At 27.4% G+C, this 118,498-nt stretch overlaps 4 protein-coding genes and 1 long non-coding RNA gene across 6 annotated transcripts; 3 read left to right on the forward strand and 2 right to left on the reverse strand.

Moving 5' to 3' along the window:
* The first annotated feature begins 27,610 nt into the window (after positions 1–27,610).
* Positions 27,611–29,676, forward strand: LOC113554808. Its single transcript, XR_003405308.1, has 3 exons — positions 27,611–27,743; positions 29,244–29,306; positions 29,377–29,676. It is a non-coding gene; the product is annotated as an uncharacterized LOC113554808 (long non-coding RNA).
* An 8,959-nt stretch (positions 29,677–38,635) lies between these two features.
* On the forward strand, positions 38,636–47,534 carry LOC113555066 (cytochrome P450 4C1-like). Its single transcript, XM_026959383.1, has 13 exons — positions 38,636–38,756; positions 42,872–43,098; positions 43,166–43,275; positions 43,490–43,580; positions 45,082–45,270; positions 45,336–45,405; positions 45,472–45,598; positions 45,685–45,766; positions 45,845–45,951; positions 46,019–46,087; positions 46,275–46,443; positions 46,507–46,692; positions 46,802–47,534. Exons 2-13 carry the CDS (start codon positions 42,873–42,875, stop codon positions 46,984–46,986), a joined length of 1,611 nt encoding a protein of 536 aa, XP_026815184.1. The 5' UTR covers positions 38,636–38,756; position 42,872; the 3' UTR covers positions 46,987–47,534.
* Positions 47,535–62,493: 14,959 nt separating this feature from the next.
* On the forward strand, positions 62,494–91,301 carry LOC113554983. Of its 2 annotated transcripts, none has more exons than XM_026959222.1 (3): positions 62,494–62,928; positions 84,620–84,854; positions 88,488–91,301. In XM_026959222.1, exons 1-3 carry the CDS (start codon positions 62,899–62,901, stop codon positions 89,324–89,326), a joined length of 1,104 nt encoding a protein of 367 aa, XP_026815023.1. In that variant the 5' UTR covers positions 62,494–62,898; the 3' UTR covers positions 89,327–91,301. The 2 variants fall into 2 exon arrangements, with proteins under 2 accessions (XP_026815023.1, XP_026815021.1); XM_026959220.1 differs by lacking the exon at positions 62,494–62,928 and adding an exon at positions 68,812–69,327.
* A 61-nt stretch (positions 91,302–91,362) lies between these two features.
* On the reverse strand, positions 91,363–99,317 carry LOC113554982 (probable protein S-acyltransferase 23). The gene is made up of 8 exons (XM_026959219.1): positions 98,562–99,317; positions 94,835–95,134; positions 94,608–94,753; positions 94,428–94,524; positions 94,196–94,348; positions 93,567–93,742; positions 92,967–93,132; positions 91,363–92,354 (listed from the first exon to the last, which is right to left on the reverse strand). Exons 1-8 carry the CDS (start codon positions 99,039–99,041, stop codon positions 92,163–92,165), a joined length of 1,710 nt encoding a protein of 569 aa, XP_026815020.1. The 5' UTR covers positions 99,042–99,317; the 3' UTR covers positions 91,363–92,162.
* A 2,257-nt stretch (positions 99,318–101,574) lies between these two features.
* Positions 101,575–111,449, reverse strand: LOC113554984 (leucine-rich repeat extensin-like protein 2). The gene is made up of 5 exons (XM_026959223.1): positions 111,330–111,449; positions 107,141–107,283; positions 106,324–106,623; positions 103,017–103,252; positions 101,575–102,643 (listed from the first exon to the last, which is right to left on the reverse strand). Exons 2-5 carry the CDS (start codon positions 107,192–107,194, stop codon positions 102,262–102,264), a joined length of 972 nt encoding a protein of 323 aa, XP_026815024.1. The 5' UTR covers positions 107,195–107,283; positions 111,330–111,449; the 3' UTR covers positions 101,575–102,261.
* Between the last annotated feature and the right edge of the window lie 7,049 nt (positions 111,450–118,498).

The raw sequence follows: 118,498 nt of genomic DNA on the forward strand, positions 1-118,498 counted from the left end.
TCATTTTAATTTTTTATGTGATGTATTATTGTTCTTAAATTTTTTCATCGCACTCCTGTGCTAAACTACTAAGAGCCGCCACTGTTTATTAATATCTACAAAATGTTTAAATCAAAATATATCTATATCGACCTACATAACAATATAAATATATATTATAATATAACAAACGACTATAATGCCTTCTGCGTTAAGTTAAGAACTTATATTAGATACATTTTAATAGATTATTTCAGATGTATTCCTAATAAATAATAATTTTGTATTAATATAGTATTATTAGTATTATAATAATTTAGGTTCATTATTATTACATTTTTTATGTACTTTTATAAATTGACATTTTGTCAATTTAATTTTACTTATATATAAGTTTTAATTGATTTTTCTCCAAAAAATATAATACCACATAACTATACATAATAATATATCTTGTACGTTAACTATATTTCGTAATGTATTACTGCATTATTAAACAGAAGTTCAAGTTTTGAACAATATCATTATGTATTTAAGAGGACGCCAATACCCGAATGTGTTGTCTCTGTCTTACTAACGTATATCATAACAAATTTGCATTCAGCATAACAAATTTTGTGATGTTAGCTTTAATATTTTAATATTAGAGTAAATTTAACATAACTGATCATTTTAAAGTTGTAATATTTTACATAGTTATAACTCATTTTTTAATGATTATATCAATAAAAGCATATGCAATTTTCTAGATAATATTCTTACCTTTAAATTTGATGATAGGTAAATTTACTCTATAATATTAAAGCTAACATCACAAAATGTGTTCTATACTGAACGCAAAATTGTTATGATATACGTTAATAAGATAGACAACACAACGGATATGGCGTCCTCTTACAAGAAGACGTCATACGCGTATAACTTTTTTCTTCGTCTTACAAACGTACATATAGCAAAATTTCCTTCGACTGCACTTATTTTCTATTTTTAGCTTTAAAATTATAGTGTAAATCCCTATTTAACAAACTTATTTTTATTTTTGTATTTAAATTTTTAAGAAAGACAGAACTCATAATTTTATGAATTACGATTTATAAATGCTCATAACTCACTTTATTGTAAAACAAAAACATACATAAACAATAAACACCGATAATTTTATAACTTTTAAATTTTATAATTCACTTTAAAACTAGGCTGATAGAAATTTACTTAATATAATGTTGTACAAAGTTAATAAGACACAGACAAAACATGCAAGCGTGGTGTAGTCCTCAATAGCGTTTAATTCTAACAAGTATTCAGATTTACCCATTGTTATTAGTTTTTACATAGACTACCCGAAGCATATTTTGATAAATATGTATTTTTCTGAATCAGCTATATGCACAATATACATAATAATATATGTTTTATTATATATATATATCACGGCATTGAACGAATGCACAATAATCCGATAAATCCGATAATGCGAATTTTAAACAGATTTAATACTAAAGCGACAAAAACACCGCCATCATTTGTCGATTTGTTGAACAAGAGAAAAGCTTGACCCATACATTATAAAAAAGGTTGTTATAATAATGTAATATTTTTGGTGTTCGTGACGTTTTTACACGGCCGTGGACAGACGGTAATCCTCTCAGAAAGACGGCATCGTTTATCTGTCATTGTGTGTTAAGAAGAAAACGTACGCTTACATGCCCATAGGTTATAATATAAGTATATGTATTGGTGCCTCTCACGTGTGCACTCTTATTCTCACCTAAAGTGCCACATCGTATACCAGAGACCCGAGTATGAAACATGAGAGACGTAATATATATATATATATATATATATATATATGATTTTATTTAAGTATGGCATGCATTTTACAAATATCTGACGGAAACCATAATGCATAAAATATTAAATTGTATATTCACTTACACAAGCCGATATTTTTGTACTAAATATAATATATAGTTGATATAACCTAACCTATATAGTTGTATAATTTATAAACGCATGTCACATAATTTCAAAAATAACAGATAACATTTGAAATCCATTAATATAATTTGTCTTATTTGTTTTGAAGCATTGACTTCTTAAATATTTCCAATACGCATTCAATATGCTTAATATTATGATATATTATAATTACTGAAATACGTAGGTATAATAGAAATCAGAAATAAGAGTGACTTTTTCACAAACAACTTGCGTATCTATTAGGTCCATACTAATATACTATGATATCATTATTCATTCAATTGTGTTTACGACGATGTATGGATTTAATGAAATAACAGTATTATTGACGTATATAATTAAATACTAATTAGTCAACGTCAGTTATTATCGCGCAATTTATCAAATAAACGTTATTTCGTTTCGAGTTTAAACTTTAAAGTATTCATGTGATATACCTACATAATATTATTTTTATATTCCTACATCTATTTTTAACTTTGGTATGGGTATATGTGTGTCAGGTAGATATATATACAAATATACTAGTTAAAATAAAAGATTTGTCAAACGTGTGACATGTCTGACGTAACAGTTATTCAAAACAGTGCAATCTCCGCGTTTTCTGTACGGAAAAAAGAATTAATTACTCATACCGTTTTATTTTACCACGTAAAATATTTCGGTAATTAACAGTAGATATAAATGCATATGTGTACCTATATACAATATAAATATTATTATGTATGTATGAGTTTTTAATTGTGTTCGGTTTCACTCACCAATAAAACCCAATAGTGATAAAGCAGTAATGGAGTCCACCGCGTTAACGAACACACGTCTTACAGTAGAAAATACGAATATATTATTAGGTGTACTCGTACAAGTTGTACACGTCTCTATAATATATATATACACACACATATATAGTTGTATAATATTATAAGCATACCTAGGTACCTATAATAAAAAAGGATACGTTATGACGTCGCGTCCGACATGCATAAAGTGCTGTATAGGGTTTTCGGAATAAATTTATACGTTTTGTCGGAGGAATAAAAAAAACCGGGATCGCTCGGAACGTCGTCATTATACAATCTCGATGAGACGCTATAAACGAAAAATTGAGATGTATACGATCGCGAGAAACGTCTTATTATTATCGCGGCAATAATCTCGCTGCAGCAGATCGTATTATTATTATTATTATTATTATTGTTGTATACATACATAATATTATATTATATTATACACCCGTCATGAGGCGTACCCGTTGCTGCAGGAGTAACCGTTGACGGGGGTGGTGGAACGGGCGCGCGGGAGTTGAGATAGACTGTGGGATACAAACCGTCGGACAGCTGCGTTTATAAAATGCATTATTATTATTATTATTATTATTATTATTATTATTACTATTGTCGGAGAGCCAAAAGAAAATCGTGCTGGCGGAATAATCGAAAACTGACCCACATGTTGCACCCTAGTCTCGGGGTAACACAGCTTAGCGTGCTGTACTGGGATAATAAAGACTTCTATACGAGATTTCGTAAATTTTGTATAATATATTAAATTATCTTCTCTCTCCCGCTCACCCTTTCTCTCTCGGTCGCTGCTTGTATAGGTATATATGCATTGTGTGTATACATTATCCACATGTGATGTTCGCCATCACCTTTTCACTAACACCCCGCTGCGTCTCGGTGGCAAAGACGGCAGCCGCAGCGACAGAAAACCGAAATCGACGCTGTTACCAACCCGAAGAAAAATAAATAATAATACACACATCGCTGCACAGCACAACTATACGTACACATTATATAATATGCATATAGGGGCATATCGACTCGTAGTAGCCGGTTTGGAAACTCGCGTTTTAACCCTCAGCCACCGCGGTGGTGGATGTGGTGACGAAAACGTGTTCGGATAACAGGGCCTTGGTTTTACTTTTACTCGGCAATACAATATGCATAATATATTATATCCAATGATTATATTGTATACCGGTATACCGTCCGAAGGGGTTGCACGTAAATAGTATATAGGTAGGTTATGTGTGTGTACATTGTACTTAATATGACAATATATAAATAGCAGTTAAATGCACACGCCCGGAAACGATTATTATTACACCGAACAGGTATCCCGTGTTGAAAGAGTCGTAACGTAGTTGCTACGAAAAATCGAGTGGGTATATCTTTTCTATTGCAGGTGGACGTTTAATTATTGTATACACAACGATAACTGGGCAGGTGCCGTAGACAGTATTATACTTTTCGGATTAATTGACGTAGCTCGGTCAGCTCGGATGATTAACAAAAGAATTTAACAGTACACTGTACAAATCAAAAAAGAACCAAAGTATTATTATAATATTTATAAACAATACATCGAGTAATCACGTGAGTTGTTTTAAGTTGATTGATTTATTATTTATTTGCAGAACATAAAAAAATAAAAATTACTTGTCGTCGTTTACCACAATATTCTTTATTTACCTACTTTCAAAGATTTATAGCTACTTTTTTCCCTTTCTTTTTTTATTCTTGTGCTGTCGGAAGCCGATCGAATTTATCTTTTCTATACATCTTGGTGGCGTCCTCGTACCTAAATGTTTCGCACTTATTCTATACGCTTTTAAAATGTAATCCATTAAAAATACATTTATAAACTAAAATACTTACACAAAGGTAAAGAAGCCACCTCCGGTCACTATTGTTAATATGACACATTAATCGTTTATCATTTTTATTCTTAACTATAAAAGGAATACCAATAGAATGTTATTCAACATAAAGATCTAAATTAAGATATCCGTATACAATTCGCATTACGAATGCAGTACATATTGTTTTGCTTTTACTTACCTACCTTTCAAACCATTTTATAAACATATATCAATGGTAGAGCCTTAGAATCGTACTATAGACTACCAAATGTTAAAATTGTATTCTGGTTCAATCCTGAAAATAAAACGGAAACAAACGAATAGTCATCGATATTGCAGTACAAAATATTATTTACTATCCGATTCCAATACTCGAACAGTCTAATAATAGAAGTAATCATGGAATACCATTTTGAGTTCTAACATAAACACAATGTATAACATATTATGACCAAATACATTTTTTCACGACGTGTTATAAAGTTATAACTACAGATGTATTATAAATTATAACAACTATTTTGTAATTTTACATAGATTTTCGTTTTAAAGACATAAATTAATACTGTGTATAATATTATAGTAAAATATGTGATAAACAATCATTTTATGACACTACAAGGTTTCGTTATTGCTTAGTTCTACCCCAAAGGACAAAAAATATTGACCTAATGGGTCAATGGGTGTATAATATACGTAAACATAATACGTATGCACGAGGTATGAAGTGATTTCAAACAAGTCAATAAAATAACCTTATGAAATATTAGTGTTGAGCAATATAATATAAACGTACGTATATATATATATATATATATAATTACAATAATATCATTTCTAGGAGGAGAACATACACACGAGGGATAATATATGTGTACATTTCAACGTTTCTTCTCCGAAGTCAAGGCCGTGTGTTGAATGTGATTTTTTCACCCTATATAATATATTATATGGATGCTAGCGGTGGCGGTGACTGTCCGTCGCGGGCACCTAACCTAACAACCTATACTATACCTACAAAAGTGTTTTGTCGCGTCGTTCGGTGTTCGGTCGCGATAATATATTATACACGATGTATTATATTATTATATAATAAGAAAGAGAATAATAAGACCGAAATGTGTTTTTTCTTTTATACACACATACATAACAATACACTTTGGCGTCGACGTCAGCATTGTGATTGTGCGTGTATAGCCGGATTATATGAATAATAAGGGGTGCGGCGTGAGCGATGACGATAATATAGTTGCGTATAATATTATACCATCGCTGAACAACGGACTGGTGTAGTGATGGTCTACCCGACGACGGGACTTATTGCGCGCAGGTACCTACCCCCGCGGAGCTCACATTGACGTGGTTGTTAAGTGTTATAGAGGGTCATTATTGGTTGTTCAGTGATGCAAGTCAACGGTGAATATTCCATCAGTAGGTTCTTCCGTGTGGGTCCTGTCAAAGATAAATAACAACCATTTTACGGATCAGGCTCAGGCCTTGGCCAGTTGCAGCTGACCCATGGGAAGGAAAACTATAAAGAAAAACTGGAGATAAATGTTTTTCAGTATCGAAATGAACATAATATATGCAAAAAACTAGAAATGTACTCGATACCAGTAAGAAAATTCGGAGAAAATCTGTTGGAAGTCAACGGTTATAGCACGTCAGCAATGCTGTCAGCACGATTAGGTAGGACTTAAATATGGAACCAGGGGAAAAGGGTGAAAATATAGACAAGAAGGGGACAAATGAAAATAAAAACAAATTGATGAATAGCATATAAGTTACACAGGAAAAAACTGCTACAGCAACATAACTGTTAGCTATAGCTCAGAAAGTATAGCAACGATCCTTATAAAAGGCGATTTTCGTGTTAAACTAAAATACAACAATACCATAAAAATGAAAATAAAACATGTATGATAATAAAAGCACCTGTCAGTTTAACGGAGATAAATGTATATATTATAATAAAAAAAAAATTAGGTAACCAAAACGGCTAAACAAAATAAGCCGTCGACGTACACCAGGAACAATATGAAATAAATAACTAAAAAAAAAAAAATACAGTAATATACAGGCTTATTTAGGATTATTTTTGAATAAAATAAAAAGTTATACAGGATTTATATCTAAACGACAGAGGGATACCGTTTATACATAAATATTACATGATTTATTAATATTTGTCGTAAAATCCATACGGGTTTTGCCCACTGTACTTATAGGTACTTTATAATGTTCAATTAAATAATAATAATACTAAGTTTATTATGTTAGCCGTAAGGACGAATGAACTGATTATTTTTCATGTGTAATATGATAATATAACAAGACAAGTGTTTAATACCTACGTATTTCGCAATACCGGTTCCTTTTAAACTCTGTAATATCGCGAATAGTCAATATAGAGACAATCGTAATTAGTTAGTCATGACTGGTAGGTACACCGGTTATATTATGTTTTGTATATTTACTATGAATATATAATAATGTATAATAAATAATAATATGGTGTTGGTTTCTTTCTTCGCTTAAGAACTAAATTTGAAACCACATGTTTGTTTACGAAATCATTGTATACACAATAAAGCTATAGTTTTATAATATATTATTTAAATATTAAATAATATTTTAATCAATTAACAATGTGAATAAAATTATAAATGTATAAATAATTATACATTATTTAATTCGTATTTACTTATTTTGGTGTTCATAATAATTTTGAATGTATGTACATGTATATGCATCATTAGTGCGCATTACGCATATCGTTTAGGACTTTAAGTACACTACCTAAATCGACTATAAATTACTTTTAATTTTGATCCAAATAAACTTAAAACATAATCGGGAAGGTACCATGTAGATAAGTAGAAGGGTATTCAAAGAGCAACGAAGAAGTAAACGGGGTGGGAATAAATAAATAATCACGGTCGGGCAACATGATTTTTCACAGAGGAAGTTATATTGTATGTGACGAGGAGTGAATTTAACAATTCCACCTTTTTTTTCCAATAGGCATAAATATTCATCAAACTTGTTTAGCCCGTTCCATTACTACATAGTAGGTACATAATATAGGTATAGAGGAAGGTCCTATTTTGACAAACGCTATTGTCACTTTGAGCCCGAAAACCGGCGAGGTTTTATCCAGCTGGGAAGCAAATTTCTATATGGCCACAATCCTGCACAGAGTCACAATAGATCACGTATGGGTCACAGATGTGGCCATACAACAAATGTTCAAGATTAAAAAACATCCCTTTTTTTAATATATCACTATATTTCACTCGAACGCATACACACCGCGTGTTTATACAATATATATGCATTAACAGAGTAATATTCATAAAAAAATATTAACATTTTTCACCCAGATGACTAGATCTCCAGAACATCATTGACCTTTGGCAAGTAAAATCAATTACAATAAATGATACACCACACTGTGCGTCTGTGCCCAGATATTTAATGTAATGTGGTACTAGCTATATGAATGGTGAAATTGTATTACTTATAGATACTGCAACTATACTCAAGACTATACTGAGCTTTAAAATTTACGAGTAGTGTGGAGTCGAACGAACCTTTCCACGCGTCAACGGTAAATTATTAGATTTTTAAAAAAAGAGTATAATTCTTTTTTTTGTCATTTTTAATGAACAGTATACGGCACATTAGGCAAATGTCTATTATTATAAAATAAATTTACCCCTGTATAGCTAAGTCTAAATATAAAAAAGTTGGGTGAATTCAAGAATTTGATTTTTGAAAATGCTGGCTATATTTTAAAAGACGGATTAACAAAAATCAAATATTTGCAACTAAATCCTTTATTAGTATTATATTTATGTTACATATTATACTTATACATCATAATTGTGTCTAACAATATAAACAATAATTTGTTTAAAACGACCAATGATTTTGATAAAATAATTATATGTTTAAGATAGAGAAGCAGGTGGTACAAATGCATCGCCTGAGAAAATATTTTTTAATAATTTGGACTTTTCAAGTAAATAATAAAATATAAAAATTCCTTTTTTGTTAATTTATAATTTATGTGCATGATTTAGTATATACTAAATACTGTCTTATTATGAGAAACTGTTGTACTTTAATATTGACGTAGATACAGTCACGTAATGACGTAATAATAGAAATACTACACGTCTATTCCTACAATTATTTTAGTAAATTATAATATTATTATTAATTTCGTTATTTGTGTATTATAAGTCATAACTATTATATTAACCGTTATCTGTTGTCTATTATACATTTATACCTATTTTTAGGTATATGTTAAACAACTCGTTACAATATTATATTAGTATATAACATATTATGCGTAATATAATGTAAATAAGAATGTAAATACATTTTCTTAGAACTAATAAATAAAATGAGTTATGTTTTAAGCATATTTTATCACTGATGTGTAAATAATTCATATAAATTTAGTGTTAAGTGGTGGAGGACTTGGCAACTAAACAATATTTTTATTATTATTGAATATTATTATATTGGAATAAATGAGCCTAGGTACTAATCTCTGTGATCACACACCGTTGTCTGCATTGTTACTCTAACGTCTCTAACACCGCTTGCTCTGAATTATTTACCATGAATATGATAATAAAGTAGTATTAAAGCCGTGGATTTTTTAAAGTTTTAACCGAAAACAATGAGCAGGCCCCTCTAACGATATAGTGGCCAAACTTGGGGTATGTGCACCACTGTGAAAGATAACCAGTGACGGTAGATTCTGAGGTTTTGCGAGATGATGAATATAATTTTATGACAGTTTGTTTGCATTTTTATTTGCGTTATCTGAAGGTGATTTTGTTTACGCCATTAATGGTCCCATATAATCATCAGTAAACATCGGCGCTATCTAATGCTGGTACGAAAATAAATTCGATAACCGAGAAATTTGTCAATCACTGGACACTTTTGATAATAATAAAATAAAATGATATGCGATACCGACCATTTAAATATTATAATATTTACTGTAGATCCAACCGATATTCGGACCTATAATATGTAAACATGTTGGTAATTTGTCATCGGCGTTATATAGTGACTTTATAAACGTACATATAAGGAAAAACATGTGTATGTCGTTATGTTATATTATTTTACCGCGTCTTGAATTTCAGGCTATCAAAGTGCCGCACGATATAGCTATGCAGAAAGACGACTCGTACGTCGTTCCATCAACCCAAACCGCATAGTTTAATACACGATGACGTCAATTCCATCGAAATTCGAATGATTCCAGAAACTCGAAAAATTGTACAGGCAAAACAACAAAATAGTAATAATTAATTTTATTCCATAGAAATAGGACGCGATATATTCATTATTTGATTATTGATTAATGTTAACAATATATTCAATGATTCCTTACATTTGTAATATTAATATATTCATATAATATTTCGTTAGATTAAATAAACAGATGGTTTATAATTTGGTTTACTTAATAAATGTATCTACTTATAGATATAATACATACGAGTATATCGAACATGTAAACTATCAAACTATTTATTTAATTATTGAATTTGTCGAAAACTAAACGAATATTTTTAGTGCTTGAACTTTAAACATACAATAATATAATTTTGTTGTAGACGTTTGTAATTAATATGGAAAATTGATGCCGCCGATCTTCAACATTTGTAAAGTGCATCTATCTAATAGTATACCTACGTTTATTTTACGGTGGGACTTTTAACAATTACTTATTTTTATTAAATAAATATGTATTTTATTGAATTGTTTTATAATATAGGTATAGAATATAAAATATAAAAGGCTCTTAGAGTTTAGTCATATCATATAATTATATTTTAATATTTATTGTACCATTTAATATGTTAAGATTATTTTGTAGATATAGATACAAATATAATATATACTTAGAACTAATTTATTTATAAGACGATAATATATAATATACGCGCAAGCAATGAACACTAGTATTTATAAGCAATGGTAAAATCCATACAAATAATCTTGTAAGAATATAATTTTGAATATGTATAATAGGTATTCATGAATACTTTCTTCATTTGATTGATATGAGACACACGATTATAAAATTTTTTACTAGACTCGATATTGATAGTATAATATTAGCCATAATCATGGTTAATACAATTTCGGTATTGTATACAGTACGAAATGCAGGTGATGAATAATTTGACAAAAAAAAAAAAATTAAAAATAACACGATAATGACGGTAAAATTCACATAGGTAGGCATAAGTATAATATAGAGTTCCGAAATAGAGTATAATCACGGAAAAGGCGTTGTCCAAAGTCGGCCCTGTTCGTGATTTCGTGTACTTGTATGACACAAAAAAAAATCTTCATTTTCTCTAACGGGCACGACGTGTAAATGCGCGTGTCTGCCCAACAATGTAGGGCATGTTGCCCCGACGTATATAAGACACAAGATGAGTCGGTGTAACGTGATGCAGACAGTGGTTCAGTGAACTTGAAAAAAAAATGTAATAATAATAATATTAAAAATGATAAACAACTTTACTACAGTCGCCGGAACACATGAAGCGTACCTACACACATTACTTATATAATATATATATATATATATATATATTATACATACGCATATTATATACGCTTCCTCGTACCATATATACGCCCAAAAAGAGTTCGTGCACTCTTTTCATTTTCGTCTTCGTGACGGTATACAGGGTGTCTCGTGGTCTTTATCCTAATACTTGCGCACTCGGTTCAACTGCTGTACCAAACCTATTCGAACACAACGGGTATTGCATTCATGCAACGCTCACCCAATTATTAAAACACGCAATGCAAATCAGTGAATCCAATTTTGAAATATTATTATAGATCAGCTTTCTACGTTTGCTTTAACACCTATATAAAGGATTTGGTCCTGTGTAGAATATTGGGATTTTTTTTTTTTATTGATTTTGTGTATATAAATAATGACGTATTACAATCCGTGGCTCTCTGCGGATTACAAGTATGGCTTATCATAACCGCAGTACTACTAGTACTCTAAAAATATTACTTGAAAAACATAGTTATATTGATGGTTAGACATCCTGTAGATGATTCACGTATAGGTACTGTGTTTCGTTTAAGGGGCACGTTATACGCGCGTGTTTAATAATGTATATACGTATTTATTATGTAGGTGCTCGGGCGCGTAATAACAAAGGCGTGACTTGGAATTTTTTGTCGTGTTTTTTTTCTAATTAATTATCATTGCTATAAGGTCATTAGGTATCGCGAGCCGCTTGCAATCACGGTTTAATTGTTCGCGAGACAGTGCCCCTATAAAATATATAGTATACGTACCTACACGCAGCGTCCAAGAATAACACGTTTGAATCCATCACTCGTCGGCCGGGCTACAGGTATACATGCCCGTCAACGTGCGCTATATTATAATATATGATGTGCCGCGGTATAATAATAATAACATTATAATAGTTACGAATATGGCCATTGGCTACACAACCGTGGCTATCATGACCCTTTATATATATATATATATATAGGTACCATATACATAACGTTCCGCGGTCGTTGCGTTACAGTTTATTATAACGACAACAGAAATAATAATAATAATAATAATAATGATAAAGACTATTATTATTTTATTTTTTTCATATCGTAACGACCTGCAATACCTAAACTGGCAACTTGTCCGGGACAAGTACAGCAAATTACCGATATATTTTATTTTGTTATATATATCGTAATATAATTCATGTACATACTACATAGGCACATAGCCGTACTTATACAGTTCAATAGTTATATAGATATACAAAATTGTTCTGCCTCTTGTAATTTACGTTGTCATAGTACACAGTATATGGCCGCTTTCTGAAAACTTTCAGTCAGATCTGCGACGAAACAATAGAATGTTTCAAATAGTCGCGTTCGCGTACTCCGTACATGTAGGTATTATTACACGTTCCCGCGATGCAGGTAAAGCGTAGTTAAAACGTCGGCGACAAAATAAGTATTGATATTATGATGTTTTATATTGTATAACGGCATGTGCGTCCGTTCGTACACGCCACTTACTAAACCGCGATCATTTATGCGCGATTGTATTAAATCATTTCTTACGGACGAGGTGAATAATGCAATAAAGAATATTACTGAAAAATATTTGCCTATAGTACATGACAATTATATAGCCATACATCAAGGGCGTTTATTGTTCAGGCTGTTGGGGGTGTAAAAACGGAATAGAGAAAAAACAATGACGTGCCGTACTGTTGGTTTGTATCTGACGTTGTCACGTGCATATCGCTGTATATATTAACATATTATAATATTATTATATACTGATTACGGTGTCAGATTATTCGTGTGTGTGTGTGTATGACGAGTCGCTGTAGCGTTCCTTATCAAACGCAGAGCGTGTATGAGTTATTGCAGGTGTATAATATTTGGGTACCTATCGTGACGAAAAACGACGGGGTGGGCCTTCGTACTTCGGTGGTTAGACAATTCCGACACGTACGAAATAATAATAATAAAACTATGTAATAAGATGGTAGGAAACCATTGTATTATAGACGGAGCCAAAAATAATAATAAATAATAAACTTAACGCGCGACAAGGTTGACACGCGCGTCTGTTGGCGCGCGAGCTGTCTTATTGTGTACAATAACAATATTGTCGTCTACACGTGGGAGGAAATGCACGTCTTCGGAAAAGTAATAACATAGGTATTAAAAAATTAAATATATCCGCTCCACACTTGTATTCATTTTGTATACATCTATCGTGTTATACGATATATCGTATTTAATTATTTATTGGTGAGTAATTACGAAATGTAAAACGTATTTGTAATTGGTACATTATTCATAAGTAATTTATAGGTATGCGATGTTTTCCAACGCGATTTTGACTATTTTTTTTTATTTTTTATACCTTTAAATATTATAAATTTATTTTTATAATTTTAATTACGCTCATTGCACAAGATACTAATTTTGTATCTACAATTTATTTTTTTTAAAAACAAATTCATTTTTCTGGCTTTTATTTAAAATGAAAACTATAAAACTATATTATGTAAAGCTACCACCGAGTCCATTAAAAACCTATATCAACAATTTTAGTTATTATTATTTCAATTTTCGTTTTATTTACTTGACATTATTAAAAATATAAGTCATACGTTTTCATATAAAATATTTTTAAATTTATAATATTATAAAAATGCTTTTTTCGTTAACATGAAGAATTTCACAAAAATAATTATCATGATAAAAATAACAATAATTTTGTTTATAATCCATACCCATAATTACAGCATTCACTACGATCACGATTGACGTAATTATACTAATTAATATTTAATAAACCCATAGATGTGAATACATTATGTCTATATTTATAAAAAGTATAGTACAAAGTACAACGATATATTATATAGAACGATGTGGAGATGCTGTGCAAAGCGCGCGTTAAGGTGTGAACCGGCTCCAAAAATCAAATATAATAATAATAATAATAATACATTTTATATTATAAATGCGTTTATACAATATACATACCTACCTATATACATTATATAGGTGTACGTGTAGTCGACTGCGTGTTGGTATTCCGTGTCCAAGTATATGGTATTTTACACGTGGCAGGGCACACCACACTACCGCCATCATTAATAAGGCAATTTTATTGTCCTGTCACACCGTGAGCGTACAATACAGTAATAGTATCCAATGCGCGCGCTATATTTGATGTTGTAATGCTCCTTTTTTCTTTATTATTATTATTATTATTATTTTTTTATATATCTGGATTCCAAAAACCCTCTGATAATAAATCGGTTTTACCGTGCACAAGCCGCCGGTTCGTGTTAGAAGTTATTTTACTCGAAAACATCGTCTGACCCAGAGCGGGCCTACCTATATTGTTGTATACCTAATAATATTGTATGTTGTATTATTATAAACCTCTTGCAGGGCAGTCGCATTATTGGCTTATTGGTGTGCCTATCGTTTTTCGTTACAGCGTACACGGCGACACTGCACAGTACTACCGTAGATTATTATATTACATTATATATTCGTTATTAAATGTTTCGTGAATAAATCTTTGATGACAAAATCGATAAATTTAGTTTACTTTTTCACGAACGAGTCTGCACGTTATTGGAACGACCTATAATATAGTGTCTATATGTATATTTATATATTTTATTAACCCTTCCGCTACGTACATTTTACTGGTAAAACTCACAGTTGTAAGTACCGAGTGAGAAAACATAAATATATTATAAATCTAATACACAAATTATACCTTAGTAAATATTATTATAATCACCGCAGAACATTATACCATTAATATTTTCATATGCGGTGATTATATAAGTAACTGTGATTTCCTGTAAACAGTATTGACGTATTGTCATTAAATTGCTGTGGCAATATAAGCCATGAACTCTCGCTGCATACAATAATATAGTATATACTAAGTCGTTCAAATGTTCAATTAACATTAATAATTCCAACGAGTGGATTTAAATAGGAGTAGTTGCTACTATATTATTATGTTAATATATTATTACGTCAAAACGTGTTTATAAAAAATAGTAATAAAGGCGTATAGAGATTTTTAATTTTCATCTTTTGGGGTTTGAGTAATCGATAAACAAAGACCAGTTGCATACAACAGATTCATTTTTGTATTGTTAATAATTTATAATTGGTACGATGGCGACGGACGAACAACATGACGTATAAATACAACATCATCAGCTTCGTTTTATTATATGTTTGTTTAGCTTCTAATCAGTACGAGAATACTTTGTTGGTTACACATGTTTGTATGTATGATTTTATGAATTTTGATAAGAGTATGTGGATTTAATGAAAATAAAAACCTTGTTATGTTGTTTTTCAAAATAATTATTTATTAAATTAAATTATCATTATTTTTCTATTGAATCTATTACCTATAATCGGTATATCAATGCATAAACGTTATATGTTATACGTAAGTTAAAATAATTGTATGCGACTCATATTTGATCTGTTTGTCGTTAAAAATGACGCGAACACTTAAACCCTGAAAAATATATTTAATAATTCAGTCGGCTGCGGTATACCCGGTAGCTATTGTGCCTTATATGCGTAGTTTAGCTTTAAATGCTTCAATTGTGGCAAGCTAGTAAATAAATTCGAATGTTTATTTAACCTGCCGGCTGCGTGTTAAAAATATGTTGGACGTCCCTAATAGGTGTATAACTACGATACTGTACACGTTAAAATGTTAGTATACAAAATACTTTTAGTTAATAATATTCTGCTTTGAAAAAAAAAAAGATATATATTATGTTATATGACATTATTGTGTAATTGGAATACAAATGTTTCGGTGGTATATACAATATGTATATAAGTAGGTACACCCACTATACAAAATATGGAAATGTCTTTCCCAAATCTAAATATTCCTGGGAAAAGACTTGAATAAATAATAAGAATAACGATATTACTTAATAGAATTATGTTAACATCGGTTACCACAGTTCCCCGTCTTTAATAGGACTTATTGTTGTTGAAAAATAAAGCTGAATGCTTATTGAATAATTTTTGGGCTTCAAAATATAAATATAAAAAATAAATAATGTAATAACATTTTTATTTTCATTTCTCAACAATCGGAGTAAAACTAAAAAACTTGAACGAATAAAATATATTTTACCTTTCACAGATTTTTATTAATACACAATATGTATTTTTATTGAAAAACATTTTTCATTAAACAAAACAAATAAATATAAACTAATTATAATATTTAAAAACTTAAATATGTTTTTTATACTTGATTTACCTGCATTACAGTGAACAGCAAAGTGTCGCTGTTTATTTAGTGAAAAATGTATAGTAATAAAACAATAACTAAGACGATATTATTTATAAATATATATATATATATATTCTGAATAATTGAGACACAGAATATTTATTATCTATACTTATTTTATATGCAGTTTCATAAATCAATCGTTAAATAGAACTATGTAAATGTTATGGCTTAATGCATCATGTCGATGTACAATACACTGAACGCGTATAATAAAGTAGATGCCTAATAATCTAAAAAATAATTAATTAATTAAATAATAAATAATTAATATAATATAAATTGTATGCGAACTCTATGGTTTTTCTTTATTATTGTTTATTTTAAGTTGCAAATTATAAAAGCGGATATGTATAACTTGTATAATACACATTATTATAAACGTGTGTACAGCACGCTCGTCTTCGTCGTCGTCGGTATTATCTCGTACAAACAATACTGTGTACATTCAATAAGTAGTGTTTTTAAAAACGTACTTGGAGAGTATACAATAATATTAAATAATACACTTAGGTATAATATATTATTATACGAGTTGATCAAATCGTTTTTTAAACAACGTCTTCGAATGAGAATGAAAAACTAAATAAATGCATAAAATAACAAAGGGTCGCACGAAGGCGGCTAATAAGATAGATTATGGCCGATACTATAGACTTTTACACCAAGTCCAGTGTTCGAGTGCGTCAAACGATTAGCCCGCAGGCCCGCGCGTAAAATTATAATATGATAGATAGACCGAGCATAGGCATACTATTCGTTAAAGATTTTTGACGTGGGCGTGTTGTACATGGCGTACCGGACGGTTTGGCCGGTATGTGTGCGTAGTGCATATAATATTGTAATAATAACGTACTTAAAACAACAGTCAATAAAAACACATAGTTATAATAACAATTCACTGTATGCGGTTGTTGTCGCTTAAATGCACTTTTTTTTTTTAATCTTTTTATCAACGTAATCACGGCCAAAGGACGTCATCGGGTGTAACGAACTAATGAATACGTGTTAAAGCCCATGATAATAATGACAATATTGCATGTACGCACTGTTATAGTGTGCCTATATAATATTTATACCTATACAGTGTCTGGTACTCGATTCACGACTGTTGACAGATACTGTCGGAGTAACCCCACACATAAATTTATAAATAGTTTCAGCTTAACTTACATAAAATCATATTTTTTATGATCACACAATTTTATGGAATAATAATAACATAATATCATGTTACAATATGCGGTTATAAATATTTTTTTGTTATATTAGTCATATAATAATAATATATTTGCGTATTTTTTTTTCTTATTACATATTTAGAAATTGTATACAACCGTATGTCATAAAGAAACAATACCACATGAATATCGATCATATTTAAATATATATATATATATATATATTAGAAAATTTAATTGGTCTTATTCATCTCTAGTAAAAATTTACGATTACACGGCGTTAACGATAGGCAATTTAACAATATCCTTTTTCATGCATTCAATTTTTCAGTATCTTATGAATACGATTTATTTTTTAATAATAATTATAAAGTGTAAAAAGTATAATAATTATGACCATACGGCGAACTGTATAGACTATTTTTTGTCCAAAATTTAGTTAAATTTTTAAATAATTTACATAAAGATTAACTTGAACAAGAATTATTATTATTAATTAATATATTATTTTGGTATGAAAGTTGTATTGGGCTACAGTTAAGATTATTTTAAGGGGAAAAACATAGATAAATAATATTTTGTTTATTCTGTAGCTTGTGATTAAGCACGGCAGCAAATCATATGTCGGAAAAATCTTTTTGTCCGTTTCCAAAACGATCCGCGTTTATTTTTTAACGATTATTGATTATTGATGCCGCGTTATACGAATCGTCGGATGAAATTTGCATTTCTATTTCGATAGACTTATTGAAATATTCGGCAATGAAACAGATCGCCTCGCTGGCGGACCAGTGACTTCAACGGAGCTCACCACATCCGACAGGCATTCGTTTTGCGTATCATCGTCGACATGCTGGCATAACGACGACGCAGGAAGCCGGCGATTTAGCTTTTACGGCTAGCGCCATCACAGCAGCGTTTACGATCGCGATAATTCGCCGCATCTGCAGTCCTGCGTAATTGGCCAGCAGGATTGGCGATGGACCATATTCCTGCAGTGGCGCGTCAGGATTCTGTCGCGATTCATCGGAATCGCCATCGCCGCCAGACGTTATTATTTTTATGTTCGGCATCGATTTAAAGTACGGTTTAGCAGAAATCCGATTTTTCCGAAATCTTCGTGGTTTGAGCGTTTTGCGATATTTTCACAATGATTCCCATCGAGACCGGAGTGATTTTTCAATCGGTAGTAATATCATAATTATCTTGCATGATTTATTTCGAACACGCGTTTAATGTTAATGAAAGATTAACGTCAAGAGAAGCGAATTTACTGTCTAAAGAATGTGCTGAATGTGCTGTGCTCTTTGAAACAATACCGAAAATCAACTGCAATTAGACAGATATTAGGTACTTGACGAATATTTTATATTTCAACATTACATAGTTGACAATAGTAATAACAACATATATTTTTAATTATTGATTTAGTTGATTGATTATCAGCAATTCGGGCAAAGAGTACATAAAATAATACAAAATGCAAGGGAAAATAATAATAATACAGAAAAGAACAGTTATTATAGAATTTTAAAATTGAGTTTTACCATTATAGTCATTATTTATTCAAAACATATAACATACAAACAGCGACGTTTAAATTCGTTTTCAAAATAAAAGTTAAAAGCAAGGCTGTTTATTTTTTTTTTTTGCTGAACACTGAACTAAGTGGTTTAGATTCAATAACAACCATGATGATTTTGACTATTTTCTATTTTAGCAGCTTTTAGTGCATCAAATTTAACACATGATACGGTATAGCCGTATAGGTAATAATACTAAAAACAGTGCCATATCTAGGATTTTTTTGGGTGAATTTCATCTTCAACTAAAATAATCAAATAATACATCACACTTCAAACAAACCGTACCTTATCACAAGGCCTGGATTTCAATGCGAAGTGCATCTTTTTTTTGGTTGATCTTAGACAATTCTTTCTAAGTACATAATTTATTTCGTGTAACGGATTGTTCAAAGTTGAAATGTTTATTTTGCGTTTTGTTATTATTGGATCAGACGTTTCTTGATTTTAATGCATATTTGTTCAATATACTATACAAATTTAGCCTATTTAAAATATTGTCTTATGATAAATTGTTTTCTCGATATTAGAGTTGTTTTCGTGTAATAGGTTTATCTGGTAAATGTATATTTAGAATGAATAATACTGTCCCAAATGATATTATGCGTATCAACATCATCGCCGCATCAAGTCAATTTTCCAATTTTCCAATTTTCAGTTTTTTTTTAATAAAATAATAATTATACCTAGTTTATAAATTTAAAAATTATATAAAATAAATTATAGGGTTTTTTTGCTATTTTTTTAGAACAAAATATTTGTATGGTATTAAGGGCATTTAAATCTCAGCTCGACTCATCACTAATATTATATTATTTATTTTTCATTGTTAAATTGGATAATTATTTGTATACATTATTACTGTTTTTACATGTACTAAATTTATTTTAAGATTTATGCCATATATTGAGTTATACAGCGCTATGCGAATAAAGTAGTAAAAATATGAAAAATAAAAATTACTATTATAAGTAACGCCTAAAAACATGCACATAGGCTACAATAATTACTCTTCGACATTAAAAAACGTATTTTTTTTTCTGCTGACATTATAGTGGTTCATTTATTGTTTATTATTGGTATTCCTTTACTTCTATCGGACAATTGTTGTATGTATATTAATATATTAGAGACAATGCTAGTTGGGTATAGCGTATAACATAGAAATAAATTTAAATGATCAACTTGGAAATACATTAAAATATATGATATTATATTATATACAATAAACAACAGCAAACAATAGTTTAAAAATATACAATCATCCTTATCTTAGGTGAGTAGTGTTGATCATTAAAGCATATTTTTATATTTATATCAAATATTAAAAATCATTCTACTTTGGTGAATAATATTCCAAAGAGAACGTAGTTATTGATAAGTATTTATTTATTTATTTTGCTTAAAAATTATAATATTGCTCATGTAACAGATCAAAATCAAATTATTTTAATATTAATTTAATAAATAATGTCAAGAATGACGATGAATTATAAATAGATATATAATAAATATTTATATTGTATTTCAATATTCAATATACGATTTAAATTTTTGTATTTTATTAATTTTTATATTATCATTTATCACAATAGTCAATAAGGTATTCGTTTTGTTCGCTTACTTACTAGTTTACTACCTAAGACCAATATTTAAACTATCACTACTGAAGTAAATATAATAAAGTAAACATTTATATGGGTAATGATGTATTATGTATTACGAGCAATGTGAATCACGAATACAGACAAATAAGTTTTCGTGCAAACTTTTTATTAAATTTATTATTACCAACAATCATTTAATATGATAATATTAAAATAAAAAATATTCATAGAAAAATAAAAAATATCTACTAATTATTAAAACTTGTACGCAGCTTTGAAAAACAAATAAAATCAAGTTTAGGAAAACAGATAAAGTTTGCAATTTCAAGTTCCATAACATATAGATATAATGCAGTATAAATAAATTTTTAAATTTTATGATTATTAATTTATTATAATATATTACAGATTTGGTTATGATAACATTAGAATATTCATTACTATTTTATAAAAAAAAATATCAAATTTAAATAATACATATCTGTTTTGCATATTTAATAATATTGTATAAAACGATCAATAAAATTTTAAAATGATACGAAGGTTTGTTTATTATGACTGTATAACATGTAATAATATATCAGGGGTGGCTAATATGAATGTGCTTGCGAGTTACACGGATATATATACATATATATATATGGATATATTACAATGATAACCTAACCTGATAAGGAGTGAGAATGGTAAAAATCATATTACATTTAAATATTAAAAAAACAATTTTATGTGACAAATTTTATATTGGTCCGGGATAGCAATTTTGCTTAATATGACAGTGTCTTTAAAAAATAAAATATTATCGTACATTGAAATTAACTTTAAGATTTTATTTATCATGCTTCCTTAACAAAATAATTTTTCTTTTTATTAGAACAATACAATTTTGTACCAATATTAATGATGATTTTTTTTTAAATGTTAAATGTAAATTTACACCGTATAATGTTTACATTTTTTTTTTTTTAAATTATTGTACTCGAGGTAAGTAGGATTTTAGTATGGGCATAAGTAATAATGAGATTTAATTTTCATTTCATTTTAATATATTATGAACGCAAATGACACCCAAAACTGGTATCTTAAATGTATTCATTAAATTAACTTTACTACCTATGAAATATTTAAGTGCTGTAAATTTAATTATGAAATTAAAAATATAAAAATAGCGTGTTAGCGAATAAAAAAAAGGGAATTTTTTTTTTTTTTTTTTAGTTGTGTATTTTGTAGTGCTGAATAGTAGTTAATATTAGTATGAATAAATAAATTAAGTTAAAAAAGATTTAAAAATATAATTTTATAATTTAAATTTCTATGCAAGTAAATATTTTTAATTTTTAATTTATTTTTAAGACTTTTAATTATTACCAGTAATTTAAGTAGTTAGTAAAACATTGTGTAATATGTTTTTATAATGGACCGCGTTTAACACAGTTAGTAAATGGATTTAAATCTTAAATTGATTATAACTAAAATAATTGTTAACCTTATTGTCGTTATTCTGTGGTATTGAGGTGCTATACCAAATGGAACAACAAGTATTTTGAAAAAAGGCAGCTAAAATACTGAGACCTTTGTCATACTTAATCATAGTAATAGAACTTCAATTTCTTGGATCAACAGAAAGTAAGAAAAATAATATATTTTTAAAAAATATATATACCATCAATTATGTACCAACTTACATTTTTTGATATTCTTCAAAGATCATTAGCAAAATAATTGATAATGAGAAAGATTATAATCTAGAGTCATTTAGAGTTTGGATAGAGTCATATTATTTTGGAATTGTTATTTTTGAAATTAGAAGATGTACAAGTTATTACTTTTTTTTATTTTATTATTTAAAAATATATCGAACTTTTAAAAATATTTTTGACAGAAATTACACTTTTTTTTTATTAAATTTAAAAATTTTATGATCACTTGGATAATTGCCGCGAATATTAACCTAGTCTTAGTACATCTAAATTATAAATAATATAAAATTGTTTGTCGACGTTGTCTGTGTGATATTTCTAAATAGCTAAGACTTCAAATGGAGAGTTTAGTATGATTTCTTGGGATAAATAATATGAGGCTTTTATGAGTGTGGTGATTCCTTCACTGGCTCGGTTTGTGTTAAGTCTTATTTTTGTATAATAAACTCGTATTTTGTGTATCCTTTCATTCTGTTTTATCTGAAGCACGTGAAATTTGTTTCTTATAGAGTCTATTATGCGATTCCGACCAAATAATAATAATTTTATAGACTATACCGACTATAAAACTATATAGCATACCTAAACATTAAGTATAAATGATTAAATTAGATTTCATTTATAAAGTCAAAAGAATTAAATTATATGAAAAATATTATTGAACAAAAATAAAACACGAAAATTAACCATTTATGTGCAGGCCAAAAATTGCTCCACGGGACGAGGGCTGCCGACCTTTGCTAACATATAATACATTTCTGGAAAATTTTGTTGATTATTATTTGATGTTTACTGTTTATTGTGTAGTGAGTAGTGACCATTTAAGTTCTACTATAAGATATTATAGGTTGTATTATTATTATTTTTTTTATTATTACTTGTTCGTGCTTTTAATTCGATTGCTTTATATAATAGTCTTCATTGTTTATCTTTTTTATAAAACGAGCTAATCTATATTTGATGCTATTGTATTGTAGTTAAATACTTACGGAATAATTAAAATCCATTTGTTGCAATATTATTCATAAATGCATAAAAAATATATTTTTTCTTTGGTAAAAGTATATGAATACACTAAAGGGGGATACACTAATGAATAATATTACTTCCGTGTTTAATACACAACTTATGTATAAATACTTAATGTTTCCTGATGTTCAATGAGTAAAATCCAATTCTTGTTGTATCTATACAAAAATTTGATCACTGGGAGACTGAGAATATATTGCATAAGCCATAAACCCATAAGTCATATTTTATAATTTTAGTTAATTATGTTTTGGAAATTAATTTGATCTTTTTTGTAAAATATAAATTACAATTTAATTCTTTTATTTTTATTAAATTTGTATAAATATATTATTGCCATATTGGTATATTGTTTTCTAGGATATGCCCCTGTGAATAGGCAACACTATTTGCTTGATATTAAGAAAACTTGCTGCTGATATTTTAGTTTTTTTTTTACTTTTTCAAATTAGAAAATATATTTTGTGTACATTACAGGTAATATAACTTTCAATTACCAATTGATATGAACATTACCGACTTTATATAACATAGAGTAGTATAATAACTTATTACGTAGATTACTTAATGTAGTTAATACTTACACTAGCATTATTTATTACATACAATTATACGTAAAAGCAAATATTTATGATTATTATTGTTGTGAGATTATTTTCACGAAAAATTATAGCTTATTCAGTACAAAAAAAATAGTGTAAAAAACATAAATTTTACTGATAAAATGATTAAAGACGGTAAAGAGTTTGTATCTGTGTTTAAAATATATCTTTTGATTTAATTAAATGTTTCGAAATGCTTGTCTTAGTAATTTCATAAACAATATTTACATTTCAATTTTAAGTCTAGAAATTAATAAAATAAAATTATGTTGTTAAAAATATAGCTTTAGTGCACCTCGCTGTAAATGATTGTCAAATTATCAGAATTATTCTTAGTTGGAATTCTAATAATTAATATTATTCCAATAATTTTTATCATTAAATTGTAGATATTATTTTTATAATTATATAAATTATTTGTGTATTCAATTTACATACTGTAACATTACCATATTCAAACTTAGTATTACCAATATTGTTTACATTTTTTATGTACGTAGGTACAGCAATATATTCCACATGGTAGGCATAGTATTCTGTATTTTTATTAAGGTAGCCAGTATTTTAGTTTCTTGAAGTGGTATAGTACAATAATCATTTAATTTACAAATTATTTTAAAGTTGAAATTTTCGAATATTTTTAATTTTTATAGCCTTTAAAATGTATTTAAATATTTTTCATGAGTGCGACATTACTGGAAGTAATTGGAGCAACACATATTGAATATTTTTTTTCTATAATAATTAAAAATCCCTGATGAATTATTTTTTTATTAATGTCTTTATAATTAAAATGTATATACAAAATTATAATTCATATTTTTGAGATATTTTTGTAAATTTCAAGTTATTTGTAAAGTGTGTAATATTTATTTTGTTTTACAATAAGAGTGGGTGTATTTTTAAAATTAATTCCTTGTACTGAAGTCTAAAAAAAATGAATTATTATGAATAATTATGACACATTTTTGTTAAAAGAAACGGATTAAGTAATAATAAATAAAAAATTTACAGAACGTCATAACTCATAATTGATTAGGAAATGCATTCTTCAATATAGGTATTTTAATAAGAAAATTATTGTCTTACAGGCTGTAGATTGGTTATAAAAGATAACTGTCCTCATCTGTTCGTTTTCCCAGTAATTTTTATTTTATAGGTTATGTCTATTATAAATAAAATTATATTTATTAATAAAATTAAAATTTCAATCTTAAATTAATATATATTTAAAATAGTGTTTATGATTATTTTTTTCAAAAAATATTCGATGTTTATTAATTAAATAAAAAAATTACATACCTACGTAGTTTGTATTATTATGATATTGCGTACTTATTTTTGCGTACTTTAAATTTTGAATAACTTGAACTTATTACAACCTGTTTAAATCCAATGTTTTTAAATTAGCTGCGTCTCTTTGTAATAAATCATCAGAAAAATACATACATTAGATATGCATAATAATGTATTTTTCATTTGAATAAGAACTCATGTAAAGATGTTTTGTACGCATATTTTTGTAGGATGTTTTCAAAACCCTATTTTTAATTTTAGTGTAGTATAAATGATCATTTTGGTTATAATACAATACATTTATGTAAGTGTATAGTTTATTTCAATATAAGGAATTCATATGTTTTTATTGTTAGATCTTTCTCCTTATTAACTTATTTAGTTAATGTATTTAAATACTATGATTCCAAAGTGAGCGCAATAGGCGGTAAAATTTTAAATTTACAAACTATCAATGATAAAAGTATGATGTTAAAATACAGCTCTTTCTTTTCACTCAGTATACCTTACCTACAATCATGTTTCCAGTGTACATAATCATTAGACTGATATCATTGTATACACATGGAAATAGTGTCTTGTTGTCTCTCCATACTAACCTAACCTATATTAAAAATTAATATTACTTTTAAAAAGGGGATTGGAACATAATCCATCCTAAGGAGTAAAAACTAGTAATTAAATCTACAACATATAATGTGGCATGTATAATATGTTACGGTCCAGGTGAACAAATCAGTCATAGTTTACAATGCTATTACTAGTTCTGGTAATGTGCATTTTAGAGTTATTTTATTGTGTTATATTTTATAATATATTTTAAATTAAGGTATGAAGTGAGAAGTAGTAAAATTCAGAAATGTTAGGCACTGCTTCTTGTAGGTTGCCTTTTATTAGTACTGTCACTATAGATAATCAGGAATTTTTGAGCCTTCTTAGCGTAGGCACGCCACATGGCTATTCGTCGTCCATCAATAAGGAACAATTTGTTTCGCAATTATTATTATCTTGAGATTTTATGCTGCCATATTTATCATAGCCAACCGAACACATATTGTCGTTTGTACGTGCAATTTAGTACCATTTTATACTTGTGTGTGCTGTTTTTAAAATTGAAAATGAATTTATTAATTATTTACAAACCTAAAATTTAAAAGAAATAAGATAAAAAAGGAAAATTCGTTAAAAAAGAATACAATTTTATATTCAATAAAAATTGAATAGTATTTATAATAGTATTTTCCATTTTTTTGTATACTTGTCAAATTTTTTAATAACATACTAAGCAATTATAAAAATGTCAATAATTAATGTATTTATTTTGTTCACTTGGCATTTTTAGTTTTAGTCATTGTATACAATGTCTGGTCTATGTGATAATTATCTACATGGATTGAATAAATTAGGCATTGTAAACTTTGTTTAGTCAGTGTTTCGTGTTTACATCATTAATACCTACTATTTAAATTTAAAATGTCTTAAAAATAGTTAAAAAGATATTAATATCAATTATTATTATCAATATTTTAATAGGTATTGAAAATAAGCTTAGAAATATTTAGTGAAAATTTCAAGTATTTACGGTTGCTTGTTTTTAAAAATAAAATCGATTTTGTTGAATATATTAGTTTTGCGTAAAAATACTAGTTATCCTCAATTTTATTTTTGTTTTTCCTGATTATTTAAAAAATAATGATAATTTTAAATATACACCTTTTTAAAGTACAAACTAAATCTCACTCCGCTTAGAATAGAAAACGAATAACAAATTAAAAATGTAACCTTACAGGTTAGGTTAGATTTTATTTTATATTTTTATTATTTTATTTTTACAAAATGACCTATTGTAGTTGTGCGGAAGAAGGTAGAGTAAGTTATTGATACAAAATATTTATGTTTATATTTTTATAGGTAGTTGTAGTAAATATGGGTTTGCATCAATTGCATCATATTATACCTGTTGAACCGGTCATTTGCTAATAAATAACAATCCTTCAAATGTTCACGCACGTTAAGTTTATTAACAAGGGCAATTTTTGTTGGTTTATTCGTGTACTTTATTTGACTGGATTACATTTAATAAATTCTTTACAATGATTCACTTTTATAAATGGTTAAAACATTTTAACCGCAAATTATAATTTTTAACCTTAAAACTTGGCAGTCTTACAAATAGGAATTATAGGTATAAGTACTTTGTTCCAGAAATCGTATAGCAGGTAACATATTTATGTATTTTATTTAATATTTATACTCAAAATTATGGATATTTGTAAAGTAAAAATAATTTCAAAAAAGGCTATGACGATATTAAAAATAAAATTACAAATCAGAAAGACCGATAAATTATAATTTAGAGTTTATATAAATATGTACAGTTAAATTATGATTTGTTGATTAAAATATATTATATTTAGATCCCACATTAAGTTTATTTCATTATAATACACCAGTAACTTATGAAAAGTAAAAACCCATGTTAATGAAAACAGTAATTCAATAAAAATAAAACTTATATTAAAAGATTTTTGTTAAAAATAACCATACTCTAATAATAATACGTTTAAACGATAAATTAATTTTATAAGTAAAAGAAATCAATAAACTTAAAATGTTTTTAAAATATTAAAATAATATTACTGGGCATTAAATGTTTAATTAATTTTTTTTTCTAGGTTTTTACTTGTTTATTTTACATGAGAAAAATTTAACTATTCATATTTATATATATTCAATTGATTGAAACATAACTTTAGTTCGAACTCTTTTTTTATCTTTTTATAAAAAAATTCAAATCACGTCATGGAATTTAGTTTTTTTTTTAAGAATACTGAAATGGTTTGTTGTTTTTTAAATTTGGGTTTAACGATCTAATTATATTAAATTTATTGTTACTTTAATTTTACCACAAGAAGTTATTATTGTTCAAAAAAAAAATGTTCATCAGTTTTATATTTTTATTTTGTATATTTTAACACAATACATTTTTGTGGCTGTAATAGTTAAATATAATGTACACCTAATACCAAGCCTTACCTAACAAATAAAATGTATTATTTAAACTTGGATTAATGATTGAACATTATAATAGTAGGCGATTCTATAGTCAAATTAGGTATACAGAGTATTTTTTTTTAACGTAAAGTATTTTTTATTTGATTTCTATCTCGATCAAGTTCTAGAATAAACACAAAAAAAGTATTCGTTTGAAACATTCATAAAAAAACACAATTAAATTGTTAATTTGTTTCATCACATAGATTCCTTTATTTTAATGAAAATTCTTATTTTATTTATCTCGTGCTTAGATTTTTGAAGTCATCGTAATGGAATATTTTTTTTGTTTAATTTATTTATTTTATATAGGTTAGTCTCTCTTACCACGAATAATTTATTTTAAAGCTGAGTACTCATTTTGTAATAATTTTCAAAATATTTTACCTGTTATTATGGTTTTCAAATTTGTAAATCATTTTCCGTCTAGTACAAAAAATACACGTGCGTATTATTATATATATATATAATATGTGTATGTTGTTATGTTTCTGCTTGATAAGGCTATTAAGTATCTTTTTTTTAACCTTATAAAAACTTTTAAACTGTTAATGGATTATGAGTACGCGGCACTTGGCATTCGCTGACCATAAATCTGATTATTTTGTTTTTAAATTGTTGTAGAGGTCATACTTATAATAATAACAAACTTCGTTTGTTACTAGGTACTACGTAGCTGACTGTACGCACTTGTGTCGTCACCAATTGGTTCGTCTCGTCGCTAAGGCGTAAGCATCAATATACCTACGTATTAACAAAATTGATAAAATCAAAATTACTTACCCATTATCCATATAGTGAGCGTTTTATCGTGGAAACCGGTCATCTCAACAATCGTCCGGTATGCAGACGCGGCGCGGGAAATAAATTCTGTCGACTATTCCATGGTGAGGTTAAGGATCATTTAAAAAGAAACAAAAACAAAAATTCACGTGGTCCGTGACCGTGACGTGTAGACAGTATACGCTTCGGGCGAAGAACAAGACAGAAAAAAAACTCGTTATCACGGTGACTGTGTCTACAATATTTTATACTGCACATAGGGCTTTACCCGTGACTCGATAAATAATGACTTTAATTAAAATTCATAATTATCAAATAAACTTGGATGGACATGTAAACGATTATCAGATTCATAATACTTGACATATTTTATATATTATAATTTATAATAATAAAAATAATAACGAGAACCCAAACAGTAGTAAGTTGTTTGCTGTGTCACAGTGTATTTTTTACGGGTGGATCAGTTGTTTTCCACAAGGATGTATTAATGCTCTGATGCGGAGTTGTGGTTTGTGTATGTAGATAAATTGCTACACAACACTTGCAAACTATAAACAACCGAACTTTAAATTATCAATAAAAATTCAACAATAATTTACATTATTCTCAGAAAAATAGTAATGTTTTCATGATTTATGCCGATACTGGTATTCGTAAACATTATCTCTAACAATATAAATTATTAACAACTAAGATTTTTGTTCATTTTCAGGAAGATACACCGCTAAAGAAAGTTTATATGAAAACACTTTGTATAAAAGCTACATAACTATTTTTTTCAAGGTTTTTGACCAAACTTTTGCGAAAACTTGTTTTGCTTAACAGATTCTCGTTTTACCTTTTAAATGACTTAGTATTTTAAATAAATTATCTTATTGACTTTTAAATGTTGATATTTGAAATTTATTGATAACTAGCTGACCCGGCAAACGTTGTTTTACCATATAAATTATTTCTAGGGAATTTATAGTGTAGAAAAAAATAACTAACTTATTGTAAGTGTGTAAGTATCACTCGTCACCGTTCGTGTACACCATGTCAAATACGACTGTTGATGGAATTATTGCCGTGCATGCATACACGATAACAGATCTGACAATAATAACAATATTATTTTATTTTAATGAAAGTCGATAATTCCAACAAAAATAAATAAATATCATGAACCCGTATCGCGCCTTTTGTGTATACCGCTGCCGCGTACCTCAACTGATAACACTTAAGAGGCCATAACTCCGGAACCACTTATCGAACAGCATACAAATTTAGATAGAAACCGATTCTCAGACCTACTGAATATGCATATAAAATTTCATAAAAATCGGTCAAACCGTTTCGGAGGAGTATGGTAACTAACTTTGTGACATGAGAATTTTATATATAAGATAACAAAATAGGATTTAGTTAATAAGTTATTATAATATCTGAAAAAGTGAACATGAATATGATATTATATGTGTATTTGTATGTTAAATAAAATATAACGTTTAGACGATAAGAAAGAAAGAAAATGTCCTAAAAGGCTAAATGTGTTCATACCATATCATTATTCTTATTAAACGGAATCATATAGTAAATTCATTAATTGAAAGAAATTCGCGATATTCGATTAACGAGGTCAACAAAAATAATTGCGTTAACTTTTGAATCAGAATATTTTTATTACCAAGATAATATAATATAATAGGTACTTTGCAACAGTACTCGTGTAATTGTGTATCATAGGCGATAATGCTTTACCTGCAGTAAAATTGTATAAAACATAAAGGGGGAGGGCAAAGACCGAGCTCTAATTTTTTAAGTCATAACTGTCATCATAGAGTAACTCACTGATAATTCTTAATGTAAACTGTATCCCTGCACCATATTAGAAAAAAATATTTTTATTAGTCGTCGAATTACAAAATACATTTTTATTGATTACTATAATTATTCAAATAATAATGATTTCTTATTGTTTAATAATAATATAGTATATTGTAGATGAATATGGGCCAAGATGTACAATGCTTTATAATGACAAATAGAAATCGGAGATACTTATAAAATACAATAATATAACTATTACATATTTGGAACAAAACCTTGACAATTGCAAATGAATTCCATCATATCGAACCGTACTGGTATTGAAATAATTCCGAGGTGTTAAAATTGGGATTGGTAAATTGTGTCTCAAATGACCTTATCACGGTAAATTGGGTCCCCCAAAAAAATGTTAGTACGTTAAATATAGAACGTTAAATTTTATAATTATGGTATAAATTAAGATATTATAATATAATATGGTTTTATAATATCATGCATAACATGTTATCGGTAAAAACTTAAATTATAAAGATTTAACAAATTCAAATTCAGCGTGATATGATTCACACCTATTTGTTGTACGCACGGTGGTGGCTGCAAATTCAGACCAAATATTTGAGGAAAATGTAGCAACAGGTGGGATATATGTTTCTAGTATTTAATAACAAAATATCTGTATTTACTTATCATTTGGTTGTATGCCTATTAATTCTTCTATAAAAAATAGGCCAACTTCAGGTCTTAGAAATGACAAACCAAAGAAATATTTTAAAAAAATTGCTGAACTGTTAAATATAAAATAATAAAGTTTTAATTTTTTAATATTTTAAGACTTAGTTGCACTAATGGTTAATACCCGGGACTAAATTTACCACGTTTGTGAAGTTGGCCAACCTAAGTGTTGCAATTATATTAAAACCTATGCCATTATTTTGCAAGTTATTTACAAGTATTTTGAAGTCAGTTTTTAGAATTTGCAAGTCCAAACTTTCACCGTGAAATCAAAAAATTGAAAGTCGGGCCAACTTCACGCAGCCTCCTCATTCTAAACTACGAATTTCAAATGACACCAACATTTTGCAAATAATTTGCAAACATTTGCAAATTGGTTTTTAGAATTTGCAAATCAATATTTTTTTGGCGAATTTTACAATTTTTTTTGTAATGATCGATTCGGAAAATACGCCAAATTTTAAAAATGAATTGCAAATTGATTTATAAATAAATAAATCTAAGTACATTAAAAAAAGCCCAAGTTGAAAAAAAAGTCAAATTAAGAAAAAGGGCAAGTTGAATTAAAAAATATATGTATATCTTAATTTTTATCTATATCAGATATTTTATTCATTTTGGTTTTTTCAATTTTCCTTTTTTTAATTCAACTTAGATTTATTTATCTATAAACCAACTTGCAATTAATTTTTAAAATTTTGGCATATTTTCCGAATCGATCGGAGCTGGCAAAAAAAAAAAAATATGTAAAATTCGCTAAAAAAATATTGATTTGCAAAATCTAAAATACAATTTGCAAATATTTGCAAATTATTTGCAAAATGTTGGTGTCATTTTGAAATTCGTAGCTTAGAATGAGGAGGCTGCGTGAAGTTGCCCCCCCTGTTTTATTCTGTTTATAGCGTCCAGCGAAATGATTTGTAAATTCTGAATCCAATTTTGGCCACCATTTAGTGACTTGCAAATATTTGATATAGTTATCATCGTTTGAATTTTTTTTTTGCCAGCCCCGATTGACTCGGAAAATTTTAAAAATTAATTGCAAGTTGGTTTATAGATAAATACAACTTGGGTGGGCTAACTTCGTAACTTTGAAAGCTTTTGCTGGCCAAGTAAAGCACTTGAAAATTCTAAAAATAGACTTGCAAATTCTTTCTGATCGTTAGCTTTCGTTTGATATCGATTTCGAAGTTCTGGGTCAAAGTGGGTGGGCTACGTGAAGTTGGCCCAACTTTCAATTTTTTAAATTCACTGGTATAAGTTTGGACTTGAAAATTCTAAAAACTGACTTGCAAATACTTGCAAATAACTAGCAAAATAATGGCATAGATTTAAAAAAAATTGCAACACTTAGGTGGGCCAACTTCACGAACGTCAACTTATCACTTTCAAAATGTATACAAATTATCGACCAAGCCCGTTAAAATCGGGGAGGAAATATTTTAAATATCAACTGTTTAAGTAATAATAAAAATATAAAATAATTACTATAGTTTAATTGTGATAGACCATATAAAAAAAATGAAAACTTCGCTAGTCCGTGTAGTACTTAACTTTGGAATCAAAATACATGATGATCTTTTAATAAACAACTTACTTTTTGTTTTGTATTAACTATTTACATAAATTTTAGTTAGATACATAATACATGACTGAATTTCAATATCATGTTAGTACCTACATAGTCAGATACAGAAATGAGTGACATTAAATAGACCTATTGCAAGTAATAATGATGTGTTGGATTCCCGTGTTATGCAAATACGTTTATGTAAATACACTAGTAATACAAGAATAAATATTAAAAAAAATGTTTTCGTTTAGCACTCTGGTTGAAAATTTTATTTAAAGAAATTCCAGCTCAAAGCCACGAAGTTTTTTTTTTAATAAAATTCTGTTGGTATTTTATAAAATGTATATGGAAATAAGATAAAATATGTTTAGTGTATATCAGACGGGTATATAACAAAACCACGTACTTACTAATGACATCTAAATGACATAATAAAACCTTATGAAATTCAAAAAATCTCTTTTTAAGTAGCATATCTGATATAATTACATACTAAAAAAATATGGATTAGTCTAACCTGTGAAAGGCCATGCTATAAACATATATATAATATACGTACATTATACAGAGCAGGTCACCGTGTTTAACTATTTTCCTTTGCAGGTAATAATATTGTGAAGAAAATAGAAAAATATTGTAGTTGGTCTTATATATACATATGTATATGTAATAAAATATACTATAGAGTACTTAAGTATTTTGCTAATTTTATTTCCTATGAAAATATATATTTTGTTATTGTCAGTAATTTACCTTGAGAATGTTCTACGTCGATAACTAGTTATAATTTTAGTATGTATTCTGGTTTGTAACGATATTAATTTCAAATTTATATCTTGGTTATTTGTATAGGAAGTATAATATAATATATTATGAAATATAATCTAAGGAATTTTGGATTGTAAAAAAATAAATTAGAATCAAATTAATTTTAAATAGAAGTTTTTTCTACGGATTGGAAACAATATTTTTACCCTAATTGTATACACATTGTAATTTTAAAGAATTTTTTAAATTATTTTTACTTCATATATTAATGAAAATTTGGCATAGTAATTTGTTGTATTTAATTTTTTTTTATATTTCCAATTTATAGTGATTATTTCTTTCTTTTCAATCCATTTTAATTTCAACTTTCAAGTTGCAGAAATTTCACATTATCTAATCGGACAATTATTTATTATGTACAAAACGTATGACCTAACAACTTTTTCCTTACAGTTCTTAAAAATCCTATTGTACCATGTTCTGAATTTGTTTTCAGTAAACATACAAATAAATGTATACGTCGTAAACATTTTAAATTAAACAATTGATGTTTCATAGTTAAATTAAGCATACCATACCACTACTGTAAAAATTACAGTTGTAAAGCTGAGTTTACAGTCTAAAGTTCTCAAATTTGAACGTGAAATAAGATTCACGTGTAGGTACTTAAACTTAAAAACACGTGTAATTAATTAATAAATCACGGATATTTATTTTACGCATTTTTAAAACATAATATTTACTAAACTTATTATTTATTTAATAAGTTATTAAATTATAATAAAATATTTAAAAAATAATTTCCGTAAAAAACTAAAAACCTAATATTCTAAAAATGAATGTTTCATAAACAGTATTATCCTGAAATGATGGGACGGGTTGATTAATGATGTACTACGCACAAAAAAGTACAGTGAAACCTCCCTTAATAACAGATACCTCTATATGACTAAATAGCGGAATTTTTTGGGGAACGAGGACATTTAAATTACTTTTCTATAGAAAAACCTTAATACAGGACATTCTATATAACGGGTACTTTTATGGTATTTTAACTTTTGATTTTAATCATTTCTATCGTAACTTTGTGGAATTAGAAAATGCATTAACATACCAAATGATTTCGCGTCGAAATACGAAACAATCTAAAATAACTGATTTTTTTAATATAATATGTTAGTTTTAATTTTTATATTATCAATTTTTTTATCTTTTTACCTTTGCATTTTTAAAATTACATAAAAATAATAAAAATAAATTGAATTTATTATTTACCTATTTATTGTATAAATAATTTTAATACCGGACACCTCCAAAATTTCAAGTGGCCAAATTTCAGCGACTGAGGGTGTCCGGTATTTAGAGATTTCACTGTATTAGTTTTCTGTGGAGTTTCTGGTTCAAAATAAATAATTAATCACCGATCATCGCTGTATGTAGAAACTTAAAAACGATTGGAAGATATTAAATGTATTAAAAATAAAATTCCACATATAATAATAAACGCGTGATGTTAGGTATTATGTACATGGTAACAATTTATTTGATATGTTCTTAACAAATTCAAATCTTGAAATATTTTTATTTTCATATTTCAACATTTCTTGTCTCAAAAAAATGTTTTTTCTATTGTTATTTTTTTCATTTTAATTACCTCTTTGCTACGTATTTTTTATAAATGTATCTATTTGAATGCAGAATGAATTTATGTAAGCAAATCGGTAATCGACAATTATTAATTGGTGACTAGTTACTATATAGTACTCGTTGAATGCATTATTTTTAAGTAGGTGCATCGTCGTTATTTGTAAATTATTCTTTTGAAAAATATAATTACTTGTGGGACTCAGTTTACCTAGCACGATAAAATTTTCCGGACTCAATTTACCTAGCCCCAATATCTACCCAAATTTTTTGGGACTCAGTTTACCACTCCCGTAATTCACGGGTTCACGCGTGTAGTTAAATTCACAAATTATACAGAATACCTCCTGCCCATACGGTGTATTATATTTTCTACCGTACAAACAATTCGTGCCGAATATAATACACAATGTAAATATTTACCATTGTGGACCCGGCTAAGTATTGATATGCAACTTTTGTAACTATTATGGTTTGTGAAAGTAGGTAGCAAATGACAAATTAAACATTGGACTCAATCATTATCATAAAAAAAATTAAAACAATTGATAATACCATAAATAGATTTTGAAGTTAATACGAACCGTATTAGTTTTATAAACACTTAATATGTAATTGTTGGTACATGCGTTATTACCATATTATATAATAACGAAAGTTTTTATAAATATAAAATAGCGTAATATTAATATTTTGATGGATTAAAAAAAAATGTGTTTTAACTATTTTTATGTAACTTGGAAAGTTATAGTTTAATGCAGGGTTGCATGAATAATTACTAAACGTTTAATAAATCAATAGTACGCCAATGGTTCCTTAAACAAGATTTAGTCACCTGTGATCCTGTGATCGGTCTATTAAATTTTAATAAACCATAGAATTATCATACATTTTTTATGAAATTCAGAATTATGGTCATAGTTATTAAAATTATTTATTTTAATATTAAAAATATATTTATTTATCTTTATGACCTAGAAAAGTTATAAATTCGGTACTTAATTGTTTTTCATCAATTGAAAATATCAATAGATAAGATCTAAAAATATATATTACAAGGTAAGTTTACTAGATTAAAATGTCAATATCTTAAAGATTAACTATCAAGACTCGATGTTTGAGAACATCCTTTGTTTTTTTCATTTTATTGAATTCTAATCACTGGTACTCAATTTACTGACAAAGGTTAATCAACACTTAACCCAAAATTAAAATAATATTTTAACTATTAAACCATTATTTTGGTATTTAAAGAATAATTTATTAATATAGTTTTGTATTAAATATATATATATGTTTTTTGTAGCCTTGAGCGATAATAATTTAAATTATATTAAGTATATAGATTTTAAATTACCATTTCATTGTGTCAAAAGTCAAGTTCAATAAACTTTTAATTATTTTAATTTCAAACCATAACACTGAAATGCGTCAATGTGTGGCATCTTCATCAAATTAACATCAAATTTTTTTAATTTTATAACATTCTTACTCATTATATCATTAGATTGTACAATTAAAAAAAGGGTTGCAGGAAAAGTAGGCAATAATTACTTTTATTGTACCGTTGTTTCAAGCTTTAAATCTTTTTATATACAACCTATACATTTGTATATATGTTATAATATTAAAAATATTTTGAATTTTTTTGGGGTTATTTATAGAAAATTTCAATTTTCTATTTGTTTATATAAATATCGATAAAAAAAAATAATTACAAACAGTTAAAAATGCTTTGGTAATTTAATATAAGGTTCCTAATAAGTGTTTCATTACGCGTTTAAAAATGGGCAAAATTTATTTTTTATAAATTTTTATTAAAAAATATTTACTGGGTCAAAATTCCTGAAATGAAATACAAGACCCCTCATAAGTTTTCTAATAATATATGTATAAAAATATTAAAAATACATTTGAAGTTAAAATTTTGACGAAATTCATAAATTTAAATTATTTTGTAGATAGAAATTCATAAAGAAACTTTTTCTTTTATATTTAAGTCTTGAAAATTGTATAAAAAATTTATTAGAATTAATTAATACTGAAACCATCATAAAATCTAAGATATGTATAAAGATAATTATTTTATAAATATTTTAAATTTAAATTTGATCAAAATTACTTATTTAAATGTTACAATGTAACGATGATGAATGAATTGTTATACTGTTATAATTTAAAAGCATTATTCGTGGGAACTTAATGTTTATATACATATATTAATATTACTATGGATTAAGCTTGTAACTTCCATTGCCCCCTTGGATAGAACTAACACGACCAAGGAGGCGATATCGCCCACTTTGGGAAACGCTGGCTTAAACCATATAAAATTTTTTTTTTTTTTTATTATGGAAGAAATTTAGAACATGACTTTTTTTTTATTCAAATTCATATTACTATAGGTTTTTAAAAATACATAAATCATATAAACAAATACATTTTTAAATTAAGTTTTTAATTAATTAATTTAATATTATAATTTTTAAATTTTTTTTTTTATCAATATGTTTTATTTTATAACTGGTCTATGAACTATTGTTTTATGATTGTTTTATGACATTTGTCAATCAACCGTCATTTTATTATATTAGAATAGAATATAATGTATGACTATTATTATTAAATAACCCAAATTAACTATTAAAATGTCTACTAAAATGTATTTTATTAACAGGAGGATATTTTATAACCCAATAAGTAACTGAGAGTTACATTTTTTTTATTATATGAACAGGTTTCACTGAACAACTTACCGGCTACTGGCCTTGTCATTAAGGTTGTAGGGGACATCCATTTGGAAATTTTCTACTTTAGTCGTGGTCGGAACATTGACGAGACGATTTCCTTCCTAGGACATTGCAAAGTAAGTACACGTTATTATCATTTTTTTTAACCAAGATTATTAAATCATCGAAAGATTACCTAGTTTAAAATAATTTAATATAGTATATTAAAATAAATTCGTCTTGTCAAACAGTGTTTTGTGTTAAATTATTATTCTTCTTATTATTTTTTTAGTGATAATTCACACTTAATTTTTTCAATATTTATACTAAGAAAAATTATATTAACGGATCCTTAGCGTGCTATATTTTAAAAGTATATTTAGATCACTATATTAATACCTAAATTTACTATAAATTTTGCCATAGATTATTTAAATTTTTAATTAAAGTCGTGTTTATTGATATTCACTATTAAAATATAGATAAAATGTTTACACACTATTTGCATTTTTTTATGCGAAACATTTTAAAATTGATATTCTGATTTAAATATATTTTAACAATATAAAAATATTAATTTAATCTGTAGAAAAATTTAAAAATTGTTTTTTTATGAAAAAAGTTAATATGTTTTGAATTGCCACTATGTTATGTATATACTAGTAAATTTTCTATTTATTTTTTTTTTTAATATTTATTTAATATTAATATTAATATTTGTATGATTAAATTGTTACAACGTAACAATAAAAACAAAACAAAAAACGATTATCTATCATTAATGATATATTTTATCTCAAAATCACTACATTTTTAAGAAATGCCTATACATTATTTATTTATAAAAGTTATTCAATTTTATTTTTATATTGACTAAATAGTAATTTAAATTCACTTTGATGAAGTAATTTTACGTGATACGAAAATTGATCGTATATTAACTAACACGATTTCATTTTATTGAACAACTATGAGAAGAATACAAATTATAGAAACTAATGACGAAATACTTACTATAGCCTATATTTGTTATCGAATAGTCGTGTAACACTTTCGATTTAATAAAATAAAAAAAAATATATTGATACATTTATTCAAGTATAATACTCCTTAGCTTTTGTACAAGATAACAATTTAGAAGTTTTATTTCAATATTGTTCATAAAATCTAATCCTACTGATTCCAGAGAAAATTAGTTAAACCCACATATTTCATAAATTTCAAGAAATTAAAAATATTAAATAAAAATAAGTTTGGCTTTGTAAAAATAAATTACTGCTAAAGCTTTATTCAAATCGTAGTAATAATTGCATTGTTGAATACATGTTTCTTCTCGTATAAGTCTTATAGAGTAGAGACGTGACTGTCTGTTATTTCCTAATATGCATAGTTTCGTTATAATTAGTCCCTAAAAATAGTTGCTCTCCTTTTACCTTGAAGAAGATAATTTTTGTTGTTGTATCGTCAAAGTAGTAATCGATTATTTCCAACAGCCTGTCTACCTTGTGTACACGTATAGGAATGGTAAGAACAACTTTTTTCGAACGTGTACTTTGGAACTTGACAATTCATAATACCTACGCAGAGGTATAAAGATGTATTGATATTGATTATTAATATTAATGTACTGGTATATCTATCCAAGGAATTTTACGTTCATAGATATCAGATTATTTGAATTAAATATCATAAACTAGAAGTCCACAATAAATACGAGTCGTTCTAGTTTTTCCAGTACACGATCAAGGCCATTCAATTTTTAAATAGTCTAAACTTCTTCAACATGGATATATTTCTAATGAAATATTGTTGGTTCAAGGTGGTTTAAGTCACTCGACTCCTGTTGTCCTGTGTTTCAGATGTTCTTCAGTTTGTGTGTAATCATTAAAGTTAATGAAACAACTATTATTTTGATAACTATTTTAATTACGTTAGACGACCAATGTTGTTTCACTTAAACTTAGATGATATATATACCTACATTTAAAATTGTGTTTATAAGGCAATTTAGTCTAAGTGGAAAATTAACACAAATAAATAATACATTTAATCTTTAAATTTGCAATTGTATAAATAATTTGTATTATAACGTGATTTTGGTTTGTTCTTTTTATCCATGAACATTTTACTGAATTTAATAATATTTAAGTTGTATAATTGTGTTATTTATTTAATTGTATAAGATATATCAAAAATAACTAAGGACTAAATTACATATCTGTAAGAATTACAATCTTTTAACACTAAAGTTGATATTTAAATGTGAATAATCTTATAAATAATTAAATTTACAATGCAATATCTGAGTATGTTATAGTAGTAATAGTACAAAAGAAAGGCGAGCATCTGTATAGTTTCATTAAATTGTGCATTATACTCTGCAGGGGATATTTTAAAATTTTAAATTGGTGATAGATAATGATTGCAAGTAAAGCTTTGCAGTTATATTATTTAGTGTTGATTTTAAGCGATCTTAAAAATAATGAAAACTAAAGATTATTGATATTATGTCATGAATATATAATATAGTTTAAAGAAGTTAAGGAAGCGCACCAGTGAAATATTCTTCTCCGTTCTATAGTTTATATACGAGTATATAAGTAGACATATAATATACTAAAGATTTCATATAAAGACTTCTGTATTTTTAATATTAATGATTACACAATTTAAATAAAGTAAAAGCCATTGCTTATCATAAAAACAATAAAGAATAGTATTTCATATATTTTATCAGTTGTTTATTTTTAAATAGATATTTTTATTTTAAAGAAACTATTAATGTTTTTTTTATAATTATCAATAACTTTTTTTAAGAATAGAAATATTAAAAAAACTTCGGAGAAAACAAATATAATGTTGTTATGTTATTATTTGTATATGTTAATGTAAGTGCCTATACTATTACATTAATTTCAACAATAGAATTGTAATAAGTGATTTACGGAGAGAGGTTTAAATTTTTAACTACCTTTATAACACTTGTGTAAGATAGACAAAGAAAATTATGCTGCTGTGCTCTAAAGGGTATTTAAATTTCAAGCAGGTATATAACATAATACAACTATAAATTTAGGTAAAATAAAAAAAAAAATGAATTAAACAGTTATATTGAGTTATACCTTATACCTTAAATATATATTAAGATATGATATTTAATATGATTATACTTTTCAATTGAATAATATATATAAATATGTACAAGTTTAAAACAGCAATGTTTTCATCTCTGAGAAAATCAATTGATTATTTGAATTTAGAACAATATTTAGTAGTTATATAAATGTTTTTAAATGATATAACAATTGAATATTGATGGTAATTTAAATGCACCTATGTTATAATTGTTTTTATAACACACAGTTTCATCAGGAGTCTTAAAATAAACTTACTAGTATAGGTAAAATTCATATAAAAATAAAACTAAAAAATATTATTTATTTTATGTATTCAATTTTATTTTAATTGATTGTTAATTAAATTAATATCAATGGATCTATTTAGGATTTTGAAAATTAAAACTTATTAAGAATAAAATAATAAATTTAAATAAAAATAATATTATAGAATTATATTCTGCATATTGTATTTTATTAAAAAAATATGGCAACTAAATAGATTTTAAAAAGACTTTAATTTACGTAATAGACAAAAGTATAGAAGACTGTAGAAAGAAAAACTAACAGCCGTTCGATGTATTGCAAAAAAATCAAAAACCACAAAGTTATAAAATCCGTTTTAGATTCTAATTAGAGTGATGAAATTATGTATATTTATTTGACAATGATGTTTGTTTTTTTATTATAGTATTTAAAGACAGTTTTATTTTAATTGTAGTATAATAAATGCTTCATCTTAAAATGCGAAATTGAAATCTGGAAGGAAATTGTATATTGTTTATATTAAGTAATGTGGAAATTCTAGCATTTCTTTTAAAAATCGAAAAATATTTTAAAAATAACTATGGTGAAACAGAACTATTTAAATTTTCAACAAAAATATATTATAATTATTAGAATTTTATGCATATGATACATTTTTAAAATGCGGAAATCTACGAAATATTTACATGTATAATAATAATTCCTTTTCAAATATTTGATGCTATATTATTGTAATTTAAATAATATTTATTGTAAGAATGCAATTTAATTCCACTAAATGAAACTGTCGGTGTAAATAACATTTATAATTTTTTGATTGAATACACGTTTTGAAATTACTATGAATTTTATGTTTGTACTATTTTTAGTATGGAAGTATCTCAAGATTTTCCCGCGACTTCTAAACATTTAGCAGGTGGGCTTCGAATGACAAGTACCGAGTTGACTGCTTATGCAATAATTTCTTTTATTGTGGTGTTATGGTGTCATTACAAATGGAACCGCAGACACTTCGAAAGAGTGGCAGCGAAAATGACGGGACCTCCGTCATACCCAATTATTGGCGCAGGGCTTGAGTTTGTTGGTACACCCCAACGTAAGATAAACAATAAAAATTAAAAAACAATGAGAAATAATATTGACACGCGTTTTAATTATTTCAGAGGTCATAAAGAGAATTATTAAACTGTTCGAAATCTATGGTTCCGAACCATTCAAAATATGGTTAGGTACATCTTTGGGCGTAACCATAAGCAAGCCAGAAGACGTACAAGTAATTATTTTAATAAATAATGTTTTATATAAATGAATTAGAGAGATAAACTGGTTTGATGAAAATGTAAATTGAATAAGGGTGTGGGAGTCAGGAAATGAAAATGCATGTGCTATTTATTCAACAAGTGACTCAATAAATAATTTCCAGACGTGTCATAAAGCATGACGGAAATTCAATAGGTACCTAGTGTTTAAAACCTGATTTGTTTCAGATAGTATTAAACAGTTCCAAGGCCCTGGAGAAAGACAAGTTTTACAAATTTTTCAAGAATACTGTAGGTGAAGGCTTATTTTCAGCCCCAGGTCAGTATAAAACAGTGTAATCCTTGATACTTTGCGTGTCAATTTTGCTTATACCTTCCATAATTGATATTTTATTGATAGATTGCTCTTGAAAAATAACTATGATGAAATAAATTCGCTGTCGCAAATTTTAATTAAGTGTGAAATAACAATTTTAACAACGTTATATAAATTACAGTTAATATTTATATAAGTGCATATATTATAATTAATAATATTTACTATTATTTAACGAATAACAATGTATATACTTGTGTGAAAGTGCAAAAATATGAATACGGAAATTACCGGGTATTGGCTAACATAATATGTATCAAAAGTTTATGTCGTGAATGTATAGCATAGACGAATTTTTATTTTATAAATCAACTATAACAAAATTAAAAACCTGTTAATGAGCTGGGGATTTGAATTAGTTTAATTTTTGAGTTTCTAGTGTAGCGATGAATGATTAGTTTTACAATGATATATACTTTTGTTTTTGTGTTCACGATAAGTAGTTAATAAAATGCTTAGATTTTAAACTTTGAGGGATATAAAATTGAATCTAGTCTATACTTTAAAAAAATTAAAATTAAAAATTCTCAGTAATTTTTTTTATAATTAGGATAAACTAATAAAAAATTAAGGAAAAGCGGGAATTTTTATATTAAACCAGTTTTTGACTAAATTGATTTCTTTATTTTGTTATAATTTATTCAAAAACAAATAACTGCAGAAACTTGAAATTTTTATTTGTCCACTTTATTTTTTTTTTATATGGTATAATTTTGAATTTATCTGAGCTATTTATAGAAAAATTATTGTAAGAAGAATTATACATTATTTTATTATTGTTTTATTTGAAAATTTCGATTTTTTTTTTATAAATGTTGAATTATTATGATAATGATTTATGAATGTGTAAAAATACTTGAAATTGAATAGGTTCTTAATGAGCGGTTCATTACCCAATTAAAAAAATGTTGAAAATTTAGTCACAATATTTTTTATACAATAATGTATCCTTGAATTCACACCAATTTAATAGTGACCCACTGCATCTAATGTACAGCAGAGCGGGACCTACTTAGTATACTTTTTTTTTTAACTTAAATGTATTGAATTAATTTGATTGCCATCGAGCTTATATTTTCAAAAGGTTAAGATGAATAATATAATATGTAAAAGAGATAACTACTCAATTAGTTGAAAACTTATAAATTTCTACGTCAATATTTTGTTGATAAAATAAGAATTTAATTTAATGAATTTTATAGTATTATAACAAAAAACAATAATACTTATAATAATATCGTGCACGTATGTATATATTATTACATGTAAAATATTAGTGTATTTAAACTTATATAGACTAGAATCTTAAGTAGCTAATTCAAAATATATATTTATTTGTATTCAAATGCTGAATTAATTAAAATCAATAGATCATTATTAATTATAATTTAATTCACAAAGCAATTTATCCTATTAAATAAAACAATTTTAAAAACATTTTCAGTTCATAAATGGCGAAGACATCGTCGTCTTATTACTCCAGTATTTAACGCTAATCTTCTCGATCAGTTTTTCCCTGTTTTTAATGAGAAAAACCGAATTCTTACCATAAACCTAAAAAAGGAATTAGGTAAAACACAACCATTTGATCTTTGGTACTATATTGCGGATACCACTCTTGATATAATCTGTCGTAAGTATTTTAATATTTAAAATATATTATCTATATTGGTATTTACATAATATTATTTACTGTAGAAACTGCAATGGGTTACAATCTCGACACACAATTAAATAATGAGTCTGAATTTGCTGAAGCATTAACAAAGTAATACAATGCAATGTATAAAATAAAAAGAATATATTTTGATATATATAAGTTATTTTTTTTTAGAGCATCAGAATTGGATTCCATGAGAATTTACAAACCATGGTTATATCCCGATATAATATTTTCAATTTATGGAAAACTTACGGGACTACACAAGGTCTACAAAACGTTGCACAAACTTCCAAATCAGGTAATTTTATAATTTTATATACATAAATAAATACATTTTATGCTCAGTATTAATATGTTTTAATAAATTATTTTTTACAATTTTAGGTGATCAAGGAAATGAAAGAAACATACAGGGAAAGGAAAATAGAAAATAAAACTAATGCCATGAACGTCAACGATGGTGATAGTGAGTGATTCAGGACTAGAATAAGTGTATTATATTTTGAAACATGCTGTTTTATTGTTTATTTTAATTATATTTTAGAAAAGCGTTTAAAAGTGTTTTTGGACACGTTATTGGATCTGAATGAAGCCGGTGCAAACTTTTCCGATGAAGAACTTAGAGATGAAGTTGTTACTATGATGATTGGTGTAAGTGTAACTAAAAATAGTAAATTGTGTAGACAATTTTTAAATATTAATGATATATTAATTACAGGGCAGTGAGACCAGTGCTATTACAGTCTGTTTTTGTCTATTAATGTTAGCTATCCATCCAGAAATTCAAGTAAGTGTGCCTGCGAATTATAATGTTTAAAATATTGAAACAGTATGGTGGAAAACATATACCATGTATTTCATCCTTAGAACGATATGTATATGTTTGATTTTTGTATAAGCTTGATTTGATCATAATTATAAAGTTAAAAATACATTATTGTATAAATATTAATTGTTACTTTTTAATATCATAGGAAAAAGTGTACGATGAAATTTATGAAACAGTAGGTGACGGTGACCAAACAATAACTATTGAAGATACTACTAAATTAGTTTACCTCGAACAGTGTATTCGAGAAACTCTTCGATTATACCCTATAGGGCCGTTGTTACTTAGACAACTCCAAGATGATGTTAAAATTTGTAAGTGAATATTAAAATTGGTGTACATAGTAAATTACACGTTGTAATACATTAATAATTTAGTTTCCGGTGATCACACGCTGCCTAAAGGAACAACATGTATCATATCTCCAATATGCACGCACCATATGCCTGAGTTGTATCCAAATCCGTGGTCGTTTAACCCGGATAACTTTGACGCTGAAAATGTTAATAAACGCCATAAATATAGTTTTATAGCTTTCAGTGGCGGCCCAAGGGGTTGCATAGGTAAAGTATCATATTATTGCTTATAAGTTAAACATTTAATATAACAACGAAAGCATAATACATAATTTCATTATCTAATAAACGTGTATTTAATTTATTTAAATGACAGGATCCAAATATGCAATGTTGTCAATGAAAGTTCTAATATCAACGTTTTTGCGAAACTACAGTGTACACACAGACATCAAATTAAGTGATATTAAATTAAAACTAGATTTATTAATGAGAAGTGCTAATGGTTATCCTGTGACTATTCAACCAAGAGATAGAAGACCTTCATATAAAAAAAATTAGAAATATTGGAAGGACAATATGTGATAGATAATATTATTATACATTATCGGAGAAAAAAACAAGATAAAGTTTATGATAAGTTTGTAAATGGTTTTACAAAAGAAGTGTGTTAAATTAAATTTTAAAATAGGTGTTATTATTTTTATTTATATTATTGACATGTAATTTTATTTTATATATTTATATCAAGTGTTTAATATGTATTTTAGTTATAATATTTATCATGAAAATCGTATATAATTGTATAAAATCGTCAATAGATGACTATAATTGATAGTAGCACCTTTTATTTTGTCGTCGTGTTAATAAAATTAAACTAAAAGGCCTAATTAAAACTGGCGGGTGCTTCTAATCTCAACTATGTGTATCCTATGTGACCTGTGTCTATCCTCAAATTAAGTTTTACTTTACTACACTTTTCAGCAGTAGAATAACAAACACCAGGCCTATATATTTATTTCATCTGTTCCTTGTAGTCTTATAAAAATAATACCAAACAATTACTGCGAGTAAATAATTAATAATAATACATTTTAAATTAATTCAATTTTCTATTTATTCTATGAATAGTATATTTAGTTAAGTCATATTGATATACTTATGTTCCATATGTTAAATAAGCTATAATATTTTGGGAAAAATGTATTGTAAAAGTACAATTAAAATGTATTTGCAAGTTGACTATACTATTATACTTTATAATACTCGTAATATTAAAAAAAAAATATATACATATATTGTAAGTAATAAAAAACAATAATGTTTTTTTATGGCCATATTCATTAACCATTATTCATCTTGTAAAGTAAACGTATTATCTTTCTTATATAAGCTATTTTTATGTGCTTATTTAAATGCCTATTTCATAAAAATTTAAAATCAATATTATATTCCGTAAAAAATAGTTAAAGATTCTAAGGCTACATTAGATTTAATAATGTATTTAGGTATTTATAATGAGTTAATGACGGAATACTTTTGATACATTAACGATTAAGTATAAAGCAAAATATATAGCTAACATAAATATAAATGAAAACTGTAGCTACATAGGTGTTATTAAACAAATTTAGGTTATTAGTCATGGAATTTTTTTTGGTATAAAACTTCATACCAAGTCTTAAAATTTCAAATTATATATTTGATCAATACAACAGGCTGCAATGACTGTGAGTTGTGACTCGCAAATTTAACACATTTTACTCCTAATATTTTATTTTACGCAATATAACTTTATTTCTATAAAAGATGTTGCCTATACCGCTATACCTAAGGTATTTTGTATTTTAAAGAATTTCAGCAATAAAGACCATTATTATAGCTGAACATAATATTTAGATTTTTTACATATTATAAGACAAATATATGGAATAGGTACAACATATTTACAAACTTGTTGCCGAATTAATTAGTTTTTAGGGATTATCTATTGGACTTTGGTGCCGATCGATTCTAAGAGGTTAGTGGGAATGTTGGGTTATCTCTTAGGATGATATACCTATAATATATGGCAAAAATTAAATTGACTTTTTTATCGTTATTACGTGTTTATATTGTTTTGGTAACACAACTTATCATGGATAAAACGATTGAAAAGTTTCAGAGTCGAAAACTTACTCCTTCACCCTGAAAATGTTCAAAACGTAGTATTTACTTAAAAACGGGTTTTCGTGACCTCTAGAGGTAATTTTTTTAATAACTGCAGTTAAAACTATTTTAAAAGGTAGGGCGACGTTTCGTCCAACGTTTTACCCTATTTTTAACTGTCTCACAAATACCCTTCATTTTTAAAACGACGTGAAATTAGTTTTTTTTTTCAAAAACGTCCACAGATGGCTGTGGCCAATATGAAAAAAATAAAATAGATTAATGTATATAAATAATAAAATAATAGATTAATAAAAATGATTATGTTTTTGCAAATTTAATTTATATAATTATAACACAAGTGTGTATTATAGTAATGTTATCGGTTGTTGTTTGGGAATCACTATTGTTATTTTTCACTTTTTTTTTGGAAGACAGCTGTGCACCGTTCGAATTTTGAGTTATACATCGTTTGCGCATGGGCTGTTAAAAAGGTCATACATAATTTGTGTATGAATATTATTTAATAATAGAACTAAAAAAAAGATCTATACCGACAATATTCAAGAGCGCTTAGTTGTTTTTTTACTTTGATCTTAAAATTCGCACATTTCCAAATTTACTCTCGAAATATTCAATTTTAAAATATTTTATAGATATTTCTGTTTTAAAATACATATGTATAATATTGTGTAGTTAATAAGTTAGCAATAACACGACGAGGTTAACAAATAAAGTGTACGGGTGACCAATTGATTTTTATCACATGAGTATATCAATCTGTGCAGTAGATTGCTGGATAGTAAAACGAAGACCTGTCGAGTAGTACGATTGTAGCTATTACTGTAATGTACCATCCATCAAATTTATTTTTAATTATTTGTATATTGTATATATTTCTTACATATAAAAATCGTTGAATTTTCAATTAAAAATTATTTTATGTACCCTTTTATTTTTCAGAATATTGATACTCATTTGATTTACGATAATTTAGCGCAGCTAAAATAGACAATGCGCAAACAATATTCGGCTGCTGTTGCGTAAACGATGTATGATATTTTGGCATAGGTAAACAGACGATGCGTAAATGATACACGGCCAGTGAAATTTGAGAACCACTACTTAATTGACAATTGTATACGAGAGGCTATTATTGTGAAAATTCTTTGGAGGCAACTAGTATGCACCGTTCACCCTGACACCATAGCATAGTAGAGTCATCACACAGACGCATGAACCTGATGAACCCGAAGAAGCGTGAAACCTGCAAAGGCTGTGCAAAGGCTGTGCCCATATTGTGTTTAGAAGGGATAGGTACAACCACGAATAGTGGGGAAAGAACCTATATAATATCGAGATTGGTCAAAATAAAATAGTGCAAATTGTCCGCTGTTTTAATTTTTTCTAGGTGACTGTACAGTGTCCTACAACCGTGTTCCGACATGCATAAATGGGGCACGAATATTTTTATTTGTCTTAATAAGAAGTATCACATGCAAACACACACACACACACACTGAACAATTTAAACGACATAGCAAGGTAAAATAAAAATGTATTTGAACGGATGTTTATGGAAGACATATTTTATTGCATAGTTTGGTGTATTACAGCTTAAATCTTCGCCTACAAGAACTAAATTATGCACAAATACTTTTCTCGGGACAGTATAGTGGTCTACTGTGGGCGAGGATCAAGTTTTTATTATCCTTATACATTACACATAGATTTTATGTTATAATCTCAAAAATATGATTGAAGAATTATTTTGTTGGCGAATATTTTTTTGAAAAATATAAAAATAACAATTTAATTAGTGTTTGAGAAAATAAAGTTTGCTATATTTAGTTTTCATCAATGCGTAATCTAAAGGTTAATATGCAAATTAATGATTTATCATTTAATCACATATGTTACAACATGATTCTAATAGATTAAATTCCTTGCTAACATTTCAATAACTTCTCAATAATATTCAGGAAGTCAATAAATTGCAATTGAAATACATAATGTAAATTTATTAAAAATTATTGTTTTATATGTATAGGTCAGTAAGAACTTTTTGGAGATTAAACATGTTCCGGATAAATAAACGCGTTTGTCAATGCAATGTACGTTAAAATTGTATTATTATTTTGAAGGTCTTATACAAACTCCTACGTATGAATATGTACATATTTGTATATAAAAAAAATAATAATAACAATAATAACCATTTAACTGTTCTTTCTACCTACTGAATCAATGGTAGGCGTCTTGAGAACGGTTCAGGTCGTCGTACTGACATCTGCGGTCCCGACTGCAACCTCGATAGTGGTCAAAAATTGCCACAAGCATCGCACACATACATAAAGTATTATAATATTATTATACATTGTAGTCTAGTCAACAGGTCTATAGGGTATTACCCTACCTATAGGCTATAATATATGCGTATTACCCTATACGAACGTATTTAGAATGTCTATAATAAGAAATTTCATAGAAATATACCTAACTAACCATTAAAAATATTAGTACTGATAATATTATTAAATGTTCGTTAATTATATTTCTATAAAAATCCTATTATATAGATTCCAAACTCGTTCCTATAGGGTAATACTTTGATAACATCGAATAATTTGTACGAAAACGCAGATCTCTGTAGATTTATGAGTATAACATACACAATCTGAACCAATTCCTATTACATTTAGTTGAGAATATATTTGTAATAAATAAAATATTTTAAACGTAATGTTTAATTTATTTTCAATGTATGTATAGAAAGATCAAAATCAACCAATTATCCCATTTAGTGTAGCAGTGAACAGCAAAGATTATTATGATTCTAACGTGGGATTCTATATAAATTAAGGGAAATAATTTTTAGGTTGTCAAGGTCAAATCGTATACCAAATATTTAATTTTTTTTTAAATTAGTCTTTAATTTATTAGTCTAAATATCCACATAAAATTTAATATTACATATCATACATATTGTAATATAATGATTAAGAAAGGCTTCATCCACGTGTCATGTCTTCGTCTTATAAACGTACAACATAATAAAAACTATTTCGCGCGAACAAGAATCACTAGAATAATAGTCCAAGTTAAACAACCCGATTTTTAAACTATAAAAAGGAAAACGTTGGCTGTGCAACACCGTTTTTATTTGTTTGATATCACCAATACGAAAAATGTTCTTATCGTTTCAAAATCCAATTATTTTTGTATTTTTCAAACTTGAATAACTTATTTAGTGGTTCTTACATCGAAAAAATACGTAAAACAATATTGCACAGTTTAAAATCTTCTCATTCTAGAGTGAACATTTGGTTGCTCAACTTGGACTACAGCTTGAGTGGTCCTTGCCCACATGAAATGGAGCTTACTGCATGTTGTACGCTTATGAGACGGAGTCAACGCATGCATGTAAAGTGTCCTCTTAATGACAAAATATTAATATTCATCAACTAATTTATAATTATACCTTGCAGCTAAAATATAATTATAAACATTTGGTAACAGGTATTCGTATGTTTAATTATGGAAATAAAAAAAGTATGGTATTTATGGCATCTTATATTCTTACAATATTATCGGTTAATTTACACATATTACACTTACATTTTACCACTTCTGTAATTCTACTACTTACTTTTCGAGAAGATTATATGTAATTCTAGTAAAAAAAAACTATTCATGGAAACACAAGTAAAAAAATAAGCACTGTAAAATTTACAATTCATATAGTTACTACTGGAATTCAAATATACTTGTATAATTGTTGGTACTTTGATAATTTTTCTGTTTTATTCAGTAATTTTCCTAGTAAAAATTTAAAACTGACAAAAAAATTATAAATTTATTAGGATTTCATTTTTTTTTCTAAAATTCAATTTAGTTGTTTTATTTTTATTTCCAGCGCCGAATTAGCTCAAAAAGGTCTGCCGTCCATTTTAATTCAAATGTGATTATTTTAAAAATGTTTTCATAGGTATTTAATTTGTTGAGAAAAATCATACAGCCCAAGCTTACCATGTAATCGCACATTTCGCCTTAGATCAGTCCGCTCCTATTTATTTGTAATAACAGTAATAACGTTCATACAATTGATACATTTGAGGGAATTGGATGTCGATAGATAATAAGGATAGGTTTTCAATTATAATTATGTGTTGTATTTATCATTGCTCTAAACTGTAATACATCAATAGGAAATTAAATTCTAACACTCCTGCCTATGCATGGGTTTAAAATTGTAATACAAGGATAAAGATAGGACTTACTCATACTGTATTTCACTATGTTTGTCTTCGTAAAATATCAAAATTAGTTTTTAATAATATTGATTTTTTTAACGATTATTTGTAATTTAAACTCATAGTGTATTTAAAAATCCAGACAACCCGTAATTGCTTAATATTTTGTTGTTGTGTTTTGGTCACGTACTTTAACTTTATAACCCGCAATCGGTCTAAAGTTAGATCCTCAACAGGTGGCCACAATAATGGTAAATATTTCCACTTAGTCATGCACTTATGGTAATTATTACGTAAAATATAGGATGCCACTATACTGTATACGTCATGACTCAAGACGCATTTAGTCTTCCGGTATTGGTCAGTTATTCGACACGATACTCATCAACAATACTATGTATATATTTATTAATAAAAATAAATTACGTACGAGTTTTTCATATTACGGCTATAACGTAGAATTGAAAAAGTTTTCAGCACCTTTTATGTGTAGACTGCTATAGATATAAAGTTATGTGTTATAACTCTTCCGGTTCCGATTATTACGATCAATGTACTGCGCAATAAACTTAGGCTTGGATGACTGTGCATTACGATTTCTAGTAAATGTAAAAGTTATTCTTTTCAGCTAATTTTAAAACTTCCAATGTTTAATCATTACTTGGGTTTCTGGCGTAATTATTAAACTATAGCTAAACATAACTGAATATTTTTCGGTGTTGTTTGAATAATAAAGGAGTAGAATAAAGATATATGTTCTGCATCACTTTAAGTCTTCCATTTGGACTGATATATCGTGAAACAAACTGTTTTAAAAAGGTCGTATTGTTATTGAACAATCTAAATTTTAACTTACAGATATATAAGCGAAAAAACTCGATAAAAAAAAAAAGTTGAAAACGCATGGAACATTTGGATAAAAAATTGTTTAGCTTCATAAATAAAAGCATAATATTAAAAAATGAAAAATTTAAAGTATTTATTTGTCACTTTTAACACGTTTTGACTTAGGTCCCTCGATTAGTGGAATGACGCTATAACGAAATGAAGTTTTATACTGTACATACAATAATAAATAATATGATTCAGAACGCGACTCAAGTCGAGTTCGTCGAACCGATTGACAGATCGGCTGCTGCGGCGGTCAGTACCTATATGTATTTATAAACGCACAATCTCCTGTAGCTGTTTGTTGCGATAACCGTGTGTCTGTGTGTGTGTATCGTGTGACATAACATTGATTTCAAGAACGTGTTGAGGTCAGCCACCCACTCACCAGCGCATACCTATATGTATATATATATATATATATATACAAACACCATGCCGTATTATTATTATCATTACTATTATTCGGTGCGAGCCCACTATTAGGTACTGTTGTCTAATATATCGCCCGGCACCACAGACGCGTGGCGCCCACTCCCGTACCTGTAGGCATTTCGCGACACATCGACCCCCGGCGGCCGGCGGCCTGGTAATGCGACTTTATGACGTCTCTTCATAATATTATACATGTAGAATATTTCATTAACATTATATTTTATTTTTTATATTGTATATCATTTAAACCACTTCGTCCACAGCAATAAAATCGTATGCGCGTTTTGTAGTCTGCATTGTATTCGAAACGCCGTTTTCATCGGTGCACACGCCGGAACACGCATCGTTCAGGCCGTCTCGTCCAAGAATTTATGTAGACATTACAAATTATCACCTACCTATATTTGTTTATATCATTATAATTATTATCCATACCCAATACAAATATTCTGCATAACATCATACGAGTATAACATCATAAACTATACAAATTATACTATATAATCTTAACTTTCATATGTTATATCAAATATATAATATTATATCATACGACGTATAGTTATTGCATTAGTTCGACATAATAAAAACGTATGTGGGGTTGCAAAATGAGTTAAATTTGTCTGATTTACACAAGATAAATTTTAAGTAGTAGAGCTTGATTTTTCAGTAATTTATTGAAAGTTGATTTTTAGAATTTTTATGTTCCTTAGAGTTGTAACCGAAATTAAATTAAAGAAGAAGTTAATTTAGTACTGCCTACTCAACTTCTATATTGGTCCAATTTAACACGTGGGATAATCAACAAAAAATTGTATTAAATTATTACTGTGTAAAACTGACAATTTTCCGGTGCAATTTAGACACAGTGTGGGTATAACTTCGCACACATGACAACAAGTTTAAAAAATAACAACTGCAGTTATATTATGACTACATTTTTTTTTATAACCAACGAAAAAAACAAATTCCGAGGTGATCGTTATTTGGTATGATTTCGTTCGACTGATTTGTATGGATTTATTGAAAATTATATTATGCTATACTCGCATGTAAAATAAATTATGTATATAAGTATATTGCATTTATATCAGACGCATTTTAACACATTTCCAAATGGTTATTGGTGTTAGAAACACGATATTATTTTTAAATAAATAACAGTTTGTCGTTTTAACAAATAATAGTAAAAAAAAAATGATAAGTAAAGCCTATAATAACGTTGCTATCACTAAATGGGTCAACTTGTCAATTTGATTTCTTAGTTCCAAGATATTATATACACATCGCATTTGTTATTATCGTGTTTACCTGAGCAGTTATAATATATGTATTAAATATTATATGATATATGTTCACAATACATACGTAGATATTTAATTGTATATATAATAATATATTAATAGACATCAGACACGTGATTGATGGACATTTTCTCGCAAATAATGTCTCATCGTTTGATAATTACCTATGCACAGCAAAGATTATAAGTATGCATATATTATAATATATAAACAAAATAATTATAAAATACAATTCAAAGATCTTGCGTGATCAAATGTTGTTTTAGAGCAAATTTTTTTGGAAAAAAATTAACGATTTGATTGAAGTAATAAATGTATTTGTGATATCTAAAAGTGTCGTAAATTTCACCCTTTTTTTTTTTGTCTCAATTTTTTTCAAAACAATCCATAATTGTCTTTGTAGTAAAGCGATTAAGCAATAAATACTTATTCATCATTCGAATACAATAGGTTAGATTAAAGTATAAAATCGAAATACCTATTATTATCCCTAAAATAATCGTTTCTTTTCGTTGTAAATAAAGTTTGTATTAATGAAGAGCATAAGATTTATTATATTTAGGTATTCAGACATCTTGCTATTTCCTAATCCACGTTTATAAGTACAATATTATAATAATATATCGATTATTGATGTATAGAAGTTTTAGAATTAATTTATTCTGTATATAATTTAACACAGGTCATCAAATACGTGTTACGTCGATACAATATTTATTCATCTGTGTTTTTCTTAAATGTCAACAGCTCCTTTTTATCACATTTGGTAGGTACTATTTGCGTATAACAGGTACTTACTTTTTTGGGCAGAACGCGTGTGTGGAACTGTTAATTTTTGTGGGGGCCTGACGACGACGACCGGAACGTTAACAAACAAACCTGGAGCTTATACTCGTATTTCTTACAATGGTGATGAATACATATTAATATATCGTATCCACAAAAATAACACTGTAATCTTAGTAACTATTTGTAACATTTAAAACTGTTAAGATTTTTATTTTGAATACGATTATAATTATTTACGTTTTAAGCATTTTTAAATACCTAATATAAAAGTCAAAATAATATATCTAGACTTCTAGAATCTAGATATTTATACTGTATGTGGTGAAAATATTGCCTTTATAAATTATAATTGTATATAAATATTAACAGTGTTTGAAATTCACAAATATGTGAAGAATTTTTATTTTATACAATTTAATAACAAAGAAATTCCTTAATATTTAAAACTGAAATTATTTTAGTTTAAATATCTTATTTTAGTTAATTTAAAGCTTAGTAACGTTTTAAGGACTTATTTGTATAGTCTAAACAGACATATTTCAGCAGTTAATACTTAATAAGTATTTAATATTTATAATACAATTTATACAACCTATTACTTAACATTTAAAATTAAATAAATAATATATCGTTTTTTATAGTATCATTACAAATAAGGAATTGTTTTCGAACAATAAGTGAAATACTATATTATGTTGATTACAATGATTTTGGATCAATTTAACTTTGTATACACTTTTTTGATATTAGAAAGTTATAACTTTATGCCTCATTTGCTTAATGTGGCCATTGGCTACATATTATACCTATGTATGCTATGTATGTATGTTTATGGTTTCATAAAAATGTTTGGAAAGTTTCATTTTATTTCGATAATAATTTTCAATACCTTAAAATGTGTTAACATTATAATATATTATCAGTTATTACATAATTTAAGAGTAGGTACCTACTATAAATAATACTTTTTCTCAGTATAACATGTAATCTCTAAGTTTCAAAATTCAATTACTTTAACAAATAAAAAATTAACATTTAACTCTTTAGGTCTTGTCAATAAGTAGTTTTAATAATATAATCTTAATTTTACTATATAAAACATGTCTTAGACTATTATCATTAATATAACAATAATATAAACAATTTACAACAAAATCAAAAAAGCATAGTAAAAATAATCTTAAATAAAAAAATCACTAGAAGGCTCCACTAAATTGAATTATAAAATACTAGGTGCTCTGTCAATAAGGTGTCTTTATAAAAAAAATCACATTACTTTTCATATTTAAGAAAATTGTTTCATCAAAAATTCAAAAAATAAATTTTAATAATATTAGAGAGAACACAGAACTTATGATTTACCTGTAAAATATTCTAAACATTTTCTAGTTAATCTTTTGTTGACTACCTGGGTCCCAATTTTTTTTAATCAAATGCCAATCACAATAAAAAAGATATCCACTCTGGTTCCTTAAAAAGGAGAAGAATACTATATAGCTGGCTATTTTTGTATTATAATTACGTAACATTTTTAATAGAATAATTTACGTGTGTTGATATTTTTAATATTTTGTTAATAAATTATATACTTTGTTATTAATTATGTAAATATATGTTCTAAGTTAATCTGTATACGTATTTCCAATCGTAACTTATTATTATTATATAATATATATATAATTTTTTTTTCATGAAATTTAATATATTTTAATAAGCAAAATTATAACTATCTACTGCAACAATCTACGGCTTAAAGGAGCAGATATTATTATATTTATATATTATATTATATGTATTTTATATAATTAAATACATTTCTAATCAAAAAAAAAAATTACTATTTAATATTAATATGTAGAGTAAAATGTAATAGTTTAGGTTTTAATTAGATACTTACTAATATTATTATCTGCACCACTTTAATATTTATAGGTAGGTATATAATAACTGATATATTATATTAATATTGCAAAGGTATGATAATTTGTAATTATTAATTTTTAGAAGTACATAAATCGCGCTTATAAAATATTGACAAACACATAAATAAGATAGACACGAATCGATCAATAATATTACAACAGCTGAGATATTATATATAAGAGTAAATGCGATTATCTTTAAAACCACAATACTATATTATACGCGCGAATTGCACGTTTCGTAGCTTATAATCATAATTTTAAATCTGCGTAAGAAACTTACACAATATTTAATGCACTTTATTGTACTATATTTTTTCGAAATATGTAGCGACTTGACAATATAATGGAATTAATAGTTTACAGGTAACAGAAATTAAATATGTTATAAAGTAATCAATAGTCTGCAATAACCAATAGGGCGTATCGCATATACCACAACGTGTTCGTTTATTTGGATACTAAATAGTGCTGATATTAAAATTAATTAATATTTATTAATACCTTAGGGGTATAGTGATACTTTCAGAACACTCTAGTCCTTATTTGTTTCATGCACTCTACTTATAACCATAATTTCTTTCTTGGAGATAATATAATATCGCCGTCCATACGTCATTCAGCCGCTATGACTTTGTTGGCGTAATTTGGAGATTGTACAGAATTATTTCTGCTTTTATCAAAAAATGGACAATTATACTGTACGAGAATAATTTATTTTGAATTAATTAATATAATTAGTAAAAAGTGTTTATTTTAAGGACATTTATAATATAAATATATGAAATCGAAGCCTTACAAAGTTATTATTTTCGCAATGGGCCATTTTTGTCCTGAGCCTTGTGAATCCTAAGTACGGCCCTGACGTAAATACTTAACTAATTTAACTGTTCGAAACGAATATTTACATGTATTTTTGTTTTAATGAAAATGTTGCATACATATACATACATATACATATATATATATATATATATAGACTAGGATTATTTTATCGTAGATACATATTTCCAAGTAAGTTTCATATTAAACGAGTATCAAAGTATTTAGTTTCGGATTATGAATAATATAAAATATAAGTGCCCATTTGAATAATAAACATTTGATCGGGGCATCACCAAAAAACGTCTTACATGTGTGTAAAAAATATGGGCTACCCATATAAAATATAATTATTCTATGTAGATAAAATATTCAAAAAAGATAATTTCTTATGAATAAATACTTCTCAAAATAATAATAAGTATTTAATGATACAATATTCATCGTGTAAATTATGTTAAGTTTGGTTCATCAAAAGTATTACAATCATTTATCAATTAAATTAAGTATCAACTTTATAAAATGTATGCTTGGATCGTGAGGTTACATTTGCATTTATATAAATAATTTTTTTATATATGCAAATGACCTTTTTTTTGAACTAAATAAATGTAAATTATAAATATTTTGTTGTTTATTTTTACGCAATTATTGTTTTTCTAGTATAATAATATTGCACTGATTATTTTTATAAAAAAACACAGTTTACTGACTATTGGTATTGATGCACTATATAGACGTAACATAATACAATTATTGTAGATACACTAAAAAAGTATGACAATCGCTCTAGTTTGGTTTTTGCTTATACATCTTAAAATAATTTTACCTTGTTGACATATTTAAATTTAAAATAAATAAAAACGAAAAATATATACATATTTTTTATAGAGTACATTTGTGAGAAACATTAATAATTTTGCAGATATATTTTTCAATTTTAAATACAATGTTTTAGCAAATATGACAAATTTAATTATTTATAGGTTAATCAAATATATATGATATATATAAAATTATTACAATGGATAAACATTTAAAATAATATTGTTTTAATTCTATACAATATTATTCTGATAACATTACGTTATTTTGAAACCGTTAATCGTGTAATATGTAATACAATCAATTATAAGAAATCGAAAGTTGGATGAGTTTTCCTAATATAGGTATATATCCATTTTAACTTTAATTAAAAAATAACTTCCTTAGTTTTCTACGAGTTTATAATAAATTAAGCGGAAGAAATCAATCTAACTTTCTTGTTGTACGTGTATTGTATGTTTTAAATTAATAAAAATATACTTTTCATTGCAATTATAAAAATAACGTTAATTGGATACAATAATACGTCAATGTATTTTCTTACATTGCAATAAAATAATATTTTTCATTATTTATTATATTTTTTGGCCATTTTTTCAGTATATGAATTAAAATGAAAAAAATAATAACTAACTGAAATTAGATACTATAAAGTAATAATTAGTACTATAGTATATTTAAATATTAAAAATTTTAATTGACCGTTATTGATTTTAATAAGGTTACCTTGACGTGATGGAAATAGTGATGGAATGTCAACATACTATCATTAGACCTGTCAAAAAAACGAATATATTTATGACTTATTTGCTTTGTGACATCTGTACATGTACACCCACGTAAGTACATCGTACAGAATGGCTTTGTATAGTATAATTATTATTTTTCAGCCAACAGAGAATTAATTATTATTTATTATGAATGAATAGATAAGTCTCTAGTAATCCTTCAAGTGCCTACTTTAAATGAAATTATAATCTTAATATAGAAAATAGTACATTTTTTAGTCTATACCTATACTAAATCTATATTTTTTATATTTTCAATTATTTTTTATGTTTTAAGTGAAATAGAAAGAACAATTCAGTGCACTTAACTTAAACGCAATTGATGATAATTTAAAGTTGCGTCTTATCTATACATATTTTAATTTTTATAATCTTATTACTACTATGGCTGTTAAATATAAGTCGCTAATTACCATGAAACACTTTGAATTTATATTGTAAATATTAAATATCATAATATAAAAGCACCTAAGAGTCCTAAGAACATGGATAATAACTGTTAACAATGTATATATACCGAGTTTTTTATAACGGGTAAAGAATAAAAAGTACATATTTTACCCGAGAAGATATTTTTAGCACAGTATACTTTATTTTGACTAACATGATTGATGTTTGTGGTAAAGGTACATTTACTATGTTATTTATGCTTCATAGTATTCGCTGTACGCTTGATATAAAATACAACTGATTTAGTGTTTTTTCTCTTTGAATAGATGACAATGACGAATTATCAGTGTTTCACATAATATACAAAGGGATATTAAATATTATATGTGTAATCCATGCAAGTTTTTTTATATTATTATGTACGATGATCTATAGAGGAAGGACCAAAGATATTGATTTAAGTGGTACTAATTTATCTTATTAAGTAAAAGTAAAGTAATAAATAAATTAGAACTTTTTACCTTGTGCATGTGCATATTATATAACATTAAGCATATAACTGATATAATGATACGTATTTGCCATCACAGGTCGTTTACAAGCGCGTAACTGTTGACTGAAATACCATTCGTTAACATGTATACATTAAAATACTATACATATATAGTATATATAGGTAGTATCAAAATAATATTATCATCTAGTCCGTGTATTAAAGAGGAAAATAATAATAATTATCGTCAAAGGATAATTCAGGGTGAGGCTTGCGGGACCAGCGATAAAAGTATATCGTATTATTTAAGTTATAAAGTTTTCGACGCTCTCGTGTATTCTTATTTCTTAAGCATCGCCCCCTCCCCAAATCGAGATATTTTTCAAACGTATTTATATTTATGGTTGTCCCGATATACGTTGTGCATTGTGTAAGTCCCCAGACAAAGACTGCACAGTTTTAGGTAATAAAGATACCTATTATAGTCACTCATTTCCCTCTGACCACTTTCTCTCTCTCACTCCTCTCCACCCCCACTGTATCAATCAAATAAAACGATAACTGTGTATAAGTTTTGTCGAATGGTCAGTGGCGGTGGCGGCAATAATATGTAACATAGGCGTTACGTCATGGTTGTACCCGCTGTTTCCTCGTGCAGTCGTTCCTACAGCCACGGCTTGTATCCGTTTCATCAAATTCTCGTCGGCCGTCGTCGTGTGTTTATACGAAATATAAACGTGTTGCCCCGGGTCAAGTCGCGAGCGGACCGTTGTCGTCGGCGTTGGCGTTCATGTCTCTTTACTTTCTTTATCTCTCTCTCTCTCTCTCTCTATATCCATTGGAGCTGTTACTGTAATATGTATAAATATATGCATATATAGATGGCATTGTATTTTTAAGTAGTAATATCGACTAGACGGATAATATATTATTATTATATATGCGAATAGAGGTCAAGACGATAAATCGGCAACGGCGGCGACGGTATTATCGGGTGTTATACAACAATAACAGCTTCCAGACAATAAAAAACAAAAACGATTATTTTTCCTATTTATTATATAGATTTACCGCGAGTGCTGGACATTCGCGAACCGGGCGTGCCCCTGCGTGGGCAGATATATCTCGAGTGGGCACGCGACGACCACAGCCGCTGGTTCGAAATGGCACACACCTGGACATCATACCGTCCAGACCGGTCGCGTCGCGTACTCCCGTGTCGCCCATGTGTTGTCATTTTTGTGTTAATAATCGCACTAATATTGTGTCATTAGAGCGCGGTGTTGATGTTTGTGCCACCGCTGATCAGTGGCGTGTAGTATTATTATCGTCTTCGTCTTAGTCGTATCACTATTATATATTGTTGTTTTCGTCGTTGATTACCGTCGGAAATAAGGAAGACTAACAGTCAACGTCGAAATGGATTTCGGATTGTATATCGTCGTAATCGTAAGTCAATATTTTATTTTTATTCTTATTGGGTGGGCATTTGTTTTTTATTTTCATTAACGTTTTGAACTATAATTTTTTTTTTTTTAAAAAGCTGGAAAAACAAATGTTAATTATTAAAAATTTGGAACCTTTGATTGTATTTTTTTATAATCATTTAGATAATTATTTTTAGACTTGTACGTAAAACTTGATCAAACATTTTTTTAAATATTTAATAGATTTAATTTTATTCGAGGAAATCATTATTATATTACCCATCATACTGATAATTCAATTATTTGTATTTTCTTTGCTCGAGTAAAATTTGTTTAAGTGCATTTTTAACTATAATCTACAGTGTACTTAAATATCTACCCTTTCTTCAATTGAATCAATCCTGGCGGTAGTCATAAAGAAGCAGCTTTCAATTTAATTCTAAGTTTATAGTATTTTTTTTTCTGGTATTATCAATTCTTCTAAGTCTTTAAAATCTGAATAATTTTAACATTATAATACCAATATATTACTTTTATATCGTAATCGTACACATATTATTCTTATTATATTATATTATGAGCTTAATCTAGTACTATATATTATACTTTTAAGCTTTAGAATGGTATTTAATTTTTTTTTAATTTATAAATTAAATTGAATACAATTTTTTTGGAATTTTATAGTTTTTATGATATAATAAAAACCAGTATTTTTACTTACTACCTAGTCTAATTTATGAAGTACGTAATATTTATAGTCGTAATTGAAATTGATATTTGTCACCTACATATAGGTGGCATGAAAGAAGAACACGTTCTTCTTCTGTTACGTACACATTTTGCTGGGTTATATACCTATTTATCATTATATATATATATATATATATATAATAATAAAATGTATATTATGTAATTATGAGAAGATAATTTTATTGGTAATTAAATGTGTTACATCTTATATGCATGATAATGCATATTATATTTATTTCTCGTTAGTACATCGCATAATACAATTGTGTTTTTTATAAGTTTAGTTATGCTTGGCCCTGACGCCTTGTTATATATCTGCCAACATAATGTATGTTGATTTAATAGATATATCTTGTTAGTTTAAGATAAGTATTATAATAAGTTACTATATACTTTAAGAAAATTGAGTATTATTAATAATATAATATAATATTGAATTAAATTAGTTACTTGAGAGTTGAAATTTGACTTGTTATTTGTTTAGTTAACACTTATAAAATATAATCAATATTTTTCAGGAGTAGTTATGTTATACTTCAAAGATAATAATAATAATTAAATACAACGAATATTGATTCATTTTGTATACAATTAAGAAAACATATCACTAATTTCTCAATAGTTCTTTTTTCTCTTTAGAATATTATACATTTATTTATTAGTACATATATCTATTTCCATAGGGTATACTGGAAGTTCTGAACATTAATTAATTTGCGACGTTAGCTGTAGGCATTAGAGTGAATTTCAAAATAAATTAACAATGTAAAAGAAATATACATTACTTATTAGACTATTTAATTAAAAGTTTGACTAACAGTAATTCAAATAGTGTTTCTGATTTTAAAAATAATGAAGCTGGTCGATATCTGATCAAATTATACTTGGACGACTATATTATTATACACAATTTAAAACAATCGGTTTATTGTTTACGTATGAATTCACAACTGAAATATTCTTGGAATGTTAATAAATTAATATTTTTAAACAAAGAATTAAACTCTCGTATTAAATTTCTATTGTTTCTCGATCTGTATATATTTTTTTGCGTTTTTACAATCAGCTTTTTGCTAGTTAGTGTAAATATTTAATATTAGATATTTCATAGAACATAAATTGTATATATTTATATGTGTTGGTTATAGATTTAATGATGCTTGATAGTCCGCTATACAAGCAAAAGTCCTTGGAACTATATTATAGTGTCCAACACGATCTAATAACTGAAACAATATACAAATACGTATGAGCCCTATAATACATTAAATACACGCAGGCCTGAAGGTTCACTTTCACCGAAACATTATATTGATTATTTATCATGAATTCATGATCTATTGCTACATTTCTAAGTTCTTTACAGCATAAATGCAATCGGTAAATCAGCTCTTATTACAATTTAAATCAGAAAAATTTAATAGTTTAAGGCATTAACTTCTTGTTTTCAACTTAAAGCAATTAACATAGTATGTTTTTATTAGATTCATTGTTTGATATGATATTATATATATATTTACTATATGCTAAAAAGTATTAATTTACACTGCGTAGAAGAGTTTAAATGGAAATACTTATATGAATAGTAAATACATTTTTTTGATTTTAACTTACAATTGCATTGGACATAGATATTTTTTTATAAAATATCCTTGAAACGTTTCTTAATTTGGAACCCTGTGTTATGTATTCGAAAAATGTATTTTGTGTACAATAAAGTTTCTGAATGAGAATATTTCAAGGATTTTCTCATTATTAGGTATTATAACCTAGGTATATTTACCATACGTTTTATTATCCCACGAACGCCATTTCTAAGCTCATTATTACTTTTCTGTTTGTTCTTGTATGATACATGTTCAATGGGATCGTCTTGAACACGGGTGTTTCTTGGAATAACATTGTTGAATGAAAAACATTTTGTCGCCACATTTGCGAGAAAAATAACTTAAATCTATTTTTTCAAGATACAAGGTCAACATAAATTAAGAGCATTTATTATTTTGCATCCTACTTTGCGAAACCGCCTCCAGATTATCATCCTACATATTTACCAAACACGCGGATCCCACTTTTTGACACAACGTGTTATTTAACATTGACATTGATACAATTTTATGTCTGTATGTATGTCTGTATGTATATAATAATAGGTAGTAGATACTTAATATCTATCTCTATCTTTAATATTTAATATCTTTATACAATTGAAATGAGTAATGAGTTGCAACAATGCATAAACAATGTCTATGTTAGGTGCGTTCCGATTGTGTAATCCCTGCACAAGGACAATAGTATGAACGAGAAGGTGTATTTATGTTTATGATCTAAGTACATCTACTTATGTCAATTTCCTTGATGATATGAAATTAATTTAGTTAATTTGTAGAAATGGATAGTAAATATTAACTGTAAATCAAATTAAACAAAAATAAAGGTTAAACAATAGCAAATTATTTATGTATGTAATTTATTATAATTTAAATTCCAATACGTATAAGAATCTCCATTTCCTCTTAATCATTAATTAACTAGCTATTGGTTTTTCACTTTTAGCTACTTCCTACATAAATTAAAACACTCATATTAATGTCTGAACTTAGTATAGAATATATTTTAAAGGTTTTTTACTTATAAAATTAATTTAAACCATTATTTATCATGACATAAAATATCATTCGATTTAAAAATGTCGGTAAATAAACTTTAATAATTTAGTAAAAATTATACCTACTTATAAATTATGAAAAAGTTCAACTATGATACAAAAATATCCAAATTCGTTGAGTTGTTTAGAAATTTTCAGTAAATATAAAAACATTTAGTGTAACTAATGCTTAATAGGTACATAAATTGCAATGCATTTCTTAACATTCAAACATAATATATTCATTATGATAATTTATTGGTTGACTAACATAGAACCCCTATCACTATGCCTATAACATATTGTTTCAAACAATAGATTTGATCCGTTTTATTTTTTAATTTGATTATGGTTTTCTTTTTTTTTTTTTAAATAATTTGTTGCTAGATAGGTATCTGACAACTAAACTAATTCAAGAGTAATTTTTGTTAGGAACATGTACAGATAAAATGTGATTGTTCAATAATAAAATTCGACACACACGACTACCATATTAATTTCAAAAGCAAATAGAACTATTGTAAAATTATATTTATTTTGAATTAGTTGTAAGTTTTGGTACAGTACATTTTCAATTTTTTAAGACTTACAGGACATAAATAAAGCATAATATAAATTACTTCTAAATATTATTGTGTAACAATGTATAAATTGTATTCATTATCAATATTTGTGAGTTTGATTAGTTTATACCTCACTAGGACTTTTACATTTTGGTAAAAAGTGTAACGTATATAAGACCTATTCAATTTCTATTAAGAATATGTTTCTAAAATACTAATGTTTCAACAATATTATTGTTAAAATACGTTTAAAATTTAACGAGTTAAAATATTCAACAGACATTGAAACCAATAATTTTGTTGGCGCAGACGCATAATTACTCTCTAAGGGTGTCTACCATAGATATTTTGATATTCATACTATGGCAATAATAATTACTATATATTATTATTTTGTAAACATAATGAGTTTTACGCTTAATTAGGAATATCCAATTCATCGCATTGGAAACGGTCAATATATATATATAATAATATTACCATTCATCATGATTAGTATCTGCTCATACTGTTCGTATTTATTGCTTTAAAAATTACTTTTTAAAATCGTTTATCTCATTGACATTATTTATGGAGAACATTTTAACGACGACCGGATAATCGCGTGGTATTAGATAATTTCTCTTGGTACTTCCGCGGATAATATATAAGGAAACCACTGTTTGTTTTCTATAGATTGTGGTAAATTAGTAAATACCGCGGTCCGCATGACCTCGTTAAGGCAACGACGGCACTTGTGTTCGGTGATGATAGTATTAGTTATAGCGATCAGTGACCAATGACGGCATAGTTGATTACACCACAATAATCAATGGAAATCCCGAATTTGAAATTTCCAAGACATTGCAAGCCATCGACAAGTTAATATGATATATTTAAGTGTAAATTCCTATCATAACGGGTTATTTATTAACTTAGCTTAGTTGTGCAATTTATATAACTTAATTCATAACCATTAACGAATTAATTTTATTTTAAATCCTCTAAGTTTAATACTTTAATAGGTAACTCGTATGCTAATTTATTCTGCTGTTGGTATTGATCATAATCTTGATGCGAATAACATTTACTCATGTCAACAAATTAATTTTCGAAGCGTTTCGTAGCGAAATACTTAATAATATATCAATAGCATATTTTATTATCGTATAGTATATATACATATAGGTACTTATGTAGATATATCCCCATCACGTGACCCGGACACGAGGGACACGAAACGATCGTGGGGGAAAGGCAAATCCGATTCGCATAAAATGTGTGAAATGGCATAATTATACATTATTAATTGATAACTAGTTGATATAGGTAACTATAGGATCAGACTACGCAGACACTATTTCGTCATCGCATCGTCACACTGTAAATGAAAAATAAAGCATAATTATTTGTATAATGACTAATAAGCATAGGTTTTCTAATACATTTAGATCCGTCTTCTTGTCGTTATCCAGTACTTACCTATACAGCGTATTTGTAATTAAATTTACATTTAATCTGGCATTTATACGTACGGGGTAAAGAGCGTTTGATTTTAAACGATGCGTTCAGTGCGATGCATCCACTTCGTATCTGTTCGAAATGTAGATATATGACTATAAAGTATTTAAACAGCGGTTACTGTGTAATGTTGTCGTCATCGACAATATAGAGCGGACGACGAGACGTGGATACCGCGGTCCTGGTTATGATAATAATATCATAACGTCATAATATTATGTATAAATATATACCCAATACATAATGATATATTATATGGCGATGCAATCGGCCGTCGGAAGTTCCGCTTTCGATTTCCACTGTCGCGGCGACGGTAGCTGCGGGACGACGACGTGTTGTAGAGGGAACGGGCGATCGAGTCTGCGGGGACCGGTTCCGCGTGTGGCGGTCCGCCGCAGCGAGTTTGCGGCTTTCATTCGTCACGCGACAACCGTATAGTGTATAATATCGGTACGCGCGACGACGACGTCACCCGCGCACACGCCGCCGACGTTAGACTCGCGTCCCGTTCAATAATAACAATTTTCCGTTCGCGGTCCTGCGATTTATAAAATATATATTGATTTACTCGGTATTGCCTGCCCGTCAGTCATCAAGGCGCACGCGACCGACTACATAACAGCACGTTTATTTCGGTATCATATTTTATCGGTATTTATAATATGTTATGATAATAAAATAACAACAACCGTCGCCGTCCGTCGGGTACGCCTGTACGCTTCCGCCGTCGAGTGGCACACTATAATATAACCACTGTACACGCTCACGTGGTGTATACCATTATATAGCGCTCGCCCCGCACTTTACACCCATTCGTTTTTTAATGGGATCGCAATAGTCAGTGTCGCTCCTGCAGCCACCAATTATGCCGACTCCGGCCCGTGATGCGACATCCCTCGCTGGTGTTCGGCGTTCGTCGCGGGCAGCCCGTTTGACGTACGCGTTCTACTGCGTGTTCCAGGTAAGTGAAAACGCGCGCGCGCAAGTTCGGTCCATCGTGTACCTAAACGCTGTACCATCGTATATCGTTATCGTCACGATCGGATATCGCGACCTCCGTCCCACTAAAAACGCTTACAAAATAAAGCATGTATCTACTATAATATTTAAACATTACTTTTTATTTTTACGCCATTGAACTGTGAGGTATAATAATTTTTTTTTTCAAATTGTGTACTTTACGAGTACTCTGGTTTCGAGTTAGAGAGATTTCGTTTATTCCTAATGACGCTTGATCACTAATAAATTTTCTACAAAAGGACATTTACAACAATTTTATTTCCTTGCTATGTATACTGGACATTTATAATTTTTTTTCAAAAAATTATATCTGTATGCGTTATTAATAAATATTAAAAAGTTAGAAAATCAATAAATTGTCTTAGAACTTAGTAAAGTTAAAATTTATTAGCATTTTAATTTATTAACATGAGTTTTTGATTTTTTTTTTTTTGTTACATAAATTTGAAAAAATAGCGGATTGGAGTATCACTTCTTTCTAACAAAATTATCTCGTATGAAAATTTTTATACATTTAACTGTAGTGTAATAAAACTCAAAATATTCTCAATAAATTAACTTATTTCAACGTAAAAAATAATATAAAATTAATAAAATCAAAAGTTATGTTCGTAGTATAAAATATTACACTCAAATTTACACTATTTTTATTTTTTTAATTCGGTAAAGAATGGTTAATGTCCACTATAAATTGTTAAGAACTGCCTTTTAATATTATTATTAAAACCAGCCTAAGAACATAACCAATAACCATGTAGTTTGCTTGTTGGAAAAAATCGCAAAACTGATTAAATTTTAGGTAATAATAATGTAAAAAAAATTAAACGAGTAATAAAAAGGTTAATTATTATTTTTAAATAATAATAGAATAAGTTATAACTTTGAATAAAAATTCTATTTATAGCTGTTATAGTTTAATATACAACAGTATAACTTTTTGGGTATTAATTTGTAAAATATGTTAATAAAAATTACTAAGAATTATTAATTTGATATAATTGTTATGATTTACATATTATGATGTTGTGTATTTTTTAAATAAAATTTCAAAAAATTAGTTTTAACATTGTGACAATTAAGCATATTAAAATATTAAATATACTTTATAGTACTAATAAATAATTTGTACGTAACGAAAAATCAATTATATATTTATATCTCCAAATTAGTAAGTACTTTACAAAGATCTCTTTTCGATTTTCTGTCATCTGTAAAATGTATTTATTTTACAGATGATAGCATATGCTATTATTTTTGCATACTAAAAATCTTCATACAACTGACATAAAATATTTTAATATTCCATAGTTTAATATTTTTCACTATTTCACATGATGCATGACAATAGAATGTGACCATAAAAGTAAATCGTCATGCGAGAAAAAAAACATAACGATATGACGGTGTACCTATTCAGTTGTAATGTACTCACTCGGTGTATTGCAAGACAAATCATATGGTATGAACTATGAATACAAAATTATAACTTTCTAGTGACTTAGAAGACGGAATAATTTTTCGGAAAAGTCGATAGTTATTTATTGTACCTAAGATTTTAGTATCAATAAATATATTTTTCATTTTAATTGAGTAAATTCGATTGTTATAAAACTATAGCATACCTATATATCATTATCACAACTCATAAAATAATGAATAGGATTTTTAATTAAAATCAGTTTCAATATCATTAATCTATAATTAATTTATTTTATTGTGACTTGTAGTATAGTATTATAGTGCCTTTTCTGATCAATTTAATAGTCAAAATTAGAAATAAAAAAAGTTGTAGGAATTTATTATTACATAATTGAACACGTGCCTAGAGTTCTAGATTGTTGAGATAAAATAACTTGACCACCGGGATCATAATTTATTTAACTTGAGATGGTCAAAATCGATTATGTTCGAAACATTTTTGACTAATAATATTTTTAAGTCATGTACAAATTATAAGACCAAAATATTTCTTTTGCATTGTAAATGCATTCCAATTGATTCACAAATAATTTCCATTGTAATGTTAATCAATTTTTGAATATACGTTATGTATGCAATCGATATATTGAATCATTAATTTGAAAAGAATTTTCCAACATCACCCTTGGGGGTATATAAAGTCGTATGAAATAATTCCAACAAATGTAAGAAGAAAGAATAGATATTTGCTACCGGCACTTATGTCTTATACAGGGATAAGTATTATTAATTATACATTATTAACACACAATTATATTCTTCAATATTATTTTATTTCAATAATTGAAAATTAATATTTCGTAATACATTAATCGTTTGTTAGAATAGGTACGTAAATTTACTTTTTGTATTAGGTAGCATATTTTATAGTTTGTTTTTATCGTCATTATTATGAAGCATTCATTTGGTGTCCTATGATGATCGTGTGACATAACCACGCGAGATAATGACTCAGAGTCGGTCCAAAAAAAATTACGTTTTGATGATCACAACATTATATTACAGCATCTCTTTCACCTCATACGTTCGTAATATTTAAGTAAACCATGTTTTACACATGAGCAATCAATTTATTTAAGCCTCGAGGAGTTTAGTAATAGTGTCCACACTTCATGCTATCCATTTAAACGGAAGTATACGCACGTTGTAATTTCGCTGTAAAAATAATTTTCTAAACTGTATTAAACTGATTTATATTTTTCTAGAATAGACGAATAGATTATTTTCACGAATCAATAGTACCTACCTATAATAATATGCTATGGTTTTAGTTTTGATTAAAATCAGGTTACATGAAATACACAATTTGATAGGTAACGGTTACTAATTATTATTGAGCTTTTATTTTATTTTATCGTTATAACACTCAACTATAATAGTTTGAATTAATTTTTATGTCATCAATTTGAATTTGTCAATTATAATCAATACAAAGTTATATCTAATTATTTATTTAAAATCCTTGCTGCTTGTATATTTTTCTAACCACCGCAGTTCTTGAAATTATACCCTATAATTTATCACAGTATTTAAAAATGTTACATTTAACAAAGAATAAATTATTAGTTTATAATTTAAATAAAATGGGTACCTGCAGTGATATTTTAAACTTTTGTGCTGAGTATTCCTATAATCCCACGTCAATTGGTCTCGTAAATTAGATTGACTGTTTCTTCTGTTGAGCTAAAAACAATAAAAACCAAATCTTTTGTTTTGGAAATGTTGCACCCGTAAGGTGTTTCATTTTGGCATCATAGGCAGGGCCTACGCAAGTGATGACCTTCGTCCTGCACGGTGGTCTGTCTCCATTGTAAATAAAAGCTGTCTCGGTTGGAAGCAACTAGTGATCGACGGCCTGGAACAGTAGGTGTCTCCTTCGGTGCACTAAATTAAGAACAAATTAAAAAATAATAATAAAACATTACGAGCAGTCGATTTAAGTTCGTCTCACTACACCGTAGATCGAGGACAAGGTCGGATCATTAAACTCGATCGACTTAAACTTAGGGAATGTAGTTTTTTTTATTATATATGACACTTCATGTCCGCCAATTTCGTTGGGTGTGATTATTTATAAATAAGCTTTGAGCAAAGTTTTTATTTGAATAACCATGTTATGATAAATTAGTATTATGTTAAGTAGTTAGCTACCTGGGTTCGTTTAAAATTTAAATTATGTGATTCAAATTAAATTAATATATTTCAATAAATTGAACTTGCACTATAAAATTATTTTGACTCATCATAGATATTTCTAGCTTTTAACTGCACACTATCCGTTAATATAATATATTAAATTATATTTATACACAAGGTATATAAATATATATATTCTTAAATTGAAATTTGTACTTTGATGTATTATGTATAATAATATTGATTCAATATTAATGTAAATTTTCGCACAACATGAAATTGTACCTTTATACTTTCATTATCTTTGAACATTTACGCGATTTCACTCATCTCTCTAATTCGTATTTGATCTCAATTAGCTGTAAAATGTAGTTGGAATATTAAAAATTTAAGTCACGACATTATTATTTTATTCAGAATAACTGGTTTAGTTTTAATAAATTACTAACTATCAATTATCTTTACAAAAAGTTTATTAATTACCCCAGTGAATTAACTATGTATATAAATATACATCGAATACAAGTTCGAGGTCTTCTTTTATATGATAGTAATTAATTTTAAATTTTGTTTTCATTAACCTTAGATATTTTTTCTTTTCATTAAGTATATTATATACCTACGTATTCTTGAACTATAAAATAAATATAAATATATCGATTCATTCTTAAATTATTTAATTCATAATTTATTATGCCTACTTTTAGGTAGTTTATTTACACAGCTTAAGCAAATATTATAAAACAGTTCATATATACTTTTCTTTGATTGGATTTATGTAAAAATCAATGTAAAAAATAATGTTGATTCATTTTATTGAATTTTCATAGTAAAAATCTTATAATACCTATATAATAAAACCAATTATTAGTCCATATATATAAACAATAATCAAAACTTTAATGTTAATTATTTGTTAGTGATTAATTGGCCTTTTTCTTACAAATTAAAACAATTTACGATTCATGTATTATAGTAAAAATAAAAAAAGTATATAGTGTAAATCAAACATATGATTTAGTATTTTTTTTTCTATAATTTCTGGTCATATAATGACTATAATTATGGTTTTGTACTATTTTTATGATTATTTTTGTCTCACGTCGATGTTGAACGGTACAACTACATTATGTTGATATATTTAGTGTACATATATCATAATGGGTACCTATATTGTACTCTAAATTGATTTTCATAGTATGAGTGTTTTCTGCTAGTGCTTGTTGTTATTATTTCTTATTGAAAAATTATCAAACGCAATGCCCAATTTAATGTGTGCATAACGTTTCGCGGTTTCCTGTGATGTAGCACGTGCGGTACTGAAATCGAATAATATATAACATTGTAAATTATAGGTGTTATTTTTGATATGTTACCTGGATAAGTAAATATTAACTCTTTCGATATTATTTTTAATACTAGTTGTTTTATATTTAGTTATTATCGAGAAAAATATTTGATTCATAATAGTATGGGGATCATTATAATAAGGAATTTTCTCACAGTAGAGAATTGCACTTTAAAAAAATAATTAAACAAGACAAATTGAATCTTAACGAATGATAGTAATTAGTTTTTTTAATTTATATGTTTTATATTTCTGCCACAATTTGTATACCTCGTTTGGCCATTCGGGCTTAACAGTTTGTAGAGAGGTATTAATTAATTCGTTTGTAGAGAATTTATTGAATGGCACAGAATAAATACACGATAAAAATAATTGAATATAGTTGTACAATGTACATAAATACAGAATTACAACTATTTTTTCAACGAGCTTGCATTATTTCGGATTTTTACTTTAAAATAGAGTGTACAACGACTTGGAATAAAACTGATGCATATTAGAGTCATTCGTTATTATTAATAATAATTTTGTACTGATGAATATTTTTGGACGATTGGGTCGGTGCAAGGGGATCATACTTTTATAAAACTACGCAACATTGGCAATGTAGGAGTTAACATGAACTATTTGTGCAGGTCAAATTGTGTAGCCTATTATTATAGGTGTACCCTAAATCTGTACTATTGCCTTCAAATCATCAGAATTTAATACATTTGCCTGTATATGACCATATAGATATGCTCATATAATATTATATAGGTGTTGTAATAATGACCGTCGATCGTGGGCACGCGATTATAATATTATATACAGTGACGGCAATAGAGGTAAAATGCGGAAAATATCATGTGGAAAAAAATATAAAATATACTTTTTTTTCTGTAGTGGGCCATCGAGCGTTTGTACGCTAATAAAAATAATAACAGGACAGTGTAAGCGTAATGAATAGAATTCTGTCGTGACCGAAGCTGAATTATGCGCCGAGCACGCGATCCGCCGGTGTTCGCAGTAGTACTCTGGGGCACTTTGACCCGCAAAACCGTCGGTGAACCATATGATCGTATTATTACTACGATATTATTATGACGCGTGTATAATATTATTATATTATATTGTTATGTACGGTCCCGTATGAATATGCGGCACCGTGATCGGGTTTGCGACATAACGCTCGTTTCCCTTTTTCCTTTTTTATTCTCAGCAACACATTACACGATAATAATATCGTCCGTATTGCTGTTGCACACTCGTATACTTACACGTATAGTATTGTAGTGTAATATTACGGCGGGAGACCGGTCAGACGAGCGTATAATAATAATAATAATAATAATAACAATATATTACTATCGACTGCAGATGAGTGATCTAACTCGATACACATCGGTCGGATCTAGCAGCGATGTCATTTCCACAGTGTCCACCATGAGGGCAAGTTGTAACATATCACTGTGCGTGGAACTCGTGAGCTCTGCACACACACACACACACACACACGCGCGCGCGCGCGCGCACATAGGTACGCGGTATGACGTCTGTTGCGGACGACGACGAATTCGTTTCTATTCCTGCGGTGGCTTATTATATTATTGCATATTTGAATATTTAAATTCCAGCGCTGTGCGTTACCGCATTTTACCCAAAATATATAGGTATTATAATAATATAATAATATACGGTCGGTATACTTTTATATTCAGATAAGTTAATGGAGGCAATATTTTCGGTTCGTGTTCGTGGCGCACAAAATAGGTTTGTGTCACCTTCCGCGGTTACATAATATATATATATATATATGGTAGGCTTATTTCCAAAACGAAACGAAACCGCTTAGATGCGTTTTTGGAAGTCAGTATTATATAGGTATATGTAAAAAGAAATGTAAATTTTATTGTTGAAAATACGTGTATACACTACATACTGAGATTTTGAAACGTTTTACTATAATAAAGAACATACCATTTACGGCGGGTAAATGTATAATAACTGCATATCAGTAACAATATGGAGGGGCATACTAAATATTTTTGATTTTGAATTTAAATTCAAGTTGGCATTCGATTTTCATTTCGTCTGTGTTGAAGATCCACTTCAAACGCTTAAAAACTAAATATTTGAAATAAGTAAATCGATACGACGATGTTTAAAATTATTTACAATATTAGTAAGATCACTTCGACCTTATAATAACCTTAGAATTAAAGACTCATTGTGTTTAGATTGAACAAGAAATGTTGGTTAAGCGAATAAGTAATTTATAAATGCATTATTCTGACGTGAAAACGAAACAAATACCAATCAAAATCCCGTAATTATATCTATAGATATAAAACCGTAAAAGAGTTATGAAGTAGCTTCTCACTATATGCAATCAATGTTTACTGACTATAACGTTATTGCAGAGATTATATAAGAGCTTATAACACCCGATGTGTTAGAAATGTCAAAGGTGGTACAAGCTCATTGATGTATTATGTTCCGTAATCGTGTTGACAGGGTCGTCACACATGTGACGAATGATCTCGTACAGAGGTATATCAAATGATCACATTATATTAACTCATGACACTAATGGTATCCTTATTGATATGTGTAATACAAAATATTATACAGTTCGCATACAATGTAGACAGTTTGATCTTTAAGCTCTATTCTTTTACTTTTTTTTTCATCGTCGTCATCATGATTCGTCTTTGACTTTATAATAATATAATAAAATCGGTCGCCCACTGATTTTCTCGTAACTATAATATGTGTACAATATTATAGTCTCTTTAGACGTATTAAAATGCTTTCGAAAAATGTTCACGTCTTTGGTCTGATCATAATTTTACTTGGAATTTACCAGTTGGGGTTTAATTGAATTTATATACTGTTGACTTGTAAATAATAACAAATACTTTTGCTCGACCTAAATTACAGCTATAGAGGTCATACTAAATGGAAAAATGTCGAAAGATTGCGATAAATTACATAGTTGAAACGTTTATTTATTTAACTTTTTTGTTTATTGTATAATTTAGTATATTTTAGTCGTGATTCAAATCGAAAAACATTGATTATTTTTTATGCATTTGTAAAATAATTCAGATAATTGTTAAGCAAATATAGTATTATTAATAAAAAAATATACAAAATATTAAACGATTTGCTTGTAATAGTTATATACGGTACAGATCCTTATTATTTTACTACTCTAAGTACTCCACTAACAATATAAAAAGTCTAATAGTTTGCGCGTTATCATGATGAATCTACATTATGGGACTATAATATGGGTATTATGGTTATTAAATTGTTTTATTGTGGAGTTAAATATGCATGACGGCATAATGCGTATACGTAAAAAAATACCGCCTGAAACGTAGGCACAAACTATATGGTATATAACTATATATAGGTACTGTAATTTGGCATTTTTCATTACACGAATTATACATTATTATGACGACGGGTTTCGGTCTGATTTCTATTTAAATTCGATGTATAATATTATTCATTGACCGGCAGTTCGCCCGGGCAGCAGTGAACACAATAAAATGGCAGTAGTGGCGTGCAACCGTCCTGCCAAAGTTGCATAACACTGCAATTGTGAAGGAAAGAAAGATAGAGAATCGCTCCGATGAAAAATCTAGTACCTAAATAAAACATGTTTATACTTTGTACTTAATGTTGCGGCGACATTATACTCGTACCCGCCTATAATATAATACTGCTGTGATGTAAATATGCTATTTTATTATGATACAATTTATTATTATAATATATACGATATACCTATATACGATTTGCCGAGTGTTTTACACATATTACAACAACAGTATTTGATTCCGCCGTGCCCGTTTATAATAATCATAATCGTATAAAAGGCGTACGTCTTAGATTTCGACTGTCGGAAGGACGGCGGCAAAAGTGACGTAAAAAAGTAAATAAAAATTGTCTTTGCTAACACGTGCGAATTCTCAATTAGGCGTGTCATGTATTTCGTGTCGTACACACACATACACACACACACACACACACACACACACACACACATATATATATATATTTATGATAGAAATATATTAGACGGGCGTGCGCTCGCGAGCGATACAATCATCATCGGGGCGGTAAACAATAGGCGCCCGCCGATCTCTCATGAATTATTCAGGCCGCCTCGCTCCACTCACCTAAATACTTACATTTTCGCGCGTTCATCAAATCAACAGAAAAAAAAAAATGAAAATAACGATAATGATTTTAATCGTGTAGAAAATACAGCCCAAATACCCGAGTACCTGCGTCACGGTGTGCCTGTACTACACTTACCGACCTATAAATATATATACTGCAACATTATATAGGTAGGTACCACGCTTTATTATAACCGTGTGGTGTAGTAATGTACTTACTACACAACGACACTAATAAGATTAAATGCACGTGCAAAATATTGTAATTCATAACACTATGAAATATTGGGCACGTTGTCACATTCGTTCGCGCGTGGAGGCGCTCGAGTGTTTTGAATCGGACCCGAAACGAATCCGGTCGGTCACGGGCAGAACTTGACATCGATTATATTATATATGTACGCGCGACGTGTTTACTTTTTAGTCTTGTGTTTTGTATACACAATATAAGTGTAGTTATAAACCTATTATACGCTCGATGCATATAACAATCATTTATGTATGTGTACTACCCACCCGACTGCCACGAGGGTCAACTGTGTATTGTGTATAACTAAATAATAACTATGTAATATTAAAAAATAAAAAATAAACAATAATATTATTATTTTAATAAAAACGTATAGTGTCGCTGCAATCAATTTCAATCGACCGCAATTAGTATTAGTCATTAAAAACTTTTTTTCTTTTCGTTATTTTGAACATTCGTTGTATATATATATACATTGCGTACATTATAAATATGTCACATTACATTGATGACGTTTTAGACAAAATGTATTCTTGATTTACGTTGAAAGTTCAACATGTTGTGAAGTAAGTATATCTATAATCTATGTATAGGTACAGTCGGAACGGAAGTTTCTTTAACAAAATCGTAAGCTGCTGTTATAATCACTATGGACGGCAATAACAAATTTTTTATTATAAATCAAATAATAATTAATATCATAAGAAACAATCAACACGTAAGCTTAAACACTGCGTTATTTTTTAATGAAAATTTATTATCGTGATTCGTCACCCACGCATAATATTATATTATTGTTTCGTTTATACAAATATATATATATTTAAATATGATCGCAATTCGTTGCCATTTATGGAACTCGAGTAATATTATAAAAGGTGGGTAATTACGTGATGTCCATTATAATATTTTGCAATTAAGTTAAATATTACTAAATAGGAAATTATAATGAAGCAAAACAAAAAAAAAAAATAGTTTGGCCGACACAAACCAATGTTGAAATATTTACATCATGGTAGGTAGGTACTCGTTATGTTTTGATTTCAAGCAATTTTAAAAACTTTAGATTAAATTGAAACTTTTAGAAATTGTTGTCAGAAAAAATATTTACATTTAGCCGCCGGACAATTATCACATTCCATTCTTTTGTACGATGTGAATAAAATCATAATGTTAAATTAGATCGAACGTTGATTTTAAATGTGCGACGTGTTTCGAAATATAGTGTGAAAAATATAAACACGAAGTATAGATATATTATATAGTCTACTACCGAATCGGTTGCGACGACGATCGTGACCGTACTCGAAACTTTCTACTCTAGTCCTCTCACGGAAGTCGATGGTGTTTTTTTTTTTGTAAATAATATCGTTACGTTTTGACACCCGTGGTCCACAAGATTTTTCTCACAACACTCAAGCATATAATAATAATAATAATAATAATATATAAAAGTGCATAAGTAAAGTTGTAGAAATTGTCGGTGTTATTAAATTGCTACATTATTCTTTTCTTTCATAATTAATAGCTAGGTAACCATACAATATTAAATTGCATAAATTAGGACTATAACACTACATATTATTACTCCTCCTTCACAAAAAATAGTCTATACTATAGAAGTATAATGAAATAATATTTTAACAGACGTGAACGAAAACCAAGTAAAAATTATCAATTCAAACACAACAATTTGCTGATTAACATTTTCGTATACATAGATATTATACTTTTAAGCAAATGTATTCCAAATATTTGATTTTCCATTCTCATAATTTTGAATCTTAAAAGAGTTATAACACACGTAGTTTCTAGGCATATTCAAGCCTAGTTATTAATTTACTATATACTATTAAGGTTTTATTTACTTTTTAGTGTATACTTACGTTATTTTTGTGAATTAGTTGGAACCTATACAATATTTAATATTTTCCCAAAATACGTCTGTGAGTTTTAATATTTTCTAACATTATTATTTCAATATATTATTTTCAATTTGTTAAGTTATTTAAATTGGATGACCTAAAATATTTATAAAAAATAATTCTGCGTGGTTGAGTGGGATGAGACAACAGCATTAATGATCGAGCCTAAATTACGGTGTTTGAAATTCAATATGTTTACAGTATTATTTTATCCGTTTGATTTTTATTATTTATTTTTACACGTTCTTAAAATTAATTTTATCAAATTGCAGTTATTTAACATTATAGTGATTATTTAAAATTTATCTCGTAATAGTAAAATAAAATGGTTATTTGAAAAAATATGTAATAATTTTAGATTTTTTTACGATCTACACATTGATTTCAACAAACTTGAACGATTACATAAAAAAAATATGTTACCTAATTATAAGATGTCAATACTAAAATACGTATATAATTTACATACTATAATATATTATCGTGAAGAAGTTTCGCGACAAGTCCCTATCTAACAATATAGTATAGTAATATTTCCTGGTATACATATTTTAATATAATATACTATAATATAATACACCTATAAAGCAGCATCTGCAGTAGCATTGCTACACAATATTCATGTAACATGCAAGTATGAATGTATGAAATATCCATATTATACATCTCCTATAAACAAAAATGAGCAAACAGAAATATCTATAAGAAGACTTATTTTTCTCGTGGGCGTGAAAATTAGTAATGAGTTCTTCTCTATTTTGTAAACCGGTGTAGGCTGGACATATTGACTATTACGAAATGTCGCCTTGCGGTTAATGTATAGCTATACTGCATGCTGTGAATAATATTGCCGGTGACGTAAATTGAACAAATATAATATAATAATTTATATTATATTATGCATATTGTGAACATAGGTGTTCCTATACTACTTTTTTTTTATTATTATTTTAAGAAATGTAGATGAAAAGTAAATTTGTCAAAATTACGAAATCTCCAATATTATTAATTTGTGTAAGGAACTATAATTTGTGTAATTTATATATATATATATATTATATGTATAAAAAAAATAAATATTCGTGATTTTCCTTAAAAGGTAAAAATCAATTAATCATTTTCTTATTATTCATGACAATGGCTATGCATTATTATATCACTGCCGTGGTTGCGTATAGTAATAATTTTAGTTCCCAAACCAGATAGTATAAACGATTTACGTTTGTATCAGAAACCATAATAAATTGTACTAGCTAAAATATAGGTCTTCTATATGTCGTATTCCATAAACTATAAAAAGGTAATACTTACTTATTATGTATAGAAATCGGGACTTCTTATATTTTATATTTATTTTTTGTGATGTTTGTAAAATATAAATTTGTTTTGTGAAATGATGAAATTATATACAAAAACTTGATACTTTCATACTTCATAAAAAAAAGAAATATGGAATATTTAACAAATTTAAGCTTTTTGTAAAAATTATTTCTTTCATATATTATTATGTTTATACATTTTTTTTTCAGTATTATTTTTGTACATAATTTTAAAACATTTTTCGGTAAATTTTTGAAAAATTTTGAAAATTATTTGTGCAATCAGTTCCTAGTCTTGGGAATAATTAATAATAAAAATTCAGGTAAGTAGGTACCGCTCTGTTGTTAATTAGGTGTCGAGTAGGCCACTATTCTAGGTGTGTTAAATTTGAATTCAACAATATATCATTGTATACAAAAAACGATTCTGAGCGGAAACGGTCTATCAGCCTATATCACCAAATAATATGTTTTATTTAATATAGCTACTTAAGTCATTTATTATAATATTATGTTATATTATTATTAGTATTTAATTATTATAATACTATATATTCATACCATAGTCTATCAACTTATATAACACAATATTTAAAATATGATTTTGTAAATATCGTAAAAAAAGATTCAAGTATCTATAAATAGATAATGTTTTAAAAGAAATCAAAAAAGAGATTGTTTATAGTAAAATTCATAATAATATAAAATACATAAGTTTAAGATGTTTAAGTTTCGACAAATAATGTTTTTAAATTTAAATAAAAAAAAAATAATAATAACATTGTTATTTTATCATTTGATTAAGTTTTTGCACCCAAATTGGAACTTAACATATCTATAAAAAATAATGGTCTTTATACATGTTTTAGATTTTATACTTTTAACTACTTGTCTTATAAGAATCTTGTATTAAATTTTTAAAACAAACTGTAGTAGTTATTTAATGGTAAAACAATATTTTGTATTGACAGTGTAACGTAAAAAACAATACCCTTATTCTAGACTCTGAGGTTTTAATATTGAACATATTTTAAGAATTAAGTTAATCTCTAGTATAAGTTTATAAAAATCAATTAAATAATTTTACTTACTAATTATTATTACTTACTATTTATTGTAGGGAATGAGCTAAATCAAAGATGTATTTAATTCATATTCTTCTTATTATTTTGTTAACTCTTATTAAATACTTACTTTATGTTATGAATACAATAAACATATTACATACTAGTAAAATGATAAATATTATATTAAAATGTATTTATTCGTTTTATTTAAAAAAAAAATTTCCAAACAAACTTTTGAAATAGCTATACATATTTGTTTGTACGTGGATGAATTACAAGTTTAGTTCTCTTCAGTCTTGACGTATGTGTGTATTTATAAGTGTGTACGAAATGACACGTAAATCAGCTCCATTGACTATCGAGTGTATGAGTATACGCTGAATACACAATGAAACAATACGCATTCTCAGTTTTTAACAACATATATATATATATAATATATTTTTTCACTCTATGTATACAATTTATAGTCGCTTATGTTACTCTGAATAAATCGTAGTATGCATTACTACTACTACACTATTACATGTCTACATAATACCATAACTTGTCATAAACCAGTCGACTGCAGTAAAATAAGATAGAAAAATATCCATATGAATATTTTGTATTTTTGCAGATCCATTTTACGAGTAGTGAGTACGAACACATAGGTAAATTTGAAAAACAACGCTCACTATAACGTCTATAACTGATTAAAAATGTCTAATTATAGGTACTATTGGTATATATAGTATATGTACATAAAAAAAATATTGTATATTATATGGTGTGTATTAAAGTTCAAAAAGAATAACAATATTGTAAATAAATGTAAACGTTAGGAAATGTACGTAGATACCTAGTATATGCATTTTAAAGAATAGGTTCTTTGACGGACAAATACCTTAAAAGGCACTGGACCAGCTATACGCAAGAAAAAATGTGTGTATGTGTACCTACCCATCAAAGGTATACTCGCACTACATGTTGCTTGGTTATGGTTTGCTTTGTCTTGTCCAGTCGGCTATACCATCCGCCCGTAATGTAATAATTATTATCATCAATAATTTGTGAGTCAAATGTTTATTGTAACCGGTTGATTAATATTATGTATCAGATTGGAATTTTTCGTATTGGTAACCAAAAGATATCTATTGATAGAGGAATATTGTTGACTATTTCAGGATGAACAATATAATGTTTACATAATACACATAATATATTCATTAAACATGATAATGGCATAATGCTAGTATTTTATTCTTGAAACGTATGTATAATATAACAAATTATTCTTGTTTCATGTCGCTGAAAAGTCGCTAGTTCAGAGTCCGATACTCTATGTTAGGTAGAAGGTTTCTACGTCATCGTACATAATATATCCACCCGAAGTGCAAATCGATAGGTTGTTTGAATACAGTGTTTGAAGTAAAAAGTCCAAACATATTTTGTATTTTCAATCAAAAAACTTATAATTTCACAACATCCCATATCATTATTCTTATTTACCAACTTTTAAATTGATTAAGTGTACGAATATTTTTATTTTCAGCTTGCCATTTTGGGAACAGTAGCATCCAAAATTGATGGAGGATGGGACACAGAGCCGAACACACAGTACCATATACAGACGGACGAGGGGCCCGAAAGGTATTTCAAGTATCAAACCATTAGTGGTCAGTACCGTAAAGAGAGGCGACTACAAGATGGAAGCGTGGTCGGAACTTACGGCTGGGTAGACGCAGATGGGTATTTGAGGCTTAACGACTACGTAGCCGATTCGAAGGGTAAGTCCGTGACACATTCGGTGTTCAATATTTTTTCTTGTACTTAACTAATAAAATAAACAACACATTCCTTTTAGAAATTAACGCAATATTTTGTAAGCATATTATAAATTATATTTCTTGAATTCTCAATAAGCATAATATGATAGATTTACGTAATAGCAATAACACTTTTTTTTTTTTTAAATCGTGACTTAAGTGTAATAATTTTATACTAAATTAGTTGAGTGTAATATATTATAATATTGTGTACTCTAAACTATAATATATGCACTATACTGTATACATTAGTTTTTGTGGTATATTTAAGACTCAAGTGTTGAAAAATATGTCTTACAACAATATTGCATTATAGAGCAACATTACATGTACGTTATGCAATTTCGTTAAGATCTTTTCGAGGTAGTTCTAAACATAATTTTTGAGTCAGTTATCGTTCGTACTTCTTCACTATTTCACTATACATCGTAAATCTTTCATAGTTCTGTTAAAAAAAAAAAAAAAAACGTGTTTTTATATTAATAGTTACATAATTACATAAAAAAGTATAATTCTCTTATAATTGTTTTTGGGATCAAACATTTATGAAATTAGAGTAATCGACTACCATTATGTGAACATGACTTGAATTTAACTGTTTTTTTTTTTTATATAGTACCCCATAATTTGTTACCTGCTTAAGCCTTAAGTCGTATACTTCTACTATACTTACTTTTCTAACATAAAAATATTTTTGTTATTTTAGTACACTGTTAATTGATTTTACATTTGATACCAGTTTTTTATTTTATTTGCATGCTATAAATCATCAACAATAAAAGCACGTTTTACTATTTAACTAACAATAATATTGTAATTAATTGCAAATTATTAATTACTAAATGTACTATTATTTTTTAATCGTTACTATATGTTTTAATGAATCAATTGCATACAAAAAATATCAGAAATAATACTGAATTATCTGTATTTATTAATAAAGCCAATTTACAATATTACACACACAAGAAAACGTATTATAAAATGTTAAATTATTATTTAGATTTTATAATATTTCTACACAATAATTAGTTATTTCACCTCAATGAAAAAATGTAACTTAATTTAAATCGGTATTAATGCTAAAAATAATTAGGTAGTAGGTAGCATATTATACTCTATTTACACACACAGAAACTAACTACTTATTATTTAGCGTAAAATATAAGTAGGCTGTAGGTATATTTATCATGATTCGATAGTCACAATTATTTAAATTTATAATCCTTATAAGTTATTCATCTTAGTGATCTAAATAAATCATTTTTGTTTTTTTTTATAAAACATGAGTTTAATTTATTTTCACAACAGTGTGTTGAAATTTTATAGTAAAAGTTATTATACTACGCACTACACTCATTACACACATTTTATGTAAATTACAAAGAAACATTTTTTAAATATGTAGTTATTAAAACAACAACATAAAAGTTATTTTCTATAAACATAATAAAGTGTAATATTATCAACCTATTTATAACTCTCGATTAAAGTTTTATACTAAAATAATAATAATATAATTCAATTAAAAGTTATCAAAATATTTATATATAAATATAGAATATTTTATAAATTTATATAATATTTTTCAAATTTCGATTACAATACTTAAAATTGAACGTTTCTATCTTAATTAAAATTTATGATAAACTCTTCGATAAATATACATTTTTATTTGCAAATTTAGTATTTTTATGGCAAGAAGGAATATTTTCAAATACTTCTAAATTCAATATAAAATGAATTGTTGCTATACATTTTTTTTATATGTACTTAAAAATTTTTTTGTAAAAAGAATTTAGATTTACTTTTTATGATCATTTAACATTTCACTAATGTTATAATAATAGGTAGGTATATGGACATGATCAACTGACTTGTAAATAAATTCACTTTGTATTCAAGACATGTCGATGGTATTATAAACATAGTCCTAAATTAAATTTAAAAATATTCTCAACAAAAAAACAAATTATAGCTTTTAATACGTATGACTAAATGGAAATAATGTAAAAATAATAAAACATATACAATATAATAATAAACTGTGAAAAATTTATTGTCGTATCTACCAATACGCTACATCTTTATTAAGATAATAAATTGCACATTTTTATAATGTTTAGAACAAAAACAGTACATTTTAAATATCACACATAAGATTGAAATAACTTTAAATAAATTAAAATATTTCAATCATTAAATAATAACAAACAAATAAAATTAATTAAAGGATAAATTAATACTAACAGATATTAGACCTTTTAGTATAGGTGCATACTAAATTTTTATTAAATTAAATATAGCTTATTTCAGTATTACAAATATATATAATATTATTATTAACAACAGTAAAAAATTTAAATTTTTTATAAACTGAAACTTAACTGAGAAACTCGTTTTAAAATTATGAGCGTATAATTTATTATTAAATATTGTGAAAATTAAAAACTTGCTTTAGACTGAAAAAATAATAACGAATAATCATCATTAACAATTTAATACAGATCACCGAGGAAATAAAATTTAACTAAGGCCTTAGGCTTAATAAACTATTTTAAGTCCCTTTGTTAATTCGCTACTGTATATAATGTAAAAATAATGTTATTTTTAAATCTTACGTGTATATACTTAAATGTCTAAATATATAATCGGTAATAATATCACAAGTTAATATATTATGACCACTTTATATGGTACATACTAAGAATGGAGGACGTAATTTTATTATTATATTATGTTGCATACGTGGGATGGGCGGAAACGAAAAAACTTGTCCAATATAACTATACCTATTTTTTTGACAATTTTATAACACTGCAGCAGTATTACACGGTTAAGTTGTATTTATAATTTATAAAAAATATCCATTTAAACGTTTAATTCAAAAACTATTCAAATGATTGCCTTTTAAATAAAAATGTATTTAGCTATAAAGATATACAAAATCAGTTAAATTTATATGGATTTAAATCGGCGTTCAAAAGTGACGATTTAGGAAATAAAAAATTGTAGAAAAATTACAATTCTCGTATGTATTTATACAGCCACCAAACATTACATTTTTTGACTTAATCAAATTAATTAATTAAAATCATTTTCTTTGACTAAACAAAAACCAATAATAACAAACTATGATCGATGAAAGCAGTGTATGATTAACATTGTCTATGGCTTTACCACTAACTATCAACTAGTCAATACGTTTATACTATACAACATCCTAACCATTGTCCATTATGATGCACAGCGTATCCATTTAATATATTTGCAACTTTGTTCAAAAAGAAATGAAGCCTTTCAAACATTTAATAATTCATAATAATTATTATTAATTCACATTACTTCGTTAAATTTTATGAAGATATTCTGTCTTTTGAGCACACCTATTAATCATATTTTAACAGTTCGTAATAAAAGCATCACAAATATTATTATTATTATTATTATACTTATAGAAGTATTATATTCGTATATATTTGGATGGTCGAATAAAATAGATTATCGAGGTGAATTTTACGATTAGTATTTTCGAATTTTCTGAATTTAAATACGCGTCGAATAACCATTACCGTGTGTTTGTATGTGTCACAGGTTACAGAATACTGAAGAACAAGAAGCTGTTCGTCGGCACTCAGACGCCCGTCGGACAGGCCGTTTCGGTGGCCAAGTACACGGCACCGGTGGCTGGCACGGCCGTTTCCGCGTCACCGTATCGGTCGGCCACGGCCACGGTCGTTAACCGGCCGGCGGCTGTCGTAGCGATCACCCCGGCGCCGCCCAGGGAATCGTCGTGGCGCGGCTCGCCGTTCGTGTATCCATCCGACACTCAATCGTCGCCACTGCGATTCCCCGCGGGCGGTTCACCTCCGCGTTCAGTGGCGTCGCAGTTCCGGCGGCCGCAGCCGAGCAGCACACCATCGCCCGCCGCCGAATACTATTCCGTGCGGCCGGTGGACGTCAACTCGATCGCGGCCACCGGCGATAGCGGCGACGGCGACGAAGACGCGCGACGACCTTACCGACGTCGTTCGTCCTCGTCCACCACGGCCACGGCCTCGGCGTCCACGGCCGCGGAACACCAGCCGCTGTACGAACAACCGTTGCGGCCGCACACGTTCCGGCCGGCGTACCGGAAGGTGGTGGACTTGTCGGCCGGTACTACGCCGGGACCCCTAACGGAACAGTCCGAGTACGACGGCGTGTCGTTCGTCCGGAACGGCTTCAAGTACTACCTGCCCCGGCACTACCACGAGGAACAGTCGGACGACGCGGGCGACACGCGCGCCGGCAGCTTCGGTTACGTGGACCCGTTCGGCATCAGGCGGGTGGTCTACTACAACACGGCGCCCGGCACTGGGTTCGTGCACCGCAAGAACAACCGTTACGTGGGCCTCGGCGCCGAGCCCTACGACCCGCGCCCGCCGCAGTGATCGGGCCGCGCGCCCATACCGGCCCGACGTCGACGTAGGTCCGGTCCGGTCCGACCAATAGGTCGTCGTCGGGTTAGGTGTCTGCACGTAATACGCGTGTATAATATTATACAGCAGAACCGTAACAAACCATAATCACGCAGCCGGTCGCCGGGGGAACATAAAATAATATCGTAGTCGTGTGACCAGTGGCGTGTTTAGACCTAGGCACATGTCCAACTCGAGGGGGCACCGGGGCTTTTATAGTTACGTTATAAAGAAAATACCGGACATTTATTTTCATTTTTTTTTTTTATTTAAAGTATATTCATGTTGAAAATAATTTGACTTTAAACATAAAGTATTTTATAACGTTAAATTCATTATCATTACCACTATATTTTAATAGTTTAATCTCTGCGTTTAAGGAGACCCCTACTTCCTATAGGCCTTAGGGCCAATGAGTTTCATAATGCGCCACTGGTTATACACACCGTTCCGTCATATATATATATATAATGTCGTATAGATGATGACGGTTGTATTATTATTACTATTATGCACACGAGCCATAACACAAAGTTTAGTTTAAGAGTACGCTTTCCTCCGGTGCAACGATGCTCGTAGGTACCTAAGTAGTTGTAATGATGATTAGTGTTAATGTTTTATTTTTTTCTCTCCTCTTATTACTATTTTCTTTTGTCGCCTATATAATAATAATGATTTAGAACATAACTATAGACGTAGCGCGTCGTTATACATAGAAAAACTCGCAATTTATTAGAATATTATACTACACACTCGGAGACTATAGGCGGGCGTGCGTTACGACTAGAGACTTGATGCGGATCGCACAATAAAATACGTAACATTATGTGTATAATTATTTTCAATACATCGCCATTATAAAAAAAATTAATGTCACCGTTCTTAACGGTGGTGATAATCAGTATAGGTTGAGTTTAGACTATATAAGCACTAATCAAAGTGCAGGATAATAATTTATTTTACCTATTATAATAGGTGTTGTAGCGCGCAGTGGTGTATTAATAAAATGAGTAGATGAAACAGATTGACCGCCAATGCCGATATTTATAATGTTTTGTCAGTTACTGAGAGTTGAAAATCGTTGTAAGGAATTATTTTATAATTTAGAAAAAAAAAATTGAGACATAATTATTTTTTTTATTGATAAAAATATTGATACAATATCCGTATAGTATATCTGAATTGTCCTAAATACATCACTGGAACGTTGCGGCACGTAATTATTAAATAAAATAATTCAAGTGTTTTCATGAATCTAACGTCAATTCGAATTACATATTTAAGTCTCTTTTTATAACTATGCCTCAATCTCGTTAATGTGTGCACAGCTAGTCAAAATGAGTATAACTTTAATTGTATTTATTAATTAAACGGTCAATGTATTTTAATATCTATTTTTCGAGGCTACTATTTTATACCATAGATCCGCCGCATCGCCTGATCAGAATTATCGCGTATAATCATATTTGGTACTCCCAAATACTAGGTAATAGGTATTATCTATTCGAGTTAATGTATATATTTTTTTAACTATAATGATACATTGTCAAAACAGTTCTCGTCCGGTCTAAGCGGACTTGAAACAATAGAATCACCAATGTTGAAACCTGTGAATGTAATAGGTACGAATCTCACAGATTGCACAACTACGGGTGATTATTATAGCCATTGTGTACCACAGCCAATAAATCTATACTCCATTGTCTTCAATCGGCAACTGTTTGCCATAGTAAATTACACTTATTATATAGTATTATTTTAGAAATTCTTGTAAAAATGTGCCACGCAAGCGTGCTCAATGTTGAGCAAATATTAATTTATTTTATACGTTTAATTAAATAGTTATTGAAATATACTAATATGTTACTAATATACGTACAAATCAGCGTTTGTGATTTTTTTTATATAAATATACAGAAAACATAAAAATAATTAATGAACATAATAAATAATAATAGTAATAAATATATATATATATATAATATATTTAATATTTATAGATAAAAAAATATAAATACAAATCGTACGAGAAGTGAGTTTTGTTTTGCAAAAATGTTTTTCTCTTTCTTTCTTTTCCTATTGTACCTGAACGCTGGGAAAAAAATACGCGAATCTATACATACGACGAACGCACGTTTTATTGTATGCAAATGGTTATATATTTTATTGTGCACAACAGCTGTTACCAAGTAGAAAGTATAAGCGAAGAGTCTATTACAGTGTTTGAATGACCAAACAGGCTGTCTCCTATTTTTGGTTTGAAAAAGTAAAACAGGTATCCTAGCCCAAACTCATCATCATCGTCCTGTCGTCGGCATTCAAGATTTTTTATTTAACTTCACATATTATGTTTATATGATGATATTGCGCGATTTAGACGCATAATACGCTAAATAGTATTATTATCTATATGCAAAATGTGTGTGTAAAATATTCACTTCAAGTGTTCTGACGTAGCAAAATAAACATTTGAATAACAATATATAACTTATCTTTTTCCGAATACACTGAAGTAAAATCTGCTTGTACTCACATGTGTAATATAGCTTAAATATAATATTATTAAAATATTACGATTAAAGACGGTTTATTAAAATTATTATTTCGTATGATAATGAACGTGCAGAAATTTAAGAGGCAGAATAATATTGTTAAAAATGATCGGGTCTTATTAATTATTATAGAGACGTACTTTGATTCGTTTATCCGTAATTACCCGGAAATTGGTAATCACCTTAAAAGTGACGGCAGTTTAAGTAGATATTTTAAGTTACCTACATATTTCCTTTGTATATTTGTCCCTCCCCCCTCAATCGTAACAATTATATCTATCGCCCTCGTAGTTTGTTCTGTTTTGTGTACACCCGAAAAATTCCAAAACGTTAATTACAACGCCTCTAGAGAATGGGTTGTAGTATTTGCCTCTGCTGTTTTTCAAGTACGTGTACTTTTTATGGTTGATCATCTCGTTTCTGGTTAAATTCATCAATGCGTTGATACACTGTGTAGAACAAAAATAAACACAAAAATATGTATTAATTAAAACGTCGGAGAAACTTTATCCGTAAATGCTGATACAGGTAAGCATAAAAAATACATATAAATATATTATTATATATAAATATTAAAAAATGATGAAAAGTGTGTCATGTCAATAGAATGTATACTACCTACATATTTTTTTTTTTTGAAACATGGTTTGGAAAATCGTTACTTTATTAAAAAGCTAAAAATCTATATTATAATTTTATAATATTTTTTGGTCAACTTTCACTTCAAAATAAGGGTTTTAAGCTTTTTTTTTTGAAGTTTTATTAAAATATATACAGTTTATAAAAATATGTAACGAATAATACAAATAGAAAATGCATAAAGCTAATTTAGTATAAATACCTTAAAAGTTAGATTATAAATTTCTTTAAAGTATTAGAAAATATGACGTAAATTTTAAAACTTAAGACTTAAATAAAATTCTGATCGAGATATTTAATACTATACATTATTAGCAGGTGTGTGTACATAGGAGTAAAATCACATACATAGACACTCTATAGATATTATTTTATATGAGTATAATATAATATGGGTATTATACGAGTAGGTATATACTTACGATCGTCGCAGTCAAGGCCCAACTCAAAACACCAAACGCGAATGCTTGCAATAGTGCCAGGACGTAAAATACGTTAAACCCTTCCACGTTGATCGTGCAGCACACCAAGTAAATTATGTACGAACAATTCATGGCTAGACTGATGACGAACCAGAAGAACCATGACCTATGAACAAATCCAAATAAGCATATTCACGTTGCACGTTAATCTAGGTTGCAGGGTAGTATTTTAATACACTTATAGTATATACCAAACTACCATACAACGGCATATTATATGTTTATTTATTGCTACAAAAGACTCAAAAATATAAGTATACGAAACCAGAACAGTGGGATTATCTTTTCAATATTAAAAAAAAATGTTCTTTATACATCAATGATTATTTCAGAATTATATTTCCATAAGAAATAAAATATTGGGTTGATATTCCACCCTAACTATATAGAGATCAATCATGGCTATATAGAATAAATTAACAAGAATTTTGGATCTTATATACGTTTCATTTTCTACTTATTTTTTACGTAGGACTGTATGAAACCTTAAACTAATTAATCTTAAATTATAAAAAAATGAATACTTTGGTCGAACTTTACCTGTTACTAAGGCCAATGCAATTCATAACGAATTGACAGTGGTGGTCAAAATGTTGGACACATCTGTTGCACAGTCGGCAGTGTTTAGCACGCAAGGGTCTTACGCAGCGACACGTGTGACAAAGTCTTGACAAAATATCTCTTTTGGTACCCATGTCACACGGATAAAACGGCAACTAAATAAATTCAAGACAAGTTTTCAAAAATCAACAAAGTAACACGACTTCAGATAATATAATATATTTTTAAATGAATGATAATAATTATAGGTGATATGTATACATAATAATTAACCATAATTAAATGTATCATATAATTTTAATTTTGGTATAAATTAAGTGTATTTTAATATTCTTATTAAGCCACCGTAGTATTAATACTATCTTGTTTTTTATCTTTGAAATTAATATGATATTAAACACACCTTTATTATTTACATAACTATGTTAAGATTTCACGTAGATTTGTCACGTCATGTATTGTTACCAAATTCGGATACCGGTTTAATTTATATAATGCATTAATAATAACTAAGGATTTACATTTTAAGATACATAAAACAATATTTCTATTTATGAATTTCACACATAATATTGATAATGTTTTTATTCAATAATTAATATAATTACTTGTCTAATGGTTTGAATGTAACTCCCTGAATCGATTGGTAAGAATCCAGGATCTGATTGTTTCGTAGTAAACCAACATATCCACATGAAAATATTCCAGGCTATATACGTGTAGTGACAACCTCTTGTTAAGTTCCACGTGACAGGTACGATCTATAGTACAGTCACATAAGACTATTAAAAATCGGGATATACATCAACATTTTACAGGTAATTAAAATCACTGCCTCACTCTATATATGTAAAGAGGATACCACCAAATCAAGAAAGAACACAAAAATAGCAGCAAAGGACCTTTTGAATACGCCGAACTTCCAAAAATTGCATTTCTGTAACAATAATATTCAGATATTTACGATACGTATTGAAAAAAAAAAAACTTTGAATCTGCAATGTATAATAATAGTCTTACAACGCTTTGTGGAGAGGTACCATCCACTTCTTTCTTTTCTTGATCTCTTTGTTCAGCAGTCCTGCGATGTCCTCATACCTGTGGTTCACGGCTAGGCCTAACGGAGTTTTGCCGTTTTTATCCCTGGGTTGTAACGATATTTGACTCTGTAACGGCCAACATAGGAATGTCCATAAATCGGCGACTTTCGATCGATGATGTTTTTTTTATTTGTTTTTTTTACGTACGTTCTGACAAAGTATTTCAACGCATTTGGCACTTCCGGAAAGGGCGGCCAAGTGCAACGGCGTTGACCCGAAATTGTCAGCTTTCGTCAGATCAGCTCCAGAGTACAACAACAACCTTATCAGTTCTGAGTGACCTTTGTACGAGGCCCAGTGTAATGCCGTGTCGCCATTTATGTCGGTCAGGTGGTGTAGAGCACCCATACCTAATAGGAAACTCGCCGTAGAAGTTTTACCAAACATGCTGGCGGTCATTAAGGGCGTGAGGCCTTTGAAGTCTGATACGTTTGGATTTACTCCGGCCTTCAAAACATACAAGAGTTACGTTTAAATAGATTTATTTATCTTAATTTTTTTTTCACTCACAATTTATATAACATCTAAACATTATATATAATATTTCGTATTTCGTTAATCATTTAAAATAATTGAATCGTGAGTCGTGATTTTTAAAACTTTTAATTAGTATTATGATAAATTACATATGTAAAAATATTGTTTTAAATAATATAATAGTGTAGTATATTATATTATTATTATGTGCTATAGTATGGGTTTGGTCTTAATGTTAATCTGTCATCTTAGTAGCATTTCAAGGTTCTCAAAATTTCAACGATTTACATTCAAGATAATTATGAATGTTACGTTTTATTTTTATATACCTACATGCAAATTGTATTTTATGGGTCATGGTTTTTATATCATCGAATAATAAATTATTCACAAAACAACAAACGTGAAATTATTGTACTACAACTATTAACTATAATTATAAATATCGCGCGGGTTACGTACAAGTATACAACTTAATTTATATTGTCATAATAAATTATAGAAGATTATTGTCATTGATAGTTAGGCTATCAAAATATCTCCATCAGTCTTATAAACATCATAATACCTAACATTCAGCAATCAAGAATAATAGTTAATAAATGTTTACATACTCGTATTATGTAATAATAATATTTTCGAATTCTTAGCTGGGCAAAGCTAACTGCAAGAGAAATATTCTATTATTTACGGTAATAATACGTAGTTTATTAATTATAAATTATAGAATTTCACTACTTTTTAGGTTATAAACAGTTAGGTTGCTATATATAACGATCACAAAACTAATATTTTAACTATAGAAGAAAAATCCAAAAATTTAATGTTAACGAAAATCGCAGGTTTGCGAAATCGAGTCAAGTCAATAAGTTCGTTTATTTTGTGAAGGCAACTCACTACTTTGATATATTTGTTACCATAATATTAATCTTTTAGGTACAATTATTAATAACAATCGAAAGTTAACGCCTGAAAAATCGACTGGAATTATATAAGTAGATGTATTCAATACACATCGTGATATTATCGTTGATAAATAAATATTAACTATTTAATGATACTTACTCTGTATAATGTATATTATGTATTATTAAAAGTATAACAAAGATGTAAAAAATAATTAAGTAGGTACCTATTAGAAATTTACTTTTATGAGCTATTATGAAGTTTATAAATGTATACAAGAGTTCACAATTTACTTTAAAAAACACACGTACCTACGAGCGTCTTTAATGATAATTTCACACGTTCTTAAACGCAATTAAAAAAAAAAAAAAAAACAATTTCACTTAAACAATATTTTCTAAGTTTTGTTTATAATTATATTGGTACCTATATTATTATTTTCGAATTGTATTGTAAATAGTTGTTTGCTAAACAATATAATATATGTATATATTCTAAACAGTAATATTTAGGTATTAATATTAAATATGAATACGTAAATTCTTAAAATTTTCATCTTAATGTAAAAATTCGTTCATGACGGTAATATTATAATTTATAACACTTTTTATGATATAATTACTTTAAACCAATCCGTATGGACTGTATGTTTACATACGCAATATGACATAAAAATTGTATATATTATCACATTGATGTTTATAAAATTGCAGAGTAAAAGAAAAATATAAACCAATTCAACCGATTTCATTTTGTGCAGTATTAAATCGAAAAAAACATACTCCATAGCCTGGGATTTTGAAAATGGATAAATAGTTAACTTTTTAATATTATGCTGTTATACTCAAAAATAGTTAACAAATTAAAAAGCTAATCTAATTAAAATTTTTAACTTAATCAGTTAATGTTTTCAATGTTTATTATTCTATAGTAAAGTTAACTATTTCCATTTATCTTTAAAAATAATAAGGTATGTTAAAATCATGTATGTACATACTATCTAATACTGCAGTTAAAATTATAACTAAAATTAAGCTACGGATAATATTTCTTGATTTATAGCATTATAGAAGATATATCAATGATATCACATATAATTGCGCGTATAATTTCAAAACCCCTTTGATAATAAAGATGAATTTTATAGAAGAATATATTCATAAAACATGGTTAGTCATTTCTTATTTTTCATACCATGTGAAAGCTGGGCGTTCGAATAGCACGTGATCTAACTTTTAATATTACCTATAGTTGGTGATCTATCACATTTTATAAATATTTCTTTACAGTTAACTTCACACTTATTTTGCAGTATGTTGTATGTATTATATAATATTACTACTTCCGAACTATCGCTATACTACTGACTAACTATTGACTATATTAGTCAATATCCTATCGAAGCATAGTGAAGCCATGGAGTGTCATCACTTATCATATAATAACAAATATTTATTCAATTTTTAATTGGTAAACAAAATGTTTATTGTAATCGAATATTATCATTTGTAATTGCTCATTTTTATTTCTTATTTAACGTTTGATTTATTCATATAATCCGTTAAAATTAATAAAAACAAGCTATAGTAATGATTCATTACTAATGAATAATGTATTTTATATGTATTAGAATTTTATGGCAGATTACTAGTGAATTTATACGAACGCCGAAAGTAACTCAAGCACTATGTATAACCCAGCTACTCGAGGGTGGTAATTAAAACACGTTTTTCTAACCTAGTAAGTTAATAATTTCCTCGGATTTACTTTAAACTATACATAGATACCTATAGTATAACATTAAAGTCGGATATTATATACTATAATGTAGAATATCGTTTAACGTTAAGAGGATGCTAGCGTTGTATTTGTTGTCTCTCTCTAACCCACACGCAACATAGCAAATTTTACTTTCACAAAAATGACTATAACCATATAAATTTCTCAAATTAGAGTGAAATGACCTATTATAAAATTTAAAGTTAAGAACATCATCTAGAGCATTTCATAGGCGTTTTATTATATTTTTATTTTAAAACGAGTTATGAGTATTTTAAAATTGTAAATTTTTTATACGTCTTAAAAAACACATAACTCGCTTTAAAATAAAAATATAATAAAATGCCTATGATATGCCCTAGATAATGTTCTTAACTTTAAATTTTATAATAGGTCATTTCACTCTAATTTGAGAAATTGATATGGTTATAGTCATTTTTGTGAACGTAAAATTTTCTATGTTGCGCGTGGGTTAGAGAGAGATAACTAATACTACGCCGGCATCCTCTTAACAGTACAATGTTATTCACGGGTATCTATCGTGACTTATCGCAACGTCGGCTTATGGCTAGCGAATGATTCGAGTGGATTTTTTCCGTTAACTCGCCCACAGCCATACCACGGTTGACGGTCCGAAAAGTGGGTGTGCGCAGCGACATGGTCACCCACGTCTGTACAATCGTACGCGCGTATAAACGATCATGTTATATACCTGCAACAGCACTTGGACCGCGGCGGTGTGACCTTTGCGGCATGCCCAGTGCACCGGCTTGGAGCCCTGGATCCCGTAGCACGACATGTCCACGGTCACGCCCCTGGCCACCAGGTACCTGAGCACCTCGGCGTTGCCGTAGAGCGCGGCCCAGTGGGCCGGCGTGTAGCCCCATTCGTCTCGGAAGCTGAGCGCCTCGCCGCCGCACTTGTCCACGGCGAACTCGAACTCGTCGTAATCGCCGGCTTTGATGGCCTCCAACAGCGGCTTGTACCGTTGGTCCTCGGAGGTGTGCACGTCCAGCGAATCGGCCGAGCAACCATCGTGCATGCCGTCGTTGTTGTTCGCGTTTATGTCGTTGACGTTGTTGACGTTGTTATTGTTATTGTTGTTGTTGTTGTTGTTGTGGTGGTTGTTGTTGTTGTTGTTGTTACCGTTGCCGTTGCCACCGGCACTGCCGTTGCAACCGCTGCTCACCATGTTACGTCGCGCAGTGTTATCGATTTTTTCCAGCGTATCGCGTTGTCCGCCGAAGTAATAATAATATATCGTTATTTCGTGTACAATGAAGTACCTGTTATAATTCCACACTTATCCGGTGGCGATCGGGTAATAACGTAAAAATATTATAAAAAACGCCAAGTACGACCGACTAACGAATTAACCTGAAGATAAAAATAATATAATAGTGATACGAAATAATATACGTTTTTAGTGACTAGCAAACGAGTGTTACTCGTGGGTTCCTGCGCGCATTGCCCCGCGAGTCGTAATACGGTCGTGTGTCGAGGAGCGTGCGCGGATCGATTGTAAAGTATTCGTCCGCCGCCGCCGCTTCAGTTTGACCATTTCACTACACGCCTATACGATAATAATATTATACAACGCAAGTTACCGTTTCAGTTCAAAATTATGACTTTAAAAAGCTCAAAAGGATAAAAAAAAAACATATGAACAACAATAATCATAAATATATGAGCTACTCGTGCTTTGTGCGGGTTTGGTTAGTGTGGGGTGGGGTTACTCTACATTTTAAAATAATAATCACGACTACGGAGTATAGTCAATGTATTTGTTATCCCTCGAAGGACGGTTTGAACTTTCGTAGTTTATAGTATGCGTTCTGTTTACGAAGTCCAGAATATTATAAAAGGCGATAATGTAGGCAATTCTTACACCGATGCGACAGTTATATTGCCGTTAAAATTTATTAGGAGACCACTGTTACTAATAACAATATTATAATATAATATAATTTATTGACAATTTTATTATATCACTAATGTTATAGCCTATAAATATTGGATATCTACTTATAACGGATAATATAACTTTTGACTTCAGATTTAGATGCAGTGTAGTTATATAAAAGCTTAATTCAACTTTAGTTACTCGATTAATATAGAATGTGTATTAAATTAATAGATTCATATTAATATAATATATTTACTATTTCGGTAAATAAGTTTTTACCAATTGAACTAAATGGTATAATATATAAGTATTGCATGCAAATTAATTATAATTCCACTTATATAAGTTAATTTTTAGCCAATAACTATAGCATGTTAAATGTAGTAATATTAACAGTAAAATTAATTAATGCTAACTTATACTCGTATAGATCTATAACATATCTAAAACATATATCTAGTAATATCTTATTATATCTATAATACACATATAAAGACAATTTCTTAAAAATTAATAAGTTGTGTTATTGCTAACAAATAAAACAATATTATTCCAAAAAGTTACAAAAATGAATAATAATGATTTGAAAAATTAATTAACTAAGTTTACCACAAACTATATACCTATATTACTAAGTCGTATTACTATTGAATGGCCAATAATATCGTTAATTAAATTTTTAAAAAAACATGATATACACATACTAGAACCATAGACCATAAACAATATTAATAATAAAAGTCATAATTCTACCTATATAAGTACAAGTAAAATAACTGTTTGTATATAGTTGAGTTGAACCCCAAACTTTAAACTTTTCTTTATTAACAGGTATTTAAATTACTATTTTATATACATAATAATGCAGTTTTCAAAATATTTAAATTAATTTTAAACTATGTATGCACATGATTCATAAACCTAAACTATTCACACAGTTCTATGAGTACTTAATATGCAACATTGACTTGTATAAACTATAAGTTAATAACAATAATATAGTTAATAAAAATAGTTATTTAATAAATAAAAAATTACCTTGAGTTAATTATATACGTATATGTCAAAAATCAATTGTAAAGTTTACTATTTTTTTTTTATAGTTACTGAATTACGCATTTATTTTGTGTCAATAAAGTCATTAAATTGGAGAATATTTATTTGCTAAATCTAAATTTTATATTTTTAAACCATTTAACTTATCTATGCAACATAAAAACAGTGAAAACACATTTAATTAGTTTAAATAATTTTAACTTTTAGATAGATATATTAGTAATTTATTGATGTGTGTAAAGTGTAAAAATATTTTTAATTTAATGTATTGTTTTTAAGTAAATTAAAAAAATTAAGTTATTATAAAACATAATTTAACTAATTAAATTATTAAGTCGATTAAAATTAATATTCAGTTAGTTTAAAATTTAAAATTATTAATTATAGTTATTTCCCTTTTTTAAAGTAACTGAACTAATTATATTATTGATTATCAGACATATTGAATAGAATAATATGTAATATTTATAGTATAAATGTGTATTAGTATTTTAGAAGTATTTCGAGAGTTTCAAATTTAACCTGTTAGACAAAATAATGTTTCTAATTTTTTATTTATTATTAACCTGAGTTATGATCAATGTTAAATAAATTATATTTAACAACTTTTTATTATAAAACTATGAAAGAAAAGTCACTTAAGGTATGTAAATCATGATTATTGTGCATTTTTTTTTTTTTTTGTCACATTCTTAATTTATGACCTTTTGTAGGTATATTATAATAAAAATTGATTATATTAAAACAAAATAGTTTCAATAAATTAAAATATAATTATTTAATTCTGTATATAAATAAATTATAAATACATTGTTATAATATTATTATTTGCTGAGACTCAACATTGTTCGAGCTTCATCATTATACAACATAAGTTCCTTAATCATAAACATATTTAATTTAGATTTTGTATAATTATATAATTATTTAACAATCCTTATGTAAGTACAATAATTATTACAAAAATAATATAAAATGTATTGCATAGGCCATAGGGACTGGTGTACAAATTAAATGTAATATATTTATGAGTAGTATACGCCTAATGCATTTCAAAAGTGTCATTGTTTTTTTTTTTTTCCAGTAGAAACTAAAATAGCTAATTAAAAATAATATAATATAATAATATCTAATAAAGTGAGCTATTCAAAACTATTGTTTCTTTTTCTTCTCTAGGTACTACTGCAAAGTATAATTTTTTCATAAATATTTAAGTCTAGTTATATAATATATAGGTATGATTATATTTTAATATTTAAATAATAAAAAATATAAATATTATAATAATAATAGTCTTTTGTTATAAAAGTGTAACCTATACAAATATATGGGATAGAAAAATAGTTTTCGTTAATTAAAAATAATAATAAAAAAAATTAGCACATCTGCCTCGTGGAATGCCCGCACCCGTCCACTGCCCTAAGACAAGTCTAATACGGCAATGACCCGTTTATGCAGCGTCCACCGTTTGGTACTGATTGGAATACAAAGGCGGCGCGTACTTCTTGCGATTCTTTTCAGACTCCTCTCTAAGTTGGTGCAACAGTGGTGATTCTTTGGAATTTTGGAACGATCCGGCCGCAAATTGCGTGTACAGTTTGCCGGGCGGTTCACGTTCGCCGGACTCTTCGACGTAACCACCGTCAGTGCCTCCCGAGTGTTGGTAATAAGTGGGCGATGGTGGTGCCGGTTGTGAGTACTGCGTGGGCGGAGATTGTGCAGCAGGATACTGAGCTGGCGGAGCCGGATACTGGGGTGGTGGCGCTGAATACTTTGCTGAATACGGCTGAGGTGCCGTTGGATTCGGAGGATAAGACGACCACGGGACGAACCTATATTGTGAGGTATGCAAACAAAGTGTTGTAATTATGGATACTTAAATGTTTGATCAAGAGTGGTCGGAAAATTAAAAAATTGTTTTTTCTTGGAAACGTTAGAAATGTATTATCTGTTATAACTTATAATGTTATAACTTAAAATATAAAGACGTATCGTTACACACTCATTTTCCGCTAATAAACCCTTTTTAAATGTACATTTTAATATACATATTAATTATACTCATGAGACTGACATGAGTTGGGATGATCAAATACTATCAATTATACTTTGTAAATCACAAAAAGGCTATCAAGAAACTCTTGATCGTTCAATTTATGAATTTCGTTCTGTATAAAATTTGAATATTGTTGACACCAATCTCACCTAACTGGCGACGGCGCTGGCACGGGGCCCGCGGGTATGGCGTATAGCGTGGTTACGAACACTGGTCCAGCTCGGAGGAGATCCACTGGGACTGGCGCTACAACCATGCCGACCGGGATTGACATGCGGTAACCACCGTGCAAGATAGTAACTGACTTTGGGAACGGTATGAGCGTCCGTTCGTCATACAAGTAGAATGGTTGCTGTAATTGCACTTGCACTGCGGGGGTAGCTTCCTGTAACCGTCATAATATTAATAACATTATAATACACACCAAACCTTGGAATTGACTCCGCTCATTCGTGCAATGTTTTTAAAATATAGAACGAAAATAAATTGTAAATTAATATTTTGTTTGATTTAAATTTATTTTGAACTGTATTCATAATTTTGACGAACTTCAAAACTTGAATTTTATTTTAAAAAAAATTTTTTTGCTTCAGAATTCATAGTTAATGGTATCATTAGAAAACGAAAAATTAAAAAATAAATATCAAGTTCAATTAGTTGTTGATTTTATCGGCGAATGGTGATTGCGATAGATAATAATATAGCACGTATATTAAATTGATTTAAATTCTGATTATTTTTCTTCTGGGTTATTTGTAGTTGTTACTTACTAGTATTTTTATCGTGATAGACACTGCCAGACCGACTGAATAATAATATTAACCAACAATTTTATTTTTTATTTTTATAGGAAATATGTCTTATTATATTAGTTTATTTTTGATACAAGTTATTTAACTAGAAAGAACATACAAACATACCTGATACGATATTTAATATTATAATTGAACTAAATGAAAGTTAGTTAATATATACAAAATTAACTTACATTAGTTATATAAATTTAGTATAATATAAAAAAATAACTTATTTATAGATAATTACGAATTCATGAACTTAGTTTAATTTAATATTTATTTTAAATGATTTTTCTAAGTATGATACATAGATACACATTTATTCAATATTGTTGTGTTGTTTACCATATATAAACATTACCTAATATACAAGCAAGTAAAATGTGCGTTCCTATTTCATTAATGGCTCATGTTCATAGAATAGGTAAATTGTCTTATTATTAAATTAAAATTTAATCAAATTAAAATATTTTTCACATTTTTAGTTTTTTTAATACATTTTTTAGCAAAATCTAATTAGTTTTACTATTACTATGACATTATTATAAGTATATAATATGATATGATATGATAAGATATGTGAAGCGAGGGTCAAGGGTAGATACTTAGAAGTAACTATTTAAAATAATAAATAAATAATAATTTGTTTGAACAATAATACTAGTTTCTAATATAATTTAGTTGTTATGAATTTACACAATCTTATATTTTCATATTTTATAGTTTAGAGTATTAAAAACTTGGCAACTAAAAAGGAATATTAATAATAATAATAATAATAAAAACATCTCATATTGAAATCATAAAGAGAAATAAAAAAAATATATTAAAGGAGTGAGATTATATAATAATAAAATTAATAAAAAATACATAATTGAATGGTTTTTACGAATAAATTATTTTCTCAAAGCGATTTTCCAGTTTAATTATTCAAATGTTTATCTCATATCAATATTATTACTATTATTACTTGATACTTCATCTAAATTCGATAACTGTTTACTGTTTATATTATATTAAAATAATTCTACCATTGATTTAGGTTATAAATATTATATTATATAATATAATATTATAATATTTATAACCTAAATCAATGATAATGTAATATAACATATACCTATATATAAATCTATAAGAAGATATTTTTTTGACATCATATTGTCATATATCAAAATCAAGAAAGTAATAGCAAATTTCTTCATTATATTGAAATAACATAAAATTAAATGTTTATTTGAATAATTACACTTCTGAACGGGTACCTAAAAATGCAAGAGTACAAAGGATAATTAGTTAAATCACGTCTAAAGAAATCGTTATTCTTTAAATAGCTAGACTAATAATTCCGTGAAATACTTTTTATTGTAAGTTTTATGGACAAAGGACGTGATTTGTTGCGGTCTAGTATGTGCTTGTGAGGTAAAAGTGTCTTATAAGTTATAACCCATTTATTAAGTGTACTCAACAATTTCGTAATCTTTCGCCGTTCGAAGTTCATACCGTTTTTTGTCCACTATTTATTTACGCTTCATAAATTTAAACGAACGAAATTTCATTAAAACTTTTGAAAAACTTATCCTTACTGAATAAATTAAATATTATGTACCCACATTTAATTAGGTTGTATTTTTTAAACAATAGTATTTTCTATACACTTTCCTTTTTATAAAATGTTTTTTTCTGATATTTATTTTATAATATTTAATATAATTTTGAACATTTAGACCACATAAAATAGTTGTCAGTTCAAATAACCTAATCGGAATAAAAATCATCGGTAATTCAATATTCGCACAACATATCCATTATATTATATAATATTCTGGTAAACCCAAATTATATAATAATATAATATAGCCTACATATTTATCTAACAAATAATAATACTCTGAGCTAAAATTTAGACCTATAGGGAAAAGGATTTTCTTGTTTATGTTGATGGGCCTCTTGATACCATACATATTTTTTTTACAATATGTTAATACTATAACAAGACGAAAATTTGGTGATTGCTTAAGTATCTTAAGTACAATATATAAGTATAAATAATATTTTAAATTATTATAGTTAATATAGTACTGAAATACCAGACCACGAACACTGTACGCACTTATCCCGTTAAAAAATGCAAACAACATGTATTTCATACTTTAAAAAAAAAAGAAAATGTTTTATTTTCTTTAATTACTTTAAAGTAAAAAAAAATAGTATTTACTATTATTTAAATTTTATTCTTATATATGAATTAATTTGTATATTTATCTCTTTATTTAAACTTGTTTCAGTTTAGCGGGCCTTTAAAATATTTCTCTGTAACAGAAATACTACTTTTCACTCTTGTGTAACACACTTATATCAAAATCTAAACGATTCTATACTTGAATAATGTATTTTACTACCAGTTAATTCATTAAGTTATTAAGTACAAATGTTAATACACTAACAATCATCGTTATTGTAATAAGTAGAACTTATAGTCTTTAATTTTTTCGTACACTAACAAAATAAATATTATATAATACATTGTAAGTGATACTAAAGTTATGGTTTTTATTGTTATTGTTCTGTATTTATTAATATATTATAGATTGGTTTAAGAAATAATCTAATTACCTAACCTAAGAACTATTATTAAAAACAAGTTTTAAATACTTACAAATGATTTTGTTAATGATTTACACATTATAACTGGTTCGGTTTTTGAAACACTGTCGATTTGTGGCCGATAAATCATCCTTAGATCTGAGGACGGCACTTGCACAACTGGAATCAGTACAAAGTTAGCCACATTCACGGGTCTTTCCGTGAATACAGCTAACGGCCTTTGAAACTCGGGTTCATAATTATTTTGGTAGTTGTCGTTTGACGGAGTTGGCCCGTACGATTTTGGTGGATCGGATCCCCAACATACGTCTACAGTGATCACGAACAAAACCATCGTCCGAAAGAGCATTTCCTCAAAAAATAATTTAATTGTTTAAAATCAATATTTGAAGGCATTAGTATAATATATTAAGTATACGATGGAATGTTACATTAAAATGAATTTACAATTGTACGTAATAAATCGCATAATGTAATATTATTTAGTATAACCAATATAATATATTACTGAAACAGCATATCAACGTCTGAAATGTACTTAGCATAATGGTTATACCTACATATATATATATATATATATATATATATGCAGATTAGAGTAACGAATCCTAAAGTAAATAATATAAAACCGTTTGAACGAAATTAACATCTCGCACAGATTATAACACAGTAATATACCTATCGGCTATTTGAGCTTTTAACGTATCCTTGATTTCAATGCGTGCACTGTACACGAGAATCCAAATGATTATATTTTATGTTCGTTCCGGAAAAACGTGAACACCGTAATGGTATAAAACGCGCAACATGCAGACGGTTGGAAAAAAAAATAAAAAAATAAAAATAGCATTAAATCGAAAATCACTTACCTTCAGTGTTACCGTCACGTCGCGGCCGTGGGTCACCGTCATCGTATCACCCATATAACGACGTGCTTATGTGTACACACGGATGACGTTGCGCGTTGTCTGAGCCTGAAGACCAAATGGTTCGGTGTGCACCGGGTCACCGCCTATAAAAAGGACACGCGATGAGCTTCAATGGCAAAACGGTCGCGTAACAGTAGTATAAGCCGAGTACCTAATCATTGGTACCTAATTTATATATGTGTAGTACATATTACCTAGGTGTTCAGTATGCGCAAAGCGTGCAAAAGTAAAAGTTTTCCCGAAATTTAAAAATAAACGAAATGCGACAAAAGAAGCGAACAAAACGATAGACTTGTAATATATATATATATATATGCACGTATGTGTATTGTAGTAGTATAATGTTCGCGCTTTCGTCGACCTTGCGTCGACATATATAACATCATACTGTATTCACGCATTCTCTCGAATTATAATGGCCACGAGTCTCTGGTATTTTTTAACAGAAAAACAATTATAATTTTGAGCTATATAGGTACATGATGCAGACGGCATAAAAAACGACTTTAGCATTATTTCCCGGCTACGTTTGTACATATTATAGCATATAAGTATATATATTATAATATAATATATAGGTAGGTAAATAGGTTAGGTTATAAATACTTATGTACATAGTTGGTGATTATATATTATATTATACCTGTGCATATATATGCATTGTGCATCGTTTCCAAAACACAGAAAAAAAAACCTGTAAAGACGTCTTATTGTATGTATTATTTTTCGATTTGTCGACTTTTAAGTTTTACAAAAATAAATTAATAATATTATTACTATCGTAATATGGTCATTCGTCGTTTTACGCGTAAAATTCAATTACCGTTTACTTGTGCTGTTATATCGGTGTAGAGACATTTATTGTATATTATTTATTACTAGCACTAAAAATGTGGTTTTTAGTATTAAAATAACGGTCTGGTTATAAATGTAATGCATATTTTAAATAAATTCATAAATTTAAGTAGTAATTAAATTGAAATATAGTGTACATGATCTATGAAGATATCTCTAAAAACCTAAACACTTTATTTAATAAAAATTATTACATATCTTTATATTATTATTATTATTTTGTATTATTTATTGATATTAGCTTTAAAGTTTAAATAATCTTTTTAGTTATAACACACTTCATACTTTTTACGCGTATAATATTTATATTGCTAGACAAACGAGTTATCTGGATAGTTTAAATGATTCGTCTAATACATACAATTGATATACAATTTTTTGCGTGACTAAATCTAATATGTTCAAGTTTTTAAACAAAATCATTAATTTTCAAGACAAATTCGATTTGTTTATGTGCTAGCATTATAAAATTATATATAATAATTAATAGATATACATAAAGTATAGAGTATTATGTACCTACTATGTATGTGATGTGATAATTTTTTTTTTTATGTAAATCGAATTGTGAAGTTGAACAAATCTCGAAAACAATCATGATGCGAATGTGCGCAATGCATTCGTTTAGACATATGTAAATGAATGCAATTTAAAATACATTAGGTATGTAATAAAATATACGGTCTCCGTCTTTTCCGTTTATAGTTTGTACCTATATAGCGAATAAACACCACGCGTACAATGATCAACGGATGAGTTTGAGTAAGTATATATTTATTACGTTGTGCGCGTTGTAAGCCGATCCAAAAGTGGGATTAATATAACATATAATATATTATACGTAGGTACATTCTTGCTACAATCCGTTAAAGATATAATATAAGTATAGGTAAATATAGCGTCTGCGGTGGACGTAAGCATCATATATATGTATTACTACAACGTTCATAAAGTGTTATTGTACTGTAATAGATAATGCGATAAAAAATGAAAGAAATAAATAAAAATATGTCTAGTCTGTACAGCTATGTGCTATATTCCTTATCCTACAAATGGACAATTATTATTATATATTATTAGGTTTACAATTTGTTTCTCTATTTAACGAATATTATGTATAACATAGTGTCGAGTGTTTGATATTTGCAGCAGTCGTTGACTGTAGAGGTCCTCGACACCGATATTTGCCCACACTTTTATTACGTTTATTACTGTATACCTACATATAAATATAGGTAGGTATAACGTACGACCTAATAGCTGAACGCATTATAGCAACACACAAATATCTAATGTTTTTATTTTTTCGTACATGGGTAGGTTACAAGCAACAGTGATATATTTATAAAAATTTAAACATGCGTAGGACATACTCGTAATATTATTTATGATATGTATTTTATCGTAGGTACGTAGGTATAAAATGTATGCGTGAACGGACGTCTTTCCTGAACGCCGGAAAAATGATAAAAAAATATAGATTTAAGCACCGGACATTGTGTCACGTCAGTGTCAAGTTGAAGGACACCACTGTATATCGTATTATAATATTATACGTGATGTCGTGAATGTATAAGGAAACAGATAATTTTCTATTTATGTTGTACGATTACACAAGATTATAAAATAATAACGCGAAAGTTCATAGCTCATTGCTGTAGTATGAGCTATATAGGGTGATCTAAGACTTTTAAAATCATATATACGTGCTTGGTCGGTGTATTGACCTCTATTATAATATGTATTATTTTATATATATAGGCCTACTTTTTACCAATATTAATGTTCACAAATATTCCAAAAACCAGTTTCTTTGAGATTTACGGTTAGTAATTATACACCACTTTGTGATGACAGTATATATTTGGTGAAATGGCAAAAAGTCAACAAAAAACATACAAGAATATTTCATTTGGAATTCCAAAAATTTTGCGAAATATAAAATTTGCATTTTAAACTGTAAACTTGTATAATTTTGTTTATTGGGTACATTTAGGATGCATCGACGTCATTCAGCATGTTTGGTCTTATATAGGTATACATAATATAGGACATAGGTGTACAAGTATCTGTATGCTTTTATCTATTTTATATTAATAAGACACTTAGACGCGCACAATTAATTAATTTTATTATACCACTAGGGCACTAGATACACCAAAAATAATTTATTAATATTATTTCAATTGTAATAATGATTAATATTTACCTATATATACATATATAAGTATGCTTTAATAGTTTTAATATGAAACTAGATCTTAAATAAAAAGTATTAAAAATAATTTAAACATTTCATATTACTTATAAGTTATAAATATATATTTATATAAACCAAAAATGGCATGATTATAACGCCTATTAATATAAAAAAATTATATTTTATATTAATAGATGTGTTTTGTGTTTATAATTATAAATTATTAGGTATAGTCGGTAATGTTTAAAAAAATTAACTCAATAATTAATACTATTTTTATATTATATAACATTATATATTTATATATAAATATTCGATTATTAAAATTGTACAATTTATTCTTCACGTATATATGAATATGTATAAAATGTATGAATGTGTTCACAGTTTCTTATTTTTTTTTTTTTAAATTGAAATATTAAATCGATATCAAAATCCAATTGAATTATAATTGAACTTTATAAAAATATACATACACATATATATTTTACCTTATAATATATTATATACTAATATAGAGATATTATATTATTAATTATAAATCATTGGTAACAGAAATTGAATGCGCTAAAAAGTAACAACTAGAACAAATGTATGTATAAATTAAAAATGTTCAACACTAAAATAATTTATAATTTAAATTAGATAGTCTTTATTTAATTTTTTAATCATAGAGTAATATTTACTTACGTTTCTATAAGACATACATATTATATGAAAGTAAATATATCAATAACTTTGTCAAATAGTTATATTATTTAGATTTGAAGAGTAATACTTAAAGAAAAATGAAAACTATAAATTAAATTTTGCTAAAATATACTATACGCATTATTATAAATCTACTTTTAATGAATTAAATTAAAAAAATTTAAGAATTTAAAGTTTGGAACATGCAATCAAAAAATGACAAATTTTCAAAGTAAAATTGTGTATTTATTTGTTTAGACTTTTATGATATATATTCATATATAACATAGTTTTATCTGGATTCTCTAGTATGAACAATTAAATACATCATAATCAACTTTCAGTTCTTAATTATAATAAAAATAAAATTAAAATAAACATTACCTGACAACAATGTATTATGTTATAATATTATAGTACACTCTTCGGACCTGTTCATCTGCGAAAAATGTACTCACTAGTATCCAGAACCGGAACGAACATGAAATTAAATTCGAATTCGAATGATTCTCAGTTTGGCAGGTCACTTGTTCTACCTGACGCTCGCAAATACCCCCACTATAGGTATCATTTTGAAATGTCAGAAGATACAAAATTATAGTCATTCAGAAGTAGTAGGTAAATGAAAATGATGTTAACACTTAAGTATGTAATTTTTTTTATCCATCCCGTTCTTGACACCAAATAAAATGTATTTATGTAAACCTTAAAATGAATTTTATTTTTAATCTGATTTAATGGCGTTGTGTGTTTCATTCAAAATTTACCAGCATCTCTCTATAGAAGTAAGTCTACTATAATTTAGTCTTGAACTCGTGATGGTATTATTATTTATTAAATTATTATATCTATAATTTACCCATCATTTTTGATAAAAAAAATAAGATGCATCACTACAAATATATATACAGTGTACTTGCTTGAATACAAATTTAAATAGATACCCATAATGCAATGTTATTAATGAATGCTTATATCGTGATGTATATTTTAATAAATACCTACAATATTTGTGTGTGAACGTCAAACATGTTGTTCTACTAAAACTTTATATTCCCGACGGGTCAATATCCTTTATAATATAATGTTATTATACAGCATACCAATTTTTAAATACTGATCACTATTTTGCTATGTAATGTGTAGAGTTGATAGAATGTATTATAATGGATTAAGAATCGCTCTAGCCGGTTATGACACCATCGAATCGATAAATCCATTAACGAATATATAATATTCGATTGTATGGACTGTAGTAAGTAAAGTACTCATCTAATTTATATATAGCAAGTCTTATAGAAACTACTATTTTACTGTAAGAAAAACCGCATTTATAATATCTTAGTTTATATTAATTTAATATAATGAATTATTGGTATTATACTAATATTTTTCAATTGTTGTAGATATAAAAAGTAAGTATATGTTTATTTATTTTACAGCATCCTGTCCTTGTTGAAATAATATATTCCTATATAATACAAGCAATGATTATTAGGTACTCTCTAAACATGTATGGAAATAATGGATTTAATTATACTTAGTCAATAAGGTGTTGAATGTATGGATATTAAATTAAGATTTTAATGTAGTTTAAATAATGGAAACAAAGAGTTAAATTAAATAATATTGTTTAACAACACCCATGTTTTAAACAACCGACAATTAAAAACAATTCAAAAGTAAATTATATTTAAATCAATTTTTAGTAAGTAATCAGTTTTAATAATAATTATGTTGTTAATTTTACTTTAATTGAGAAATTGGATATACAAATCTTTAATTGAGTTTTCTGTAACTTGTATATATAAGTGTTAAAATAACATTTGTATACCTAATACTAAAAAATGAGTTAGATAATCTAACCTAGGTAAGTATTCAGTTTTAGTATAGTTTTTATAATGTTGACTTTTAAATAAATTATCCATAAAACCTATTGTTTATAGATAAAATGGAATTGCGTTTGCTTTTATTCCCTAAATACAATACTCGTAATTTCTATAAATGTTTTATAATTTTCTGCATATACCTATTTGTGATAGAGTTTGAAGTGCTTATTTTTATTATAAAACAATTTAACTAAATTTTACTTACTTTTTGTTATTTTGTATTTTAAATGTTTCAAAAAAATATTTAAATAAATGATCATAATATAGATATTCAAAAAAATAAAAAATAAATAAATATAATTATTTTATTAATTAGTACGCGATTTGTTATAAATTTATATTTTTTTAAAACGATTTACTTTATTGTGTATATACCCAATACAACTATACTAATGTTTATAGTTTTAAACAAATAATGAGAATGATGATGCACACACTTATATAATTTATACCAATCTTGAGAAAGCCTTCTATAAAGTAAATCTTGATTTATTAATAATGGAACTTAAGCTATAAAGAGTACATAGAATAATATACAATATATATATTACTATCTTGGCTTAGATTGTTTTTAAAGAATCGAAATACACAAATTTTATTTCAGAAAGTAATAAGTATAAATATTTTATCCATCGAAATCACTTGTTCCCTTTACTTTTTTTATTATTGTTTATGAATAATGAATTTGATAAAATAAAATAATTCAAATTGTAAATATTTGCATATTACAAATTGATTAGACAAATTAAATATTAATTTAATATTGCATATTTGGGGATAATCGAATTGCACTTATTACCTATAAAGAAATGATCGAATTGCACTTGGATTAAAAAAAAGTAATGATCGAACTGCACTGAGTAAAAATCAGGTAGTGGTTGAACTGCACTCGTTCAAAAAAAAAGTGAAAATGGAAAACACGTGGAAATTTGTTACGAGTTGAACGTGTATAGTAAAAACCCGACAGACAAACCCGTTAAAAATATTACGAATCTTATGTTTACGAATGCTACGGGCTACCTTTATTTAGTAGCATTATACATTAGTTCGTTAATGCCATTTAGATAACGCAGATAATTTATTATGGTCGCCAAAAATTGATAACCTAACAGGATAATACATAATTATCAACAAAAATATAAGATTAGTACTTATATTTTATACCGTGTACTATTTAGACCTATCACCTATGTAAACTACACTTTTACATCGCTATGTAAATATAAATAATTTAAAAATTATTAAAAGTGATTGAGACCGTGTCTTAACTGTGTAACAAAGTTATACATTTAACAAAAAAAAAAAAATGTAAATGATAGTGTTAAATGTCGTTGTACCCATCGTGGTTGTCTTTCAAAACTATATGTCTACATGAATGTTCTACAGTTATTTTTCGGTGTGAGTTAATACATAAACATGAAGAACTACTTAATTTAACTTGGAAAATGATTTACCCCTGCAAATTCATGATGATTTTATTGATTTACTTTTTTTGACACCAAGTGCAGTTCGACCATAACCTTTTTTAAGCCCAAGTATTTTAAATTATTTTTATTTTTGAAATCAAATACATACAAATTATACATTGTCTTATTGGATATAATTTAATTATGTAAATACACGAAAATATTGGAATACCGATATTTTATATTATACCTCTTAAATAGTATCTCATAACAATTAATAATATTATACAGACATACAGATATGAAAAATTGGAATAGAAATATTAATTTTTCTTTTTGTTTAATTCTTTTTTAATTTTATTACTTTATTTTATAATTTATAACCACACCAATACAGTCAAAGGTAAACAAGTTTATTTGTTTAAATCATTTATAAAAAATTGGATATGAATAAGATTTATTTGCGTATAATAAATAATATTAAAAATATGCAGTAGAAGTATGGCACCATCATAGTACCATGACGTAGATATGCATTTTTGATAAATTAATAAAATAAAAACATTATAATAATACTATTATAGTATTTATATAATATAACTATGTATTTTATGTTAGCGTTAAAAAACGGAATGTAGTTATTTCATGAAATCACTAAGTAATTTTTATACTGACCAAATACTTAAAAACGATATTGTATGATAAACCATATAATTTATAATAATTTAAGTAGATATTTTATAAACTCTCCAAAATTTTTCGGTTATATTATGTAGGTACATTGAAAGTAGTTAAGATACAATTATATTACCCGTAAACTAGTCGTGTCATCTTCGTTATTTTTAAGAGCTAATACTATTCAACTTATTAGTGTATTTAATAATTTATTTTTATACATCCATATTGAAATTGTCAAATTGTTTATGTAATTTTTTTCCAGATTTCTATTTTAAACTGAATGTAAATGAAAAATATTTTAAATACAAAATATATTATTATTACTGATTTTACCTAATCAATATTATATTTAATATAAAAACAAAAATGTTGTGTCTACTCTTCAACTAGATAAACTATAATAATGTATATTCTTAAACTAGTTCTTAATTGTGTAAAATAATTAGTTTTTCAATACAATTTCTAAATATACAATTAATTTAATTTAAATGTAAATACTTGAACTAATGCAGTTTGTTAAATTACAAAATGACAGATTTTATACTTTAATGGTAATTATCATTGTTTAAATATAAATGATTAAATATACGTAGTTATAGTTGAATAGGATTTATATTTGGTAGCAGCTATCAACTATTCAATTAATTATAACATCCGATATTCACCCGAAAAATAATGATTTCTCCTTAAACAATTTTTGATATTTTATTGTATTTAAAAAAATACTAACAATACATACTTGATATTTTCTACTAATAATTATATGTATTATCATTTTCATTATGTGATAAAATATTCAAACATTTTTCAACTCTTTTTGAGTAAGTTATAAAAATGAGAAATTTTTTAATTTTTTTTTTTGTATAAATGTCGATAAAAAATTATTTGCTGAGTCAATATTTTTGAAAATTTAATACAAGATCAAGTTATTCTTGTATCTATTATTAATGTATCTTAAAAATGTATAGGCAATTTCTTTTTATATTCATATGAAATTAAAATTTTGAAAAAACTCGTCAAAATTGCAAAAAAATACCAATTATTTTGTAGTTAAGAATTCATAAAAACTTTTCTTTTTATACCTAAGTTTTGAAAGTATAATATAAGGTTCCTCATAAACTTTCTATAATGAAACAGTAAAATCTAAAAAATATATTTACGAGTTTAATGAAAATTACATTTTACAGACATTTCAAGTAAAATTATGTAGTAAATTTGAACAAAATTACCCATTTAAACATTAAATAACAACATTAGTTATTTTATTATAATTTAAAAACATTATTTGTGGAAACTTCAAACTTTTACGTATATATTATATTATTATAAATTGTACCATACGTGTAATGATGTTTTTGATTTATTTTAAGATAATGTTTATTTATTAATATTATGAATCTATTTTGGCTGGTTTACAGTATTTACAGATAAAATTAAATTTCGAGTTATACACATTTTTATAATTCGGAATAAAAATATTCATAATGGTTAAATACTACATAATAGGCATTATCCAAAAAAAAAAATTGTACCTATCAACCTATCCTAATACTAAAAGTAAAATAAATGACTAAGAATGCTATACCAAAAAAAATAATACGGTGAAATAGGCTTAGTGATGTAGAATGATAAATCGTTTTCGCTAAAATTATTTTTCGTATACAATGATGTATTGATGTATCATTGAATTCAAATTTAATATGATCATAATAATGGCCTACTCAACACTTAAGTAATGTACAGCAGAGTGATACTCACTTGCCTACCTTTTTAGCTTATAGTGTAAAATTAATTAAATTAAAAAATTAACTCAAGAATTTATGTTAATTTAATTTAATGCTTATAATTTAACCACTACAAATTAGTAGAACTAAAATAATCAAAATTGTATATTTTTAAATGTTTGAATGAATAATAGGTACTGCCCTGGGATAATATTATTTTATTCACCAATAAAAACCATAACCGATGTGTCAATTTACATTTTTTAATCTTAAAATTAGTAAGCTAATTTAAAACTTATATTATGTTATAATTTTATTTTAATTATTTTCAAACCCCTTAAATTTAATTATGATACAATATACATTACACTTAGATACGTTAAGTTATATTTATCATTTTTTTTTTAAATGATAAGTAATATTTATTATAGTTGTATAACCCAACTTTATCTGTGAAAAAAATTAACAATTTATTATTAATTACAGAACTGTTTAAGAGTTCTTAGTTTAACTATATCTTAGTTCACGAGAAAATTGGCGTTGGTTTACCTCACTTTGTGAACCAATTCTACCGAGATGTCCAATTCCCATGTAACAAAACCAAATGTATTTATTAGTATTTAACATTTTCTATGCATGGAAACATTTTCAAATTATTTTATGGATAATTAAAAATGCATAATTTAATTTAAATATTTATAGATATTTGAAAATTAAAAACAATATTTCATAATTTATTATCAATGAAATTAAAAGAAAAAGTTGAGTGTACTTTTTAAAAAATTTTTTATGAATATCTAAAGTTTAAATTTTGATGAAATCGAATATTTACGCATTACATAATATATTATGTATAATATATATAGATATAAACCAATACAATTTTAAATCATTTTATTTTGCGTTTTTTTTTTTTTGTTTATTTATATTCTAATTATTTCTCTTCACCTTATATTTTGTTTGTTTTGTTAGCTATAAACTAATGTTTCATAGTATTTTATTATTTTCGTTTTAAACTTTCTTCTTAAGTATAATTTAAATTTCGATTATTTTCTATCATGTAGATATAACATTTTAGTCATGACATCATTGTTTGCAAAGTTCTAATTATCTGGTAATGGTTTAAATACATTTTGAAAATAATTCCAAAAAATAATTATTACACGGTTTATCAGAGGCGACTCCAGAAACTTAGTTCATAGAGGTAGAGCTAAGTCATAATATTCATAATAATAATAATATCATACTATAGTAAAATTTATTAATATTAATACTTCATAATAAAGGACATATGATTGAATTCAAATTCAATACAATGGTGTGTGAACTTTAAAATACGTATACATTATACAAGATCAATTATATGATCCCGCAAGTATTTAAATGTATTTAGTATTTTATAGTTCACTGAGCATAGTACGTACATTACAATTGTTTTATAGCTTCTGATCATTCAGCTTTAGAACATTTTTATAAAGTAAAGATTAATGATTTTAAGTGAAGAGATCGTAATATTAAATTTGTATATAGGCAACTATTGATACATTGATAATACACATACCAAGAACTATTTTACAAAAATATTTTATTCTGTATCAGTGTATCACCTTAAGATTATACTTTTTTGGTAAACTCATAAATTCCACTGCTTATTATACACTTAATATTATTTAAATTTATTACCAACACATCTAAATTCTGAATAGCTGTAGTTGTCTAAATCTCCCATGTCTTGTGTATATGTTTGCATAATGGATTTATGCTAGGCTACTTACAGACTTATGTAGAACATAGTTACTGGATTTATTTTAAAGTGCATTAGAACATATTTTACGAAGGTACCTATTAGTTCTAAT

This window comes from Rhopalosiphum maidis, chromosome 2 (assembly GCF_003676215.2).
Source record: "Rhopalosiphum maidis isolate BTI-1 chromosome 2, ASM367621v3, whole genome shotgun sequence".
NCBI classification, from domain to species: domain Eukaryota; kingdom Metazoa; phylum Arthropoda; class Insecta; order Hemiptera; family Aphididae; genus Rhopalosiphum; species Rhopalosiphum maidis.

What these genes read in the sequence shown, in the direction of transcription:
- LOC113554984 (XM_026959223.1), bottom strand. Translation starts at nt 107,194, where the DNA reads ATGGGTGATACGATGACGGTGACCCACGGCCGCGACGTGACGGTAACA. An exon ending in ACGTGACGGTAACACTGAAG is followed by an intron (nt 106,624 to 107,140) that starts GTAAGTGATTTT and finishes TTATTTTTTGAG; the next exon opens with GAAATGCTCTTTCGGACGAT. An exon ending in CCAGCGCCGTCGCCAGTTAG is followed by an intron (nt 102,644 to 103,016) that starts GTGAGATTGGTG and finishes CTCACAATATAG; the next exon opens with GTTCGTCCCGTGGTCGTCTT.
- LOC113555066 (XM_026959383.1), top strand. Translation starts at nt 42,873, where the DNA reads ATGGAAGTATCTCAAGATTTTCCCGCGACTTCTAAACATTTAGCAGGT. An exon ending in CACTCTTGATATAATCTGTC is followed by an intron (nt 45,271 to 45,335) that starts GTAAGTATTTTA and finishes TATTTACTGTAG; the next exon opens with AAACTGCAATGGGTTACAAT. An exon ending in CGGCCCAAGGGGTTGCATAG is followed by an intron (nt 46,693 to 46,801) that starts GTAAAGTATCAT and finishes TTTAAATGACAG; the next exon opens with GATCCAAATATGCAATGTTG.
- LOC113554982 (XM_026959219.1), bottom strand. Translation starts at nt 99,041, where the DNA reads ATGGTGAGCAGCGGTTGCAACGGCAGTGCCGGTGGCAACGGCAACGGT. An exon ending in ACATTCAAACCATTAGACAA is followed by an intron (nt 93,743 to 94,195) that starts GTAATTATATTA and finishes GAATTTATTTAG; the next exon opens with TTGCCGTTTTATCCGTGTGA. An exon ending in GGGCCTTGACTGCGACGATC is followed by an intron (nt 92,355 to 92,966) that starts GTAAGTATATAC and finishes TGTTCTACACAG; the next exon opens with TGTATCAACGCATTGATGAA.
- LOC113554983 (XM_026959220.1), top strand. Translation starts at nt 69,232, where the DNA reads ATGCCGACTCCGGCCCGTGATGCGACATCCCTCGCTGGTGTTCGGCGT. An exon ending in CGTTCTACTGCGTGTTCCAG is followed by an intron (nt 69,328 to 84,619) that starts GTAAGTGAAAAC and finishes TTTTATTTTCAG; the next exon opens with CTTGCCATTTTGGGAACAGT. An exon ending in CTACGTAGCCGATTCGAAGG is followed by an intron (nt 84,855 to 88,487) that starts GTAAGTCCGTGA and finishes TATGTGTCACAG; the next exon opens with GTTACAGAATACTGAAGAAC.